Below are 121,896 nucleotides of genomic sequence, written 5' to 3' on the forward strand. Positions count from 1 at the left end.
GACTGTTCATAGACAAGTGAAGTTAGTTATGCAAAGTGGAAAAAGAGATGGTAGCAAGAGGAGGCTGGTGTTTGCTGCCCGGCTGCACTTTATACAGGAAATAAAGAGAAGAAGACACAAAATGTCACAGTTTTCCGGTAGAAGATACATGGAGATGCAGAAGATGGTTAGCAGCAATTAGAAGTAGTAAATACGACGTACAAACTCCTGCAGCCAACTTTACGTCGCTGTCTGTGTGTGTGTGTGTGTGTGTGTGTGTGTGTGTGTGTGTGTGTGTGTGTGTGTGTGTGTGTGTGTGTGTGTGTGTGTGGCAAGCACTTCAGGGACGATGCAAATTAACGAGATGTGCAATCTGAAATGATGTGGGTAGAAAACTGAAGGGTACTAAAACATACAGCTGTTCCTACTGTATTTCCATGGACTGGATCTGGCACGGTGCCAAAATACAAAGGTGTGTTTGAGAAGAGAAAGCAAGCGTTTTGGGTGTATGTAGCCTGATCCTTGACGTTTGAGGTGTTCTTATTGTGCTATTACCATTACACCATATCATGTAGACGTGCCGTGCATTCAACCACCAGACTGTGTTGATCCTGAGGAAGGGTTTCTAAAACGGTGGCTACAATCTGAAGTTCAATTTGCCTACATTTTTTGTCAGAATAGGCTATTCTGGCTCAACTAAATAAGGTTTGACAACGTCAACGTCCCTCTAGTAGGCTACTCTTCCTCCTCACGTCGCCAGACATGTTCTTGGTTGTCTTTCTTAAGAGAACTATAACGCCACTGTACTGTCTTCCAGGTGAAACGGAAATCGTACCGCTTCTTAGACTTGCTTTCAATGAGAATGACAGATCTATAAGCCAATATCCTCACTAGATCTACCCCCCCCCCAAAAAAAAAAACATGTGACACCAACCTCCATGTAAGTGCATATCATAGTGACGTTTCTAAGTAGCAGGGTGTCCCCCACGAGGGTGCTCATGTGCAGTTGTAACCCTTGTCCACTGCTGTGGAAATCTGCTACATAAAATAATTATATAAAATAATCACTAATATTTTAGGTGGAAAAGTATACATTTCCTGACTCAAAACTGAGTCAGTACTTTTAACAAAAAATAGCTCATTCAGCTGTACACTTTCCATAAAGCAATGAATTTATCCACAGTTTGCCGATGTGTGAATCACACAACCACTGACTGCGGAGCAGAGTGAGGCCTGCATACAGCAATGTCACGAGTCACGTGACCCATTTTTGCAGCTGTCTCAGTTCTGCACTCCAGAGAAAGAGGGAGAGAGGGGAAACTCCACTGAACAAGATTCAATGTATGGAATCACTTGGGAGTTTGGGGATTTTGGGTAAACTTTTCCTTTATTAAAGCCTCTACAGGATCGGTGGGTCCCCTGCGGGATGGTTGAGCTTATGTAGGCTAATGTGATTAGCATGGAGTAAGTAACTGTCACGCCCTGGCCATAGAGAGGCTTTTAATTCTCTAGGGTGTGACTAGGGTGGGCGTTCTATGTTCTTTTTTTTGGTTTTGTATTTCTTTGTTTTTGGCCGGGTATGGTTCTCAATCAGGGACAGCTGTCTGTCGTTGTCTCTGATTGAGAACCATACTTAGGTAGCTCTTGCCCACATGGGTTTTGTGGGTAGTTGTTTTCTGTTTAGTGTGTTTTGCACCTGGCGGAGCTGTTTTGGTTGTTTCTTTTGTTCCTTGTTGTATTTAGTGTTCAGTTTATTAAAATAATGATGAACACTTACCACGCTGCATCTCGGTCCTCACCTTCTTCCACCAACGGCCGTTACAGTAACACAACCAATTCCCAGGACATAGTGTCAGGATGGTGTATTAAAGGCCAAGTCAAGTGCAGGAGAGCAGATTATAATGAACAGGAGCACTTTTATTATAATTCCAAAAAACGAGAGCACTAAATGAATCAATGGAACATAAAAGTAGAGTACGTAAACTAACACTCTCTAACATTAAAACAATTACAATTACACACAAAACATGATGGGAAACAGAGGGTTAAATATAAGTAGTTAATTGGGGAAATGAAAACCAGGTGTGTATGGAAACAAGACAAGAGAAATGGATATACGAAAAATGGAGTGGCGATGGCTCGAAAGCCGGTGACGTCGACCACCGATTTTCCGCCCGAACAAGGAGAGGGGCTGACTTCGGCAGAAGTCGTGACACATATCTGATATGGGCAGAAAGCTTAAATTATTTTTATTCTAACTGCACTGTCCAATTTACAGTAGCTATTACAGTGAACGAATACCCTGCTATTGTTTGAGGAGACTGTGCAGTTATGAACTTGAAATTGTATTAATAAAAGCAATTAGGCACATTTGGGCAGTCTTGACACAACATTTTGAACCAAAATACAATGGTTCATTGTATGAGTCTAACACTTTGCACAAACACTACTGCCTTCTAGTGGCCAAAATCTAAATTGCGCCTGGGCTGGATTAATACATTATGGCCTTTCTCTTGCATTTCAATGATGGTCCAAAAAAAAAAGTTATTTGTATTATCTTTTACCAGATCTAATGTGTTACATTCTCCTACATTAATTTAACAGTTCCACATCAAGTGTTTCCTTTCAAATGTTATCAAGAATATGCATATCCTTGCTACAGGCAGTTAGATTTGGGTATGTAATTTTAGGCAACATTTTTTTTTTAAAGGGGGCAGATCCTTAAGATTAAGGGGCTCTAAAGAGAGAGTTGGGACTGAGTGTGAGCAAACATGAATTATTAGATGATTGAAGTGTTTGTTAGTGTTTGGGTGACACAATTGAACTTGGGTTGGGTGGACTCTTTTCAGGGCCCACAGCCTTCATGCTGCTCTGCTCCATCGCAACCAATGGCCTCTGTCCATCAGTACAGCTATCACACGCACTCTGTGACTGACACTATAAAGACAGAAGGGACCATAACTCGTTTTTTTTTTTTTGAAAAAAGTAACACATACTCTCTCCAACAAAAACACACCAAATACACACACAGGTGCAAGAGACATAGCCCAGCTCATCCAGTGGGAAAAATAACCGTGGAGACAGAAAACAAAACATCCATTGCATGGTGCCCTTTTAAACTGTCAACTCATGATTTAGGATGAGTCTGAGGCACATGTCGCCCTTTCTTAAAGCCAGGCCCCATCACTTCAGAGAGTGAGGAAAGTGGAGTAGTGTGGTAACGCAGGGAAAAGAAATCCATATTTACGCCTGGACACATCCGTCCATTCCGTCGCTTCGAATTCATCTGCAGTCAAAAGCAAAATGTCACACCTTTCATCTCCCCGCCCTCTGCTGCCGCTTAATTGCACAGGAGGAACCTGGAGTGATCGAAGGGAACGTGGCGTAGGAACAGGGGCCACAGGTGCAGGAAGGGCAGTGGGGGTTGGCCAGGGATTGTGGCAGATAGCAGCAAGACAGTAAAGCAATAAAACTGATAAATGATGCCAAACTTCTCAGATGCCCCCCCCGTCCCCATCCCCACCCCCCACTACCTCCTTCAGAAACACACCTATCCACTACAGCAGTCGTTCCCTCCCTGGGGTGCTCAGCGTCTCCTGTTGAGCACCAGTCTGTTTACAGAGCAACACTTCCCATCGGCTTTTGGGTCAATGGGATTATATTTCCTATAAAGCAGGATGGAGGACTGAGCAAAGTGGAGGAGGGGTTGGAAGGAGGGGAGGGGACGGCATGTGTTTGTAGAGGGGACTTGAGTGGCAGGGCATGGGTTGGGTTGGGTTGGGGGATTTAAGAGAAGGAAAAGCCAATGCACAGAACAAAGACAGGATGGGCAGTGGTTTGTATTGATCTCCTGTCTGTCTTGCTGTCAGAGGATCAGTCCCAGACAGAGAGCTGGCGTTCATCATTTAGCCAATGTGAGGATGAGAGAGCACAGTCTGAGGATATGGAAATACACAGCAACTATTCAATAGAACCTTTTCGCTTACATGCAGATCATGTGTCAATGTTTAAAGGTAATTCAGTAAATGGCCTACGCAAGCCACTAATTACTAAGTGTGAAATGTAGTGTATTGGTCTTGCAACAAGGAAGAGGAGAGGAGAGGAGAGGAGAGGAGAGGAGAGGAGAGGAGAGGAGAGGAGAGGAGAGGAGAGGAGAGGAGAGGAGAGAGAGAGAGAGAGAGAGAGAGAGAGAGAGAGAGAGAGAGATGTTGAGTCCTTTTACATGGACTATGGAAAAACAAAGATACTCCCAGAAGAGCCAGAGTGTACAATATATTTGAGAGAGAGAGACAAAGAGAGTGTTTGTGTGTGTGCATTTTTGTTTTTGTTTTGGCATAGTTAATAATTAAGCAGAAAAGATCTGTGCCCATTTGAAAAAGATTAGCCATTATTCAAATGAGGGTGAAAAACACATATGGGAGGGGGGTGAGAAAAAATGGGATTCTTGCCAAACATTAGATAGAATATGCTTACTTGAATATATTTGCATATTTAGACAAATCAAACGCAGGAGCTTCAAAAGTTACTGATTCCTATACTGCCAATTTGAATGTTCTCTTACTGAGTTCTAACAGATTGAAATCACATTGGGAGGGATGTGTACGTGAAATAGAGCTGTTAGTATTCCATTTGGATTACGTGTCTCGTTATGCCTGTCACTAAATGGACTGGAGACAGTTGGGCCTTTACATTCCATATTGAACTGGTTTTGCTCCCAATGCCTTCCTACTGGCTCAGGCTTTCCTCCCTGGATCAGCACTGATCGTTTGGATGTTGTGGGTTTCAGTCATTTTCATGTGTGTTGTCTAAACCCATTTCCTGAGCAAGGTTTCCTCTCCTTGTCCCCTCGGCAGGCAGTGACACAAATGTATTCATACAGCACAGCGCTATTGATTCCTCTTTGGAGGGGGATTTAATCCATGCTGAGCACAAATAATCTTTAAACCAGGCATTTATTCACACTCTCACTCCAAGTGCGCCACTGTGGATGCTTTTAATCGCTCTGTAATTTGAGAAGCGGGATGCACTGGCATGCTCTGTCAAGTTAAAGCCTCCCTATCTTTAGTCCTCCTCTTCTCGCCCTCTTGAAAACACACACAGGTCTGCAAACACACACACACACACATGGAATAAATGAGATTAATGTCAAGGACTTTTCCCCTCTGCTGAGAATAACATTTGTTAGAGGAGAATTACAAACACACAGGCAGCCAAGCACCTGGACTGTTCAGGGTTCTCCCCCCCCCCTCCCCTTTTATTATCCCTTTTTCAGTGGCACCAAGTGTTATCCTCCTTAATGGACGTTTAATATTTATACTTATAGCATAATCGCTTAAGCATTCATTTACAGGGCCATATTTGGTTGTTCGCGGGCCCTGACAGCCTATTCATCAAAAAGTTAACGTGCAGAACCTTGCGCCCCCTGCGGCAATCAATCAGCACGCTCCTCTCTCTCCTCTCTCTCATCCCCCCGCTTTACCGCCATCACCAGAGATAGGTCTCAGGCCAAAATGAATCACACGCTGACGTTTACATAATCCCCGTCTCCTCCCACCTCCCATCACCCCGTGTTTGAGAACCTTTACCTTTTACAGACTATTCCGATGGCTTTGAAGGATTCATCAAAATAGTTCATTCACCGAGACCTATGCATTTATACGACTTCTGCACAGGCATAACATGATATGCAAATGGTGAATTTGCATACAATCATTGTATCACAATCCTTGTTGATTAGAAATTGAGCATTTCTTCTATACTGGAATGAATGCAAGTCAAGCATTCAAAGTGTAGCTGGCGGGCCATTAAACATGTAGGCCCACTGACTGGCTGGAAAGTTACATTAAAGGGTACCATAGATAGATAGGGTTTAGACACAGGAAAGATTGAACGTTTCCTGAAAACTGAATGCTTCGTCATTGGTAAGGGCCAGGTAATGGCAGGCTGACTGAAACTGTTCGCACTACGTTGAAGTTCACAGGAAAAACAAAATGCATGTTGTTTAAAAACTCTTCTTTCACATGAACTACATGTTCACTCATTACATGGTTCTCCGATAGAACGAGTTCCCACAAATGAATACTTAGGCATTTAGATTGATATCGTCGTGTTTTTGGCCTCATTAAATTGAAGACTGTTATTTGATCAAATCATCAAATCAAATGTATTTATATAGCCCTTCGTTCATCAGCTGATATCTCAAAGTGCTGTACAGAAACCCAGCCTAAAACCCTAAACAGCAAGCAATGCAGGTGTAGAAGCACGGTGGCTAGGAAAAACTCCCTAGAAAGGCCAGAACCTAGGAAGAAACTTAGAGAGGAACCAGGCTATGAGGGGTATGCCAGTCCTCTTCTGGCTGTGCCGGGTGGAGATTATAACAGAACATGGCCAAGATGTTCAAATGTTCATAAATGACCAGCAGGGTCAAATAATAATAATCACAGTAGTTGTCGAGGATGCAATATCAGCACCTCAGGAGTACATTTTCAGTTGCATTTTAATACCTGATCATTGAGAATATCTCTAACGCTCCTTCTATCGAATCAATCCTTTGTAATTATTATTACGTGATTAAACTAATCATGCAAATGTAATTAACTAGGAAGTCGGGGCACCAAGGAAAATCTTCAGATTACAAAGTTATAATTTTCCTAATATAACTCTTCAGATATTTTAATATCTGATCTAATTAATGAATTATTCTTTACCGAACGTTAGTCTCATTCCGAACGTCATAAATGGTTGGTTGTCTGCACGAACCCAGCCTTTACTATGAATCATCCATACATCAATTGTCTTAATCATTTATTTACTAACTAACTAAATAATCACAGAAATGCATAAACAAACAAACAGTAGATATGGTTACAAGGAAATGATAGGGGAGGTTCCCTAGTGGGCTAAGCCGATGTGACGGCTTGGTAGACAAAGGGAAGTGGGTGTGGACTGAGAAGGGCGAGAGTCACTACACAGTTGACTACACAGTTGATCATTCTTAATTGAAATGCTAATCGTTTGCACATGAACGCTCACTCATTCAGGAATCCTTGCAATCAATATATACTTACGCCTAGTGTGTGGTCAGAGATCTCTGTTGGAATCGTCCGTCTTTCTGTTGGAAAGTTCATCCCAACTGCTCTCTCCTTTCCTGGAGTCTTTCGTGGTTAGAATGGATACTTCAGTCCCATTCCGAAATATTTTTATAGAATAGATGTTTCGGCGGTTGTCGGTCTTCGCATTCCATGGTACATCATTCCTAGCTGCAGACTAGTAATTAATGTCGAAGATTTGCTCTTATTCTGTCGGTATCGATAGTTTCAGAGATTCAACAACCATTACAACCTTAGCTTCTACTGAGGTTTTTTTGTGGTCTCTACTCAACCTTCGCTCCCTCAGCTGACCGAGGTAGGCATGTCTGAAAAGGATTCCATCAGGTGGGGGTTTTATTCGGAACAGTAGAAAAGGGCTGTCCCATGATGCCAGATCAATGTCTGTGCTCATGGGGGTGGGCAAATGACTTAGTTAAACTTTGAAGGGAATACAATTCTCTCACATTAATGGTTCAACGTCACCTTACATAATTTCACAAATAGTTTCATCTTTACCCATTCCTTTTATACAATAATTAGATGCTAACCTCATAACGGAGGCTCCTGTATAAACAGAGTTATGGTAATAAGGCCCTATTGTCTTTCCTGAGGTCACAATCGTAAAAACAAAACAGACCGGGTCATAGCTGGCTTCTCCACCGACCGGTTACACATTCTCCAAAACATGGATATTGTTTAGTTCTCAAGTTCTGTGATGAAGAAGAAGTTCCTTTGTTCTACTGTGAAACTCTCTCTCTATATTTATACTGCCTGGCCCTGAGGAGAGTCTCCTCATTGAATGTACGACCTGAGATAACAGAACCTGGGTGTAGGGGGAAGAGAGAGTTGGTGAGAGAGAGGGGGGAGGGTACTCGCTATACCGACAGAGGGCCACGTCATGACAATATGGATTTGACGTTTCAAAAACATATAGACGAGCCAGCTAAGAAGCTAAGATTTAAAGTTGGCTTTTTCTACAGAAACAAACGGGGCCTTTCTCTAAGCAATAGGAAGCAGATTATTCAGTCAACATTTTTATCTGTTCTTGATTATGGTGATGTTGTTTATCAAAGTGCAGCTGCTAATAGTTTTAAACCTTTGGATTCTCACCACCAAAGTGCCCTTCGTTTTGTTACAGGTGACAGTTATGATACTCATCACCTGCATCCTGTATCAAAAGGTTGGCTGGACTTCACTAAAAGACCCGTAGATCTTTACATGACTCCCTTTTTGTGGGCCCTACATCATAAACTTCAGTCTTATCTAACTTTGCTGTTGAAGTATAGACACTTGAGTTGCCTAACTCATTCACAGGATTGGTTAACTCTTGAGGTTCCTATGGTATTTTAGTTTTAATGCACCGTATTGCTTGAACAAAATTACAAATACATTTCATCTTGATGTTCTGGTGTCTTTCGGGCAGTTTAAAGTATTGACTGGAGACTTATTTGTCGAGGAATGTAACTGTTCTTCTGGGTGATGTTTTATTTGTGCTTCCCATGACTGTGTTTTTGTATTTTAATGTGTGTATGCATATATACAGTACCAGTCAAGAGTTTGGACACACCTACTCATTCAAGGGTTCTTCTTTATTTTTACTATTTTCTACATTGTAGACTTCAAAACTATGAAATAACACATATGGAATCCTGTAGTAACTAAAAAATTGTTAAACAAATCTAAATATATTCTATATTTGAGATACTTCAAAGTAGCCACCCTTTGCCTTGATGACAGCTTTGCACACTCTTGGCATTCTCTCAACCAGCTTCACCTGTAATGCGTTTCCAACAGTCTTGAAGGAGTTCCCACATATGCTAAGCACATGTTGGCTGCTTTCCTTCGTTCTGCGGTCCAACTCATCCAAAACCATTTCAATTGGGTTGATGGCGAGTGATTGTGAAGGCTGGGTCAACTGATGCAGCACTCTGTCATTCTCCTTCTTGGTCAGATAGCCCTTACACAGCCGGGAGGTGTGTTGGATCATTGCCCTGTTGAAAAACAAATGATAGTCCCTCTAAGCACAAACAAGATTTGATGGCGTATTCGCTGCAGAATGCTATGGTAGTCATGCTGATTAAGTGTGTCTTGAATTCTAAATAAATCGCTGACAGTGTCACCAGCAAAGCACCCCCACACCATCACACCTCCTCCTCCATGCTTCACGGTGGGAACCACACATGGGGAGATCCTCCGTTCACCTACTCCGCGTCTCACAAAGACACGGTGGTTGGAACCAAAATGTTCACATTTGGACTCAGACCAATGGACAGATTATAGAAAAAGGGAAATGCCTGACAAGCTAGTCTGACATTCCAGATATACTATAGATGGATGTGACTGCTAGTATCAGTCTTGGATGTGGTGCATCAGAGTTGGGGCAAGATACAAGTTTGGCATAGACAGCAAATGACGTCTGGAAGCCAGCAGACAGTGAGTCAGGAGTCTGAGTGCCTCAGTCACCCTCTCTGTCTCCCTCTCTCTCTCTGTCTGCCTCTCTCTCTCTGTCTGCCTCTTTCTCTCTGTCTGCCTCTTTCTCTCTGTCTCCCTCTCTCTCTCTCTGTCTGCCTCTCTCTCTCTGTCTGCCTCTTTCTCTCTCTTTGTTCTTTATTTCACTCTTATTATTATCTATCCTGATGCCTAGTTACTTTACCCTGCCTTCTAGTGTATATCTACCTCAAATACCTCATACCTCTAAACATTGATCTGGTACTGGTACTCCCTGCATATCGCTCCATTCTTGTGTACTTTATTTCATTCCTTTTCTGTGACTGTCTTATATTTCAACTCTGTATTGTTGGGAAAGGCTCATAAGCATATCTCAGTAAAGTCTACACCTGTTGTATTCAGCGCATGTGACAAATAAAATGTGAATTGATCTCTCTCTCTCTCTCCTTCTCTCTCACTCTTTCTCTCTCTCTCTCAAACTCAATCTATATTTTATTCCCAACATGTGTAATGTGCAATGTGTAGAACATTCCATAGCAATTTGCCATCAAGCAAGCAGAGCACGTGATTGTCTTTCATCAAAGATTGATATACAGCAGGTGTGTTAGGTCAATAAGAAATGGCTCTATATACAGAACAATGATATTTCAGAAACGTTGAGCTTCTATGCACGAGTAATAATAGTGTAATATGCAGTTCTTCAGTCACAGATCAACCCCAGCGACAAAGATAAAAGACAATCAAGACATAAACTACAACAATTACCGTGACCAACTATTGGATTTTCACTGCATCTTGTCAAATGTTTATTGTGTGTTCAGCTCTTATCCGGTTGTGGTTTTTAGTTTTGGGTGTGTAAGTTTAAAGAGGATTTGGAGTGTAAATACTATGACTAATATGATTAGGTTGAGATTTTTGATTAACATATCCCACCTACTCAAACGCAAATACCAAGATGCATTTAACATTCGGACTCATTCATACAGAAAGAATGCCTTATTCTAGTCCTTATGGCTGAAGGTTGCTGTGTGTCCTGTGTTCACAGCAGTGGAGGCTGCTGAGGGGAGGACGGACAGTAATAATGCCTGGAATGGCTCAAATGGAATGGCATTAATCGCATGGAAACCATGTGTTTGATGTATTCGATACCATTCCACCAACTCCACTTCAGCCTTTACCACGAGCCCATCCTCCCCAATTAAGGTGCCACCAACCTCCTGTGATTCACAGTTAGTGTTATTGACCAAAACATGAAATTCAGAGGAAATTGTAACAGTACTGTATAAAATCTGTGCAGGGATAAATGTTCATTTCTGATATTGAAAGGTCAAAGGGGATGTGGTTTATTGTCCAATTACCACACAGAAGAAGCGGTGCATTTGTGAAAGCATTGCGACCTTGGTAAAGAAAGTTCCATGTGTCCATAAGGCTGCCCATTCAAACTGTAAGTGCATGTTTGGCGCCATCTGGTGAAGTCTGAAATCTGGCAGCACTATTACAGCAGTAAGCAACGGTCCAATTACACCAGCACAACTCACAGCATTTACTGTGTCCCAAATGGCACCTTATTCCATTTATAGTGCCCTACTTTTGACCAGGGCCCATAGGGATCTGGTCACAAGTACTTCACTATATAGGGAACAGGTTGCCATTTGGGATGCATGCAACCTTAGATAATTACATGGGTTTCCAATGCACACATTTGTAGCTCTTGTTCCTTCAGTTGTCATTCCCAGCCACCAATAACCAGCAGACGTTTTGGACATCCAGTATCCACTGGTGTTTCTCAGTCGATGGTGAGTAATTATTGCCCCGCTCGGTTTTTACATGAAAAAAAGGGTGTGTTACTTTTTCCATTGACAAGTGTGAGTGAGGGAGAGGTTTGTGAAGCTGGGGTGTGTCAAAGGCTGTGTCACAATGCATTGCTGTGATAGGGTGGTACCAGGCTGTGAGGAATCTGTTGCAGGTCAGTGCATGCACATGTACAGATGCAGAACCCACATCTTACCCAGACCTGCAATGTTTTCAATTTGTTCTCACTCATCATGTCAGAGCACAAAACACAGTACTGCGGAATGTGCTATGAGTGTTGTAGTGCTGGCATTTGTTACAACAGTCTCATTGGCACAAATCCCTTACACTTTTTCTCAAATCTAAAATATCTTCTCCCTTAGTAGTGGATGTAAAAGAACTAGCAGTAGTCAGTAGAACACTGGCAAATACAGGAAAAGTCCAAACTATTACATTGGAATGCAGTATTTCCTGTTCTTCATTATTTTCTCGTCTGCTCTCGTTCAAAATGATCCCTCGTTTTCTGTGTGCCGTGCCACACCTGTGTTTGTGCACGAACACGCAAAAGTGTAATCGGAGTAGGTGTGACTTCAGCCAATTCCTCCTCTCCTCCACCAGTCTGGGGAAACACGAATCTACTCTACTCTGCCTGACACAACTGGACTTTTCTGAACTTAGAAGGTGAATATCTTTACATTGTCTTCATCATAATTCACATCTTCTGCCTGCTACAATATTTAGCAAGTGATGCATTGGGATCAGAATGGTTTGTTTGCTACCTTGCCTAGACTTTTAGAAACATGCATCTGCCTGCAAACCGTTCTGAGGTTCGAGTTTGAAAGGGAAGATTAAAGAGATTTTTAATGAATGTTATTTTGATTGTGTTGGCAAAGCTACTCTCATGAGAGAAATATTATGTCTTCAGCTGTCATTATCTTTACACTCCAGACGTACTCTGTTTCCACACATCTAAATACCACTATACAGCTTTTTTCCCCCTCTAACTCGCTCAGACCAGCCAAGATGCCAGAGAACGCAGAGGCCGTTTCAGCCACTCTAACCACCAACAGGAACTGTACTATAGAGCTCACCAATGTCACCACCGGTTACTGTCTCATCAACCCCAAGTATGTTGACGTTCAATACTCTAATCTCCTTACATTACATACAGTACACCACTATGGAAAATAAATGAATTCGCCAAATAACAAACCAGCTGTCCATCCTCAGATTGTTATTTGTCTGTTACTTTTCGGTGGAATTTCTCAGAGTAAATATATTTTATGACAGGCTTCTCTTGGGATGGGTGGTTTTCATGTGTATCATGGCTTTGAGTACATCCACCTATCCATCATGAAGTGACACAATGTGGCTCATTGCACACCGCGTGCTGGCTCACTCTGTGTTGCTTACGAATCCATAGCAGCACTCACACTCCATCCATCAGCACAGAGTGGCTGGACAGAAAGAAAGGAACAGTGAAATGACTAAAAGTAGAGGGACAGTGAAAAAGTGTACAGTCACACAACTTTAAGTCCAGTTGTAAGGTTTTGCATTTTATCAGCAACATGAATGTTCAGATAATCAATTTGAACTTTAATGACTCCCCATTCCCATTACTAACGCCCCAGGGTGTATATGTCCAGTGGTTTCTGCTACCACCCACCCCAGCCCACCGTCCGCACCACCCAGACAGAGGTGTGCTCCTTCACCAAGGATGACGACACAGCCACGGGCGCCGTGGGGGTCCTGACCTACGACCTTTTCCACATGCAGAGCCGCGTGTGCTCAGAACGCATGGCCATCATGTTCTCCGTGCCCTACGACTACAACTTCTACAAGAACTGGCTGGGGGTGGGCGTCTTCGAGGTGGCGCGTGCCTGCGACAAGCAACTGTACAACCACATGTACAAGGAGAAGGACTTCAGCAAGTTTGTCCGATCAGAGGCCAGTGGGTCAGGGGTGGAGTACAAGGCCCAACACGTAGACCTGAGGGCCACCATGTCCAATGTTGGGAAGTCCATCATTAAGGTGGAGCTCTATGATAAAATGGGGCACTAATAAGGGTAGACAAGCTGGTAGCTGAGCCATTTGACCAACTCACAGCAGGGAAAGAATTTATATTTATGCATAATCACGTACTAAATATAATAATCACCCAACTTAGGTGGTTAATGTTATCCAATGAATAAATATTTATCAACTGGAAGATATTACTGTCTAATTGTTCACAATACTTGATTCTTCTTTTCCTGCTCCTGTACATGTTTGTTTTAATAAAACATTGAACAGTGAATTGGTGTAAGATGTTTTAGTGATAACCTTTAACATGCACTTACACACCTGATCTACTGAACAGTTCCACGTATCATTCATATTTACCATTAAGAATAAAGGATTGTACATTGAATTCCGTTTCCTAGAACTGTCCGTTTTTAATGAATCATAAAGAGACCTTATACTCGCCATAATACAATAATCCCATGTGATTCAGTGACTATTGGCTCAGAATTTATCAATATCCTGTCAGGATTTATATGGTCCTTGGTCTCCTGCCTTGTCCAACGTCCTGTAGAACTGCACCATATAAGAGATGACCGTAGCTTCAGGGGTGCGTGAATTTACTTGTTCAGCTTATTCAGTGCCTCTGTTGCACAATACCATTGCAACAGAGGGGGGGGGGGGTGAAAAAAAAGGTCCCTCCTTTCAGGTGCGGTTTTACTAAACTAAATTCTGGAGCTGAGAGAACACGCTGAGAGAAGTCTTTCACAGGTAAGATAATACTCATATTACTTTTACAGGTAAGATATTACTCCTATTACTTTTACAGGTAAGATAATACTCCTATTACTTTTACAGGTAAGATATTACTCCTATTACTTTTACAGGTAAGACATTACTCCTTTTCATGGCCACTATGAGTATTACTGGAATAAGTCAAACTAGAGGTTATATAGTAATTGTAAGGGTGACAGTATTCCACCTACATTTGAACACTTTCCATAATCTATTTTTAACACAAATCTTATTTCCATTTGGTTCTCCCATCGGTAACCATTGGTATGATGACAATTTGTAGATTCATTATTGGGCATATGTGAATCTGTTCATGCAATTTACATGTCGGACATCCGTTTGATTTGCAACCTTTTCCCTGCAAATGAAAGTGGTGATGATTTTCTCTCGGATTCCCCTCTCTAAACTGGCTATTGCACGGTTACTTAGTAATGTAATTAAAAAGCCAGGCTTCCTAATGAGCCGAGCAGAGTGAGCAGCCGCTCTGTTATTGTTGAGAACTGCCTTGAAATCTTCCTTATTACACACAGCTCTCAGGCATTTCTGACATCTCCCATTCTAAACTGGCTGTTTACTGCCTGTGCGTGTCGTGTGTCATCAGTCAAACGGCCAACAGAGAAGAAAATGCTGTTGAAAAGTGAAGACTGTTCTCTACTGTATTTGATTCTGAGAAAAAACCTCTTGACACTGAGCAAGGCATGTCGTAACAAAGAGTCAAGGTTTTCAGAGGGACACTTACAGTAACTGTATTCTACAGTACATTTTTGGACAGAATTGGATCAGATATGAATACAGATCCTCTTGGCATCCCAGGGGGTCAACCACAAATGTATTTCTGCACAGCAGTCTAACTGAAAGGCTTAACCCTGCTGGCCTCTGTATTATAGAAATAAAGAGGTACATATCAGAACCACTCCAAAATGGCAGAGTCAGCCGAAGCCGTGGTCGCTAACCTGAGCAGCAAGAGGAATGTCACCATTGAGATCACCAATCTCACAAACAACTACTGTCTCATAAACCCAAAGTGAGTGCACACTTTACCAAACTATTGTTATTGTCACGCTGTACATTCAAGGAAATGTTGAAAGCATAACGTTGTGCGTGTGTCCTCACTAGGGTATTCCTGGAGAGTGGGGAAACCTACAACCCTCCCCAACCTACAGTGAGGCCCCTAAAGACCGAAGTCTGCACATTCAGCAAATCAAGCGCCAAGGCAACGGGCAGCTATGGCGTTCTGACCTATGACCTCTTTGAGAGGTCCCGGAACGACTACATCGAGACGGTGGCCCTCATGTTCGGTGTGCCCTGGGACTACAACATCTACAAGAACTGGTTCGCCGTGGGCATCTTCAACAAGGGCCGAGCCTGTGATGCGTCACTGTATAAAGAGATGTACAACGAAAAGGACCAGAAAGGTTTCATAAGAGAAGAAGCCAATGGCTCAGGGATCAGCTATGAAGGGAACTACCTGGACATCAAGGCCACCATGTCCCCCATGGGCAGGGCCATCATGAAGGTGGAGGTATGGGACAAGCTGTTCACTCCCAGCCAGCAGGCCCACTAAGGGGAACCTCCAGCCTCCACCCTCTCCACCAGCACTACAGTATACCTCTGCTGTGTTGAACCTCTGTAACCAATCCCTCAACGATTAGATATTACTTTCCTGACGTACTGCTACTGTTTGTATGTTTTGTTGCTGACATGTCTGAATTTCAAGACATCACCTTTCAGTAAATCTGCTTAAGATCACAGTTTAGTTTGCTTATGAATCCAGGCAGAAGCGATATCTGCTCTTTTCTGTAGAGATCACTGTTCTGTTCATCTCTCAGTAGCATCCTCTTTCAACTGGCATCTTCTCTAGAAATGTAAATCAAACAATGACTCACCAGAGGACGAGGGTGCATAGCTTACTTAACAACACATGGCCAGGAGCTGTCTTTGTCTGTATCTACTTATGGCAATGCTAGTCTATGGAATAAATGTTGTTGTTTTGCTAAAGCTATTTGTGTTTGATGAGTTTCTCTCTATTGATTGAGCCTGGAAATATTATGCAACACTGGCCCTGAAGGAAAATGATACTGGCCTTCATTGGATAGCTAATACTGATATGAAGTCTTCAACTTCTGAATAACATTATGCATTGCATACCATGCAGGTTATGTGCAGTGGTGGAAAAAGTACTCAATTGTCATACTTGAGTGAAAGTAAAGATACCTTAATAGGAAATGACTCAAGTAAAAGTGAAAGTTACCCAGTAAAATACTACTTGAGTAAAAGTCTAAAAGTATTTGGTTTTAAATATACTTAGGAATCAAAAGTAAATGGAATTGCTAAAATGTACTTAAGTACCGAAAGTAAAAGTATAAATCATTTCAAATTCTTTATTTTAAGCAAACCAGACGGGGCAATCTTCTTGTTTATTTATTGACGGATAGCCAGGGGCACACTCCAACACTCAGACATCATTTACAAACAAAGCATTTGTGTTTATTGAGTCCGCCAGATCAGAGGCAGTAGGGATGACCTGGGATGTTCTCTTGGTAAGGGTGTGAATTGGAACATCTGTGACCCGATTCAGGAGATTCAGGAAACTAGGCGAGTCACAAGTCACGACTTCACAGGAGAGCCGTTTGAACTTAAAACATTTTTTAAAATCAAAATGCGTTTTTCAGCAGAAATGCCTTCTGGAACATGTGAACTTTCATGTGCCTTAAATAACAAACTTGTATGCCATCTGTAAATATGAATAAAATTGTTACGAGCATTGTTGGTTAAGCCACAGCATTTTTTCCCTATCTAAATGTAACGAGTACTTTTTGGTGTCAGGTAAAATGTATGGAGTAAAAAGTATATTATTTACTTTCGGAATGTAGTGAAGTAAAAGTAAAAGTAAAAGTTGCCAAAAATATAAATAGTAAAGTTTTAAAAAACGACTTAAGTAGTACTTCTAAGCATTTTTTACTTTACACCACTGGTTATGTGCAGTATCTAAGGCCATGTTACATTTTCCATCAAATCATTTTTAGACAGGGCCTAGTCTGTAGAGGGTACCTGTGATCAGCTAAATTATAGTGTATCTGTAGCAAGATGAGTGACTCACAGAGTTGCAGTGAGTCAATGGCCATGCCTGGCACACCCTATTCCATCACATTCAAGGCGTAATGCACGGTTTGCATTATAGTAACCCTTGAGAAGCACAACCATGTCAATATTAAACCTCTATTGAAAGCAAATGGAGCATTTGAAAGGCTCTTCAGAGGAACAGTAGGCCTGCCGACTGCTTCGAGGGCCTGATGGAGGAGATGACAGCCAGTGAAAAGGAAGTCTATTCCCCCTAACAGCTATCATTCACTAAATACCAACACAGAGAAGAAACCATTATCACTTCTACTTAGTCTAATTCTAATTCCCTAGCCCCATAGGCAGAGGCATGGGTATTTCTTGAAAAGCTATCAGACCATCAACAATACTGCACCAGCCCCACAATGGGAGTGACTTACACACATAGAGTACACACTTATTATGCTAATAGTACTGCTACGATTGGAGGGATGCAGTCATTAACCTTGTGAAAATGAGGGTACTGCTAGGAGAGAACGGTGCAGAAGCTCTTAAATCACATCCCAGCCAGCAAATCCATTTACAATTCCAACTCTGCGTTTCTAACTCCGCCCCCCCCCCCCCCCCCACCCGCGCGGTAGATTCATTCTGCTTTAGCGACGTTAACTATTTACCGCCACAAAGAGGCCCTGATCAAAGGTTTCTCCTCCCGCTGTAGCATTTACATAATATAGAAGCATAAACTAGCTCTATTTAGGTTGTTGAGTGGTGTATTGAAACAGCGACAGGCACTGCCGCCTATAACAGATGGGGCCACTCGGCAGCGCAAAGCAGGGCTTTTTGTCTGTTACATCTTTGAAAGAGGATAAACTCCCTCACTCCTTTCACATTCTCCCTCTTTCAATCTCCCACATGTATTCACCCATACACCTGCATATACTTATGCATGCTTTCATGTATTGTGTTGTATGTGATTGTGTTTTGTGTGGGTGTGGGCGGGCGGCGTGCGTGCGTGCGTGACTACATTCGTGAGTCTGTTTGTGTGTGTGTGTGTGTGTTACAGACTCATACAATAGTAAGCTTAGCATTTAGTATATTTTCTCAAAAACAGCCAAAGCACAACAACATACACATAAGCCAGTATCAAAGGAGTCATTTGGTAGTCAGCTAAAGTCCCTGCTGATTTCCTGCACTTTTACACGTTGATTTGAGGAGAATCAGTTGATTAGAGCTGAACATTCTCCTGTCTCTGGTGTTAAACACAACACTGGCAAGATAATAATGCACCTTCATCTGCTAAAACATTCCATGGTCTGAACTAACGTTAGCAATTTATTTATTTATTATTAAAGTGCTGAGAGCCATCTTTATCTGCTTTCAAAGACTGCCACCTAGAGGCTGTCCCAGGTAATGACTCACACTGCACTACAACAGAACATTAGGGAGCATTTATCTAACTAATACTGGGAACAATATATAGAGGTACATCTAACTTGACAGTTAGCTGCCATTGAACAAAAACGAGGAGAAAAGAGGAGGAGAATCCCAAATATCAGCACAATGAAACAAAATCTCATGATAACAGATTTCAAAGGACACAATATCCTCAAGTCAGCCTTCATCAGAGAGGAGGAGGACTGATGTCATACTGAGAGTGAAGGGGTTAGAGTTGAGAGGTCAGCTCACCCAATGTCTCCTCCCTTCAGCAGCCTGCGGTCTTGACGTCCAGCCGGGCCTGGTACTCCTGGGAGCTGCGCTCTGTGTCTGCCATGATCTGGGTCAGCCGGCTCTCCAGACCTGTCACCGACGCCTGTAGGCTCATCATCATGGCTCCGTAGCAAGCTTCCATCTCCGCAAGGTTCCCCTCCATAGAGCCATCTACAAGGACAGGGCCACAGTGAGAACACACAGTGAGAACTGAGCTGAACTCTGATTCCTCATTCCTTCTTGGTTAGGTCTGACTTGGACACTTGTTTTTTCTGGAGGTCATTTTGCATTTATTTTCCAAATAGATGTATGTTCAATCCCTACAGCAGAAAAGCAAGGGGCAAGAGTTGTGATGTCTTTAGCTGAAGTGATCCTTGGCACTGTAAAAATCATTTGTGGCTTCTTTTGAAACTCTTCAGGCCTATTTGTTCTGAGCAACATGATGCATAGGGTCCAAACTGAGAGTCTTATAATGTGACAGGTAAATGAGAAACTAACGTGCTTCCATCCAAGAAGTTCTAAGTCTGCCGTGCTGGGCGCGCCACCTTACCATGGATCTCTCCATCGGTTGTGTTGGGAATGCCACTTTACCACGGAGTGGGGACACTGCAGCTCCTGGTGTCTGGCGGTGGACTGGCCGCTCTTCAGCTCTACACTGGTGGTCTACAGGACCTCAGTACTGGAGCTCACCTCCTGCTGCACCTCTTCAGCCTGAGGGAACCAAACACACACAGGTCAAAATCGTTAACTCATGAACAAACGTTTCATAAGACATCTATCAAATATGTGACATGAAAACATAATAATAAAAAAGCCACATAAGTATTTATTATTGAGCATCAATTCTGTTATTTCTTGAATATAAATAATGATGAAATGTTGTGCATTCAGGTCCCTGTAGTCACACACTATGGCTACGTCGCACATGCACCCTATTCCCTACATAGTGCACTACTTTTTACCAGAGCTCTATGGGCCTTGGTTAAAAGTAGTGCACCCTACAGGAATAGGGTGCAATTTGGGACGTACTCTATGTCTGTGTGTTTGTCCCCTTGCCTTGTTCTTGAACCAGGCCTCGGTCTCTCTACGGCTCTTTGACGCCATGCCAGGGTACTGCTCTCTGATCTCAGTGATGACAGTGTTCAAGCCCTGGTTTCTGCTCTCTGATCTCAGTGATGACAGTGTTCAAGCCCTGGTACTGCTCTCTGATCTCAGTGATGACAGTGTTCAAGCCCTGGTAGTGCTCTCTGATCTCAGTGATGACAGTGTTCAAGCCCTGGTAGTGCTCTCTGATCTCAGTGATGACAGTGTTCAAGCCCTGGTAGTGCTCTCTGATCTCAGTGATGACAGTGTTCAAGCCCTGGTAGTGCTCTCTGATCTCAGTGATGACCGTGTTCAAGCCCTGGTAGTGCTCTCTGATCTCAGTAATGACAGTGTTCAAGCCCTGGTTCTGCTCTCTGATCTCAGTGATGACAGTGTTCAAGCCCCGGTACTGCTCTCTGATCTGTGATGACAGTGTTTGTCACGAATCCCGCTTCCTGAGTCTGTGTTTGCCTGTGTTTCTGTCCTGGAGTGTGTTTCCGGTGTCCTGGAGCGCACCCTGTCTGGTTGCCGGGCGAATTAGCTTGTTGGGAGATCGATGTTCACCCGCACCTGTATCCCATCAGTAATCTGCACACCTGTCCCGATCATCATCTCTCCCCTTCAAAAGCTCTGACCTGACATCCATTCCCTGCCGGATCGTTAGCCATGAACAGTATGTTGTGCCATAGTATCAGCCTCAAGTTGGATAGAATTTGTTTTGTTGTTTTTTACGTATTCCTTGCCTTAAACTTACCTCCGTTTGTTCTGTCTTCAGTTACTCACCCGGATCATTTACCCCATTCCTGCCTGGTCGGAGGAGGATTCCGCTACCCCATTGGATCCACCTATTTACTCCCATCAACTCACCACCGCTGCCCGCTACGCCACCTGGATATATCTACCCATTCACATTCACTTGTAAATAAATACTCACCTTCTTCCTACTCTCCTTGTCCTGGTCTGCTTCTGAGTTCGATTTTGAAAGAACGTGACAGTGTTCAAGCCCTGGTACTGCTCTCTGATCTCAGTGATGACAGTGTTCAAGCCCCGGTACTGCTCTCTGATCTCAGTGATGACAGTGTTCAAGCCCTGGTACTGCTGTCTGATCTCAGTGATGATAGTGTTCAAGCCCTGGTACTGCTCTCTGATCTCAGTGATGACAGTGTTCAAGCCCTGGTTCTGCTCTCTGATCTCAGTGATGACAGTGTTCAAGCCCTGGTACTGTTCTCTGATCTCAGTGATGACAGTGTTCAAGTCCTGGGCTGGGGCCGCGTCCACCTCCACCTGCACCTGACCACTCATCGGGGCACGGAACGACATGGTCTTCTAGGAAACAACAACATCAACTACATGTGGACAATACCAAAATAAATTATCTAATGACTCTGCCTCCTCACAGCAAAATCTGTTAGTCCTTCAATTTCCTTTGTTAATATGGACTCTTTTGATCTAAATTGCTTTTGTTTTATAGATGAGTACTGAATTGCATGGCCTCTAAAAAAGTGTCCCATACAATAAGGGGATCTGCTGTACCTATGTTATGTCTGAAGAAGTCAGTTATACATTCTTCTGTCCTAGTTCTAATCCTAGTCCTAATTCCAACATATCCTTGACATTCAGGATTTCCTTAAGTGCCTGAGGGTAATGGTTTGTAGTGTGATTTCCATTCCGGTCCATAGAGGTATTTAAAACCGTACTAAAGTCTCCCACCATAATAATAGAGTCTAATGTTGCTTGTAGAGTTGATCAATTCTTATATATATTTTCAAAGAAGCTTGGATCATCATTATTTGGACCATATAGGTTAATAAGACATATCTGTTCATTGTCCAATAACATATTTCAAATCATCCATCTACCTTGATGATCTGTTTGGACAATTTGCACATTTGGATCAAAATGACCCCTTTTGAATTTCTTTGCCCATGGGAGAAATATATTTTGTCCCCCAGTACTTCTTCCACAAAACTTAATCTAAAATTGTTGAATGGGTTTCCTGTAAACAATATATATTATATTCATTCTCTTTTAGCCAGGTAAATACTGATTGTCTTTTCTTATTATCTGCTAGGCCATTACAATTGTAACTGGCTATACTTATTTCACCACTTACCATAATGAGACACAACTTTCAATTCTATTTATCAAAATCTATGTTTGTAAACGTACCATTAAAAAGTAACATGTTGATTTAGTGTCTATATAGCTGTACCATGATATTTGCATTGCTACTAAGTAAATCTCCAATTGGTCCACACTATTCCACCCTCTAAAATCCCTCCTCCTCCCGAGTTGGTTTGTCATCCCAATGCCCGGCAGACCACCCCCGACCCCCCCTATCCCATTAGCCTAGAAAAGACTGGTGATCCATCCTTTGAAAAGAGCACACAGTGCCATTTACAGAACAGAAGTAGATCAACTGCCAAATGCATCTCTATCTCCCTCACCTTGATTTTTATTATATATAGCCATCCAAATATATATATATATATATATTTTTTTAATTTTTTTATTTTTTATCCTGTTTCTTGTTTTCCATAATTAGCTATTAATATTTGTAGTAATGTAGGCAATTTATGAAAAGGATTTACCTCTCACCAGTCTCGCCATTACCAAAATTACATTATAACAAGCAATTATTATATTAGCAAACAGTTGTTGTGAATCATCCTCTATTGTCCCTAACATCTTTTACTCCTTCACAACAGTTGTGGGATACGCACATACACCCACACACTCATACACACTCAACCCTTTCCCCCCACACAACCATAGGCTCACATTCTCAACAGTAGCACCATCCCAGAGCCCAACTCAAGAAAGGCCTTGATTTCCAAACGCATTTACTGTTGCAGCTGCATGAGAAGGCCTGCAAGACTGTGCAAAAAAAATGGGAAGAAATTGAAAGATTTTATGAACCATTGTCACGTCCTAGATGATGGAGGTCAAATATACACCTTTTCCCTGAAACACCCACGACACGGTCCCCAGTATTGACCATATGCCCAAGCATCTCCATGCAGTCAGACTTTTGATTTTGTGCCACCAGTGTCACAATAATATACCCCCTCTCTGAATGTCCGAGTGTGACCCCCTCCCCATGGGTTACTGCAGCTAGTGTTGCCAGCACTGCCACTGCCTGGGTGGGGGCACCCCACCGGAATCCCCACCGGCTAAGTACAAGGTCGTTAAGGTTCTCATTAGCAGCTTTGAGAATTTCCTTGTATAGTATGCTCTCCCTTTAGGGGGTTTTGGCTTTGCAGGACCAACCCTGCCAAGCAGGCTCAGAATCTTGAGGGGGCAGTGCTGCTTTAGGTCTCTGACGGCATTTTGGCTGCATACAGACCGCTTACAGCAGGCCCATAAAACAGTTAGGGACTTCACCTTAGTATCTGGGTCATTCAGGTGGGTGTCTAGGGTATAGGGTTTTGGACCGGTCCATCAATATAGGATCATAAATAAATACATTAGATATATAATTTATTTAAAAAAGCAGTTGTTATGATAGGACAACAAATCAATTAAATGTATAATTTATTTTAAAACAGTTCCACCATGATAGGACAATAAATAAATAAGACATATAATTCATTATAAAAAGTATATCTATCATCTGAGCAACATTGAAAGCTCTCTCACACCCCCACTCACAGCAATACATTGGTTCTGGGATATGCAACCATTTCCTTTCTCACTCAACGCCATACTTTCCCAAACATAACAAAAACAAATAAGCACACACCACACCATCCACACATACTGTGCCTTCTGTTTACTGAGTGTATATCTTCACCATGCTGAATTAGTGCTTGTCTGTTCCAATTAAGTTATGTTTGAAGATATATAGAAAAGCTATATTTTTTATTGTATTGTTACAATCCATAACCGGGCGAGAATTGTGTTTCATTATTTTACCCGTCTATAAGAACTTTGTACTTTTTTAAAATAACCATGGAGTAGTCTTTGTGTCTCTGAATAACTGGTTATCAATATATAGTTTATCAACGACGAGAGCTTCTCGTTTCCCTTTTAATCTATTTTCCTTGAAAATTGGATACAGAACTTTACACCGTTCTGCGATTTCCTTTGGGAACTGATAATTCATGCCAATTTTGGTCCTAGCAAGTATTTTACCCAGGCCGTTAACCATTATTTTATCTTTGCCCTCTGTGTCCGAAGCGGTGTACAGGTTCGAGTGGGATTTTGTCGATAGCTTCGCGTGGAATCTGAAGCACTGTAAGGAGGAACTCTCTAACTACAGATTCAGGAACTTCTCCTCATTCCTCTTGGATACCAGTAAGTACCAGCTTCTCTCGCATGGATCTAGTCTTCATGTCAAGTAAGACTTCTTCAGAACGATGTTCTCCTTTTTAAATTCATTCACTTCAGTTTCAATCTTATTGACTTGTCCCTTTTAGCTTGTGTGTTTCCTTCTCCAATGTCGCAGCTTTTTCGTAACTCATCTCGAGGCTTGACTTCAACTCTTTGATATCCTTACTGACTAATTCAAGTATACCCAGTTTGTCATTTATTGATTTTAACAGATCGGTTTCGACTTTTACCATTGCTGGTGGTGAAAATATGAAATCATCTGTGTCTGTAGAAGAGTCACGTTTTCGTTTTGAAATTGGTTCCCCTCTTACCCTCCGCAATGTTTGGGTGTTGCTTGTTTTCGTAATATTTTGTTGACAAATTTCTCTAGTCTTAAGATTTGTTTTGTGTTATTATCCAGATTGAAGGTTATCACCCACCAGATTGTGTAGTGCTAATATTTAGTCTAACTTGCCGATATTGAATATTACGTTTTTATCTTGAGGTGCCCTACATAACTACGTTCAGTCCGCCATTAACTGTCTCAGCATAGGAGTTGGCAATACAACACAGACAGATCTGGGACCAGGCTACCCTACTGTACTACGAGACCCACCTTCTTATGGCTCTCCTTGAGGTAAACTACCCCCTCCTTCACGTTCTCCAGCTGCATCTCCAGGTCGCTCCTGGCCAGGGACATCTCCCCAAGCATCCTCTTCACCCCCACGATGTCAACCTCCACAGACTGGGGCAGGCCACTCACTCTCAAACCGTGTGGTTGACACTTAGTTTGGACTCCAGTTGATCAAATTATACTATCAATATATAATATGATATCTGACATTTCAGCAATTGTAATGCTATGGAGTAATGTTTTATTCATTCCTGAAATATTCAGATCAATCTTGAGTAAAAAGGGTAACTAATTGCTAATAGCTTATATGTTAGACTCACTGGATTCTGAAGCCAGTTTGGTGTTATCCACTGGTAGGGCCAATTCTGCCACTACAGTGCTGGTTGCAAAGAACTTCACACAGAGAAAAGTATCAGGTTTCAGGTTATAGTATCTCACACCACTGTAGACACCTTTCCATTTCATCATTAAATAGTTTGACATGGCACCAATGTTATTTTGCATAGGTCCCAATATGTAATGAATGCATCAGTGCTCAGTAAATGCAGAAACTAATTGCAGATACTCTCGTTAATCTTGTGTATTGTAAAAGTCTTGGCTGGCAGCTGCTGTAACCTGGGAGTTGAAGGAATAAAGGCGACCAGCACTCACAAATGATATTCATGCCATGTACAGTAACACAACAAAATCTATCAGCATTTGTGAGTTTTCTCCATCTTAATTCATGCATGTTTTGGCCATCATAGTAAACCTACAAGAAACATACCTTGGAGTGGAACTCGTCAATGGGAACTTGATGGGTGCTGATGTCCCTGGTGTCGACCTTGACGTGGCTGAGCCCCTGCTCCCTGAACTGCAGCTCCGGCTTGGCGTTGGCCTCATCCAGGGTGGCAACCCTCTCCAGGTATGTACCCAGGTGCTCCTCTGCCTCCTCCAGCCCCACCATCCATGGAGAAGCCACCGAAGATCATCCCTCCATCACCTCAAGAGCCAAAGCCCCCACCCATGGAAGTGAATCAGCCCCCACCAGCAGAGGAGGAGGCTGTAGTGGAGGAGATGCGAATCCCCTTACCTCCGGTCCCTGTGTACACACTTCCAGACCTCCCGGAAATCATGGACATGCCCATATCAGATCATGAGGAGTTGAAGCTCCCCATGGAGGCTCCTGAGCTTAGCCTGACTCCAATGCTAGAGAAGCTGTGGCTGCGAATGGAGAACATGACCATAATGACATCAGAGAGTGCAAAAAGCATGGTCTCTGGTGGGAGATGCACTGCAAGCGGGATGCAGTTGTGGTCTCTCTGTGAAACACTGTTATTAATGGGCATGTGGAATGTGCTGACCGGGATCTGCCTTTGAGCCATCTCAGTATTTTCATGTTCACGATCACAGGCTCTCTCTTTCTCTCTTTCTCTTTATCTCTCTCTCTCTTTCTCTCTCTTTCTCTCTCTTTCTCTCTCTCGGTGCATGCTGGGAGTTTGGGTGTTTGGTGTGGAGAGCTCTATCCTAACTAACTTTCTTGATTATTTTCTTTACATGTTATTTTCTATGGTGGAGGGTTAATGCAATATTTGTTTTTAGCGGTATCCAAAGTTTTTTTTCAAAGTTAGGGTGGAAGAGGACAGAGTAACTTTCCTGGGGGTTGGAAGGTGTAGTGTGCGCAATGGCTTCTCAGCCTAGCGCGGAGGAGACGCTGTCAATACAGCATGGATTCAGGTGTGTTCCTGAGAACGGAGTTAAGGTGGAGGAGGTTCTGCTCGCGGTCGGTGAACAGGTAGGAGCTGAGTTTATACATTCTGCTTCTAGAATGAACAAAGCTGTGGTTGTGTTCATGAAAAGGGCTAATTTGGTCGGTAGGCTAATTGCTAGCGGAATATTTGTAAGGGATGTGTTGGTGTCAATTTCACCTCTCTCTACCCCTTCAACAAGAGTTGTAGTGGCAAATTTGTCTCCGTTTATTACGGATGATCAAATTAGGAAAGAGCTGAGTCGTTTTGGTAAGTTTGCTAGCAGTTTCCGTGTACTGTCAGCAGGTTTTCAGGCAGATGCCATTAAGCACGTTGTTTCGTTCAGGAGGCAAGTGTTTATGTTTCTGAACAATAATGAGCAACAGCTAAATGTGCATTTTAAAGTGAGGCATGGGGAGGGGCTCTATGCAGGTTTTGCCAGCACAGATAGTCTACGGTGGTTTGAATGTGGGGATTTGGGGCACAAGAGCTTTGCGTGCCCACATAAAGGCCATAGACAAGGTGAGGGTACAAGCGCAAGTGGGGGAAATCGAGGTCAAAATGCAGGGGGTAAGGAGATGCAGACAGCAGAGGCTGGGCCTAGTCAGTCTAGAGATGGTGGTGTAGATGAGGCTGGGCCTAGTCAGGCTAGAGATGGTAGGGTAGTGGAGGCTGGGTCTAGTCAGGCTAGAGATGGTGGGGTAGCTGAGGCTGGGCCTAGACATGCTATGGAGGGTGGTGCAGATGATGCTGGGCCGAGTCATGCTATGGAGGGTGGTGCAGATGATGCTGGGCCGAGTCATGCTATGGAGGGTGGTGTAGCTGAGGCTGGCCCTAGTCATGCTATGGAGGGTGGTGCAGATGATGCTGGGCCTAGTCATGCTATGGAGGGTGGTGTAGCTGAGGCTGGCCCTAGTCATGCTATGGAGGGTGGTGTAGCCGAGGCTGGCCCTAGTCATGCTATGGAGGGTGGTGCAGATGATACTGCGTCTAGTCAGGTTATTCTAGTGGATGAGGAGAGTATAGTGGGGAAGTGTAAGAGATTAGGGGGGGAGGAGGAGGGTGTCAAGAGGAAAAGGAAAAAGGGTGTGGACAAAGGCACCATGGAAATGTTGCCTGTTGCTGTAGGTGAGGCCCTAACCAGAGAGAAAGGGCAGGTGGTCAGGGTGGGAGATAGAGAAGAGGAGGAAAGTGAGTCTGAGGAAGAGGATGAGGAGTTATTTTTTTCAGACTCCTCTTCAATTGGCCCGGAGCTGACAGCCAGTCAACCAGAGGGGTCTAAGTACACGTTGAGAGAACTGACAAGGTTCCTGAATGAGACTAAGGGGAAAAAAGTTCATCTTGAGGCTTTTTTTCCTGATCCTAGAAAGTTTGTAAGATCAGTACAACATGCTATGAGTAATGAGGGGCATGGTGTCCTCTCACCCAGGAAACGGTTTAGGTTGAGGAAGTGGGTCACAACAGTGCGTAAAGGTTTACCTTCAGACACTGTTTAAATGTTTAATTTCTTACTGACACTGGGGCTTTTTGAGCTTTGCTATTGGTCTATTTCTCTGCTGGCTTTTCTCCCACTTCTTATGGAGACTCTTCGGGTAGGCTCGCTCAATATAAATGGCGCCAGAGATGCGGGAAAGAGGAGTGTGTTGGGTGAATATGTAAAACAAAAAAAGTACAGGTGTTGTTTCTGCAGGAGACGCATAGTGATGTGGTGAATGAAGTTGATTGGGGGCTCTGGTGGAAAGGGGCAAGTGTGTTGAGCCATGGGACAAATCTTAGTGCAGGGGTGGCAGTCCTTTTTGCACCGGGTCTGGCTGTAAAAATTTGCTCCTCAAAGGAGGTGTGTAGGGGTAGGTTGCTTGTTGTTAATGCAGAAATTAACAACATGTGTTTTGTCTTTATAAATGTGTATGCGCCTAACACAGGGAGAGAAAGAGGGGTTCTATTTGGGAGTCTTAGACAGGAACTCTCACAAGTAGCGCCTGAGGAGACGCTGGTGATCGGAGGTGACTGGAACTGTACAATGGATTTTACAAAAGACAGAAATGGGGAAGAGCCTCATTCAGTGTCAGTGGGAGTGTTAAGGGACATCTTTAATCAGTTTGACCTAGTGGATGTTTGGAGAACTAAACATCCAAACACAAGACAGTATACGTGGGTGAAGGTTTTTGGGGCTAGGGTGAGTGCAGCTCGACTTGATCGTTTTTACATGTCCAGGAATCAGAGCAATAGGCTGCTGGGTGCTACCATTCTCCCAGTGGGGTTTTCGGATCACCACATAACCATGGCTCGGCTGTCTATTTCACCAGGGCTCCGGCAGGCATCTTATTGGAAGTTCAATGTAAAGCTCTTACAAGATGCCACTTTTTGCTCAGGTTTCCAGACTTTTTGGGAAAGATGGGGGCAGCGAAGAGAGGAGTATGAGTCTCTGAGTCAATGGTGGGATGTGGGGAAAGTGCAAATTCGGCTTTTCTGTCAACAGTACACAGCTCTCTCATCCTCAGAGGCTAGGAGAGTATTGGGGGAACTAGAGCGGTGTATTAGTGAGATGGAGGTAGAGATGGTGGGGCAAGGCAATGTAGGCCTCCAGGCTAACTTAGCTGAATTACGTAGGGACCTGGGCAGTTTTTTCCAGGTTAAAGCAAAAGGAGCACTTGTAAGAGCTAGGTTCTCCATGCTCAAGGAGATGGATGCTCCCAGCTCCTTCTTCTTTGGTTTGGAAAGACAGAGCAGTGAAGCCAAGGGTATGCATTGTCTACGGCTGTCTGATGGGCGGGTGACCTCTGTGGTGGGGGAGATGCGGGAGCGGACTGTGGAGTTTTATACTGAATTGTATAGGGCAGAAATGTGTGATCCTATGTGTGCTCAGGTCTTGTTCGCAGGACTCCCTAAACTCTCTCGGGCACAGAGGGATGAAATGGACATTCCTCTGTTGTCACATGAACTGGCAGAGGCAGTAACCCAGATGTCCCCCGGTCGTGCACCCGGGGTCGATGGACTTCCAGTGGAATTTTACAAAAATTCTGGGGAACAATTGGACAGGATTTCTTTTGCGTGTTGCGTGAATGCGTCGGGGTAGGAGAGTTGCCGATGAGCTGCCGTCGGGCGGCTCTGACTCTCCTGCCCAAAAAAGGGGACTTGTGTGAACTTAAGAACTGGAGGCCTGTGGCATTACTCTGTGCGGACTACAATATTTTTGCCAAGGTCCTCTCTAACAGACTGAAGTCCCATCTGGACTCTATAATACACAAGGACCAGACATATTGTGTACCGGGACGCTCAATCACGGACAACTTGTTCTTGATTAGGGACATGTTGGACTTGTCGAGAGGTTCTAATGTGAACTTTGGACTGGTCTCTTTAGATCAAGAGAAGGCTTTTGATAGAGTGGATCATGAGTATCTGTTTAATGTGATGTCTGTGTTTGGGTTTGGGAAGAGTTTTGTGACCTGTGTGAAGCTGTTGTATGCTGGGGCGTCATGTATGGTTAAGGTGGGAGGGGGGCTCAGTAGGCCAGTCTGGGTGAGACGGGGCATTAGACAAGGATGCCCTCTATCTGGGCAGCTGTACACAATAGCCATTGAGCCTTTTTTAGGACTGCTACGCAGGAGACTGCGGGGAGTGTGCTGGACAGGCATGGATGTGGTGACAGGAATAGCAGTCTCAGCATATGCAGATGATGTTTCTGTGATGGTCAGGGATGGGCAAGATATGCAGGAACTAGAGACCAGTCTGAAGGTGTACGGGGAGCTTCATCAGCTAAGGTAAACTGGGGAAAGAGCAAAGCTCTGTTATGTGGGGCATGGGGGATAGGGCTCCTCCTCTGCTTCCAGGGGTTTGCAGTGGGGTTGTGAAGGGCTTAAAGTGTTGGAGGTGTACCTGGGCTCGGAGAGGTGGGTCAGCAAGAACTGGGAGGGGCTGTCACAGGCAGTGGTGTCAAGACTGGCCAGGTGGAGGTGGCTCCTGTCCCAAGTGTCATATAGAGGGAGGGTGCTGATAATCAACAACCTGGTGGCATCTTCCTTGTGGCATAAACTGGCTGTCCTCAACCCCCCCGCCGGTCTGCTTGCAGACCTGCAACGCAAGCTGGTGGACTTCTTTTGGTCGGGACATCACTGGCTGAAGGCAGCAGTTTTGTACATGACCGTCCACGAAGGAGGACAGGGCCTGGTGGAACTGGAGAGCAGGATGGCTGCTTTCCGACTAAAGGCGGTGCAGAGACTACTGTACCACACTGATGTTGGCTGGAGGGAACCAGCATGCGCGCTGCTGAGGAGAGCTGGCGGATTAGGGTTGGACCGGCAGCTGTTCCTTATGAAGCTGGAGAGGTTGAGTACAGCAGGTCTCTCAGAGTTTTACTCTGCGGTGCTGAGCGCCTGGCAGCTGCTAAGGCCCACACGAGAAGGGGGTGTGGAGCCTGGGCAGTGGGTGTGGGAGGAGCCTATCTTCCACAACCCAGCCATCCCTTTGAGATCGGTTCAGTCGGCCACCCTGCAGAGGCAACTGATGGCAGGGGGTTTACAAAGGCTGGGTGACCTGAGACTGCTGGGAGAGGAGGGGTGGAAAACCCCGGAGGTCTTGGCGCAACAAACAAGAATAACGTCTCTTAGGCTGCTGGAGAGATTCCTGGAGGAGGTCCAGGAGGCACTGTCTGAGCCGGTAAGGGGGTGTTTGAGAGGCCAAAGGGAGAGGGGCCACCAATGTTCCCGCCACTGCAGGTGACGGCAGAGACTGGAGACTGGCAAGGGGTCTGGAGGACTTGTTAGATTTTAACACTCCGAGCCTGGGGAGTTTGAGGGGTGGGAGGTAAAGCCCTCTACAACCTCTGCGTTAAGGTTAGGAGCATTAGAAGCCTAACAGGAGTGAAGGCACATCAGTGGCAGGGGGTATGTGGGGCGGAGAGTATGGTGGGTTTTAGATGGAGGGCGCTCTACAAACCCCCAGTACCAAAGAGGTCAGGGGACCTCCAGTGGAGGGTTCTTCATGGAGCCCTGGCCACTAACAGCTGGTTGGCACGGGTTGATCCGGGAATTGGGCAGGGGTGTCCTTTCTGTCAAATGAAAGAAACTGTAATTCATGTGTTTTCTGTGTGCACCAGGTTAATGCCATTAATGTCTCTGTTGGAATGTCTGTGTGACAGGTTGGGGGTGGTTTTTGCTGTTGGGATGTTTATAATGGGATACAGGTATTCGAGTAAGGAGAAAGAAAAATGTGTTTTGTTGAATTTTCTGTTTGCTCAGGCAAAGTTAGCTATTTGGCTAACAAGGAGGAACAGGGTCAAAGGTGGGGGGATAACAGACCCTTTACTCCTGTTTAATGGGATGGTCTCTGCGCGCCTTAGGGTTGAGTTTGAGTTCTATAAAATGATCAAATGTGTGGAGATGTTTGAGGAGATATGGTGTGTTGGGGGGGCTGTCTGTATTGCTGGGGAAGATGTTTTGGATATACGGTTGTAGGAGAGGGTTTTTGTGTATGGTGATTTGTACAGGGTATATTTTTATTTTTTTATTTTAGGAGTGGGGGGGTGAGTTTTAAATGAATTGAGAATGTTTCAATAAAGAAAGACAAAAAGTCACGATCACAGGGTCTCTCTCTCTCTCTATCTCTCTATCTATCATCAGACATACACTCTGACCCTGCTGGGAGTGTCCACGTAAAAAAGGGCTATGAAATAAAAACCAATCTGTTTCCCTTTGGTTGCTAGGTGTTGTGCTAACTTGTCATATTGGGGATGAGTAACATGTCTCTCTCTCTGCCTTTCCTCTGCCGTCCCTTATTGCAAGGCCAATACACTACATTTCACACTTAGTAATTAGTGGCTTGCGTAGGCCATTTACTGAATTACCTTTAAACATTGACACATGATCTGCATGTAAGCGAAAAGGTTCCATTGAATAGTTGCTGTGTATTTCCATATCCTCAGACTGTGCTCTCATCATGACATTGGCTAAATGATGAACGCCAGCTCTCTGTCTGGGACTGATCCTCTGACAGCAAGACAGACAGGAGATCAATACAAACCACTGCCCATCCCTTCTTTGTTCTGTGCATTGGCTTTTCCTTCTCTTAAATCCCCCAACCTAAACCCACCCACTGCGCACAAACTGGTTGAATCAATGTTGTTTCCAGGTCATTTCAATGAAATGACGTTGAACCAACATGGAATAGATGTTGAATTGACGTCTGTGCCCAGTGGGCATGCTCTGCCACTCAGTCCTATCTGTCAGCTAGTCAGCCCATTTCCAGGAAGTTCTCTAGCCCTTTCACTCACAAACATGCCACCCCCTCCCCTCCGACCCCCTCCTCTAACTCTTGTATGTCCAGACGTGCAAACAAGAATGATAGGGTCATAGGTTTACACTACTTAGTGGAGGATGGCTCATAATAATGGCTGGAATGGAGTCAATGGAATGGTATCAACCACATGGAAACCACATTGTTGATGTGTTTGGTACCATTCCATTGACACCATTCCAGTCATTATTATGAGCTGTCCTCCCCTCAACAGCCTCCACTGACACTACTGTACAACTGCAAACCGCAGTAACTGTTCATTTGGCCAAAGGTTTTGTAGTGTCTGTTTTTATCTTGTGTCCTGGTTCAATTATCTTCAGTTTCAGTGAAAATACTGTAGTGTCAAATTTCCAGTAACTACAAAATCCATGTAAAAACCAAGGCAAGCAACAGCAACTTAAGTTACTAAGTGAAGTTACTGCACTCTGGGTTTGTTCCACTGTGTTTTGACTGCAGTTACTGCAGTTTGCCTATGGTATCGAGTACAGGCCATCCCGATCATGACTCACACACACACCATGAGACAGCAAGTGATCCAGTTGTTACCAGAATAGACAGGGCACAATCCCACAGACCAATTATTTACATTTAACATTTACATTTAAGTCATTTAGCAGACGCTCTTATCCAGAGCGACTTACAAATTGGTGCGTTCACCTTAAGACATCCAGTGGAACAGCCACTTTACAATAGTGCATCTAAATCTTTTAAGGGGGTGAGAAGAATTACTTTATCCTATCCTAGGTATTCCTGAAAGAGGTGGGGTTTCAGGTGTCTCCGGGAAGGTGGTGATTGACTCCGCTGTCCTTTGAGGGAGTTTGTTCCACCAGGGGGCCAGAGCAGCGAACAGTTTTGACTGGGCTGCGTGGGAACTGTACTTCCTCAGTGGTAGGGAGGCAGCAGGCCAGAGGTGGATGAACGTGCCCTTGTTTGGGTGTAGGGCCTGATCAGAGCCTGGAGGTACTGAGGTGCATTCCCCTCACAGCTCCGTAGGCAAGCACCATGGTCTTGTAGCGGATGCGAGCTTCAACTGGAAGCCAGTGGAGAGAGCGGAGGAGCGGGGTGACGTGAGAGAACTTGGGAAGGTTGAACACCAGACGGGCTGCGGCGTTCTGGATGAGTTGTAGGGGTTTAATGGCACAGGCAGGGAGCCCAGCCAACAGCGAGTTGCAGTAATCCAGACGGGAGATGACAAGTGCCTGGATTAGGACCTGCGCCGCTTCCTGTGTGAGGCAGGGTCGTACTCTGCGGATGTTGTAGAGCATGAACCTACAAGAACGGGCCACCGCCTTGATGTTAGTTGAGAACGACAGGGTGTTGTCCAGGATCACGCCAAGGTTCTTAGCGCTCTGGGAGGAGGACACAATGGAGTTGTCAAAAAAAATTATGGTTGAACTCGCACTGAAATGCAAATACCCAGGTAATGTATACATCGTTTGTGGTCTTGTACCTCCCTCTTTAGTTACAGATTTAGTTCCCTAATGCAATTGGTCACCTTAATGTCATCATTTGCGTATTGATTCAAAAAACACATTGTTGGATCTGTTTGGATGTGTTTACAGACTAAGCTTCTTCTTCCTTTAGGTTATCCCACCAAGGTGAAATCAAAGGATTTGAAAAGCATAAATGAATCCAAGCACATGTGTTTGTCAGAAACGACTGGCGTTACGTAAGTGAACGGGTCCACAGAGGGTGTGTACACCATATGGATGAGATTGAATCAAATTGAATCAAGTTGAATCAACAATCAAACATACATGTCTGAGTTGAGCTTTCTTAATGAAACATCAAATCTATTGTTGTTTTGGGTTGTTTATCAAAGTCAGCTGGCTAACTTATTGATCCTGCTTTGTGGCATAACCCTCTGGTCCTTTCCCAGGGAGGGAAGCAGGGAGAAGAGACGAGAACAGCCGCCAGCGACGTGTCAGCCTATGTCAGCAGTAGATCTAGGAAACGATGTGGCCGGGAGAAGTCTCTTCTATATCACTTGACTTGAATCTTTAATCTGCATGTTGAGACGTCTCACAACATTATTTGAACAATGTTGTCGATCTTCAAAACAGTGTACACAAGGCACGGATCTCTGGGGTATTTTGCATAACAGTAAATGCATTTTTTAAATGTAGTTGTTGTCTCAAAACAGCACATACATTCATCAAAACTATAATGATAATACATGATCAAAAGAACGCGACTGCCTGCAATAAACATACCTCTTGAGTCAAGTTGAGAAAAAAAAATGTGTTAGTCTACATCCGATGTAATCAATAGATCTTCATTGCAGACACATCATGATGATCCAAATAGGAAAAACAACTATTAAAAGGTGCATCTACTCTCCTTTATGCATATTTCACCAAACAATTTAATGCACATCAAATCAAATATTGTTTCTGATCGAAAAGGAAATTAGCAAAAAACTATGAAATAGCAGATATGAATCATGTAGTAACCAAAAAAGTGTTAAAAAAAATCTAAATATATTTTATTTAGGTTCTTCAAAATAGCTACCCTTTGCTTTGATGACATATTTGCATTCTCTCAACCAGCTTCACCTGGAATGCTTTCCCAACAGTTTTGAAGGAGTTCCCACATATGCTGAGCACATGTTGGCTGCTTTTCCTTCACTCTGCGGTCCACCTCATCACAAATCATCTCAATTGGGTTGAGGTTGGGTGATTGTGGATGCCAGGTCATCTGATGCAATACTCCATCACTCTCCTTCTTGGTCAAATAGCCCTTACACAGCCTGGAGATGTGTTGGGTCGTTGTCCTGTTGAAAAACAAATTATAGTCCCAAGTGCAAACCAGATGGGATGGCGTATCGCTGCAGAATGCTGTGGTAACCATGCTAGTTAAGTGTGCCTTGAATTCTAAATAAATCACATACAGTGTCACCAGCAAAGCACCCCCACACCATCACACCTCCTACTCCATGCTTCACGTTGGGAACCACACATGCAGAGATCATCCTACTCTGCATCTCACAAAGACAGCGGTTGGAACCAAAAATGTGGAATCAACTGACCAAAGGACAGATTTCCACCAGTCTAATGTCGATTGCTTGTGTTTCATGGCCCAAGCAAGTCTCTTCTTCTTATCTTTGTCCTTTAGTAGTGGTTTCTTTGCAGTAATTCGACCATGAAGGCCTGATTCACACAGTCTCCTCTGAACAGTTAATGTTGAGATGTGTCTGTTACTTGAACTCTGGGAAGCATTTAGTTGGGCTGCAATCTGAGGTGCAGTTAACTCTAATGAACTTATCTTCTGCAGCATAGATAACTGTGTGTCTTCCTTTTCTGTGGTGGTCCTCATGAGAGCCAGTTTCATCATAGCACTTGATGGTTTTTGAGACTGCACTTGAAGAAACTTTCAGTTGTTGAAATTTTCCGGATTGACTGACCATCATGTCTTAAAGTAATGATGGACTGTCGTTTCTCTATGTTTATTTGAGCTGTTCTTGCCATAATATGGACTTGGTGTTTAGCCAAATTGGTCTATCTTCTCTATTTCATCCCTACCTTGCCACAACACAACTGATTGGCTCAAACGCATTAAGAAGAAAATAAATTCCACAAATGAACTTTTAAGAAGGCACACCTGTTATTAATTTAAATGCATTCCAGGTGACTACCTCATGAAGATTCCAACGGCTTACCTCGAAGTGGTAAGTGCTGTCTGTCCTCTGTTGCACTCACTGCCTAGTTCCAAACTGCCTCTGGAAGCAACATCAGCACATAAAATGGGTTTCCATGGCCAAGCAGCCGCACACAAGCCTAAGATCACCATGCGCAATGCAAAGCGTCGGCTGGAGTGGTATAAACCACTGGAGCAGTGGGAACAAGTCCTCTGGAGTGATGAATGACGCTTCACTATCTGGCAGTCTGACGGACAAATCAGGGTTTTGTGGATATCAGGAGAACGCTACCTGCCTGAATGCATAGCACCAACTGTACAGTTTGGTGGATGAGGTATAACGGTCTGGGGCTGTTTTTCATGGTTCGGGCTAGGCTTCTTAGTTCCTGTGAAGCATACAATGACATTCTAGATGATTCTGTACTTCCAACTTTGTGACAGTTTGGGGAAGGCCCTTTCCTTTTTCAGCATGACAATGCCCCTGTGCACAAAGCGAGGTCCAGAAATGGTTTGTCGAGATCAGTGTGGAAGAACTTGACTGGCCTGCACAGAGCCCTGACCTCAACCCCATCGAACACCTTTGGGATGAATTAGAACGCCGACTGCGAGCCAGGCCTAATCACCAAACATCAGTGCCCGACCTCACTAATGCTCTTGTGGCTGAATGGAAGCAAGTCCTCACAGCAATGTTCCAACATCTAGTGGAAAGCCTTCCCCCCTTTGAGATGTTCGACAAGCAGGTTTCCACATACATTTGGTCATGTAGTGTATGTAGACACTGGTTCAGTGCTGGAGATGATGAACATGATGTTGAAAAAAGGAGGAATTGCCCTTTAACATCATGCTGTTATTGTTTATGCATGTAGATTAATCTCATATAAAGTGTTTGTTTTTACTGTTATATGATCAAAAAATACACAATAAGATCTCTGTATGAAGAGCACTGTGTTAAGGGTACAGTTGGTTTGATTATGTGGTTTTGAAGAATAAAGAAACAAAAGGTTTTTGAAAATGTTGCCCTCACTCCCTCTAGCAGATGAGTTGCTCCCAGAGACACTAGAATCCATAAAGGCAAAGCTCTGTTGTGATATAAGACATCTTCACTGGAGTGTTGACAACAAACAGCTGTTTGGATTGGTTATTTTGGAGTGTTGTTACTGATTGATCTGTGACGCTATGATGGAGCTGGTCAAATCTATTTGGGTGCCTGGGCTGCTGGAAGTGCAACGATAGCGGCCATCCAGAAGATCTCACCTATGCTTGAGGCAGAATCCACGTTAGGGGCTCTGATGGGGGCAGTATGGGCAGCTGGAGTGTCTCGTGTTGCAGTAGGGAGAAGGTTTGGAGTAGGAGCAGCAGGAGCAACTGGGACAGCAGTATGGGCAGCTGGGGTGTCTCGTGTTGCAGCAGGGAGAAGGTTTGGAGTAGGAGCAGCAGGAGCAACTGGGACAGCAGTATGGGCAGATGGGGTGTCTCGTGTTGCAGCAGGGAGAAGGTTTGGAGTAGGAGCAGCAGGAGCAACTGGGACAGCAGTATGGGCAGCTGGGGTGTCTCGTGTTGCAGTAGGGAGAAGGTTTGGAGTAGGAGCAGCAGGAGCAACTGGGACAGCAGTATGGGCAGCTGGGGTGTCTCGTGTTGCAGTAGGGAGAAGGTTTGGAGTAGGAGCAGCAGGAGCAACTGGGACAGCAGTATGGGCAGATGGGGTGTCTCGTGTTGCAGCAGGGGGAAGGTTTGGAGTAGGAGCAGCAGGAGCAACTGGGACAGCAGTATGGGCAGCTGGAGTGTCTCGTGTTGCAGTAGGGAGAAGGTTTGGAGTAGGAGCAACTGGGACAGCAGTATGGGCAGCTGGGGTGTCTCGTGTTGCAGCAGGGAGAAGGTTTGGAGTAGGAGCAGCAGGAGCAACTGGGGTGTCTCGTGTTGCAGCAGGGAGAAGGTTTGGAGTAGGAGCAACTGGGACAGCAGTATGGGCAGATGGGGTGTCTCGTGTTGCAGCAGGGAGAAGGTTTGGAGTAGGAGCAGCAGGAGCAACTGGGACAGCAGTATGGGCAGCTGGGGTGTCTCGTGTTGCAGAAGGGAGAAGGTTTGGAGTAGGAGCAGCAGGAGCAACTGGGACAGCAGTATGGGCAGCTGGGGTGTCTCGTGTTGCAGCAGGGAGAAGGTTTGGAGTAGGAGCAGCAGGAGCAACTGGGACAGCAGTATGGGCAGCTGGGGTGTCTCGTGTTGCAGCAGGGAGAAGGTTTGGAGTAGGAGCAGCAGGAGCAACTGGGACAGCAGTATGGGCAGATGGGGTGTCTCGTGTTGCAGCAGGGAGAAGGTTTGGAGTAGGAGCAGCAGGAGCAACTGGGACAGCAATATGGGCAGATGGGGTGTCTCGTGTTGCAGCAGGGAGAAGGTTTGGAGTAGGAGCAGCAGGAGCAACTGGGGTGTCTCGTGTTGCAGCAGGGAGAAGGTTTGGAGTAGGAGCAGCAGGAGCAACTGGGACAGCAGTATGGGCAGCTGGGGTGTCTCGTGTTGCAGCAGGGAGAAGGTTTGGAGTAGGAGCAGCAGGAGCAACTGGGGTGTCTCGTGTTGCAGCAGGGAGAAGGTTTGGAGTAGGAGCAGCAGGAGCAACTGGGGTGTCTCGTGTTGCAGCAGGGAGAAGGTTTGGAGTAGGAGGAGCAGGAGCAACTGGGACAGCAGTATGGGCAGCACTTAATACTTTTCTGTCTGTTGGAGGACAGGTGAGAATGTACAGGATGTTACTAAAGTTGGTCTGCCGCTGAGATTCCACTCATGACGGCCTATTATGTCAGAGTGAACTGAGTACTTTGCGAAAGAAAGATGTGCTCAGAGAACTATCTCAAATTGCTTATATTATTGGCATCAAATTAGTTTGGGAATCAGATTAATCCTGTATGTTTCATGACATAATAGTTAACTATACTAACCAGGAATTTAGATATACCTGGTATATGTATCAAAATGTATCTAATATTTTGCAATAATCTTGAATCGAATGAATGAGGGACTGAACACAGACCCAAAGTGTCTTTGCGTTTCAAAGGGTTTCCGTCTTTAAATTACTTTTTTTTTTAAAGAAATTTGCAAATTTAATCCAAAATATTTTGAATGTCTGGATGGAATAGCTTTGAAATGTTATTTGAGAGACTAACCTCTAGAGGGCAATGTTTTGCAAGAAGAAAGAAATCACTTTTTTCAAGTAGTCTAGCCAAGCAAGCCTCTTAATAAATGACTCCTTACTCACTTAAGGTAGTCCATCGCATTTGATGATGACATCCACTACTGCTTGTGGGTTTGCTGAAGACTGTATAATCTGATGTGGTATGCACTGTCTGCCACAGTCAGAGAGCACACAATGGCCCGTTCAGTCCTTTTTCCCTCAGAGCCCACACCATGTGGAATGGTCCATGGCAACAGCCTTTATGAAGGCAGAGTTTACCCCACACTTCTTTAGTGAGTGTCTTCAAGGGATCCTTTAGACTGCTTTTTCTGCCCAGTGTGACGGCCCAGTTGTAGCTGTCTGTACTGCATATTTCCAGGAAGGCGGTCCTCTAGCATCCGGATGGCATGGCCAAGTTATCTAAGCTGCTGGTGTGTGATGGACGCCTCAATGCTCCTGCTTTTGTTTCTTTGCAGGATCTCTAAGTGTGAAACACGGTCCTGCCAGGTCACTTTCAAAACGCGTTGGAGGCATTTTATGTGAAAGGACTCCAGTTGTTTTAAGTGTCGACTGAAGACTGTAGATACACACACTGCCCTGGTAGACTGCAACATTGGTGCAGGTTGCTCTTGTTAAAAACTGCTTCCAAGGTATTTAAAGTGTGGTACAATGGCAAGTGAGGAGTCTGAGAAGGAGAATGCAGGTGGTGCAGGTGGAGGATCAGATGACCTGACAAAGGACCTCTGTTTTTGCCCTATTCTGCTGTATTCTCTCACAGCTGCTGTGAGGGTGGCTTGTAGAGCGCAATCGTTCTCCAATCATCCGCCTACTGAAGCTCATGTCTCTTTAATGACCCCTTCAACCGCTGACACAACCACACACTTCACAATGGTTTGGTGTTGGAGCAAAAACCTTAGCAAAGGCAAAAGGAGGAGAGGTGGGAGGCCAGCCGCTGATGTAGATATATGCATGTAGATCTCTGCATATTGGGTCCTTGCAGAAATGGGCAGCTCTAACTGGCTGGTCCTGCATGGTAAGGTGTGCTATGACCATACACATATAGTTCACAGAATGGACATACAGTATGCCCTCTGACCATGGGAATGTCCATTCTAGAAATTCAAATTCTATGATTCTGACCCTTTGGGACCTGAGTGACACTGGAAGTGGGTGAGGATGACCTGACTTCTAGAGAGGAAGAGGGTCATCGAACACAATGTCCCTCCCCACACAGCCAGACAGACACAGAGATCCACCCAACAGTCTTGTCTATGACAGATAAGGATGCAGATTACACAGCTGCTGCCACTTCTTCCTTAGAGAGGAGACCTCACACAGAAACACACCAGCTATGTTCTGTGAGTAAAACAGCTTGAATGGACTCTTGCAGGACTGCAATAAAGAATGGTGGAAATGCCACCCATGCAGTCACAAGATGGGGCAAATACTTATTTATTTATTATGTTTGTATCTACAAGAGTGCCCTATAGGGTGAAGGGGCAAAGGGTCTATTTGGAATTCACAATAACACCCATCTCTGCACTGGGTCTGAACGACTAAAAACGACTTGATGAATCATCCATGGCGTTATCAGCTGTGCATTCCATTAAGGCATGGGGTTTAAACCAATTAGATCCAGTTAGGATATTCACTTTGGACCTTCTGCGAACTTTACAAAAATACAATATCTATTTCTGCAATCCCTTTCCGTAGCCTACAAAACAAAGTCAAGCGATTAAGCATTTGGCTTTAACATATTTAATTGCAAAATATAATTATATACAGTACATTGTGTGAGGGAAGAGGCTATGCTTTGACTAAGACCCACACCCCTCTCACAGACAGTACAAAGTCCAGTACGTCTTATGACCAGAGTAAGAGCAGAAATACAATACATAAGCCGACATATTTCTTTGTTTCTGAAACGGAATGCAATTCAGTGCTTTCAGTGTCATTCACGACAGCATAATAAAAGGGGAAAGATAGACATTTGTTTTTCCTTCTGTCTTCAGTCAGTGCTCATTGCTACACTGAGCCGGGGGGGGGAAGACCAAACATTAGTAGTCTTTTGATCTAGTGCTTGATTCATCTCTCGGGCAAGCGTCGCCTGGCTCATCATGGGTGACAGTGGGGACCGTCATTTTCAAGAGGGGGAGAGAGAGAGAGAGAGAGAGAGAGAGGTTGAGGCGCTGGGCCCTTAATGCTGGGAAATAGACGATTCCTGGAAACAGATCTCATAGACTACATGTTGCGCGTAGGCTACTCACACATTGTGCCTAGTTCCTGACCCCAAACTTCCTCACAGACTAATACTTGGTCAAAACCCTTCATCATGGCCCCATACTGCATACATTCTAAACCCTACACTCGGGGGGAAAAGAGGACTCTCCCGAAGCATCATACAATTCTAATATACACAAAACCCATTCAAGGACAGGGAAGCTACCAGGTGAGAGGGTACATCACATTTTTTTCTTTAGTTACATATAGAAATAAACATAATGGAGTTCCTATACGGATAACGACACTCTTAGAAAAAAGGGTTCCAAAAGGGTTCTTCGGCTGTCCCCATAGGAGAGCCCTTTTTGGGTTCCATGTAGAGCCCTCTGGAAAGGTTTCTACCTGGAACCAAAAAGGATTCCTCAATGGGTTCTACGAGGACAGCCAAAAGAACTCTTTTAGGTTCTAGTTAGCATCTGTTTTTCTGAGTGTACAGTAAATGGAGAGTGGGAATTCCTCAAACTGAAAGCCTTTGTCATTGGTTATCCACTCAATTGGAATGTCCAGCAATGCGAGACTCACGTTTTCCCAGCCAGAGGGTAGGAAATCCTACTAACAAAATCGCTTTTCCGTCATCTTAACCAGCTTTACAGCTTCTGTCATCCTCCCCTAACCACAATCATTTCACAAATGCTGAAGAATATCCTGACTTTTGCCATTCTTCAATCACACACACATATACATATATACAGTGGGGCAAAAAAGTATTTAGTCAGCCACCAATTGTGCAAGTTCTCCCACTTAAAAATATGGCCTGTAATTTTCATCATAGGTACACTTCAACTATGACAGACATAATTAGGAGAAAAAATCCAGAAAATCACATTGTAGGATTTTTTATGAATTTATTTGCAAATTATGGTGGAAAATAAGTATTTGGTATTAATAAGTATTTTGGCCCATTCCTCCATGCAGATCTCCTCTAGAGCAGTGATGTTTTGGGGCTGTTGCTGGGCAACACGGACATTCAACTCCCTCCAAAGATTTTCTATGGGGTTGAGATCTGGAGACTGGCTAGGCCACTCCAGGACCTTGAAATGCTTCTTACGAAGCCACTCCTTCGTTGCCCGGGCGGTGTGTTTGGGATCATTGTCATGCTGAAAGACCCAGCCACGTTTCATCTTCAATGCCCTTGCTGATGGAAGGAGGTTTTCACTCAAAATCTCACGATACATGGCCCCATTCATTCTTTCCTTTACACGGATCAGTCGTCCTGGTCCCTTTGCAGAAAAACAGCCCCAAAGCATGATGTTTCCACCCCCATGCTTCACAGTAGGTATGGTGTTCTTTGGATGCAACTCAGCATTCTTTGTCCTCCAAACACGACGAGTTGAGTTTTTACCAAAAAGTTCTAGTTTGGTTTCATCTGACCATATGACATTCTCCCAATCTTCTTCTGGATCATCCAAATGCTCTCTAGCAAACTTCAGACGGGCCTGGACATGTACTGGCTTAAGCAGGGGGACACATCTGGCACTGCAGGATTTGAGTCCCTGGCGGCGTAGTGTGTTACTGATGGTAGGCTTTGTTACTTTGGTCCCAGCTCTCTGCAGGCCATTCACTAGGTCCCCCCGTGCGGTTCTGGGATTTTTGCTCACCGTTCTTGTGCACATTTTGACCCCACGGGTTGAGATCTTGCGTGGAGCCCCAGATCGAGGGAGATTATCAGTGGTCTTGTATGTCTTCCATTTCCTAATAATTGCTCCCACAGTTGATTTCTTCAAACCAAGCTGCTTACTTATTGCAGATTCAGTCTTCCCAGCCTGGTGCAGGTCTACAATTTTGTTTCTGGTGTCCTTTGACAGCTCTTTGGTCTTGGCCATAGTGGAGTTTGGAGTGTGACTGTTTGAGGTTGTGGACAGGTTTCTTTTATACTGATAACAAGTTCAAACAGGTGCCATTAATACAGGTAACAAGTGGAGGACAGAGGAGCCTCTGAAAGAAGAAGTGACAGGTCTGTGAGAGCCAGAAATCTTGCTTGTTTGTAGGTGACCAAATACTTATTTTCCACCATAATTTGCAAATAAATTCATTAAAAATCCTACAGTGTGATTTTCTGGAATTTTTTTCTCCTCATTTTGTCTGTAATAGTTGAAGTGTACCTATGATGAAAATTACAGGCATCTCTCATCTTTTCAAGTGGGAGAACTTGCACAATTGGTGGCTGACTAAATACTTTTTTGCCCCACTGTGTATATGTATATGTGTGTGTGATTGAAGAATGGCAAAGTCAGGATATTCTTGTATATATATAAACAATTAAAATATTATAAAACATGTAACCATTTTAGCATAGTCACTGTCAAGGTTCACATCTGGGACAGGATGGAGATGGTCATGGAATGGAATGGATTGTCAAGAATGACATAAGTCCATAAACCCTACTATCTTAAATACTTTCCTAGGGCGTGTAGGGAGTGGAAACGTTTACATGGCTGTCGCCACTTTTCGTTAGAGGAGCATCAAGGAATGTGGAGAAGATGAGTTTTCAAGAAGCAACCCAGAGGATGTTGACCTGACACTCTACACAACACCGACGGACCATTTCTTGAACCCCTGTGTCCTTGGACGATGCCGATGCCGATGTGGTACTACTCATTCTGTATCGGTGCATCCAAAAAGGTCACGTGTAAAGTGTTTGGGCTTTGAGATTGTTTTGATAGGACTCCACAGAGCTAAGCCATCAGTGGGTGGAAGACGATAAGCAGTTCTCTGTAAAATAGTTGTGTCAATGGCCCCAGTCTTGAATCCTCGGGGGATGGAGAGAGTGAGTCTGAACATGGAGGTGAGGCAGGGTGGATGAGGACTGATCCAGGACGTCCTATCAGGAGCTGCCATCTCCGTTCTTGGTCTTGAGCACCACCAGGACCACCATGATGGGGATGAGGCAGATGGGGGTCATTACCAAGGCAAACACGATGCTGGGCGGGGGGTCGCTCAGTGCCTCGTTGGGGCAGTCCCAGAAGAACCTGGAGTGGATGTTTACAAACACATTCTCCACCATCCTGTTGGGCCAGGGGATCAGCAGACATTCTGCTATCTCCTCTGTGCACATGGTGAAGGCGTTATACATCCTACAGGGAGGGATAGGAGGGGTACTATTGGTACAAGAGAGGGCAATGTTATGTGTCTGAAAGACATTATTAAGAGTTTCATGGTATGGATGGACCATTAATGAGTGAGTTCACTCTGATTTCACTTGACTATGTGTTGGGTTTCTCAAAACTACTGTTTGAACTAAGTGCCAATGCAAGACCAATGGCATGATAAGTTGGATCAGAAACAAACTAAACAGAATAATAGGTGGATTAAAATAAGCATCTAGGCCTACCTCTTCACATTGTTCCAGTTGCACCAGTCTGTGTTGTTTAATGACTCCATGGCACCTACAAAATTCCTGTAGCAGGTTTCCTTAAATAAGGTCACGTAGCACTCCGTCCTTGGGGGAAAATACTCACAAACTTCACAGTATTGTTCACAGTTAACATACTTATTCCCACAACCTGTACAGTAAGAGAGAGAGAGAGAGTGAGAGAGAGAGAGAATATTGTAATGTTAAAAAATCAGTTCTTTGAAATGATTCCATCATCTAAAACAAATCCATAAGATGTAGGATTAGAAGGATGTCTAGAAGATTCATGGTTACACATTATTACTAACAAGTCTCAGTCTAACCTTATGTTGATTTAACAGCAAGCAGAAACAGCAGTGTCACAGACAGCAACCTCTGATTTAACACTATTAAATAGCCTACATGTAGAGTCAGAAAAGTAATAATGGCCCACCTAATCCACTGGAGAAACCTCTATCTTCGAGGCTAACGTCTGAGAAGAGAAAAGGACAATACATTTGTATTCATTTGACTGGCCAATGGTTGTAGTCACAACAGAAATGTCTGTTAAAAAACGGCCTCTCAAACAGACAGACTGAACAGCTGTGTCCTTCAACATCTTTTTTGAAATCTTTTAAAAATCTTTTTCAAATGATCAATGTAACATTTAAAGATCCCAATCCAAACGGAGCATGCAATAAATGTTATCTTTACTGCCACACATCGTGTCAGCAACTCAGTCCGACTGTCCAGCAACGCGGGACGTGCGTTCGCTGCCGCCCGGGCCGAGCCCACACACTCACCAGAGAGAACAGAGAGGAGCATCCCAAAGAAAACAAGCGCTCCCTTCATGTCAGAGAAAGTGAACATAGGAGAGTTTCCCCCACTGACTGACGACCATCTAGACTGAGCCTGAACTTCTAACACCGAGCCCTGCAGGGCATAACAGGAAACTAGACATGGGTGGAAGCAGCTAGAAGCGGCATTACCCTCGGCTACCAGATGTCAGATCGGTGTTACCCACGGTTAGGTTACCAGATGTTCCTCGAGGATCTGTCTGTCTGCCCTGCGCCTTGGCAGCAAGCTCTTCCCCTCTCCAGTGCATTTCTTTAGGATTGTCTTGCCTTTTAAAGGGGTGGAGGCTCAAAAGATTGTCCTCTCTCTCTCTCTCTCTCTCTCTCTCAAATAAAAGGGAGCACACCCAAGTTGGGCTGGACTCACATCTGAAAACCTTTTACTCTTGAACTCTCAAACATTTTAGTCTCCATTTCTCACAGTCAAAGGCCTGGCTGACTTGTGCAGCTTGTGATTTATTTGCCTTGAGGGCTGCCTCTGCCAAATCGGAAAACATAAGTAAACATTTAGGACCAGGGCGTTTAGGGTGGATGTAATCATGACTACGCACGGTGTGCTGTGCAGACGGCTGTGGATTCATATCTGGAAGACGTTATTAGAGTCAGCCAGCTGTTTGCAACGACCTACTCTCTATCTGCCCCACAGCCACAGGCAAGTAATGCAAAGCTCCAACTCAATAGGACTTTCAGCGTTCACACAATAGGATAAGGCTGGGAATATGGGCGGACTCCTCCTGGATCTTTATGTCGTACCTTGAGCCATGTGGAGCTGCATGACTGTTACCTCAGCAGACTACGGTCTCCGTTTCATACTGCTCTTCAAAGACAACGCATTAGACCACTTCTTCATCATCACTAAAACGATTATTCGTGCCTCAAGCTCCTTATCAAAAAATGACGTATTTCAAAATAACAAGTCTTTGTCGATTACTGGGATGAAATAAAAACATTTAAAGTCACTTTAAAAAGATTTAGAGGATGTATTCTCAGGACAATCTATGCTACGCAGTGTGGTTGGGCCCCTGAACACATCTGTTTGCTGAGCAACGGTTTTGATTTAGTAATGACATCAGGAAATGTGTCTTTTCAGCAGAGGAGGAGCTCAGAGTTGGGTGAGTTGGAGGGGAGCGGAGAGAGAGAGAAAAAGGAAATCGTAGGGTGAGGAACAGTGAAGGGGAGCTAGCTGCTCCAAAGTTCCAGTTGTTTCACAACTCTAGAGTTCATGTGTTGAACACACACGTCACATGGGGTGAATGGTGAACAAATACAGGAAGTGCAGCCCAGTTGGAGGGGCTGCCTGTAACAAGGTTTCATTTCATCTTTGACCCCAGACAATTATAGGCCTTGTGTCAGCTGCTGCTGATTCACCACTGGTGGGGACCTCCCCACAGGTTTGTCTTGGCCTCACGTTATGCTAGAAGCCTAGGAATCTTGGCAGAGAGCTGCATCTCGGTTGTCTTTTTTTTTTTTTTTTTAAGAGGTTGGACAGTTCTGTTCTGAACCCATGTGTTTACAGTGCTTGTCCAACAGAGTCCCCAGTGGATTCAAATATAATTTCACATCAAAGTGTTGCGCGATAGCGATGACGAAGGACAAACCTCTGCGGTAATGTTTGTTTAGAACATGAATGGGGTGTTTCACCTTTACAAACATTTCAAACATAATCCATCTATGATCATTATGTTGTGTAATACCAATATTGCGAAATAGGTATTAAAATGTTGCCTAAAAAGTTGAATCTGGTAACTTACCATGGTATTGGTCGTTTGCAGTTCTTGTTGAGTCATGCCGTGAAGTGAAACCTAATTGAGAATAACATACTGTTTGATCAAAGTATTGATATAAATGTAGTTATCATTACATTTACATCTTATCCAGAGCAACTTGCAGTAGTGAGTGCATACTTTTTTGTACAGGTCCCCAGTGGGAATCAAACCCACAACCCTGTCGTTGTAAGCGCTCTACAAACTGAGCCACACGGGACCCCAATGGGACCCCCATCAAAGTGAAGACAGACTAACTAAAACATTTGTTGTTGTTCCCTTGGTCTTTAACACTAGTTGACATTGATGAGTTGTGTTAGTTGATGTAGAGACCACAAGAAGAGGACAACAGTCAGTTACCTGGTGTGGTAGCTTGTGGCGCCTCGTAATGTCCTATCAGACCAGCTGCTGTAGAGCTCAGTGCTACAGGGACAGACACGAAACAGGGCCAATGTCACCAGGAGAGTTCTTTCCAGAAAAGTGTGCACTCACATTCTCACACGTGCACAGTCAGCGAAATAAACAAAGACAAACACAAGTAGAAATACAGAAATGAGTTGACAGAAGAACATATAGGACAGACAGAAAGAGAGGAGTGTGGGAAGGAGAAACAAATGAAGAGAGAGCTGGTCAGTGGCAGGGAGTGTATCCTCCCTTTGTTCTCTGAATAAAGTCTGAAACAGTTCAGCCATTTCCTCAAACACAAACTATTTAATGTCATCTTTGGATAACTTGGTTTGTTTTGTTTTTTTGAAGTAGAGTGATCTGGTCTGGGAAATTGAGTCTAAAGTTGAGGCGTTCCTTATTATACGGTTATTGTGACATTGTGTTCTGTGAAGACCGTGATTATCTCAACTCCATTATCTTATGTATTTGTTGGTAGAAACAGATCCTCTAAATTAGAACAACAATCTGCTTAAAATCTTCAAGAAAGACACCAGATCCATATCATCATACCTATATTTAACCTCTGTTTCTTCACCATTGGAGCAAGAAAATGTTTTTAACAAATCAAAATCACTAAGTCTAGGCTACTTTAAAAAGAAAAATCTAATATTAGATCTGCCAAGCTCTTACTACAATCCCTTACTTCACTGTGCGCTTCTAAGTATTCCACTTTCTGTAAGAGCTGAAATCTAGGGCAATATTTTACATACTTTTTCTCTCAGTAATTCAACATACTTCTCCATACCCCTGGCCCTTTGTATATACATATAGTACTCTGTAAATCATCTACTTACCCCAGAGAAGAAGAGGCAGAAAGCAGCAAGCAGAAGAAGAAGACACGGGAGACGGATTAAGGGCTTTCATTTCTGCCTGACACTGCTCTGTTTCTCTTCCCTGGTGGACCCAGATTACATATCTCAACCTTTCTGCAGGAAAGCTCTATAAAACAACAGGAAGCTCTCGTTTCCTAGGATGGGCGGCTTGGGCGGGTTCTCACAATAGGGCAGACAGCCCCAGATAAGGGGAGAGCTACTGTAGCCCACTACCACTTACAATTACAATTCATCTCTCTCCTTCTCACTCGATTGCTCTCTCTCTTTCTTTCTCTCCCTCTCTCCCTCACACTCTTTTTCCTAGTTTCTCTCTCTCTCTCTCTCTTCTATTCTTCCTCACACTCCATCAGACGTTCAGTTTGGAAAGAACAGACATCTATCTGTACAGTAGTCACTAAAGGTCTTCGTTTTGAAAATAGACTGCTGACAAGCTGATGACTGTAGCCTTTCTCACTTGCTCAAATCCTGTGAGTAAACTGATGTGCCGACTAATATGTGCTCCTGTAAAACCATTTCTTTCTAAATGTGCTGATTCAACTTAAAAATACTCATAGCAACCAGCTGCAATGCGATTTCCAATTTGCTCAACATTTGGGCATATTATCGACAGCGTTGAAATGTCAGTTGGAGCATAACTAGAGTGTGCAACTTTCTTTATGTTTACATATTAGCTAAACCAACATAAATTCTCAAGTTGAATTGTATGTTCACTCAACTTTACATTTTAGGTTGAGGGAACATTACAATTCAACTTGAGAATTTATTTTGGTTCAGCTACAACAATATGTCCAAATGTTGAGCAAACTAGAAATCACATTTCAGCTGAACTATTTAAGCTGAACCAGCGTAGCGAATTCAGGCATAGCACCAACCAGGACACAAACCCTGGTCCAACGACTGTCAACCCAATACCTTAGAAGTTACGCCAAGAGATGCGAAGTTGGGGGGGAACTATAATATAGATGATTGTTCAACTATGGAAATGATGTTGTTATTGACAGATGGCAGTTATATTTCTTATTTTGGTTGAGTAAAGTATGTTAATGACCTAAAGTCCCCCTTGACTCCTTTCCAGTTTGTCATGTTTCAATTAATGGATCAGAACAGTGGATTATTTTAAATCACCACAGATCAGATAAATAGGTAAAAACATTTTCAATAATGGTTTGAGAAAATAGACTCACTTTTTTTGCTATATGTGGTTTATTGCATTGTATTTCAGCCTCTGAAGTAAATGGTTTAGTTGTAAACTGGTCCCTCAAATTCAACTGACATTGAACTAAAATCATTGGGTTAGAGTAGTATCATGTCAGCTCAACAATTTACCAATTCCAAGTCCAGTCAGAATGGATGTGTACGCTCCGGGGTCATTTTTCTTAGTTGCATTCTTTACACAGATATCTTTCTCTGAAACACAAAAATACAGCCTGCTAGACTTCAGCTGTCAAAAAGGTGTGAGTGTCTATTCAAATAGACTGGATATACACTGAGTGTACAAAACATTAAGAACACTTACTCTTTCCATGACATAGACTGACCAGGTGAATCCAGGTGAAGGCTATGATCTCTTATTGATGTCACCTGTTAGATCCACTTCAATCAGTGTAGAATGAGCGGGGTATGGTAGTAGGTGCCAGGTGCACCGGTTTGAGTGTGTCAAGAACTGCAACGCTGCTGGGTTTTTCACAGTTTTTCACAGTTTCCTGTGTGCATCAAGAACGGTCCACCAGAAGAAGAACATCCAGCCAACTTGACACAACTGTGGAAAGCATTGGAGTCAACATGGGTCAGCATCCCTGTGGAACACTTTCCACAACTTGCAGAGTCCATGTCATCCACAAATTGAGGCTGTTCTGAGGGCAAAAGTGGGTGCAACTCATTATTAGGAAGGTGTTCCTAATGTTTTGTACACTCAGTGTAGCTTGCTTGAAGTGGGGAACTATTTTAAAGATGTATCCTCAGTGTTGATTCCCAGTGATTGAGATCACAAAGGCTGAAATGGATAGCTTCAACATGCTCTTTGACAACACAAACTGTCAATAAAAAAAAAAACGTGTTGCCATTTTGATGTGTCTCAAGGCTAGAGCTCCTTGTGAGAAACAGACGGAGCTGAATCAAGTCTGTAAGGAAACTTATATCAACTTCACGGTGTTTGTTGGGAAACGTTTATTAACATAAAACTAACAGTGACGTGTACATAGGTCAAATATGATTTGGGTTTTCTGTCACTGTCAGAACAAGGAGTGTGGGGGAAGTCCCGGCTGGTGATGAGGGGAGATATGTTTCTGTAGTTATTGTGTGAGGTAATGGCGGATGACAAATCTCTCCCCCCAGCAATAAATCTGTGGAATGTCTCACCCCCTGCAAGGCTGTCATTGGCGTATCCACAGAGCTGCTGTAGTGCATTGAGACACTTCTGGGCCCTCCAGTACAAAGAATGACGCATTCATGATGCATCCATCCACGTCACTGATGTACTGTCTGCCTCAGCTGGGACTGAGCTTGCTAGGACTCTGGGCCGAAATGACTTCCACATTTCAACACAGATCAATGATTTGTTTTTCTTTATACAACTGATTGAATAAACCTCCAACGTTTAAGGACTTGAGTACATTAGCTAATCTGAATCTGCGCAGAGCCATCAAGGGATAATGCAACACATGTCATCTGTACTGTTGGTTCCATCGTAGAATTTTCAACATAAACTCAGCTACACTTCTTCCTTCTCTAGCGCATCAGCTTCTACCAAACAATTCCATTTTGGAGGCTCAAATAAATGTTCAATGGGCTACAAGACACAAGCATATTTTGAGGAACGTCGAAAAACGCTTTGCTCAGCACCTCAATCAGAGAATTATTTGAGATGATTAATAACTGTGTAGTGTATTTCGCCAGCTGCACCGATAGGCCTCTGAACTGATCCATCTCCACTCACACATCTGACTATATAAAACCCTCTTTCCAGGTGCCAAGAGTTACACACACCGTTTACATAGAGCACAATTAAGAACTTTCCGCTGATAAGGGCCTCGCTCTCAAGCATATCTTCCTGCTTTCTCATGTTTGCTATTGTTTTACAGTCTGGTATAAACTCGCCACGGCCCAGATCAAGCACCATTGTGGAAGTGCCAGGAAAGAGAGAGGGCAGGCTTAGAAAAATGCACCGTAGAAGAGCACTGTAGGTAACACACTGAAACTGCCTTACTGCCTGCAGTGTCAGAATTACGGATCAGGGGCTGTATGTATCAAGCATCTCAGAGTAGGAGTACCGATCTAGGATCTAAAAGGCAAGTCAACACTCCAACTCTGAGATGCTTAATGGCCCCAGGAATACACAGCCAGTAACAAAGAGTGAGAACCAGAACTAATTGTACACAAAAATGATTCCATTGTAGGTGGACCGACCATACTGTGTTAAATGTGAATCAGTGATCAATAAATTATCAATAAGGCCCGATGATACACAGTAACGATTGAGCATATGGTTGACGTCAGAAGACAGCAACTAGATGCGTTTTGAAGATGATTTCATTACGTAATCATTCTTTTATTCTGGTTGGGCCTGGTGTTTTGAAGATGATTTCATTACGTAATCATTCTTTTATTCTGGTTGGGCCTGGTGTTTTGAAGATGATTTCATTACTTAATCATTATTTTATTCTGGTTGGGCCTGGTGTTTTGAAGATGATTTCATTACTTAATCATTATTTTATTCTGGTTGGGCCTGGTGTTTTGAAGATGATTTCATTACTTAATCATTATTTTATTCTGGTTGGGCCTGGTGTTTTGAAGATGATTTCATTATGTAATCATTATTTTATTCTGGTTGGGCCTGGTGTTTTGAAGATGATTTCATTACTTAATTTCTCTTTTATTCTGGTTGGACCTGGTGTTTTGAAGATGATTTCATTACTTAATCATTATTTTATTCTGGTTGGGCCTGGTGTTTTGAAGATGATTTCATTACTTAATCATTATTTTATTCTGGTTGGGCCTGGTGTTTTGAAGATGATTTCATTATGTAATCATTATTTTATTCTGGTTGGGCCTGGTGTTTTGAAGATGATTTCATTACTTAATTTCTCTTTTATTCTAGTTGGACCTGGTGTTTTGAAGATGATTTCATTACTTAATCATTATTTTATTCAGGTTGGGCCTGGTGTTTTGAAGATGATTTCATTACTTAATCATTCTTTTATTCTGGTTGGGCCTGGTGTTTTGAAGATGATTTCATTATGTAATCATTCTTTTATTCTGGTTGGGCCTGGTGTTTTGAAGATGATTTCATTACTTAATCATTCTTTTATTCTAGTTGGACCTGGTGTTTTGAAGATGATTTCATTACTTAATCATTATTTTATTCAGGTTGGGCCTGGTGTTTTGAAGATGATTTCATTACTTAATCATTCTTTTATTCTGGTTGGGCCTGGTGTTTTGAAGATGATTTCATTACTTAATCATTCTTTTATTCTGGTTGGGCCTGGTGTTTTGAAGATGATTTCATTATGTAATCATTATTTTATTCTGGTTGGGCCTGGTGTTTTGAAGATGATTTCATTATGTAATCATTCTTTTATTCTGGTTGGGCCTGGTGTTTTGAAGATGATTTCATTACTTAATCATTCTTTTATTCTGGTTGGGCCTGGTGTTTTGAAGATGATTTCATTACTTAATCATTCTTTTATTCTGGTTGGGCCTGGTGTTTTGAAGATGATTTCATTATGTAATCATTCTTTTATTCTGGTTGGGCCTGGTGTTTTGAAGATGATTTCATTACTTAATCATTCTTTTATTCTGGTTGGGCCTGGTGTTTTGAAGATGATTTCATTATGTAATCATTCTTTTATTCTGGTTGGGCCTGGTGTTTTGAAGATGATTTCATTACTTAATCATTCTTTTATTCTGGTTGGGCCTGGTGTTTTGAAGATGATTTCATTACTTAATCATTCTTTTATTCTGGTTGGGCCTGGTGTTTTGAAGATGATTTCATTATGTAATCATTCTTTTATTCTGGTTGGGCCTGGTGTTTTGAAGATGATTTCATTACTTAATCATTCTTTTATTCTGGTTGGGCCTGGTGTTTTGAAGATGATTTCATTATGTAATCATTATTTTATTCTGGTTGGGCCTGGTGTTTTGAAGATGATTTCATTACTTAATCATTCTTTTATTCTGGTTGGGCCTGGTGTTTTGAAGATGATTTCATTATGTAATCATTCTTTTATTCTGGTTGGGCCTGGTGTTTTGAAGATGATTTCATTACTTAATCATTCTTTTATTCTGGTTGGGCCTGGTGTTTTGAAGATGATTTCATTATGTAATCATTATTTTATTCTGGTTGGGCCTGGTGTTTTGAAGATGATTTCATTATGTAATCATTCTTTTATTCTGGTTGGGCCTGGTGTTTTGAAGATGATTTCATTATGTAATCATTCTTTTATTCTGGTTGGGCCTGGTGTTTTGAAGATGATTTCATTACTTAATCATTCTTTTATTCTGGTTGGGCCTGGTGTTTTGAAGATGATTTCATTATGTAATCATTCTTTTATTCTGGTTGGGCCTGGTGTTTTGAAGATGATTTCATTACTTAATCATTCTTTTATTCTGGTTGGGCCTGGTGTTTTGAAGATGATTTCATTACTTAATCATTCTTTTATTCTGGTTGGGCCTGGTGTTTTGAAGATGATTTCATTATGTAATCATTCTTTTATTCTGGTTGGGCCTGGTGTTTTGAAGATGATTTCATTACTTAATCATTCTTTTATTCTGGTTGGGCCTGGTGTTTTGAAGATGATTTCATTATGTAATCATTCTTTTATTCTGGTTGGGCCTGGTGTTTTGAAGATGATTTCATTACTTAATCATTCTTTTATTCTGGTTGGGCCTGGTGTTTTGAAGATGATTTCATTATGTAATCATTCTTTTATTCTGGTTGGGCCTGGTGTTTTGAAGATGATTTCATTACTTAATCATTCTTTTATTCTGGTTGGGCCTGGTGTTTTGAAGATGATTTCATTATGTAATCATTCTTTTATTCTGGATGGGCCTGGTGTTTTGAAGATGATTTCATTATGTAATCATTCTTTTATTCTGGTTGGGCCTGGTGTTTTGAAGATGATTTCATTATGTAATCATTATTTTATTCTGGTTGGGCCTGGTGTTTTGAAGATGATTTCATTATGTAATCATTCTTTTATTCTCGTTGGGCCTGGTGTTTTGAAGATGATTTCATTACTTAATCATTATTTTATTCTGGTTGGGCCTGGTGTTTTGAAGATGATTTCATTATGTAATCATTCTTTTATTCTGGTTGGGCCTGGTGTTTTGAAGTGGATTATGTCGTCCTTTTCCATCCTGTTGCTTGTCAATGGCCAGATCATAAAGCAGCCGTAGACTTGTCATTCTACACCCTGGAAGAAATGTAGGCCTAATATCGTGATATTGGTACAACTGTAATATAATGGACAACTTTAATAAAAGAAGCCCTACAGTGCCATCTTCTGTATGGAAAAAAAGGACAGCAGGGTTCACCTTCACCAGCAGTTTTGCTAGTTTTCACTCCTACCTTCACAGTACTTCATTTATATAACATTTACATTGCCATCATGATGTAATATGTATCTATTAACTGTTTCTAAGGTATTTATGAACACTCTATAATAGATTATGCTTAGCATAGAGTATTTTTATTCTATCTTCCAGACAGTTATTTCCCATTTCATTTAAACAGACTGTTTGTATCATAAAAAGCAGTACGTCTGTAATGGTAGGCTAGGCTACTGTTTAATGAGCACTGACTGTTGAACACAGCTAACATGGGTCTGGCTGGTCCGCTGTGTTGTCTGTGTTACTGGACCAGTCGAGTTCTCTTTCCTCTGAGAATCACGTGACTATGAGTAGCGTGCCACAGCCCCAGCTCGCACTGCGCACCCGCCCCTTGAGAGAAGGAAAACAACATGCGCTAGACTCGAGGCTGGAGGCTTCCTCTTCCATGATCAGCATGATCTTCCTCTTCCATGATTGATTGAGGAACAATACTCATTGATAATATATGTTTGTTATTACCCCTGTATAAATGTGAATGACATTTATACATGAATTATGGAAAAATACAACAGGGTACCTTACCAATATACAGTATGAGAGCAAAGGTTGTTGGTGATGAACGAATGATGTTACTAAATAACCTTCCCAAATACCATCACCTGACCCTCATATTAAAATGCATTACATCCGTATAGGTATAGCATTTGTTCTATTTTACTTTTTTTTAAAATTATATCTCATTATATGAACAAATAATAACACATATTAAACCTCATTATTATGACTACCTATCAACTGTAGCATTTTGATAAATTAGTATTATCCACTAGTTATTAGTAGCCTATAGTAGCTTAGTCGCCTATGTAATAGTTGACTAATAGTAATAGTATTCTGATAGTAGTAATAATGTTAGTAGTAGCCTTATAGCAGACGTGTAGCCCTTGTGAGTTGAATCATTCATAAGCTACATGTGGGCTATCCAAATGTCCATATACTTTCAAGTCGCACGCTTTTTTACCCCAGTCCAGCTACCAAGCACAGTGTGGTCACAATACAGACGTCACTCTCTAACTGAGCCAGTTAAGTGCGCAGCTTTTAACTGTACAACTTCAATTTCAGCATGCTTGCGGACGACATAGGAATCTTCGGATCCCATCGGCGTGTGAACCCAAATACACGAATCCTATTATTTACGTCGCGTCCGTAGCGAAGAAATCCGTATTTTATGGTGGATTTCATACGGGGAGTTCAACGCTGTAGTGGCGAGCTCAAGTCGCTACAAATAAGAGGACACGAGGATCCTTAAAGGTAATTCTAACTGCGACACTGTATCAAAACGGGACATGTGTGCGCGCATCCCAGAGAAGCGCATTAGAACATTCACATTATAATGTTATTGGTTGGGCGTGAAAGCTGTCCATTGCGTAAAACGAACATAATTGAAATGGATAGGCGATGCATCAACGTATGTGACTTCTGTTATCGACTGTTGGTGTAGGATTCTAAGGAAGGCTAATGTCTGGTACGGTTCAAACGAATCATTTGCCCTGAAAACGAAAAGCCTTTACGCAGCGTGACATTTATTTTGCTTCTCACCAATCCCACAACATTTTGTGGGATAGGGTTATAGAATTCTGCAGAAGAGGTTATGAAATCCTGGAAAAGTGTACTACGCACTTAGCTGCTCTGTTTTCATATTGGCTTTCAGAAGAGAAACGCCCACTTTTACTAATGTTGTATGTGCAGGGGAGAACGTGTTTAACAGACTGCCATTTGGTTTCGGTATATGACACGTTTGACGTGTTTGAGGTTTCACTTTATTATAGGCCCGTTATTTTATGATTCCGTTGTTCTAGTCCCACATGATACGATTACGATGGCACATTATAGCGCTGACCAGGATGCACTGGAAGGTGTTTTTTTAAGCCTTTTTAACGCAGTCCTTGGTGCTTTTGCTAACAGAAGGGGGCGATGGTTCGCTCACGCACGCACACGCATGCAGAAGTTTGAGTCATGCGTTTCGTTTGGCTGTGTGAGTGAGTGAGTGTGTGTGTGTGTGGAGGGGGGGGGATCACTTCTCTTACGGGAAGCTCTTGGAAAATTACTTTTCCAATTGCCATTGATGTTATCACATCCCAGATCCAAGTAAAACGTGTTTTTGGAGTTAGGCACAACCAATTCACACACCACACACACACCAACAGTGTTATCCTCCTTTAATGCTACTTCTAACAACACAAAAAATGACCCTTAAGAATAATAGAAAAGTGTTCTTTAGCATGATTGACCAGGGCACTTCCATGTGTTTTGTCTTTGTGTCAGTGCCAGTAACTCTATCATTCTATCATTGTGCAGGACCATGGAGGAGGCCCCAGAGGTCCCTGTCTCAGACCCAGTCCCGGACTCGGCCCTAATCCTGACCCCAACACCTTGTCCTGCCTCCAACATACCCTCCCGAAGCCTGTTGGAGTGGAGGAAGAGGGTGAAGTCTGAGTACATGCGCCTCCGTCAGCTAAAACGCTTTAAAAACGCAGAGGAGGTAAAGGTAAGGATAATGAGAGAGAGAGAGAGAGAGAGAGATTGTGTGTATAGCTATTACAAACTATTCATACATTTCCTGTCTTTTCCAGGCCTTGTTCATGTCCAACCGGCAGAAGATAGAGGAACGTACCAACCTTCTGAATGAGGAGTGGTCCAAGCTGAGGATCCAGTCAGTTCCCCTGTCTACCCCAGGTGGAGCGCTACCCGGCAAAAAGGTGAGAGAGAGAAAGAGACAAAAGGATAGCGAGGCATACAGTAGGAGGCGACGCATCACATTTTCTGGCCTATCCAGACAAAGCAACGATTTCCTGTGCCAGTGAACCTCATGGCTGCGCTTGCAATAGCTCTTCCATTGATGTTCTCAGATGGATTTATAGCTCTCAACAGGAAAAAATCCAAAATTATTTTGCATAATTGAAACAAGAACACTTTCTCTTAGTCACAGATGGACAAAATCACTTAGTGCTTAAAATATGCGTTTGTAACGAGTCTGCACCAAATACTTACATGTAATTTTGTTTTTGAAACATTCAATTGAAATACTTAAGAATTCCGTTCATTCCTATGGAGGACAGTTCCTACTGCAGAGTGCCAATATGGCCGACCGGTGGCTTCGAAGCCTCTCAATGGCCAATACATAGCATCAGCAATCCAGGGTTTGTAGACATTGTTGGTCTGCACACTGAACGGTGTCTCTGGATTGCCCAGAGAACTTTTGTGTGATCACATTTATTTTACAGTTATAGGAAAGGTGAACTCTTACAGTAAGTCGTTTATAATTGGATTGTTACTATATTTAGAAAGTATTTCAGTCATTCCAAGCCCTATTGTGACACTTTTGTTGAATAGGACAAAATAATATCAGATATTTCATAATATTTGTACTATGTACTTGAGTTTGTGTCCTCAAAGGGGAGTCTACCTCAGAAGTGTATAAGAGGCCTCCCGGGTGGCGCAGTGGTTAAGGGCCCTGTACTGTAGCGCCAGCTGTGCCATCAGAGTCCCTGGGTTCGTGCCCAGGCTCTGTCGTAACCGGCAGCGACCAGGAGGTCTGTGGGGCGACGCACAATTGGCCTAGCGTCGCCCGGGTTAGGGAGGGCTTGGTCGGTAGAGGTGTCCTTGTCTCATCGCGCACCAGCGACTCCTGTGGCGGGCTGGGCGCAGTGTGCGCTAGCCAAGGTGGCCAGGTCGGTAGAGGTGTCCTTGTCTCATCGCGCACCAGCGACTCCTGTGGCGGGCTGGGCGCAGTGTGCGCTAGCCAAGGTGGCCAGGTGCACGGTGTTTCCTCTGGCGCGTTGGTGCGGCTGGCTTCCGGGTTGGATGCGCACTGTGTTAAGAAGCAGTGCGGCTTGGTTGGGTTGTGTATCGGAGGACGCATGACTTTCAACCTTTGTCTCTCCCGAGCCCGTACGGGAGTTGTAGCGATGAGACAAGATAGTAGCTACTACAACAATTGGATACCATGAAAAAGGGGTATAAAATTTTTTAATAATAATTAAAAGAAATGTATTTAAAAGGTTCTAGACCTTTTAAAAATGTTGCAGAACTACCAGTTATTGTTTATGGCCATCTCATGAAGAATATTTACTTTTGTGTATGTGTATTTAAGGGGAAATCTACATTTTGGCCATTAACTAGCCCTTTCAAGCCCATTCTGGCTCCTGCCTCTTCATTAACCAGGCCAGGGTCTGCTCTCCCATCAGCCTGACAGAGGACTGTGATGTTTCATCCCTTTTTAGGGAGATCCTGAGCTGCCAAAAAGGGTTCATGAGGTCAATGACTAAACTCTCTCAGAACCTATGATGAAAACAGCCTGGAGGCAGACAGAGCAGCATCTTGTGTTCCTGAAATTCTCACTGTGCTCTTCTCTAGTGTCTTGGTATTTGTTTCCTAGTTCATTTCAGAGTAGTGTCAGTGGATATAGCATTTTCTTTATCCAGTTGGGTAATAGTAGCCTACCTGTTCGTTATAATCCAGTGCTGGTCTGTCCTACTTTGTCATACTCACCCATCTGTCTCTGGTCCAATCACAGTTGTGCATGGTGGAGTTTGGCTTCCCAGCGTTTAAAGCTCAGGCGGTTGCCGTGCGGCCCCTGACGACAGTGGCAGGAATCCCCTTCATGTACTCCTGGTCCCCTCTGCAGCAGAACTTCATGGTACGGGGCTTTCTTGACAACACACACACATTCAGTATACACTACCGGTCAAAAGTTTTAGAACACCGACTCATTCAAGGGTTTTTCTTTATTTTTACTATTTTCTACATTGTAGAATAACAGTGAAGGCATCAAAACTATGAAATAACACATATGTAATCATATAGTAACCAAAAAAGTGTTAAACAAATCCAAATATATTTTAGATTTGAGAATCTTCAAATACCCACCCTTTGCCTTGATGACAGCTTTGCACACTCTTGGCATTCTCTCAAACACCTACATGAGGTCGCCTGGAATGCATTTCAATTAACAGGTGTGGCTTCCTAAAAGTACTTTTTTTTTACATTTCTTTCCTTAATGCATTTGAGCCAATCAGTTGTGTTGTGACAAGGTAGGGGGGTATACAGAAGATAGCCCTATTTGGTGAAAGACCAAGTCCATATTATGGCAAGAACAGCACAAATACGCAAAGAGAAATGACAGTCCATCATTACTTTAAGACATGAAGGTCAGTCAATACGGAACATTTTCAAGAACTTTGAAAGATCCTTCAAGTGCAGTCGCAAAAACCATCAAGCGCTATGATGAAACTGGCTCTCATGAGGACCGCCACAGGAAAGGAAGACCCAGAGTAACCTCTGCTGCAGAGGATAAGTTCATTACAGTTACCAACCTCAGAAATTTCTGCCCAAATAAATGCATCACAGAGTTTGAGTAACAGACACATCTCAACATCAACTGTTCAGAGGAGACTGTGTGAATCAGGCCTTCATGGTCAAATTGCTGCATAGAAACCACTACTAAGGGACACCAATAAGAAGAAGAGACTTGCTTGGGCCAAGAAACACAAGCAATGGACTTTAGACCGGAGGAAATTTGTCCTTTGGTCTAGAGTCCAAATTGGAGATTTTTGGTTCCAACCGCCGTGTCTTTGTGAGACGCAGAGTAGGTGAACGGATGATTTTCGCATGTGTATTTCCCACTGTAAAGCATGGAGGAGGAGGTGTTTTGATGTGGGGCTGCTTTGCTGGTGACACTGTCTGTGATTTATTTCGAATTCAAAGCACATTTAACCAGCATGGCAACCACAGCATTCCGCAGCGCTATGCCATCCCATCTGGTTTGGGCTTAGTCCCACTATCATTTTTTTTCAACAGGACAATGACCCAACACACCTCCAGGCTGTGTAAGGGCTATTTGACCAAGAAGGAGAGTGATGGAGTGCTGCATCAAATGACCTGGCCTCCACAATCTCAACCAAATTGACATGGTTTGGGATGAGTCGGCCCGCAGAGTAAAGGAAAAGCAGCCAACAAGTGCTCAGCATATGTGGGAACTCCTTCACGACTGTTGGAAAAGCATTCCAGGTGAAGCTGTTTGAGAGAATGTCAAGAGTGTGCAAAGCTGTCATCAAGGCAAAGGGTGGCTATTTGAAGAATCTCAATGTCACGTCCTGACCTTAGTTCCTTTTGTATGTTTCTATTTTTAGGTTGGCCAGGGCATGAGTTGGGGTGGGCATTCAATGTTTTTGTTCTATGTTTGGTATTTCTATGTGTTTGGCCTGGTATGGTTCCCAATCAGAGGCAGCTGTCAATCATTGTCTCTGATTGAGAACCATACTTAGGTAGCCTGTTTTCCCACTCTTGTTTGTGGGTGGTTGTTTTCTGTTTAGTGTATGTCACCTTGCAGAACTGTTTTCGTTTCTTCCAGTCACTTCGTTATTTTGTTTTGTGTGTTCAGTTAATAAATTAACATGGGCACTTACCACGCTGCGCATTGGTCCGATATTTCGTCAGACGACGAAGAGATCCGTTACACTCAAATACGAAATATATATTTGTTTACCACTTTTTTGGATACTATATGACTCCATATGTGTTATTTCATAGTTTTGATGCCTTCACTATTATTCTACAATGTAGAAAATGTTCAAAATAAAGAAAGACCTGTGAATGTGTAGGTGTTTTAATACTTTTGAACGGTAGTGAACATACACACCAGGGAAAACACACGGCCTTATTCCACTTGTGTAATAACAATAAACGCTCATTTCTATGCAATAACAAAGTCATTTCTCAATTACTGTGCAACAACATGATAGGTCGCTTCTAACGTTACTACGTTGTTATTACACAGGTATAAAACCCCAAATATGAACATTTGCACACAGATTTATTCATGTACCACATTAACACACAAACAGCCAGATGTGACTATGTGTTTGTTGATTTTGAGTCCCATAGGGCGTGGCACAATTGGCCCAGCGTCGTCCGGGTTTGGCCAGTGTAACCGATGTGAAATGGCTAGCTAGTTAGCGGTGGTGCACGCTAGTAGCGTTTCAATCGATGACGTCACTCGCTCTGAGACCTGAAGTAGTTGTTCCCCTTGCTCTGCAAGGGCCGCGGCTTTTGTGGAGTGATGGGTAACGATGCTTTGTGGGTGTCAGTTGTTGATGTGTGCAGAGGGTCCCTGGTTCGAACCCGGGTCGGGGAGAGGGGACGGATGAAAGCTATACTGTTACACCGGGGTAAATAAGAATTTGTTCTTAACTGACTTGCCTAGTTAAAAAAAAATTAAATACAATATTTTGTTTTTCCTAGGTGGAGGATGAGACGTTCCTCCATAACATCCCCTACATGGGAGACGAGGTGTTGGAGCAGGACGAGGCCTTCCTGGAGGAGCTTATCGACAACTATGACGGTGTCCATGGAGACAGAGGTGACCTGCCTAGACCAGGGATATCATCCTTTCTGTCCTGTTTCGATTACGCACACTGTCAGTCTGATCTATCACAGAGTTATATTATTGGAGACGTGGGGGTTCGGCGGGCTCCAGGAGGTCATCGGTACAGTACGTGCGTTGCTGTGTGCTGCTGGGGAAATCTTAATTGTTTAGGGGATATGTGCTGACGTATATTGCATGATGTCATCAGTAGGTGCTGACATGTTTGACTGTGTGGTTTGTCTCCCAGAGGGAGGGTTCATCAACGACGAGATCTTTAAAGAGTTGGTGGAGGCCTTGAGCCAGTACTCAGACCAGGAGGAGGAAGAGGAGGAGGCGGCGGAGGAGAAAGGGGGGAAAGAGGAGGAGGAGAAGGGGGTGAGGAAGAGCGCTGGGGAAGGGACTGAAGAGGCCAAGGTGGGGCCCACAGCCTTCTTCAGGAGGAAGAGGAGGAGTGTCATAGAGGGTAAGTGTCCTCCAGAGTCTTTTGACTGAAAGATGTAACCACAACTAACATACAGTAGTTCATGTCTCCTAGATGTGATTGGATGCTTATGTAACAAAAGGCAATACGTGCTGTTTTCTACATGAGAGTCACTGGTTTTACTATGCTGGACTATCTGAAGGGAAATGTGCATGCTTATTTGTATATGCTATAGACTTGTCCTCCTACTCTTATCAGTGGCATGAGAGAACAGAGGGTACAGGTCAGGTTGATCACTGTGACTGTACTGTACCCCATGTTGTACAGGAGCCAGCAGGTCACTCTGTCCCAACACAGTGGCACTGCCTGGCATTGTTTACCTAGAGACTTTCCCAGTCCCAGGGACAGACTGGGTGGATGGGGAACATGTTTGGTCATAACACCAATACAATACGACCAGGTTCTGGTTACAAGGCCCTTTGACCTCTGGCACATAGAGAGCACCAGGGATTATGGGAACTCTCAGTGTCAGAACTTATCAGTATGACTGACACACTCATTGGTGCTCTCTCAATACACAGAGCACATGGACAAACAGTCCTCAATAGGATCGGGACTCGTTCCAATATGATTGCTTACATGGCAAAAAGTGCAAATACAATTACATCTCAATGGGAAATTGGAACTAGAAAAGGGGTGGTTGAGTAGCTAATTATCTGCTCTTTGCTTTTCTTCTCACTACCTTCCTTAGTGAGGGATTCGCCTGCCAATAAGAAGATCCCGCATGATAAGATATTCATGGCCATCGCCTCGATGTTCCCCTACAAGGGTACGACGGAGGAGCTGAAGGAAAAGTAAGAAAAGTGCCCAACAACTGTGCTGTGCTTAGCCGAGCGTTGCTTCGTGTTCACCATGGAGATGGGAGCTCTCAGGGAGATGCTAATAATGCTCTCTGCCCTCTCTTCTCACGCTCAATAGAAAAGTTGTTGCATCCCCGTCTGAAAGGCCTTTTTCTTATAAAATACCGCAAACTGAACACTCTCATCCAAATCCACCTGCAAATGAGCATAGGCCAGGGGTCGGCAACAGGGCCAAGTTTTTAGTAAAACAAAGAATAATAATGTTTTGTTTTCCGTTAAACAGAAAATAACTGTAAAATTCAGCAAAATGTTTGTTTCATTTAGGAAATCTGTTCATAAGTATTCCCACAAATCATTTTTTTTTGACTTGATCGTGTCTCAATGTAATCAAGGTATGAAATTATTGTTATTTCCAAATTCAGTTTATTTTTGGGCTTAGTTGTGGTCTATTTGCAATGTACAAATTATTATAATTATCTTCCAGCCCCCCAACCATCCGCTCCGACAAAAATCGTCCCGCAGCCTGATCTAGTTGCCTACCCCTGGCATAGACCTACTTGAGTCAGAATACAGCTACTTACTGTAGTTTCCCACTTCTACTGTATATCATGCAGTATACCATGCTCATCCAAAATACAATCCTAATACAAAGTTATATTATGCATGGTAAGGCTATGTTTTTTTTATCCCCTTCTTCCCCAAATGACACTTCCCTAGGTACAAGGACCTCCTGGAGCCCCCCAGCCCGGTAAAGCTGCCCCCCTCTGCACCCCTAACATAGACGGGCCGTTCGCCAAGTCTGTCCAGCGGGAGCAGTCTCTGCACTCCTTCCATACGCTGTTCTGCAGGCGCTGCTTCAAATACGACTGCTTCCTCCACCGTAATGTGTCCTATCGGTTTACTCTTTTCTCTCACTTTCTGTATCTCTCTCTCTCTCTCTCTAACTCTCTCTGTGTTTTTAACCTATTGACATCTGTCAACATGTGGCTTTTCCTCTAGATCTATGTTTTTATTTTTTCTCTCTGTCTCACTCGGACTCTCGTGGAATCAACACAGCTCTAGTGTTATAATAAATGCATTATTACTAGCCAGGACAAACATATTTTCACAATTTCACTAATATCATCAAAATCAATGAATCGTAGCACGTTTTTGGGCTCATTCAGTAGTTTTTACCTGATAAAGTAGAAATAGTTTTTAAAGTACCGTTTGTATTCCCTAAAAAAACATTGAAAATGACACTTGCTGCTTCCTGTTGTCATGGCTTTTTGATTTATGATTTAAATGTCCAAATTCATAATCAATATGCTGAAATACTTGTGATATTTTGATGACCAATACATAAAAGTTACACCCTACACACACGGGTCACACATGTTCAGAATACTTGTATTTTGCTAAATGGTTAGTGTGTTGGGCCAGTAACCGAAAGGTTGCTGGATCGAATCCCCGAGCTGACAAGGTAAAAATCTGCCATTCTGCCCCTGAGCAAGGCAGTTAACCCACTGTTCCCCGGGTCACTGAAGACGTGGATGTCGATCAAGGCAGCCCCCTGCACCTCTGTGATTCAGAGGGGTTGGGTTAAATGGGGAAGACACATTTCAGTTGAAAACATTCAGTTGGACAACTGACTAGGTATCCCCCTAAATTAGCACCTTTCAAACTGCACACGTACTAATATTTCCCGAGCGGTCACTCAATAATGGAATTGATGAGTTTGTTCTAATGTAATCAATAGCGCACGCATATGAATCACTCACATCGATATCGTATTGGAATCAATTGAACTGGGACAATAACCGTGGCGATATGTACCATTAGCACTCTTCTACCAGACAAACCTCAACGAACTTGGGTAAACTACAAATATATGTCGAATGATGACCACCTGTCGTAGCCATTTATCAACTTATTTCTCCGTGAGAAAATGATTTTGGAAGATGGCCAATACGGAAAAGGAAACTTTTTGGACTGGATCATTTCAACAAATCACCACATCATCGGTTTCTAATAGCAATAGGGGTTTGCTTTCATTTGAACGATAGCTTAACCCTCAAATCCATTCATTCATTTTTTCTAGCCACCGTGGTCTGAAAATGACATCTGAAAATGACAGCAGCATACATGCCACTAAGGACTGGCATGTATGACAAATACAGTGGCAGTGTCCAAAATATATGATTGTCAGCTGTTGTCAAACACACGTTGGTCTCAAAATGATTCTCTTCCTCAAAAGTGTGCAGCGAATTCTACTAGATGAAAACCCAAAATTAGTATTTTTAAAATACTTTAAAATACTATAAAACGTTCTATTTTTGCATACCCAAAGTGCCTACTATTGAGAACGCAAGTATATTTGGACACGGCCACTGGTACTAAACCAAAGATAAGCAATCGATTTTGTGAGATCATGCTGACTATAAACTGTAATACTAACATCACCCATCTGAGGTAAAAAAGGATGTGTTTTTCCTGCAATTCTTGTGTGGTGAAAACATTAGTATGTGTAATGTAGTAACACGTTCTGTCCACCATTGGGAAATTAGCATAATGTAACCTAATTAAATATGTCAAAGTAATTCAATATTTTAATATGTGATAACAGTAAATGTAGCAGACTCACACATTTTTACAACAATGACATATATTTCTTCCTACTTTAACCATGGAGAGAATCTATATGCTCCCAATCATAATTTAACCAGGCGCTCTAGACTAGAATGTCCATAGGGTCTGTGCAGCAGGCGAAATGTTTTACGTTAGTATTACTAGTATTACTGTTCTACTAACATACTATCAGTTACTATCAGTATACTAATAGTATGTGTCTTTCCAGCTTTTCACGCTACGCCCAATGTTTACAAGAGGAAGAGCAAGGAGATTCGCATGGAGACAGAGCCCTGTGGTCTGGACTGCTTTCTGCTACAGGTGTGCTCAGTTCCTCTACATGTCCTCTGTGTTTAACTGCCCGACAACAGACAGACAAGCCAATGATGAATTTCTGATCCATTCATCCCTTTTTAACACTCTTCTATCTCTTCACTTCTGTCCCTGTCTTCCTCTCTCCCTCCTCTAAAGAAAGGGGCCAAAGAGTTTGCGGATCAGGAGATGCTGCGTTCCCAGAGGTCTCGGCGGCGGCGGCGACAGCCACGCCCTCCCAGCTCCAGCTGCCCTGGCCCGTCAGGCACCACTGAGGAGGCCAAGGAGGTGGATAGTGACCACGAGACCACCAGCTCCTCAGGTAGCTAGGGGAAACACTAGCATTATAAGGGACAAGACAGACCAACACGAACGTCAGTGGAGCGCAGTAGAGCACCTGCTGGGTGACGACAAATGGTGGCGATTCAACATGTAGAATCGTTGGGAAATGAACAGAAAATGATGACATTTACATTTAACATTTAAGTCATTTAGCAGACGCTCTTATCCAGAGCGACTTACAAATTGGTGCGTTCACCTTAAGACATCCAGTGGAACAGCCACTTTTACAATAGTGCATCTAAATCTTTTAAGGAGGGGGGGGTGAGAAGGATTACTTTATCCTATCCTATCTTTATCCTGATGACCGATGTTCTGTGGTCAGAGGCGATAGGACGGCCACCCACAGCGCACGGCCGATGTTCATGTCAGTCTGTCTGGTCCGTAAGTACTTTAAGAGACAATTGTGTGAAAGACGAGCTTCTAAGGTACTATTCATAGGTTGCACCTCCGTCACTCGGTCGTGTCATTCCATTGTTATGAACGTTCTCAAGGCGCTCTCTACCGGGCGGCGCCATAGTGGTGCCCTAAAGTGGTTATAAGCCCAGTCATTCTGGACGGAGGCTAACGACTGTTCAGTCTAAATTACACTATTGTGCCTGGAAATACAACAAATTTACTTTAGACAGATTGCAATATTGTCATTAGCTAGCAAAGTTTTTTTAAACATAGCTATCAATGCTAACGGTAGCTAGCTCAAATCTGCTGTCCTCCCCTCAATCTTAGCTAAATAGCTAACGTTATACTGCATCTGAAGTCAATCTGGCAACATCAAAATGATGACAAAAGTTTTTTTTTTTGCCTTCTTTTTAAATTGCATTGTATTTCTAAGCCACTGTAATTCCCCAGCTAGCAATGAGGAATCGGCCCAGAATCCTCTTCCGGGTGTCAGACTCGGCCCGGAATCAAAAGGAATGACTGCCCAGAATCTGCCCAAGAACATCGGGCCATTTCCGTCTACCAGAATTCAGCCGACTTTGCCGGCGTCTTACCAGAATCCACCCAGAAGTGGCCCGATGCAAATGTAAATAAATGTATACAAAATTACCTGATTTAGTCATTTTAAATATTACTATTTTACATTATATACATAAAAGTTCTACCCATCCACACAAAAACATTTTGTGTCACCTGGTGACCGTGTCAGCATGCATGCGCCAGGCCCGCCACAGAGCGATGGGACAAGGACATCCCGGGCCGGCCAAACCCTCCCCTAACTTGGACGACGCTGGACCAATTGTGCGTCACCTCATTGGTCTCCCGGTCGCGCCCGGCACGGGTCTCGAACCAGCATCTGTAGCAACGCAGTTTGCACTGCGATGCAGTGTCTTAGACCGCTGCGCCACTCGGGAAGCTCCATCCACAAAGTTTGTAATGCTTATCAATTGCCTTGCACAAAGTATCAAAATACTAGACAGGACTCTTAAAGGATTTAATTGAAATGTTAATTGTATTTTTGATCACAGAAACAATGAGAAAATATGGAAAAATAAATAATGAAATGTTAATTATATAAAGCAGCCCGTGTAATCATCTGCCAGAGAGTAGCCCCAATCGGCCCCAGCCCCAAGTCATACGTTTGGGCCAGATAACTCACACCGGAATCGGCCCAGATCCACTGTGCTAGCTGGGGCACCTTTTATGACATTTTCTTCAGCGCTCATTGACAATACATTGAGTAGGATGCTCAGTTGGGCATCAGTCCAAAACAGACGTTCAAAACAATATTGTGATGGAAATGCAACCCATGAATAGGAGACTACCAGCTTCCTATCTTCTCAGGTAGGAGAACACTAATGCCTCATCTGCTACGGTACTACTGTATATCTGTCATACCTCAGTGTATTAATGACAGAATGGATCGACTATGTTCCCCATAATGCTCATCTGCCAGAATGGTTCATGTGTGCTGAATGCAGTACATCAGAAAAGAGAACCTTGGCTGAAGATGATTCTTTTTTTTTTTTTTTTACTATTCACTCTCACTTGCTCTCCAAACACAATAATCCAACCATGGGTTTCAGCCCCAAAACCAATAGATTCTTCACTCAGCCTCTCCCCCTGGTTTCCTCTTTCTGTTGACAGACTCATGTGGAGAACGGTGGGAGGGGAGAAAGAGCACTCTCCTCAGGCTCTCGTTTTCTCTGTCTTAATCATTCACTCAGTCTCTCTACTGTCTCTCTCTTGCATTCAGTTTGGAAGGAACTATTATCTGTACTGTGATGTCACTGCAGCTCTTCATTTTGAAGATAGACTACTGACTTAAGCTGGTGGCCCAGAGGCCTTCCCCTAGCTCAAATCATGTGTAAGAACAGATTGGTGAGCGGACTAATAAGCATTCCCCAGTCATAGCATGTGGTCACAATAACACAGCCTTGAACCTGTTGCCAAGCAACATGTCACTCTCTGCCTTTGGCAGTGGGTGTATGTGCGTGAGTCTCAAATGCCTCCCTCCCTCTCTGTGCGTGCGCATGTGTGTGTTTTTGCGTACGGTCAGAGAGCAACTCTCGCTGTCAGACCCCCACCAAGCTGTGTCCGGGGGAGGAGCACGGGGAACAGGTGGAACCTCCTGTCCAGTGGAGTGGGGCTGAGGAGTCTCTGTTCAGAGTGCTGCACGGAACCTACTACAACAACTTCTGCTCCATCGCTCGCCTCATCAGCACCAAGACCTGCAAACAGGTGAACCACCAAGAACCTACACTCACCAGATGTTCATATACTCTATTGATACACCAATTAAAGCATGTCTCCTGGACAACACGCTAATGACCAAAACAACATTACAGACTAGTACAGACCGACAAGATAACAAAGTGGTGCTGTGACTGTGTTGTATGTAGTGTGTCGGCATTGATACAAGTGTCGTAACACATAATACTGTGTGGAAAATTGGGATGATTGGAATGGAATGTAAACAACACGCAGAGTCATAACTTAGGACTTTTACGACATGACATCTTTGTTCTCCGAGACTCCGTCACGGTCTCCGGGCTCAGACGGCTTGTAGCAAGCGGATCCCTTCCTAGCCAAGGTATTGTGGGGATGCTATGTGTCTCTAATATGGGGGAGTTATAGGAGTATTGTATGGGGAACATATTAGGCCTTCTGATCAGATTTACAAAGCTATTGAGAGACACGTTCCAATCCTCCAAAACCAAAACAGAGAGACAAAGACCGAGAAACAAAGAGGGCGAAGCGCGACGACAGAGATCCAGATCCGCCACAGACGTTGCAAAGTAGCTTAGCCCCCTGCAGCAGCATCCCGGCCCCTAGCACAACGCTAGTGTGCCTCTATAGCATGGCCCTGTTATCCCTCAGAGAGCCTGTGGTTTGGCTGGATGGAAACACCGCAGCTACGAGCTTCCCAGTCCCTCCCTCTGCGTAATGTGTGTCTGTCTGTTTTAGGGAGGAAGCCAAATCTGTTTGGGAGGTGTGTGTGTGTGTGTGTGTGTGTGTGTGTGTGTGTGTGTGTGTGTGTGTGTGTGTGTGTGTGTGTGTGTGTGTGCGCATTACGCTGAGATGGTGGTGGGTTCTGATAGGGGAGGAGAGGGCCGGGTGTTTTATGGAGTAATCACATGCAGCGATGCACTTCCCAGCTTAATTTGAGAGACACTCAACTACACAATGGGACCAAGTCCAGGTCCACACAAGATTCTGCATAGTTGTGTATAGTTGCGTCATATCTGTGTGTATGCGTTGACAAATATGCCTGCATGTGTGTGTTTAATGTGTGTGTTCCCTCTCTTCTTCAGGTGTATGAGTTTGCTGTGAAAGAGGTCCTGATCCATCGTGTTCCGTTGGTGGAGGCTGGCAACTCCCCTCAGAAGAAGAAGAGGAAGCACAGGCAAGATGGCCGCTGACTTTTACACTCACTCACTCCCAGTCCCAGTTGCAACATGACCTCATAGGAATGTAGTGAGAATGGACCCTGATACACAGATCAGTGAGAGAAATAGATGAAACCTTGCAGAAAATGAAAGTAACTGCTCTTTTTCAAATAGCTTTGTACAGAAATAGACATGATTATTGAAAGTGTTTTTCATTTCTTTCTGTAGGTTATGGGCAAAAATACAGCTCAAGAAAGGTGAGTTCTTCACTTGACTGAAGTATTGAAATAGTCAAATTAACGTTGTCAAATGCATTTCTTACACAATAATTCAGAATTATGTATCTGCTCATTGTATAATTAAAGCCTTTGTCCTCTCTAGATAACTTGTCCAATCAGGTGTACAACTACCAACCATGCGACCACCCAGACCACCCATGTGACAGCTCCTGTCCCTGTGTGATGACCCAGAATTTCTGTGAGAAGTTCTGCCAGTGTGAGCACGAGTGTGAGTGTCACCTTACCCAAACACACATCCACTGCTACCACCACATCCTAACACACACACACACACACACACACCACTTCCCAACTCGGACAGACCCTTAGCAGAAGTCCAAGACATATCAGTATAAAAAAAGACATATTGCAACACATACGGAACATTCCTTGCACTAAACTGGCTGTAGTAAATGTTTACTACAATTACCTGTACTGACAGCGAGAGGTTTCACAGCTCAACTCTGTAATGGGAATAGGAATGTGTTCACAGGACAATTCTGCTGAAGCCAAGCTCTCTTTCACCCGGTGGATAAAAAGGCCCTTTTGACAGGCCAGAATAGACAGTGGAACAGTGTGTAAGACGATCCTCCTCCTCGCTGTGTGTTCCGCAGGATAAGCTGTCCTCTGGCAGGCAGGGTTTGGTTAGCTGCATGGGCATCTGTTCAGCATGGGGCGTGGTTCACAATGCTCTGACACATTCATCCCAGGAGAAATGAGCCTGAACCGCTGGGCCCACGCACTTCCACAAATGGCCACAGGGCGGAAGGGAGAGAGAGGGAGAGAGACAGAGAGAGAGAGAGAGAGAGAGAGAGCTTGGATCTGAATTCACAGCTTTGGCTCATTTTTTGTTCTAATAGAAATACAGTTCTCCCTCCCTGGTTCTGACAGGAAGCAGCGTATGGAGGGTTTAATGTGTGAGCTCCACAGCCCTGGAGAGAAATCAAAGAGACGTGACAGGCACAGTGGCTGAGCTACAACATCCATCCCTACACTTATACGAGACAGACCGCTACGACTGAACACTGCTCGGTGATGCGCGCACACACACACACACACACACACACACGCAAACTGTAGGGAAGAAGACTTAGGAAGGAGGAGAGACAAGACTAATGTTACTGCTTATGGCCTATTGTCCTCCAGCTAAACCTGTTGGAGAGGAGAGGGACATTTTAAGTTGTCTGTCGCTCGTTTTCCTTCTTCCTCTGCCCGGAAGGCTTTCCATTACTCTCAGCACAGCTGTATTTCAGCATAGCTGCCAGCAGGGGTCAGTGATTGATGAGTTACATTACAGAGCAGCGGCTTTTCTTTTTACCGTTGGAGGCAGCGTTCATTAATGAAAATGCGGTTGCCGTTCGCCACACAGCCACAGAGAATTCTGTTACAAATGAGTTCTCTAGTCCACTGAGGCATATAACTCATACGGCCTCTCTGTTACCGCAGTATGTTTCAATGCTGTTTCTAAAAAGTGACTATAAACCTCTCCGCTGAACGTTCCCCTGTCTGACTCTGAACACTAACCTGGGGTGTTACGTTGTCCTCCAGGCCAGAACCGTTTCCCGGGCTGCCGCTGTAAGACCCAGTGCAACACCAAGCAATGTCCCTGCTACCTGGCGGTGAGGGAATGTGACCCAGATCTGTGTATGACCTGTGGAGCCGCGGACCACTGGGACAGCAAGGTAGTCTCCTGCAAGAACTGCAGCATCCAAAGGGGGCTCAAGAAGGTAGGCCAGCAGGTCATGTTCCAGTTCAAAGGAATAGAAAATAGAAGCTGGTTTCACAGGTAGCTTTTGATAGCTGATGATGTGCTGTTTCTGAATTCAGGTCGGAGTCAGAACCCATATTAACATGCTTGTGACTTGCTGAGGAATGAAAGGCACACTTGTATTATTCCAGTGTTGTCTTGTATGTCAGCCAACTTTAACCTCTGACCTCTCCCAGCACCTCCTGCTGGCCCCCTCAAACGTGGCAGGGTGGGGCACCTTCATCAAAGAGTCAGTTCAGAAGAATGAGTTCATCTCAGAGTACTGTGGAGAGGTGAGGCTACATAAAACTGTTGAACGTAGCTTTCTTTATCATGTAATGGGGTATAGTTGGGTGTGGGGTTTATATGGTAACAGTACGTGTTTGTATGAATGTCTTTGTATTAATGTATAAAACATTTAGTCTGACCATCACGCTCTGAAACTGTCTGTGTCTGCAGCTAATCTCGCAGGATGAGGCGGACCGACGGGGGAGGATCTACGACAAATACATGTCCAGCTTCCTCTTCAACCTGAACAATGGTAATAATGACTCCTCAACACGCTGATGATGCACAGTTAACCCTTTAAAGGACATCACCGTCGCTGTGTTCTGTGATCGCTGAGGTGACACTGTTCCTGTAATGTCTCAACAGACTTTGTCGTGGACGCCACAAGGAAAGGGAATAAAATCCGATTTGCGAATCACTCGGTGAACCCAAACTGCTACGCTAAGGGTAGGATCATAGAGAAAAATACAAAGCCTGTTTTTTTGGAATGATTTGGTTTGGTGACGTGTACAAATCAATGATATAATGGCTGTTATGGTTGCAGTGGTCATGGTGAATGGAGACCACCGCATCGGGATCTTTGCCAAACGGGCTATCCTACAGGGGGAGGAGCTCTTCTTCGACTATAGGTAGAGCCTTGTGGCCATGGGAACACTGGAGCCTTCGATACAATACGGTATCGCAGTCCTTCTTTGGTTGTCTCTGATATTTGTGGGATGACTTGCATTTATTTTTTACACTGATGCTTCATACTGTCCTGACTCTCTCTCTCCTGCCCCTTACAGGTACAGCCAGGATGATGCCCTGAAGTATGTGGGCATAGAGAGAGAGGTCGACGTGGCCTAGCATTAACCTGCTGCATTTCAACCACCCGCACTGACCCCTTGCTGACTGACCCCCCTTCCGTCACCTGGTAACTCTTCTGCTCCTCCCCACAATGCCACAACAAACAGAAGCTCTATTGGCCTCTGTGAAACATTCACCGTAATGGAGGAGAATTAAAATAGCTGATCTATGTTACTGACAATTGGGGCATTGACAACAGTGCTGTGACTAAATGGTTTTCTTCTCCCTTGGTGACAATTTCAGTGAAATCACTTCCTCTCTGCAGGAAGCACTTCCCCACTGCTTTATCACTCACCTATCGAAACTGTGTACGTGAAGCTTCTGGAACGAAACAAGCAATTAGAATGGCAACAAAACCTACTATCTACAGTATATATTCAATGTATCGCTTATACTGTACCATCAGCCTCATGGCATTGTTGTTATTTTCAACATGAAAACATGCTGTGTGTTATTCTCTCTGTATTTGTTATTCTCTCTGTTACTGTACTCACATCTATTAACTATTGCAACGCTAACTTTTTAGCCTACAGTGTGTCTATTAAGAGTGCAAGACAAGCGCACGTGTTGTCTTTTGGTTTAAAATGAACTGTAAGCACATTAGCAAGATAATTAGCTTTTATTTTCAAATGCAGCTCTATGGAGGAACTCAATATCCTGTCATGTTACTCAGAAAAAGCCTCTTCCTGGTAGCTTTTGGAGGCAATGCTAAACTCATGATAATGCTTAAGCTCTGTATCTGACCGGTCTCTGTGGCTATAGCATCAACACCACCCCCTTCATACATAATGAAATAACTTACTGTGCATTTATACCAATGTTCTTCAAAAAAATATGCCGTACCGTACGAGAAACCGACTAACTGAATGTGAACTCTGAAGTGGTGGTTGATGGGAGATCTCATTCCTCCTTTAGTTTGACAACTCTAGTCACCCGTGCCGTGCCATTGGTACTCAGTGATATGTATACTTTATGAAGCATTTGCCATTCAGTTTACAATGAGCGTCAGCTCTTCTAACTCTAAAGAGACTATATTCGTGTGTAAGAACCATGAACATTATAGTCTTCCCTGAACTAGCTGTGAGTGCCAAATGAATCTAAACTGAAAGAGAAGGGTTGTCATTATGGTGTTTGTATTGTATATAATGGACAGGACTGTGTTACAGGTAACCATTTTACGGTTCTACTCGTCATGGGAAAATGAAATGGGAAAAATCTTTTTACTATTTCAAGTGCCCCACCTGGATGTTGTGTACGTACAACCATCCATCTGGTCATGTTGTCACACTATATAAAAGTGAATTGTGGAACTGACATCCAGGTCTGATATTCACCCAGGATTTTATCCTTCAATCCAAAAACATTGACACCCACGACAAGATGAGATCTTTCTGCACGGAGGTGACTGAAACGATATGGAATTTATCGTTATGTACAACTTATGCCTATGAAAATAAAACTTTAACTTTATACATTATTGCTATATGCATCTTGTCGTTGAGTACCATTGTCAGTCAAAGTGGGGGAGCGCTCTTTTGGGGGCTAGGATGAGTCAGGGTTGAACATACCCTAGCCTCAACCACAGCCCTAGTTTCAGGTCCACATCCCGGTTCAACACTAACTCTCAACTACAACCCTAGCCCTAGCTTCTTGTCCACATCCCGGTTCAACACTAAGCCTCAACTACAACCCTAGCCCTAGCTTCTTGCCCACATCCTGGTTCAACACTACAGTCGTGGCCAAAAGTTTGGAGAATGACACAAATATTAATTTTCACAAAGTCTGCTGCCTCAGTTTGTATCATGGCAATTTGCATATACTTCAAAATGTTATGAAGAGTGATCAGATGAGTTACAATTCATTGCAAAGTCCCTCTTTGCCACGCAAATGAACTGAATCCCCCCAAAAACATTTCCACTGCATTTCAGCTCTGCCACAAAAGGACCATCTGACATCATGTCAGTGATTCTCTCGTTAACACAGGTGTGAGTGTTGATGAGGACAAGGCTGGAGATCACTCTGTCATGCTAATTGAGTTTGAATAACAGACTGGAAGCTTGAAAAGGAGGGTGGTGCTTGGAATCATTGTTCTTCCTCTGTCAACCATGGTTACCTGCAAGGAAACATGTGCAGTCATCATTGCTTTGCACAAAAAGGACTTCACAGGCAATTGTTGTGAAGAAGGCTTCAGAGCGCCCAAGAAAGTCCAGCTAGCGCCAGGACCATCTCCTAAAGTTGATTCAGCTGCGGGATCGGGGCACCACCAGTACAGAGCTTGCTCCGGAATGGCAGCAGGCAGGTGTGAGTGCATCTGCACGCACAGTGAGGGGCGAAGACTTTTGGAGGATGGCCTGGTCTCAGGAAGGGCAGCAAAGAAGCCACTTCTCTCCAGGAAAAACATCAGGGACAGACTGATATTCTGCAAAGGTACAGGGATTGGACTGCTGAGGACTGGGGTAAAGTCATTTTCTCTGATGAATCCCCTTTCCGATTGTTGGGGGCATCCGGAAAAAAGGTTGTCCGGAGAAGACAAGGTGAGCTCTACCATCAGTCCTGTGTCATGCCAACAGTAAAGCATCCTGAGACCATTCATGTGTGGGGTTGCTTCTCAGCCAAGGGAGTGGGCTCACACAATTTTGCCTAAGAACACAGCCATGAATAAAGAATGGTACCAACACATCCTCCGAGAGCAACTTCTCCCAACCATCCAGGAACAGTTAGGTGACGAACAATGTCTTTTCCAGCATGATGGAGCCCTTTGCCATAAGGAAAAAGTGATAACTAAGTGGCTCGGGGAACAAAACATCAATATTTTGGGTACATGGCCAGGAAACTCCCCCGACCTTAATCCCATTGAGAATTTGTGGTCAATCCTCAAGAAGCGGGTGGACAAACAAAAACCCACAAATTCTGACAAACTCCAAGCATTGATTATGCAACAATGGGCTACCATCAGTCAGGATGTGGCCCAGTAGTTAATTGACAGCATGCCAGGGTGGATTGCAGAGGTCTTGAAAAATAATGGTCAACACTGCAAATATTGACTCTTTGCATCAACTTCATGTAATTGTCAATAAAAGCCTTTGACACTTATGAAATGCTTGTAATTATACTTCAGTATTCCATAGTAACATCTGACAAAAATTTCTAGACACTGAAGCAGGAAACCTTTTGGAAATTAATATTTGTGTCATTCTCAAAACTTTTGGCCACGACTGTACCCCTAGCCTCAGCCACAACCCTAACACTAACTTCTTGTCCACATCCTGGCTCAACACTACCCCTAGCCTCAACCACAACCCTAACACTAACCCTAACTTCTTGTCCACATCCTGGCTCAACACTACCCCTAGCCTCAGCCACAACCCTAACACTAATCCTAACTTTTTGTCCACATCCTGGCTCAACACGACCCCTAGCCTCAACCACAACCCTAACACTAACCCTAACTTCTTGTCCACATCCTGGCTCAACACGACCCCTAGCCTCAACCACAACCCTAACACTAACCCTAACTTCTTGTCTACATCCTGGCTCAACACGACCCCTAGCCTCAACCACAACCCTAACACTAACCCTAACTTCTTGTCCACATCCTGGCTCAACACTACCCCTAGCCTCAGCCACAACCCTAACACTAACCCTAACTTCTTGTCCACATCCTGGCTCAACACTACCCCTATCCTCAACCACAACCCTAACACTAACCCTAACTTCTTGTCCACATCCTGGCTCAACACGACCCCTAGCCTCAACTACAACCCTAACACTAACCCTAACTTCTTGTCCACATCCTGGCTCAACACTACCCCTAGCCTCAACCACAACCCTAACACTAACCCTAACTTCTTGTCCACATCCTGGCTCAACACGACCCCTAGCCTCAACCACAACCCTAACACTAACCCTAACTTCTTGTCCACATCCTGGCTCAACACGACCCCTAGCCTCAACCACAACCCTAACACTAACCCTAACTTCTTGTCCACATCCTGGCTCAACACTACCCCTAGCCTCAACCACAACTCTAACACTAACCCTAACTTCTTGTCCACATGCTGGCCCAACACGACCCCTAGCCTCAACTACAACCCTAACACTAACCCTAACTTCTTGTCCACATCCTGGCTCAACACGACCCCTAGCCTCAACCACAACCCTAACACTAACCCTAACTTCTTGTCCACATCCTGGCTCAACACTACCCCTAGCCTCAACTACAACCCTAACACTAACCATGGAGTATTGTACTATATCCTACTTGACTCTCTGAATACCATGAGGTGTTGGAGCTTGGCTTCAGGTAACACCAACTTAATTTACACACTGGTTTCATCTGAGGTGTTCCAATTTTCCCCATACCAACATGTATTTATTAGGACTGTTCACCAGACAGACACATTGCGCCTTTGTCAACAGGTAAAGGAAAAATACACCGTTTTAATTTCCTTCAGGATTCTTTATTGAAGTGTCAGTTTGGTTTTGCTTTGATTAACATAGTTATGGTCATTTACAGTGAAATTATTACAAAACAAAACCAACATAACAGAAAGGGAGAGAACAAAAACTCCACGGTTTCAGTGTGGTCACAAACACAAAGTCCTGCAGTCGGTTACCACCTTCAGCAGGGTTTTACGAAACCTGAAACATCCGGTTTTCAGGGATACAGTATCTTCAACCTAGCTTCTTTTCCCCCTGAAAACCAGATGTGGGGACCCCGCTCAGGCATTTATTTTACACCTGCTACATTAGGTCATACAGTCACTAACTGTCTGGTGCCCCCTCTTGCAAGATTCTATAGGGTAGCGACCCACAGAGGGGTCTGGCCCTCTTAGACTCCCCTGCCTGCTCCTCCCTCTAGCCTGGCCCTAGCTCTGTCTCCTCCGCTGTAGGGACCAACACTAGTCTGTCATATGATGCTATGATGCTATGCATATTACCCTGCTTGTAGGACGAACAGAATCCTCGTCTCCTTCACCCTTGTGCTCGCTCCCTCAACCCCTTATTACATTTGAGTCTCCTTTACACAGAGAACCTTAGCTGCTCACTCGGTCGGTCACCCTATACGGTTGGCCAAGTTGATCGGCAGCTAAGTTGATATTCCACTCTTAGAAAAAAAAGGTGTTAGATAGAACCATAAAGGGTTACTTGGCTGTCCCCATAGGAGAACACTTTGAAGAACCCTTTTTGGTTGCAGGTAGAACCCTTTTGGGGTTCTACATGGAACCAAAAAAGGTTCTCATACGGGGAGAGCTGAAGAATCCTTTTTTCTAAGAGTGTAAGGTAGGGAACTTGCTATAGACTGCCAATCAGCACAGCTCTAAGAGCTGATGGTGTCATACAGTGTAGTAAAGTTTGTGGTCATACGCAAATCCTTAAAAATACTGATATTTTGACCGGATGAAGCTCCGGTTCGGATCGAAACATTGTCAATAAAGTGGTGAATTTGGGAGCATAAACAATGTTCTGGTCTTCCTGTTCTTTTCAGTGTAGCCACTGATTATCAAAAAGCTGTAGAGCAACATCTGAGGAGGGAGGAGCCTGTCTGGACAGCACCCAATCACTATCTGCTCACCGGTCTGCTATTGGTGGACGACAACAAGTGAGTTGGATCATTCACATCATCAGTGCAGAGACTATCCTCATCATCAGTAGGGAGGGTTAGGTGACAAACAGAACTGTGAACACACAAACCAACATGTCTACTGTACATTCAAGCACACACACTCCAGGGACCACGCATGGATGGACTAGCTAATGTGTGGCATCGCAGTGAGGCTAGGCAGGATGCACATGCACTGTAGTCCATTTCAAATAAACACATCGCAGCGTAGACATTTACATAATATATCAATAAGTTGACTAAAAGGCTTCAAAGCACATTTGACCCAGGTTGTTGACTGGTTTAATATGAACTCTGTAACAGGTGATTGTTCATCTCTGTACAAAAAAACAAATAATTCCTATTTCTCCAGAGGTGGAACATGTTACTACTCTAATTGCCCAATGCTAACATTTATACTATTGAAAATGGTACATTCTTACAAATATGGCTTGGGAAAAAGCCAGGCATTGCCAATTCTATCTTCTAATTGATTGTAATTGTAATGCTTTTTCCCATCTAGTCTTAACGGGTTGTCCTCTTTAACAGGCGAAACCAAAGATGTTAAAATATGTTCTATGATGTTTCTACTGAAACATCGGGAGGGTACTGTATTGTCCACATCCTGAACATGTGAGAAAGCTATGCTGAATAGTTTTCTGTTTAATGAGTGTACATACCATAAACAGAGAACACACAGAGAGGAGCAGAGCAGGTCTTGGTGCAGAGCCTGTCCATATTACAGGGTCAAGATTAGGATTTACATTCAAACCTCTCAGCCTCATTTTCAACTGTTTCATACAAACCGTAGGAATGAAAAAGTCGATAAACACCTTATTCATATATTCACGTAATACATATTATGTCTAGGATCCTAACTGCTGCAAGTTGCTGCGAACGGAACAGACACAAAAAAATATCTTTAGGTGATCTGAGCTGGAAGCGGCTGATTTTATTGCATTTCATTGCAAGGTGCGATCGTCATGCTCTATATATTCATAGCTTATGATTTTCAAAATGCTCTTGTGATTTCTCTCTTTTTTTTCTATGATGTATTACTGCTTGAGCTTCAAAGGGCGCTGAGTGATGATGTCAGAGACCTAAGCTTTGGCTACCACGCCACACATTACATGGGTCCAATGACGTTCCACCTACTGGGAACATCTTCCCTGACCGTAACCTCACCCACCGTCTAACCTGAAATCGTGACTTTCCAGACAGGGAAATATCATTGGACCTAAAGGAAGAGAAGCACCATAAGAAGCACCTACCCACTGGGCACAAACGTCAATTCAACGTCTATTCCACGTTGGTTCAATGTAATTTCGTTGAAATAATGTGGAAACAACGTTGATTCAACCGGTGCCCAGTAAGTAAGAAGCAACAGCAGCGGGGGGAGGGCACAGCACAGTACTGTCCTACAGAGCAGTCAGATGCAAAAATAATCTAGTGTGGTGAGAAGAAGTACAAGACTGGCATTGACATTGTTGTGGTCCTCTATACAATATGCCAGTGTGTGTGTGTGTGTGTGTGTGTGTGTGTGTGTGTGTGTGTGTGTTTGCATGTCCAGATGTTCATGCGGAGCAGCTCTTTTCCTGAAAGACATTTGTAATGAGTCCTGACCAGGCTGATCGACAGGGCTGCTGTTGGTAGGGGCCCCTCCACGCCTCTGAATCTGAAATAGCACCCAGATTTTGGCTGCATTTAAAAAATATATATTTTAAAAATTAAGATTTTGGCTTCATGTTCACTCGCTACTGGAAGTCAATCAGAAAACGAAGCGTGGGGTGAGGATTAATAGCAATAAGGAGTCCTGTCCCTGGTTCAACATCGCCATTCCCTTTTCTGCAGTGCACCAACGGTCAGTCTCACACCAACACGTTAGCACTACCGTTGGGGAAACGTCAAACTACCACGGCTTCTTAGCGCTACCCACCCATTTCATATGTTACTCTGAGGATTCTGAGGAAGAATATTGGCGATCGTCTTATATTCCAAGCCAAATGTCACATGTATTCCGTATGTTTTGTTGATCGTACATGACTGCTTCATTGATTGGTTGGGAATCGGTTAGGAATCGCAGAGCATACTGTAATTGGCCAAGCTGCTATCTAATGAAACTAACCATTAATACATGTTCCTCTTTTGTATAGGTATGCAATTTCATAGGCTGAAATACAACAAATATATGTTTATATGCCTTCCATTATTCTTTAGATATGTAATCTCAAAGCTTAGAGCTCCATGCTTTTTATAGCTTCTTCAATTGGTGTTAAGCAGGAAAGACTGTTTGCAGATGCCAGATTGTGCTTGTTGTTGTTGTTGTTGCTGCGGTTGTTGTTGCAGCACCGTTGCAGCATCTCTCTGTGGTGGATCCTGGCTCACTAGTCAAAGGATGGGACGAGTGGGATAGTTTGGATGTCTTTATCGAAATGGCTGCAAGAGTGGATGGTCGGAAAGAGTTACACAGTAGATGGCATTGATCTATCAAGTGATCTCAATAACAGACCTACAAACCAGAAGAGGCTGCTGAATGCGTGTTACTGCGTGTGAGGATATTAGTAAGATGTAAAAAGGTCACAATTCAACGTGACCTGAAATCTAATTCCCTCAGTTTATGTCTCAAACCCTGAATGAACTCATGGGTTTATTTCTGATCTCGTTTTGCTCTGCCGAGGCACTTCAGTTGGTCAACCCTTCAATACAGTGTGAGCTTGGTCAGTCGTCACTCACGCAATACGGGCTTGATTTGATCTCCGAAGCCTGCAAAACGGTGAACCCGTCAGAAAAACAACACTATGTCGAACACCAGGCTTAAGATAACACATACCTGGGGAAAGGAAAACAAAACCGAAATGTAAATCAAAAAGTTAAAGGAATTATAAAACATAAACAGGTATTGTGGTTGTTGTAAGCCCCAAAACCTCCCCGCTTCAATCCCTCCCACCCCCTCCTTCCTCCCGCCGTTCCCCAGCCTGAGGCTAGTCACTCCGAAAGTCTTCCTCTATCGCTGGATATCGCTTCTTCTCCAGGGTCCCTGTCAGGGGCCTGGAGCTGCTGCCTCCAGGGGACTCCAGGAAGTTCTTGGGCTCGTTGGTGTGGTAGCTGCCCTTGTAACGGTACAGATAGATGTAGATGCTGTACAGACCAATGAACAGCAATATCACGGCCGCGGCGACGACAACTAGAGGGAGAAACACACACAGTCGGGGTGTGGTTAAAAGAGCAAACAGCTGTAAATCCATTGTTCGTCACGTTGGAATTGCCACTGTGGAAAGATATACCTGTATCTCAATGGACAGTCCCTTTCAATCAATACCATTATGACTCAGTTGTTTTTCTGCCAAACTCACTTAACTCCCCTTTAGAGACCAGAGGTATCATTTCTTATACAGCCACATATTGTTATGAGGGAGCCATCCATCTCAAATGATGTCCAGTAACTGGAGGAGGTCGGCAAGGGGACAGCAGGACCGGCCCAGACATCAGAAATCAAACTCACATGTTCTGCGTTACCATAACAACCCTGTACAGATGTATCCAGTACATTAAGCTGAAGCATATATCTGTGATGAATAGTGGAGGGAGGGGCAGCTCTAAATATAGTTGATCCGGGTGAGGATCTCAGACAGGGATAGAGTGCAGACTACAGACTCTCTTAGCTGCTGTCTAGTCCTGGGCTTCCTTCGCCTCTCATATTCAGCAGACACAAGAAAATATCCTTCCACATTCCAGCATTTGTTCTGGTACATGTCACATATTTTGCTTTTAGCGTGAGGACGGAAAGCCTATTCTGGAATCTGATAGCTTCAGATTTTAGGATTAGAGGATTTTAGGAAAATAAAAATGAGAATTTCAACTACTGCCGATCTGTGTCAGTAGGGGAGCGAGAGAGTGAGCAAAAGAAAAAGAGAGCGAGAGAGAGAGCGGGAGAGAGACAGAGAGAGGTAGCAAGAGGAAGAGAGAGAGGGAGAGGGAGAGAGACAGAGAGAGGTAGCAAGAGGAAGAGAGAGAGGGAGAGGGAGAGAGACAGAGAGAGGTAGCAAGAGGAAGAGAGAGAGGGAGAGGGAGAGAGACAGAGAGAGGTAGAGGAAGAGGAAGGGAGAGGGAGAGAGACAGAGAGAGGTAGCAAGAGGAAGAGAGAGAGGGAGAGAGACAGAGAGAGGTAGCAAGAGGAAGAGAGAGAGGGAGAGAGTGAGAGGAGGCTTAATCTGAATCTTGAGGTAAACTAAGGTCAGGACTCACAGATGGCAGACGACAGATGAACACTTACATTAATAGATTTCACAAAAATCATCAAAGTATAGTTTCATGAGAAATGATTCACATTATTGTGAATCGTAAGCAGTAAAGACTTACCTGTCAACCAAAACAGGCCTAGGTCATCGTGGATATAGATGTATTCTGAAATGAAAAAAATACATCAAATATGTTATTATGGGAAACTTATACTATCATCACGAGGTCATGATTGCTGATGGGATATGTAGTCCCGTGTAAAGTAGATCTACTCATGGCTTCTGGGATATGTAGTCCCGTGTAAAGTAGATCTACTGATGTCTTCTGGGATATGTCGTCTCACCTATAGAAGTGAACCAGTGGTCCGCCTCCCAGGGGACATATCCATGGATAGGAGGGAAGGCCCCACAGTTAGACTCGGAGACGAAGCCCTGCACGGTGACCGGCGGTTCCGTCTCGTTCGGCCGGAAGAGGGTCTTAAGAGGGGCGTAGATGTTGTACCTCACCCCAGATATACAGCCCACCAGACCAGGACTGTTATGCCTCTGGATCTCATAGTCAATGTCACCCACCTCTGAGGGGGTTATAGAGAGGGACAGAGGTGTTACAGTGTGCACATCCACCGCAACTAATTCCCAAACTTACAGTGGGACAACTGATACCTTACTTCCATGGGTAACAGTTTATGTGGATAGTCCATCTGTAGATGTTCTACAGACTATCAGTAACATTTCAACTAACCCTAGTTCTAACCCTAACCCCCTTATCCTAACCCTAACCTTAACTCTTACCCTAACCATTATTCTAACCCTAACTGTAACCATGACCTTAGCAAGCAGTTGTTTATCAACAGATAGTTTGTTGATAGTATGACCATCTGTAGAGCACCTACAGATGGAATATCCGGACTATCCAAATAAAGTGTGACCAAATCAATTCCCAAGAGGAAAGCATGAATGTTTCAGCTGTGGGGGGGGGTGTAATCTTACCCATCACTCTCCCCAGGAAGATGTTCTTGGGTGAGTCAAACCTGCCGTCCTCCACTAGGGTGATCTTCTCCACTATCGGCTCCATGTAGTCCACCTAGGAGTTACACACATCAACACAAACACATTGATATTCACACACAAGCATAAACATGTCAACATGAACATATAAGTCAGACTGAAAATACACAACTTACAAACCAAGCAATGTGGTACTAAACAATCCTGATTTGTGATTGACTTTTAAACTGTGGTGAAGGAGGTAGGCAGTGTTAACAGGTGTAGACATGAAAGAGTTCCATCAACCACTCCTGGGCTACAATCACCTATCCGGACCCGTTTTACTGCCGATGCGGAGCCCCACCGGGCCTTCACGACTGGACTACTGACGTTATCTGCACGAGGGAGTTATCCAACTGGCTCCTCCATCACGATGTTACCTGAATCGTTAGCTGTCTTATCAGCTGCTATCTGAATAGGTCCATCAGACAATTTTTCTTGGGTCACTACAACTAGATCTCTTTAGCCAATTGGATTGATCCCCTCTACCACACGGAGCCCCACTAATCTACTAACGGAAACGCACGAAGTGGCTAAAAACAGAACACCGTCCTACGCTAGCTTGCTACCGATGGCCCGGCTAGCTGTCTGAATCGCCGTGACCCCAACCAACCTCACTACTCACTGGACCCTTATGATCACTCGACTAAGCATGCCTCTCCTTAATGTCAATATGCCTTGTCCATTGCTGTTCTGGTTAGTGTTTATTGGCTTATTTCACTGTAGAGCCTCTATAGCCCTGCTATACCTTATCCAACCTTTCAGTTCCACCACCCACACATGCGATGACATTACCAGGTTTCAATGATGTTTCTAGAGACAATATCTCTCTCATCATCACTCAATACCTAGGTTTACCTCCACTGTATTCACATCCTACCATACCTTTGTCTGTACATTATACCTTGAAGCTATTTTATCGCCCCCAGAAACCTCCTTTTACTCTCTGTTCCGGACGTTCTAAACGAACAATTCTCATAGCCTTTAGCCGTACCCTTATCCTACTCCTCCTCTGTTCCTCTGGTAATATAGAGGTGAATCCAGGCCCTGCAGTGCCTAGCTCCACTCCTATTCCCGAGGCGCTCTCTTTTGATGACTTCTGTAACCGTAATAGCCTTGGTTTCATGCATGTTAACATTAGAAGCCTCCTCCCTAAGCTTGTTTTATTCACTGCTTTAGCACACTCTGCCAACCCGGATGTTCTAGCTGTGTCTGAATCCTGTCTTAGGAAGACCATCAAAAACTCTGAAATCTCCATTCCGAACTACAACATTTTCAGACAAGATGGAACGGCCAAAGGGGGCGGTGTTGCAATCTACTGCAGAGATAGCCTGCAGAGTTCTGTCCTACTATCCAGGTGTACCCAAACAATTTGAACTTCTACTTTTAAAAATCCCCCTCTCTAAAAACAAGTCTCTCACTGTTGCCACCTGCTATAGACCACCCTCTGCCCCCAGCTGTGCTCTGGACACCATATGTGAACTGATTGCCCCCCATCTATCTTCAGAGCTCGTGCTGCTAAGCGACCTAAACTGGAACATGCTTAACACCCCAGCCATCCTACAATCTAAGCTTTATGCCCTCAATTTCACACAAATTATTAATGAACCTACCAGGTACCACCCCAAAGCCGTAAACACGGGCACCCTCATAGATATCATCCTAACCAACTTGCCCTCTAAATACACCTCTGCTGTTTTCAACCAAGATCTCAGCGATCACTGCCTCATTGCCTGTATCCGTAATGGGTCAGCGGTCAAACGACCTCCACTCATCACTGTCAAACGCTCCTTGAAACACTTCATCGAGCAGGCCTTTTTTTTCTTTCTTTTGCCCCTTTTTCTCCCCAATTTCGTGGTATCCAATTGTTGTAGTAGCTACTATCTTGTCTCATCGCTACAACTCCCGTACGGGCTCGGGAGAGACGAAGGTTGAAAGTCATGCGTCCTCCGATACACAACCCAACCAAGCCGTACTGCTTCTTAACACAGCGCTCATCCTACCCGGAAGCCAGCCGCACCAATGTGTCGGAGGAAACACAAACCCATGGACTCTGATGGCACAGCTGGCGCTGCAGTACAGCGCCCTTAACCACTGCACCACCCGGGAGGCCCCTGCAGGCCTTTCTAATCGACCTGGAAGGACATTGACCTCATCCCATCAGTAGAGGATGCCTGGTTATTTTTTTTAAATGCCATTCTCACCATCTTAAATTAGCATGCCCCATTCAAGAAATGTAGAACCAGGAACAGGTACAGCCCCTGGTTCTCTCCTTAACCATCACATAAACATCCTATGGCGTTCTGCATTAGCATCAAACAACCCCCGTGATATGCAACTTTTCAGGGAAGCTAGAAACTAATACACACACAGGCAGTTAGAAAAGCCAAGGCTAGCTTTTTCAAGCAAACATTTGCTTCCTGCAACACAAACTCAAAAAAGTTATGGGACACTGTAAAGTCCTTGGAGAATAAGAACACCTACCGATAAATCCACTATAATTGAGAATTTCAATAAGCATTTTTCTATAACTGGCCATGCTTTCCACCTGGCTACCCCTACCCCGGTCAACAGCACTGTAAGAATTGGTTTTAGGGGTGACCAGAGAGATATACCTGCTGGAGCTCCCAAACAACTTGCCCAAGCCTTCCCCATTTCTCCTTCTCCCAAATCCAGTCAGCTGACGTTCTGAAAGAGCTGCAAAATCTGGACCCCTTCAAATCAGCCGGGCTAGACAATCTTGACCCTTTCTTTCTAAAATGATCTGCCGAAATTATTGCAACCCCTATTACTAGCCTGTTCAACCTCTCTTTCATGTCGTCTGAGATTCCCAAAGTTTGGAAAGCAAAGGGGGGTCACTCTTGACCCAAACTGCTACAGGGGCGGCAGGGTAGCCTAGTGGTTAGAGCATTGGACTAGTAACCGAAAGGTTGCAAGTTAGAATCCCCAAGCTGACAAGGTACAAATCTGTCGTTCTGCCCCTGAACAGGCAGTTAACCCACTGTTCCTAGGCCGTCATTGAAAATAAGAATTTGTTCTTAACTGACTTGCCTAGTAAAATAAAGGTAAAATAAATAAATAAATAAACAGACCTATATCTATCCTACCCTGCCTTTCTAAGGTCTTCAAAAGCCAAGTCAACAAACAGATTACCGACCATTTCGAATCCCACCATACCTTCTCCGCTATGCAATCTGGTTTCAGAGCTGGTCATGGGTGCCACACTCAAGCCACGCTCAAGGTCCTAAACAATATCTTAACCGCCATCGATAAGAAACAATACTGTGCAGCCGTATTCATTGACCTGGCCAAGGCTTTCGACTCTGTCAATCACCACATCCTCATCGGCAGACTCGATAGCCTTGGTTTCTCAAATGATTGCCTCGCCTGATTCACCAACTATTTCTCTGATAGAGTTCAGTGTGTCAAATCGGAGGGCCTGTTGTCTGGGCCTCTGGCAGTCTCTATGGGGGTGCCACATGGTTCAATTCTTGGACCTACTCTCTTCTCTGTATACATCAATGATGTCGCTCTTGCTGCTGGTGAGTCTCCGATCCACCTCTACGCAGACGACACCATTCTGTATACTTCTGGCCCTTCTTTGGACTCTGTGTCAACATCCCTCCAGATAAGCTTCAATGCCATACAACTCTCCTTCCGTGGCCTCCAATTGCTCTTAAATACAAGTAAAACTAAATGCATGCTCTTCAACCGATCGCTGCCTGCACCTGCCCGCCCGTCCAACATTACTACTCTGGACGGTTCTGTCTTAGAATATGTGGACAACTACAAATACCTAGGTGTCTGGTTAGACAGTAAACTCTCCTTCTAGACTCACATCAAACATCTCCAATCCAAAGTTAAATCTAGAATTGGCTTCCTATTTCGCAACAAAGCCTCCTTTACTCATGCTGCCAAACATACCCTCGTAAAACTGACCATCCTACCGATCCTCGACTTCGGCGACGTCATTTACAAAATTGCCTCCAATACCCTACTCAATAAATTGGATGCAGTCTATCACAGTGCCATCCGTTTTGTCACCAAAGCCCCATATACTACCCACACTGCGACCTGTACGCTCTCGTTGGCTGGCCCTCGCTTCATACACGTCGCCAAACCCACTGGCTCCAGGTCACCTACAAGACCCTGCTAGGTCGCAATTGTAAATGAGAACTTGTTCTCAACTAGCCTACCTGGTTAAATAAAGGTGACATAAATAAAACATAAATAAAATACTTTGGGGTGAAGCATCAGCGCACCTGTGTCCTGATGGTCCTGTTGTGTCTGGTTATGTTGACGTAGTGGGGGTATCCATCTGCCAGGTTCCTGAAGGACAACTGGTACTTGTGGGTAATCAACCCCAACCTATACCTCATGTCTAAGGTTCCTGTGGAGGGATGGGGCAACAATACACTTCACAGTTCATAACGTAAGGCATTAAAACATTATATTTCCATTAACTATTGTGAGGAGTATGGCTTGTGGCTGCTTCACCTGATGCATCGTCGTCTCTACCTTCCTGCCCTTTGTGCTGTTGTCTGTGCCCAATAATGTTTGTACCATGTTTTGTGCTGCTACCATGTTGTGCTGCTGCCATGTTGCGTTGCTACCATGTTGTTGTCATGTTGTGTTGCTACCATGCCGTGTTGTCATGTTGCTGCCATGTTGTTGGCATGTTGTGTTGCTACCATGCTGTGTTGTCATGTGTTGCTGCCATGCTGTGTTGTCATGTGTTGCTGCCTTGCTGTGTTGTCATGTTGTGTTGCTACCATGCTGTGTTGTCATGTGTTGCTGTCTTGCTGTGTTGTCATGTTGTGTTGCTACCATGCTGTGTTGTCATGTGTTGCTGCCTTGCTGTGTTGTTATGTTGGGTTGCTACCATGCTGTGTTGTCATGTGTTGCTGCCTTGCTGTGTTGTCATGTGTTGCTACCATGCTGTGTTGTCATGTGTTGCTGTCTTGCTGTGTTGTCATGTTGTGTTGCTACCATGCTGTGTTGTCATGTGTTGCTGCCTTGCTGTGTTGTCATGTTGTGTTGCTACCATGCTGTGTTGTCATGTGTTGCTGCCATGTTGTGTTGTTGTATGAGATGTCTCTCTTTATGTAGTGGTGTGTTGTCTCTTGTCGTGATGTGTGTTTTGTCCCCCCCAATATTTTAATTTAAAAAAAATCCCAGCCCCTGTCCCCGCAGGAGGACTTCTTCCTTTTGGTAGGCCGTCATTGTAAATAAGAATTTGTTCTTAACTGACTTGCCTAGTTAAAGAAAGAATTCATTTAAAAGATTGTAAAGTACAGTGATATATTTTTGTCCAAGTCCTATCTTGCTTTGTGTTTCCACTCAAATAAATGGGATGACTAAAGAACATACCACAGGAGGTTGGTGGCACCTTAATTGGGGAGGACAGGCTCGTGGTAATGGCTGGAGTGGAATCAGTGGAATGCCATTCCATTTGCAAACTTCCAGTCATTATTATGAGCCGTCCTCCCCTCAGCAGCCTCCTGTGGAACATGCAGTAATCCAACTTCAATCAGTGACAGTAACATTTTCATTCAAAAGCCAGTTCAACCGAACACTCTCTGCCTTGAATCTTAACCATAATCAACCATAATGTTAAAGCGCTCCTCCCTCCCGAGCGTTCCTACCATCTTTCTTCAGGATGACAGCCATGTAGTCCTGGACGAAAGAGCTGATGTAGAGCAGTACAGCCGGCGTCTGGAAGGTACTGAAGCTGAACTCTATCTCATCACTGGTGTCGTTGTAGCCCAGGCTGAAGTTGTGGTAGTGGGGGTCCAGCCAGTTAGCCCACCACTCTTCATTGGTCGTAGGCTTCTTTCTGATGTTGTAGCGCAACCACGATCCTATCTCAAAGTAGGCCCCGATGTCTAAGGGGGTACAAACAGGATCAAGTTGAGCCAAATGCCTATTTCTATTATGAAACTTTGTGGTTATCGCCAACACTGTCAAAACAAATCAAGGTTTCTGTAACCCAGTATGCTTAAGGCCGTCGTAGTGATTCTGGGGCTCCATGGATAACCGAGGTAACCCAATCTGTGTAGAGCTCACCTTTGTGGCAGTAGAATCCGTCGAAGGCAGTGTTGCCGCAGTCACAGGTGTAGGCTGCGTAGCCCTCGATACACTGGGCGGCGTTTCGACACGGTATGGTCGCGTTCAGACACTGGCCCGTACAGTTCCGCCGTATACCCTGTTCCTCATTCGCTTTGCCTTCCAAGTTAAGGGTTACACCGTTCATTCGTAACCCTCGGAGACAGCCCAGGAATGGCCACAGCGTGCGATTGGCTGCGCCTGGATATATTGGGACACCGTCAGTAAATCATCACATTGCAAAGTAGAGCATTTTGGATTAATAAGAATAAATAAGTGTTTGTTATAAGAACAAACAAAAAAGTATGTTTCCCGTGTGCTGTAGTGCTGTTGACACTCATAGGAGTGGACTACATCAACCAATGGGAGAAGTCCAAAATCCTTGTCGACCACCACCCCGCCCTCCCCAGCCCCAGCGGCCAGGTGACGTACCCACAAGGAGAGGGTGGGTGAACTCCATGGTGACAAAGGTCTGGCCAGGGAAGCGTCTCACAGCCCATGGCTGATAGTCCACCTTGATCCTGGCCAACTTCACGTTGAGCTCTGCCTGGACAAAGTGCCACTCGTTGTCGTTTAGAGGCACCGGCGAGCGTAGCGTCACGTTGAGGATGCCGTCTCCCACCATGAATATGAAGACCAGGTTCTGGGTGGCTGGGAGAAGGATGAAGAAGAGACAAAACAGAATGAGTGATGAAATATATTATAGAAATAAATACCGGAAAATATTGATAATATCATTTGTAAATCTTTTCATTCATCAAGTTATTATAAGTTCCATTGCAAAAAAAAAATCTGGATTTCGAAAATTGTCATTCGGGAATTATGTTTCCTGCCTTTGTCCCATGTGGCTCAGTCGGTAAAGCATGGTACTTACCATGTCAAAGGTTGTGGGTTTGATTCCCGCTGGGGCCACCCATATGTAAATTGTATACACGCATGACTGTAAGTCGCTTTGGAGAAAAGCCTCTTTTAAATAGTGTATATTATATGCCTTTATATGATTCACACTAGGTAATCTGTGGTAATTTACTGTTGAGCTCAATGCGTATGAAGTTACGGAGCCAGTCATCTGAGTTCTCCAGGAAGACTCCGTGGGGGCGGTAGGTTTTAAAGTGGAAGGAGATGTCGACGGTGCTGCCTGGCCTGAAGGTGGGGAACTCGATGTAGGTGGGCTTGGTGAACGATATGGTATTCCAGATGCTCCCTGTGAGGACAACGAGGCCATGAGATCCAAACCAGAACCACAATAAACAAGCATTTGACAAATTATATATCGCAGAATGGTTTTACTACAACTCACTGTCGCCGTGGCAACGTAGGGGCCCGAGGCTGATGTGGGCCTTTGACCCCGTCCTGTTGGTGTCCCCCACCACCACCTTCCTCACTGGGAGGTGGTCCTTCCACATCAGATAGCCCTTGTCTGAGTACCTGCACAACAGGTTCCATTTGTACAGTAATGTATATCAATCTATGGAAACACTTTTCTAAAAGTTATAGAAGAGAGTCTTTCAAATCCTTTCTCTCTCACCATTGGCGGTAGTCAGCGTCACAGTTACAGTGAAACCTGGCGTCAGTGCAGGTCTGGTTGATAGCACAGCCACACTTCCCACTCTCAGGGAAAGCCCCGCCCCAGTACTCGTGACTCTCGTTATTTCGACCAATCCAGAAACTGTAAGGTCTCCCATCTGAATGATATGACAATAGAGCAAAGGAATGTGATTATTATGAAAGAATCATTGAAATGTTCTATGATATATATACAAATAGGTACAGATTCAGGTGCTTTCAATAGCTACCACTGCCCATAGGCCCTAACCAGTCCTACTCACTGGGCGTGTTGAGGATGCGTGACTTGTAGCAGGAGTAGTCGATCCACTGTTCACAGTACATGGAGGTGTTGGCCAGTGCTGTGACATCGTCCCAGGAGGCATTCCAGTAGTTGACGTCTCCTATGTAAGGACGGTCCACCGTGCTACCGGTCACCTTGATGCCGTTGATACGGTCATGCATCACTATCGTCCATGCCTTGTCGGCTTGAAGGGGTTGACATTAAAGGGTAAAAATGTATGATTGTGTAAGTGAGAAAGAGAGAGAAAACTAGCGAGAGACAACGTGAGAGAAAGCACATTGACTACTGAGGAATCTGTTTCCAGAGATCTGATATTATCACAGACAGCTCTAACGCAGTAGACCCTGACGAATCTAAGGGATTTACATGGAACCTATAGTCATAGGTTTTGGTTAATTGGATAGGATTGGATGGAGAATACTCTGTCCCCACAACCAATTACTAATCTGGCCCCAAACTGGTTCTCCAATGTCCTTGCTGGAGTTCATTATTCCATGATCAACATCCAACAGATGGCCCTGCTGTCTCCTCTGCTGTTGTTGCCTTTTCATTCCTCATGGAACACACAGTCAACATTCACCTCAACCTGAACACAGGGTCTCTGCCTCAACATGTTCAATAACAGTCCATTTCTGAAAGGTACTGTAAGCACTGACTACCGTTATGTTCGATATGCACCGCGGAGTCATGTTGATCAGATGGTATAATATAACTGTATGCTAGTACATTTTGTGAATGTAGAAAATACATTTGAAAAACCAGTTACTCACATTTCATCGTGCAGTACACCTCGAATGGTTTCAAGGGTCCGCTCAGGTCCGGGTCTATGGTATAATTCCCTGACCAGGATTTACCAGTAAGTCTGTAGGCCTCACACGACTCTTTGTAGACCGCTGTTGGGGAAGAGAGAAGCAGAAGTCGTATCTTAACTTACACCAGCAAGGTTTTAAGGATGACATGGGTCTGTCTCACACTGCCGCAGTATATAGACCTCAACAAACTGCTTGTTACACTGGTGAGGTTACGACAACATGCTGTCTGTCATTAGTACTCGCAAACAACATTAGGCTCTCTCAGGAAATACTCACACATATGGCACACCTCCCCTTTGTAGCCTGTGTTCTCACACAGACATATGAAGTCATCCCAGGACTGGATGCATCTGCCCTCGTGTTCACAGGGGTTTGGAGTACATCTAGAGAGCACACCATGCAGGAGTGTGGGTATAAGTCAAATGGGGCATGTACAGCGCATTCGGAAAGTATTCAGACCCCTTGACTTTTTCCACATTTTGGTACGTTACAGCCTTATGGATTAAATTATTGTTTTCCCTCAATAATCGACACACAATACCGCATAATGACAAAGTGAAAATCATTTTTTAAAACATTTTTGCAAATGTATTGCAAATAAAAAACAGAAATACCTTATTTACATAAGTATTCAGACCCTTTGCTATGAGACTCAAAATTAAGCTCTGGTGCATCCTGTTTCCATTGATCATCCTTAAGATGTTTCTACAGCTTGATTGGTAAATTCACTTGTGGTAAATTCAATTGATTGGACAGGATTTGGAAAGGCACACACCTGTCTATATAAGATCCAACAGTTAACAGTGCATGTCAAAGCAAAAACCAAGCCATGAGGTCAAAGGAATTGTCCGTAGAGCTCCGAGACAGGATTGTGTTGAAGTACAGATCTATTTCTGCAGCATTGAAGGTCCCCAAGAACACAGTGGCCACCATCATTCTTAAATGGAAGAAGCTTGGAACCACCAAGACTCTTCCTAGAGCTAGCCGCCCGGCCAAACTGAGCAATTGGGGGAGAAGGGCCTTGGTCAGGGAGATGACCAAGAATCTGATGGTCACTCTAACAGAGCTCCAGAGTTCCTCTGTGGAAATGGGAGAACCTTCCAGAAGAACAACCATCTCTTCAACACACCAACAATCAGGCCTTTATGGTAGAGTTGCCAGACGGAAGCCACTCCTCAGTAAAAGGCACATGACAGCCCGCTAGGAGTTTGCGAAAAGGCACCTAAAGGACTGTCAGACCATTAGAAACAAGATTCTCTGGTCTGATGAAACCAAGATTGAACTCTTTGGCCTGAATGCCAAACGTCACGTCTGGAGGAAACCTGGCACCATCCCTATGGTGAAGCATGGTGGTGGCAGCATCATGCTGTGGGGATGTGCAGCGACGCTCCCATTCCAACATGACAGAGCGTGAGAGGATCTGCAGAGAAGAATGGGAGAAACTCCCCAAATACAGGTGTAACTTGTAACGTCATACCCAAGAAGACTCAAGGCTGTAATCGCTGCCAAAGGTGCTTCAACAAAGTTGGGTCTTAATACTTATGGAAATGTGATATTTCATTTTAATTTATTTTTTTGCAAAATATTCCAAAAACCTGTTTTTGCTTCATCATTATGGGGTATTGTGTGTAGATTGATGAGGAGGAACAATTACTTAATAAATGTTTTGAATAAGTCTGTAATACAACAAAATGTGGAAAAGATCAAGGGGTCTGAATACTTTCTGAATGCTCTCTACACAAAACATCTCTTTCCATGACATAGACTGACCAGGTGAATCCATGTGAAAGCTATGATCCCTTATTGATGTCACCTGTTAAATCCACTTCAATCAGTGTATATGAAGGGGAGGAGACAGGTTATCAAAGGATTTTTAAGTCTTGAGACAATTGAGATATATGGATTGTGTGTGCCATTCAGAGGTTGAATGGGAAAGACAACATATTTCATTGCCTTTGAACAGGGTATGGTAGTAGGTGCCAGGCAAAAACTGAAAAGCTGTTGGGTTTTTCACAGTTTCCCGTGTGTTTCCCATCTCCCCTAATCTGCATCGGATGCACTCATAACTGCATTGCTACTGACAGTATGTTTCAGAAATACTGTATCAAGTTATGATGCTGTGTGCATTTCATCAAATGTTCGCAGTCAAACAACCAATAATACTGCACAACTCCTAAATTGAACTCTGGTGTGTTTACCGCCTTAGTTCGGATAGTTTGGACTGGTGTCCCTTAGTTCGGATAGTTTGGACTGGTGTCCCTTAGTTCGGATAGTTTGGACTGGTGTCCCTTAGTTCGGATAGTTTGGACTGGTGTCCCTTAGTTCGGGTAGTTTGGACTGGTTTCCTTAGTTCGGATAGTTTGGACTGGTTTGCTTAGTTCGGATAGTTTGAACTGGTGTCCCTTAGTTCGGATAGTTTGGACTGGTGTCCCTTAGTTCGGATAGTTTGGACTGGTGTCCCTTAGTTCAGATAGTTTGGACTGGTGTCCCTTAGTTCGGATAGTTTGGACTGGTTCTCTTAGTTCGGATAGTTTGAACTGGTGTCCCTTAGTTCGGATAGTTTGGACTGGTGTCCCTTAGTTTGGATAGTTTGGACTGGTTCTCTTAGTTTGGATAGTTTGAACTGGTGTCCCTTACTTCGGATAGTTTGGACTGGTTCTCTTAGTTCGGATAGTTTGAACTGGTGTCCCTTAGTTCGGATAGTTTGGACTGGTGTCCCTTAGTTCGGATAGTTTGGACTGGTTCTCTTAGTTCGGATAGTTTGAACTGGTGTCCCTTAGTTCGGATAGTTTGGACTGGTGTCCCTTAGTTCGGATAGTTTGGACTGGTTTCCTTAGTTCGGATAGTTTGGACTGGTGTCCCTTAGTTCGGAGAGTTTGGACTGGTGTCCCTTAGAACGGATAGTTTGGACTGGTGTCCCTTCCCCGACGTATTTCGTCGTCCTAACGTAGTCTACACTGCTATCTGCCCAGCAGCTAGCCAGCTAGCCAGCTAGCAAACGTCCACCGTCTACCGAATAGCAGCACTGTAAAAACTATTACACTCAACTGAACGACTTGATTAGTGTAGTGTTAGCTAGCTACATAGTTGTCTTTGCTGTCTTCGTATCCAAGATAATTGTGTAGTTTAGAGTGTGTAGTCTTAGAGTGATTATCTTAATTTACCGAGGTTAGCTAGCCAGCTATTTGTCGTCCTTAACGTAGGAGACACTGCTAGCTAGCCAACAGCTAGCCAACGTCTACCGAATAGAACTTCCTCACTCAACAACCCGGTCGCATTCCGCTTCGCTCCACAGGTAGTATCACATTTTCATTTCATTTCATTACAGTACAACGGTTTGATTTGTTTGATCGTAGCTAGCTACATAGCTAGCTACATAGCCGTCATTGTATCAAAGATAATTGTGTAGTCTAGAGCGATTTTCTAGGTTAGCTAGCCAGCTATTGTCGTTCTTTTAACGCAACGTAACGTAATCAACACTGCTAGCTAGCCAGCTAGCCCCGAATAGCAGCACTGTAGAAACTATCACACTCAACGGAACGACTTGATTAGTGTAGTGTCAACAACGCAGCCACTGCCAGCTAGCCTACAAAGTCAACAACGCAGCCACTGCCAGCTAGCCTACTTCAGCAGTACTGTATCATTTTAATCATTTTAGTCAATAAGATTCTTGCTACGTAAGCTTAACTTTCTGAACATTCGAGACGTGTAGTCCACTTGTCATTCAATCTCCTTTGCATTAGCGTAGCCTCTTCTGTAGCCTGTCAACTATGTGTCTGTCTATCCCTGTTCTCTCCTCTCTGCACAGACCATACAAACGCTCCACACCGCGTGGCCGCGGCCACCCTAATCTGGTGGTCCCAGCGCGCACGACCCACGTGGAGTTCCAGGTCTCCGGTAGCCTCTGGAACTGCCGATCTGCGGCCAACAAGGCAGAGTTCATCTCAGCCTATGCCTCCCTCCAGTCCCTCGACTTCTTGGCACTGATGGAAACATGGATCACCACAGATAACACTGCTACTCCTACTGCTCTCTCTTCGTCCGCCCACGTGTTCTCGCACACCCCGAGAGCTTCTGGTCAGCGGGGTGGTGGCACCGGGATCCTCATCTCTCCCAAGTGGTCATTCTCTCTTTCTCCCCCTACCCATCTGTCTATCGCCTCCTTTGAATTCCATGCTGTCACAGTTACCAGCCCTTTCAAGCTTAACATCCTTATCATTTATCGCCCTCCAGGTTCCCTCGGAGAGTTCATCAATGAGCTTGATGCCTTGATAAGCTCCTTTCCTGAGGACGGCTCACCTCTCACAGTTCTGGGCGACTTTAACCTCCCCACGTCTACCTTTGACTCATTCCTCTCTGCCTCCTTCTTTCCACTCCTCTCCTCTTTTGACCTCACCCTCTCACCTTCCCCCCTACTCACAAGGCAGGCAATACGCTCGACCTCATCTTTACTAGATGCTGTTCTTCCACTAACCTCATTGCAACTCCCTCCAAGTCTCCGACCACTACCTTGTATCCTTTTCCCTCTCGCTCTCATCCAACACTTCCCACACTGCCCCTACTCGGATGGTATCGCGCCGTCCCAACCTTCGCTCTCTCTCCCCCGCTACTCTCTCCTCTTCCATCCTATCATCTCTTCCCTCTGCTCAAACCTTCTCCAACCTATCTCCTGATTCTGCCTCCTCAACCCTCCTCTCCTCCCTTTCTGCGTCCTTTGACTCTCTATGTCCCCTATCCTCCAGGCCGGCTCGGTCCTCCCCTCCCGCTCCGTGGCTCGACGACTCATTGCGAGCTCACAGAACAGGGCTCCGGGCAGCCGAGCGGAAATGGAGGAAAACTCGCCTCCCTGCGGACCTGGCATCCTTTCACTCCCTCCTCTCTACATTTTCCTCTTCTGTCTCTGCTGCTAAAGCCACTTTCTACCACTCTAAATTCCAAGCATCTGCCTCTAACCCTAGGAAGCTCTTTGCCACCTTCTCCTCCCTCCTGAATCCTCCTCCCCCTCCCCCCTCCTCCCTCTCTGCAGATGACTTCGTCAACCATTTTGAAAAGAAGGTCGACGACATCCGATCCTCGTTTGCTAAGTCAAACGACACCGCTGGTTCTGCTCACACTGCCCTACCCTGTGCTCTGACCTCTTTCTCCCCTCTCTCTCCAGATGAAATCTCGCGTCTTGTGACGGCCGGCCGCCCAACAACCTGCCCGCTTGACCCTATCCCCTCCTCTCTTCTCCAGACCATTTCCGGAGACCTTCTCCCTTACCTCACCTCGCTCATCAACTCATCCCTGACCGCTGGCTAGGTCCCTTCCGTCTTCAAGAGCGAGAGTTGCACCCCTTCTGGAAAAACCTACACTCGATCCCTCCGATGTCAACAACTACAGACCAGTATCCCTTCTTTCTTTTCTCTCCAAAACTCTTGAACGTGCCGTCCTTGGCCAGCTCTCCCGCTATCTCTCTCAGAATGACCTTCTTGATCCAAATCAGTCAGGTTTCAAGACTAGTCATTCAACTGAGACTGCTCTTCTCTGTATCACGGAGGCGCTCCGCACTGCTAAAGCTAACTCTCTCTCCTCTGCTCTCATCCTTCTAGACCTATCGGCTGCCTTCGATACTGTGAACCATCAGATCCTCCTCTCCACCCTCTCCGAGTTGGGAATGTCCGGCGCGGCCCACGCTTGGATTGCGTCCTACCTGACAGGTCGCTCCTACCAGGTGGCGTGGCGAGAATCTGTCTCCTCACCACGCGCTCTCACCACTGGCGTCCCCCAGGGCTCAGTTCTAGGCCCTCTCCTATTCTCGCTATACACCAAGTCACTTGGCTCTGTCATAACCTCACATGGTCTCTCCTATCATTGCTATGCAGACGACACACAATTAATCTTCTCCTTTCCCCCTTCTGATGACCAGGTGGCGAATCGCATCTCTGCATGTCTGGCAGACATATCAGTGTGGATGACGGATCACCACCTCAAGCTGAACCTCGGCAAGACGGAGCTGCTCTTCCTCCCGGGGAAGGACTGCCCGTTCCATGATCTCGCCATCACGGTTGACAACTCCATTGTGTCCTCCTCCCAGAGCGCTAAGAACCTTGGCGTGATCCTGGACAACACCCTGTCGTTCTCAACTAACATCAAGGCGGTGGCCCGTTCCTGTAGGTTCATGCTCTACAACATCCGCAGAGTACGACCCTGCCTCACACAGGAAGCGGCGCAGGTCCTAATCCAGGCACTTGTCATCTCCCGTCTGGGATTACTGCAACTCGCTGTTGGCTGGGCTCCCTGCCTGTGCCATTAAACCCCTACAACTCATCCAGAACGCCGCAGCCCGTCTGGTGTTCAACCTTCCCAAGTTCTCTCACGTCACCCCGCTCCTCCGCTCTCTCCACTGGCTTCCAGTTGAAGTTCGCATCCGCTACAATACCATGGTGCTTGCCTACGGAGCTGTGAGGGGAACGGCACCTCAGTACCTCCAGGCTCTGATCAGGCCCTACACCCAAACAAGGGCACTGCGTTCATCCACCTCTGGCCTGCTCGCCTCCCTACCACTGAGGAAGTACAGTTCCCGCTCAGCCCAGTCAAAACTGTTCGCTGCTCTGGCCCCCCAATGGTGGAACAAACTCCCTCACGACGCCAGGACAGCGGAGTCAATCACCACCTTCCGGAGACACCTGAAACCCCACCTCTTTAAGGAATACCTAGGATAGGATGAAGTAATCCTTCTCACCCCCCTTAAAGATTTAGATGCACTATTGTAAAGTGGCTGTTCCACTGGATGTCATAAGGTGAACGCACCAATTTGTAAGTCGCTCTGGATAAGAGCGTCTGCTAAATGACTTAAATGTAAATGTAAATGTTAGTTCAGATAGTTTGGACTGGTGTCCCTTAGTTCGGATAGTTTGAACTGGTGTCCCTTAGTTCGGATAGTTTGAACTGATGTCCCTTAGTTCGGATAGTTTGAACTGATGTCCCTTAGTTCGGATAGTTTGAACTGGTGTCCCTTAGTTCGGATAGTTTGGACTGGTGTCCCTTAGTTCGGATAGTTTGGACTGGTGTCCCTTAGTTCGGATAGTTTGGACTGGTGTCCCTTAGTTCGGATAGTTTGGACTGGTGTCCCTTAGTTCGGATAGTTTGGACTGGTGTCCGTTAGTTCGGATAGTTTGGACTGGTGTCCCTTAGTTCGGATAGTTTGGACTGGTGTCCCTTAGTTCGGATAGTTTGGACTGGTTTCCTTAGTTCGGATAGTTTGGACTGGTTTGCTTAGTTCGGATAGTTTGAACTGGTGTCCCTTAGTTCGGATAGTTTGGACTGGTGTCCCTTAGTTCAGATAGTTTGGACTGGTGTCCCTTAGTTCGGGTAGTTTGGACTGGTTCTCTTAGTTCGGATAGTTTGAACTGGTGTCCCTTAGTTCGGATAGTTTGGACTGGTGTCCCTTAGTTTGGATAGTTTGGACTGGTTCTCTTAGTTTGGATAGTTTGAACTGGTGTCCCTTAGTTCGGATAGTTTGGACTGGTGTCCCTTAGTTCGGATAGTTTGGACTGGTTCTCTTAGTTCGGATAGTTTGGACTGGTTCTCTTAGTTTGGATAGTTTGAACTGGTGTCCCTTAGTTCGGATAGTTTGAACTGGTGTCCCTTCGTTCGGATAGTTTGGACTGGTGTCCCTTACTTCGGATAGTTTGGACTGGTGTCCCTTAGTTCGGATAGTATGGACTGGTGTCCCTTAGTTCGGATAGTTTGAACTGGTGTCCCTTAGTTCGGATAGTTTGGACTGGTGTCCCTTAGTTCGCATAGTTTGGACTGGTGTCCCTTAGTTCGGATAGTTTGAACTGGTGTCTCTGAGTTCGGATAGTTTGGACTGGTGTCCCTTAGTTCGGATAGTTTGGACTGGTGTCCCTTAGTTCGGATAGTTTGAACTGGTGTCCCTTAGTTCGGATAGTTTGGACTGGTGTCCCTTAGTTCGGATAGTTTGGAATGGTTTCCTTAGTTCGGATAGTTTGGACTGGGTTCCCTTAGTTCGGATAGTTTGGAATGGTTTCCTTAGTTCGGATAGTTTGGACTGGGTTCCCTTAGTTCGGATAGTTTGGACTGGTGTCCCTTAGTTCGGATAGTTTGGAATGGTTTCCTTAGTTCGGATAGTTTGGACTGGTGTCCCTTAGTTCGGATAGTTTGGACTGGGTTCCTTAGTTCGGATAGTTTGGAATGGTTTCCTTAGTTCGGATAGTTTGCACTGGTGTCCCTTAGTTCGGACAGTATGGACTGGTGTCCCTTAGTTCGGACAGTATGGACTGGTGTCCCTTAGTTCGAATAGTTTGGACTGGTTTCCTTAGTTCGGATAGTTTGGACTGGGTTCCCTTAGTTCGGATAGTTTGGAATGGTTTCCTTAGTTCGGATAGTTTGGACTGGGTTCCTTAGTTCGGATAGTTTGGAATGGTTTCCTTAGTTCGGATAGTTTGGACTGGTTTCCTTAGTTCGGATAGTTTGGACTGGTGTCCCTTAGTTCGGATAGTTTGAACTGGTGTCCCTTAGTTCGGATAGTTTGGACTGGTGTCCCTTAGTTCGCATAGTTTGGACTGGTGTCCCTTAGTTCGGATAGTTTGAACTGGTGTCTCTGAGTTCGGATAGTTTGGACTGGTGTCCCTTAGTTCGGATAGTTTGGATTGGTGTCCCTTAGTTCGGATAGTTTGGACTGGTGTCCCTTAGTTCGGATAGTTTGGACTGGTTTCCTTAGTTCGGATAGTTTGGACTGGTGTCCCTTAGTTCGGACAGTATGGACTGGTGTCCCTTAGTTCGAATAGTTTGGACTGGTGTCCCTTAGTTCGGATAGTTTGGACTGGGTTCCTTAGTTCAGATAGTTTGGACTGGGTCCCTTAGTTCAGATAGTTTGGACTGGTGTCCCTTAGTTCGGACAGTATGGACTGGTGTCCCTTAGTTCGAATAGTTTGGACTGGGTTCCTTAGTTCGGATAGTTTGGATTTTTGTGAATACTCTATCCGCACTAGGGCGCACACTAAACAATGCACCGTGGTTTGCTCAAAAAGGCTAGTCTCAGTCCGATTAAATTCATACCATGGTGTGGTTCTTGAAGGTGAGAACGCAGTACCGACCAAACAGCGAAAAAAACAGAGTCTGGCAGTATTATTGGTTGTTTGACTGCGAGCATTTCATGAAAAGCACACAGCATCATAACCTGAGATATTTGAAAGATTCTGTGAATACCAGAGGATTTTCCGAGAGCATTCGATGCAGATTAGGGAAGACGGGGGGCTATAAGGAGGATATACAGTAGGATACTGAACATAGGCCATTCGATGCAGATTAGGGAAGACGGGGGGCTATAACGAGGATATACAGTAGGATACTGAACATAGGCCATTCGATGCAGATTAGGGAAGACGGGAGGCTATAACGAGGATATACAGTAGGATACTGAACATAGGCCATTCGATGCAGATTAGGGAAGACGGGGGGCTATAAGGAGGATATACAGTAGGATACTGAACATAGGCCATTCGATGCAGATTAGGGAAGACAAGGGGCTATAACGAGGATATACAGTAGGATACTGAACATAGGCCATTCGATGCAGATTAGGGAAGACGGGGGGCTATAAGGAGGATATACAGTAGGATACTGAACATAGGCCATTCGATGCAGATTAATGATATGAAGATTGGGGCACAAAAGTGATGCTTGATGACAATCATAGATGGATTTAACGTGAGCATTTTTGTCCAGTAAATAAATGGCTTACATGGACACGTGGTTTTGGTTAGGAATTTTTGTTTGTCTGATATTTGGAAATGTGAAACCAACCGAACCAAATGGGGAAAAAATGCCATGTAACAAATAATCGAACTCTGATTCGAACTATAGCTCAAAAACTATGTGTGAAAATACTCTGAAACACCAGGAAAACGGGAAGACTCTGAACCACCAAGGTTGACTGTGCCACAGACATAGTCATGCTGATGCCCTCGTGAAACAGAGCAGGCACCGAGAAGGTATCATAAATCACAAAGCAGATGAATATGTAACCTACTGACGTAAGCATGTGACAAGAATACATACTAGTACACAATGCGTTTTGAACACAATGGTCTTTGCACATGATTTTGGAGAGAAAATGGCCCTCCTCCCAAATCTTGTTCATATAAAAGGAGGGGAGAAGTGGAGGAGGAGAAAGGATTGAATGTAGAAAACTGTGGACTGAAGTTTAGCGTTACGCGACATCACATTGACATTTTTCTAAAATGTTGATCTCGCAAACGTTTTGCAGTGAGAGAGGTTGCAGGTTGCGCGGCCGTCAAAAAAAACGTTATATCATATACCTAGGATATCATAACAAGGATCCTACTCTGGTGTAAATAATCCTCCCTGTCCAGGCAGACGCATTCAACTGAGCATAGCCCCTGTCATCTCCTGGAGGTGTCCCAAGTCCCACGTCTGCCATGGGAGCTGAGATGAGAGGCCTTCTCAGAATGATTCATCTCTATAGCAATGAGCCTTGACTCTGTCTGTCACAATGGTCCATCAGGAATCAGGATGGAACATTCCAACACTATCTCTGCACTCCACTGATATTACAAGGCTGAGTATAGCATTTAGAATTCATCCAATCAGATTACCCATGGATTCATCATGGATACTGTATGTAACCTTTGCCCTTGTGCTACTACTGTCTAGCCCAGGCCTGGGCAAAGGCCAGACCGGGGGCCGTATGCAGCCCACGACCTGATTCAATACGGCCCGCGGAAACATGCTCAGATAACATAAAGAATTTGCGATAGTAAAGTTTTGAAAAACACATTTGTTATTCAAATGAAAAGCCCAATGAATACTGGCCTTTGTGTAATGATTTAACTCCCACCGCTTGTGGGACATTTATTTTGAATGCACGTATAAATAACAACTGCCAGAGGACAGACAGTGACTGACACACACGTCACAGTTACAAATAGTAGCTAGCTAGAAATTGAGCAAAAAAAAAATGTTTTTCAAAGATTTCAAAGAAAAGGAAAGCGGACAATGAATGTTGGGTGTTCCAGCACGAGTGGACATCGAAACATTTCTTATTGAGGTATCAGGGAAAACTGTGTGCTTAGTGTGCAAAGAGAGCATAGCTGTCTTGAAAGACGACAACTTGTCCCGACACTTCCAGACAAAGCATGCAGAGAAATATAGGAATATGTCTTCTGAGCAGAGGGCAAGTGCATCAAAAGAGTTGCTTTCTCAGTTGCAAAAGCATCAAGGACTTTTCACAAAACTGCACTCATCAAACGACAGAATTGGGAGAGCTAGCTATGTACTGTCCCGCAAAATTGCTAAACATAGCAAGCCATTCGCTGAGGGCAAATTCATTCAAGAATGTTTAATCGACTCTGCAGCAATACTTTGCCCCGACAAGAAAGGGCCGTTTGAAAATGTTTCCCCGTCAAGACAAACAGTGACCCGGCGTGTTGAGGACATCACAGAGAATATGGAACAACAGTTGAAAGACAAGGTAAAGGATTTCACATATTTCCCCTTGGCCCTGGATAAGAGCAGTGATGCATGTGACACGACGCTGTTGTTGATATTCTTACCAGGCTTAAACCCAGACTTTGAAATTACAGATGAGCTTGCTTCAGTGCAGTCAACGAAGAGCACAACCACAAGGAAAGATTTATTGGAGGAAGTTAACACTTTAAGTGTGTGGAAAAGCTGGGACTGAGTTTTGAAAAGTTATCCAGTGTGACCACTGATGGGTGCCCAAACTTGACAGGGAAAAAAACGTTGGCCTTTTGAAAAGGATACAAAATCAAGTAGCTGAGCTGAACCCAGATCAGAAAATTATTGCATTATTCATCGGGAGGTGCTCTGTAAATGTGTTCTGAAAATAAGCTATGTTGTGGATACAGTCACTAAAGTGGTAAACTTCATAAGAGCAAAATCTTTAAACCCCAGGCAGTTTGTCGCACTGTTGGAAGAGACAGAGTCGGGTCATGCAGATCTCCCCTACCACACAAACGTGAGATGGCTGAGTTTGGGGAAGGTGTTTAAAAGGGTGTGGAACCTGAAGTCAGAGATTGCTGAGTTTTTGCAAATGAAAGGATAACATGTGGATTTCCCTCAACTGCAAGATAAAGAATGAATGGCTGATTTTGCCTTCACCGTGGACATCATGGCCCTCATGAATGAACTGAATTCCAAACTACAAGGGAAGGGCATTTTTTCACATCAGATGTACAGCCTATAAGGGCACAGGGTGAGACCCAGATGTAGATACGGGAGGCAGATGGTTTGAGTCTTTGATATTTATTACATCCAAAAGGGGTAGGCAAGAGAATGGTCTTGGACAGGAAAAAGGTCAAAACCAGTTCAGAGTCCAGGAGGTAGAGTGTTGCAGGCAGGCTCAAGGTCAAGGCAGGTGGGTACAGAGTCCAGGAAACAGGCAAGGGTCAAAACCAGGAGGACCAGTAAAAGAGAATAAAAGGAAGGCGCATGGGAAACCCACACCAGTTGACTTCCACATACAAGATGAACTGGCACAGAGAGACAGGAAACACAGGGATATATACACCAGGGATAACAAGCGACACCTGGAGGGAGTGGAGACTGGTGAACCTGATCAGGGTGTGACACAGCCTTGTCAAAGCCTTCAAGGGAAGATTACTCCTCCTGACCCGCCAAGTAGAAGCCAACAATCTCACCCACCTTCCGACACTACTAGTCTGTTCCCTATCAGATGACCAGCGGGAGAAGTATACATCTCTGCTACATGCTTTGAACGGTGAGTTTCAAAGTTTTGGAGAAATGACGTGGTTGGTTTCCTCTCCTTTCACCTTCAATGTGGATAACGCTCCCACTGACCTGCAACTTGAGCTTATCGATCTTCAGTCTGATGCAGTGATTGGAGAACAAAAACAAGGTCACTGACAAGGTTCTATGCATCTCTTGATGAACAAAACTTTCCAAAGTTTAGGAGTCATGCTCAGAAGATGTTTGTCCTGTTTGGGTCAACCTATGTATGTGAACAGACATTTTCAGTGATGAAATATAACAAGTCAAGGCACAGCTCATCTCTTACTGACTCTCACCTCTCAGCAATCATGCACATACGCCAGAAACGATACCTGATTTCACTGCTCTAGTCAATGCCCATCAGAGACTTCACTCCTCACACTGATTTGAGTAGTTCAAATGTAATGTTGAGCTCTCTGTCTTGTGTTTTTGTGCATAACCGTTAAAGAGTTCTGTCCGTGGTGCTGAATGCACAGTGTGCTTTTCCCTCCGTGTAGTTCATTGCCTGTTTTAATCAAGAAAATAGCTACCAAAAGGAGAACATGGATGTGATTTACTTCTGTGCATGTTAAAAAAGCAAAATAAGTAGCATATTTGGACGTGATTTACAGTAGATATATCTGTCAATACAGTCATACACATGATGTATGATTCTGGCCCGCGATGGCAAAAATATATTCTGTTGCCCTTCATGGAAAATAATTGCCCAGGCCTGGTCTAGCCTGTTGCAAACAAACCATTTCACCATAGTATCTTAGTCTGTGCCCCTCCCTCTCTGCCAACCTCCTCCTCCGTATATATGTCTCTGATGCCCCCCCTCCCCTCGCCTCTGCTCTGTCACTGATGCCCCCCCCCCCTCCCCTCGCCTCTGCTCTGTCACTGATGCCCCCTACCTGTCAGTGATACCACAGGTGCCCAACAACAGTTCAGCGTAGCGTCCCCAGCGTCGCTGCAGGATGATGTCGATGTCCACCGGCTCGTTGTCGATAAAGATCTGCTGCATGCAGCCGTGGAAGTGGTTCAGCTTGGTCTCACACTTCCTGATCGTGTTGTTAGTCTTCGGACACCCTGAGGACCAAAGCACAGTGGGAGGTGTGAAGATATGTTCCTATTGGGTTGTTATTTTGATAATGAGAACATCAAAATGGTGGCTAGCGGTTAAGAGCGTTGGGCCAGTTCCGGAATGGTCACTGGTTCAAATCCCTAAGCTGACTAGGTGATAAATCTGCTGATGTGCCCTTGAGCAAGGCACTTAACCCTAATTGCTCCTGTAAGTCGCTCTGGAGAAGAGTGTCTGCTAAATGACAAAAATAAATATAAAACAAGTTATGTAGATGAACAGTGTTCTGGTATATAAGAGCAAAAGTAGTGCACTATAAAGGGAATTGGGTGCCATTTGGGACGTACCCCAGGTCTGGTCAACAGCTCACTTCCAGTGGTTGCTATTGTAATGTATGTTGATGTTGGGAACAGTAAAGTGAAGAGCCAAAACAGGTGTGGTGAACAGCTCACCTCCAAAGAAGTAGCGGTCCCCTGTGCGGACAGTGAAGGGGTTGGTGATTTTCAGCGGAGAGCCCTCCTCCTCATCTATGGTGATGGACAGTAGGTTGTCCCTGGCTGCTACGTCTACCGTGTGCCAGAAACCGTCATTCAAACGGTAACCTGAAAAGGAGAACAAGCAGAAACAATATTAGAACATCTTTAGAGGTAATGAATGAGCAATCGGTATGAATGCAATATAATACCGTATTCATTTGCCAAACCTGCCTCTTCCACCCTCTCAACAAATGTTCTGCCCATTACTTATAATTTGTAGAAGGGTAAGAATTTATTAACGAGGCAGGGTGAGTTCAGTTCCACATTTTGGCTCACCTGCTGCGAACTGTAGTTTCTTCTTGCCTGGCTGAAAGAGCGTGACATTGACCTGTCCCTCACTCAGGCCCAGCTCCAAGGCTCCCAGGTCGTCAGCGAAGCGTGTAAACATCAGCAGGCCTGTGTAGTCCCAGGAACGGAACTTAAACTTGACAAACATCCGAGGCTTCCTGAAGAACCCAGGCACCTGCAGGTAGTTGTTGGGCCCGGCGAAGGTCATGGGCTTCCACAGGATGTCACGGCACGCGTAGTGCATCTTTTTCTGGGGGAAAACAACACGAGGTACGAGGAGGAAATCATTGCATTTACGACAAACTACGAAGAAAGATTAGCAACCTCACTGTAGGTCACAGGTAACGTGTGTGTGTGTGTGTGTGTGTGTGTGTGTGTGTGTGTGTGTGTGTGTGGGTACACGAGTACGTGATGCAGAGGTGAAGTCTGATGAGAAGCTACACCTGCCGAGGGATGCGTATCTCAGGCTCCTGGTCCTGGGCCATGTTGATGACGTTGATCCCATTGATAAAGACGTTCTCCAGGCAGCCACGGAAGTTAGGAACCTCTGGGAGGTGGGGCACGTTGGGCTCAATCACTCCACCCACATACATCTAGGAGAGTACCAGCAGAGGAATGACTTGGACACATGTACCCTTATGATCAATGGAATATTATACTCAAAGGCACACATGTATTTGTAGGTTTAGATGTGTGTATATCGCCAGGTAAATAGTAGGCTGATCCCTGTCTACGACCATTGACCCCTTCAATGACCGCTTCATTCCTGTCATTATGGACCACTGTCACAAGCCTGACTCAAAAACAAAAAACATGTCCAGACATGTCTAGTTCTATGACCAACCTGAGTGTCCAGGTCTATGTAGGTGAAATCTCCTTTGCTAATGGCCGTCTCAGTGTGGGCGTCCACTGTGAAGTTGACCTGTCGACCGTAGCGCTTGATGGTGACGTAATGCCAGTGCTGGTCATCTAGTATGTTGCCAACGGTCATTGTGGTCCGACCGTCCACCTGGTTGACCGTACTGCTTCCTTTGACAGGAGAATGGAAATGAATGACGTAAGAATTTGATAGGATGATGGGAGTACTGCTGGGTAAAACTCACTCAATAATCAAGCTCGCTTTAGTTCGCTACAGTTCAAGCTATAGCTATACTGTAGGCCGTTTAGCAGATGCTTTCATCCAAAGCGACAGTTATGCGTGTATATATTTTTCTATAAATGTTTCCTTTTAGAGAAGGTGGAGCTGAAGTAATGGCTATACCAATCTGAGTTCTCCTCACAGATACAGAAGCCTAATGTCTGCTTCAGCAGTAATGGAGGATTGACAGGGATATTCACGCCGTGTTTTTCATCCAGTAAAGAGAATTCAATCTAATCTAGGAAACTGAACCCCTAAACCATATCCCAGCCTATCAGATTCTATAATCACCCGACAACATGAATATTATGTTCCGTTAAGCATTTCATTGTATCCTGTATCTTGTGTTTATGACAATAAACTGATTGAATTCCCTTTAACTTCCATTTGTTTCGATTTGATCCTTCACAGACCAACAGGTCAGAGTGTTTATTTGCTGTCCTCCACCCATGGCATACAGCACTCTGACCAGTTTAGAGTCTCTGCCCAGCCGCACCCCACGCATTCCAGCGGAACCTACCTAGGCCGATGGTGAGGACGAGGCGTCCTTTCCTCAGCTCCAGGGACAAGATGTCTCCCTGGACTCCCTCACTGTGTAGCAGCAGCCCGTCCTGCTCCAGGGTCTTAAAGTTCACAGCAAAATGGTCCTGCAGGGTCCGGAACCTCTTCCCTGGGAACATGAAGGCCACCGAGTCGTCCCCGTTCATCTGCATCACGTAGGAGTCTGGCCGAGAGAGAAGGGGGAAGTGGTTAGATGTTAGAGGTCGAATGGCACATTTGTGATCCTATGAAGATTCAAATGGTTGAGAGGCTCAAAAGCGTTCCTGTGATATGGTGTAGATGGATGTTTGATAGGTACTGTTTGACGTTGGTGTCATTGAGTTGTTTGTTACTGACTGTCAACTGTGTTCGTTGCATGACTGTTGAGCATGCTATCTTGAGATTTCGAAGAAGACTCCTACAGCAAATGATAGTTACACTGATTCTGAAAGATGTCCTCACCGTAAGCACAGCCAAACACCTCCAGCCTGACGCCAATCTTGCCTCCATTCTCTGTGTTCCACCCCAGGGGCAGGAGGCGGATGTGTTTGGCTGTGAAGGCATAGTGGAACACATTCCTCTTCACCTGGTGGTAGTTCCAGTTCCCAGGCATCGTCTGTGCACAGCAGAGGGAGAGAGAGCGAGAGAGAGAGCGAGAGAGAGAGAGAGGGAAAGAGAGATTATTTATATATATATATATATATATGAGAGAGAGAGAAGAAGAAGAGTTATTAATTCACTAATAAACAGATGAAAACAGATTTGTGTTGTCAGATTCTCTCACTGAGGGATAATGTGGTAATGTTGTCTCTAACGGTTACTTGGTGAACATTTCTAACATGAAATCAAACAACCCACTGTGCCCAGTGTGAACAGACTGCCAAGGATTACATTTGAATGACAGTTTTTTTTTTTTACCTGACAGACCCCAACCCAAATGGATAGTTCACTCAAATGTCATAATTTAATCATCTTCCTACCAGTCACTCTTAGCCTGTAGACAACTTTCAAGCTGAGAGCAAATAATAAATCATTTAGTAAATTATCCATTTTAAACCCCCCCCCCCCCCCCCTCTCCCCTCCCTACCGAGTTCCCTCCTTTCATAACGTAAGGCGTCCAGGAGTCGGGGCGGTCACCATAGAGAAGGGTGTACTTGGTGACCCAGTCATAGGAATTGAAGGTGCCCTGGGTGGCGATGGCCTGGATGCGGTACTTCCTCTTCAGATCAATCTGCAGCCAGGGCTGTCTGTCCCGGGGGGACGGGGACCAGCCACTGCTCCCTGGAGGAGGAACGCAACACACCCACGTCATCAACCAGAACTCACACTGACTTCATTACACACACATAGATATAGGCAATATTCACACACTGGCCATGCACACACACACAGTTCTCATCACACTGAATACACACATACTGTAGATAATAGGCAATATACACAACATAAATAATCCAATCACATACACAACACAAAATAGTCTACATAAAGACATAAAACAACAAATGAATCAATGAAGTAGAAAACTAACCATACAATTTGGCAAAGTTGGCCGAGTACAAAAAGTTATATCTGGAAGAGGCCAAGAAGGAGTTGGCATAGAGCGAAGATACCAAGGGATCAACACATTCATCTAGAACAAAAGATGAGAGAGAAGAGGCGGTTAAACACAGAGATTACAGTAATACTCAGACTACACGATACATCATTCTCCAAAACCGTTCAAATCACACGATAACAGCAGGGATTTCAGCTGAACAGAACCCAGCGTGGTTTAGTGGTGCCTCTCCTCACACAGATAAGGGACAGACGTTGGATTGCAACTAATTAGGCATCGCATAATCTGTCCTGTAGCTGGGTCACAAGCTATGAACATTGAACAAGTCTGATTTAGGGGGCAGGAAAATAAAAGCACAGACTAATTAGGCCTCTGTGTGGTGTGCACTAATAACCCTTCCACAATATGACCTCCCATCTGCACAGTGCACGGTGCAGTCATCTGTAATGCTACAGTGTAAACTGGCTCCTTAAGAACAGGTGGAGCCGTACTGATGAATCTAACCATCAATCCTCCCAGATAAAGATGCAGAGACCTAACTAATGTCTTTATTTCAGCAGTAATGGATGGTGGATTGAGTCAGGCATGAAACCAGAAGCCAGTAAGTATTTTTTGCACTGTGCCGGTGAGATGAATGATCGTTATCAAGAAGAGAACCTCCACCCGTCCCCTTTTTATTGAGCTAAAGAAATAAATGGAATATGCAGAGGGCTTTCAGCTTTGCAAACACATTTGGAAATGAACGGTGTGTGTGTGTGTGTGTGTGTGTGTGTGTGTGTGTGTGTGTGTGTGTGTGTGTGTGTGTGTGTGTGTGTGTGTGTGTGTGTGATCATCTGTTTTGCCTGAAATAGTATGCAGTTAATGATACTGACTGTCTCTCAGGGAGATAGCTGGTGTTATTCTACGGGTGCCTAGTGGACAGATAGCAGCAAAATAAATCAGAGATGTTCCCTCATCGTCTCATCAACCGTCTGTCTCATCCTCCATCCCCCCTCCTTGATAAATACCCTCAGCAATTAGGAATCACTATAATTCTGCCTAATCTTGTCATTGGCACAGATAAACCCACTATGTCCTCGCCACGGTCACTAGAAAACACTGCCTTATCTTCTGCAATGTCATAACATGTCTGTTACTCCTCCGCCCAGCTCAGAGTCATGTAGATAGAGGAATAGATGGACAAACAGGCTGAGAAGATGGAGAGAGAGAAAAAGCCAAGGGGGGAAAGAAAGAGAGCCCCAAATCTCACAGTTTAAAACCTGGGGAGCCCAGGGAGACGTTCGCAGGGAGTCGTTCGCAGGATTAGTATTCAGACTGCAGAGGGAGGGAGGGAAGGAAGATTGGAGGGAGGTGAGTGAGTGAGTGAGTGAGAGTATGGACTCATCTTTAGAACACCTCTTGAAGAGGGAGAAAATAAATGGAGACAGGAGCGCCGGAGCGGAAGAGCTCAAACAGGAACAACTATCAGGGGATAACCTCAGCTGAAGAATTAAACCTTATCTCTGTACTCTCCATACTACCCCACAGTATGTGAGACAGCATGATTGAACTGGTCAGGCAGAGAGGTCCTTGTCAAAACAGTCAGTACACTATGACACTCACTCTGAGCCTAAACACCTTCCATTTCATTTCCCACCGTCAAAAACAGCTCAATCTGTCACGGGACCGTGAATGCTGTCATCCAAGGACAAGTCCAATCAGGATGGAAAGAAATCAGCTAAGCCAGAGACATGTGCTTCCTTTGACCTTGAGTGTTATAGAATACTCTCTCTGTCTTGGTATCTGAGTCTAGACTGGGTGACCTTTCTGGCCATGTCCCCTGATCCTCTCCTGCAGACATTACAGACTGAGAACTCACTGTTAATGAAGTATGTCATGAAGTACAATACTCTGCTGCCTATAGTTTGTTAGTCAAGTCAATGATTCTTCAGCTAACTCCAACAACAAAGCCTATAACTAGCCCTACACTCATAGAAGTTAAAGTTGTTGTTAATGTCCGTGGTGAGCAGTGTAGAGGGTTGTAGAGGGTGGAGAAGAACTACAGGTATTAAAGGCATAAGGAAAGCAGAGAGCCAATAGGACTGCTGGAGGTTAACCCAGGCCTTGCCACTCAACGCCCACCTCCTACTGATAGGATGCTCTTCTCTCTTCCTCTCCCCCCTCCATCTGACTCCAAACCACCCTCTTCTCTCTCCTCACATCACCTATCCCTCCATCTCACTCAGCACGCCTCTTCTCTCTCTCTCTCTCTCTCTCTCTCTCTCTCTCTCTCTCTCTCCTGAGCCAAAATCACGAGGGAGCGCCTTACCTAACACCTTCCCTCTCTCTTCTTCTCATTTGATCTCTTATCTCAAATACTTCTCAAGTGGGTGTCGCTGTGTCGCAGTTACTAAAAGACATACCCAGAGCTTATCCAGAACATTCCACCCCCCCGCTCTCTTCCTCTTCTTCTCTCTCACTTTTTTTCTCTCTCTCTCCTCTCTCCTCTCTCTCTCTCCCTCTCCATCTCTTTCTCTCTCACCCCCTCTCGATCATGCTACTTCTCTCTCACCCTCTCTCTCCCCCTTCTCTCTCTCTCTCCCTCTATCTGTCTCTCTCGCTCTCATAAATTGTATTTAAGGGCTTTATTGGCATGGGAAACATATGTTAAAATTGCCAAAGCAAGTGAAGTTGATAATAAACAAAAGTGAAATAAACGATACAAATTAACAGTAAACATTACACTCACAAAAGTTCCAAAAGACAAAAAACATGTCAAATGTCATATTATGTGCAAATATGTCAAGTACAAAAGGAAAAATAGATAAACTTAAAAATAGGTTGTATTTACAATGGTGTTTGTTCTTCACTGGTTGCCCTTTTCTTGTGGCAACAGGTCACAAATCTTGCTGCTGTGATGGCACACTGGTATTTCACCCAATAGATATAGAGGGTTACCAAAATTGGATTTGTTTTCAAATTCTTTGAGGGTCTGTGTAATCTGAGGGAAATACATGTCACTAATATGGTCATACATTTGGCAGGAGGATAGGAAGTGCATCTCAGTTTCCACCTCATTTTGTGGGCAATGTGCACAGCCTGTCGTTTCTTGAGAGCCAGGTCTGCCTACGCCAGCCTTTCTCAATAGCAAGGCAATGCTCACTGAGTCTGTACATAGTCTTGTCTTGGCTCAGTTGGCCATAAGTGTGAAGAGCTGCTGCCGGCATATCAGAGATGCTGACGCATCAGTCTAGTGTTACTGTGGGATGGAGAGGCTGCAGGGGGCTGGGGCTGTCTGGACTGACACATCACAATTGCTGAGCATATTGAAACAGCCTCCTCCGGACACATCATGCAGTGTCCCATGATAAATGATGTACAGTGTGATGAATATATCTGCTTTTCATGGATGATTAGGAGCCAAGAATCCTAATGTTAAATGTTAAATGCCAGAATGTTTTTGTATTGGGGTTGTGTGGCACACAGAGTGGAAGGCAGGCTGGTGCGTGTTCGAGTGCTGACTCTGAATTATTCATAGCCAAAGTCAGGCCTCACAGTGGGGAGTATCTGCCTGGCGACACGGAGGATATGAAAGACATCAAAGCCCCAAAACATCTCATATACAGGACCATCATCCCACAGCATCGTATATCTGTCTAAGAATAGAACCAAACAAAGTTTCCACACTGGTGCACCTCTATCCTCCATATCAATTCCCTCACTCACTCACTCACTCACACACACACACACACACACACACACACACACACCACAACACACAACTAGTCTCTGTGAGGACTGGAGATGCATGGGCAGCACACCAAGACTGAACAACACACATCAGTGCACACACATACAAACAGATACATACACGTTTTCACAGTAATAAACACATACATGCACACACTCCACAGGATTTTGCTGAAGGGAGGACGGCTCATAATAATGGCAGGAACGGAGCACATGGAATGGAATCAAACACATGGAAATCATGTGGTATTTGATACCATTGCACTGATTCCGCTCCAGTCATTACCATCAGCCCGTTCTCCCGAATTAAGGTGCCACCAACCTCATGTGACACACACACACACACACACACAGCAGGGCAGCTGCAAGGGCAGTAGCATAGTAGGAGTGCTCCAGCAATGCTGTGTGTTAGCCCCACCCCAGATGAGCATGTCCCGGGAATGGAGTCTCCATTTTAATCTGGCTCAGTTCCACTGTGTACCTCACATCCCATCCACAGCAGATGTAGAGTATATGCCTGGCTGCCTGCCTGACTCACAGCCTGAGTCGTGGGCACTGCCTCATATGCCTGCCAGCACCCAGATACACAGGCCGGCAGGCCAAACTACAGGGGGTAAATCACCACAACAACATCACAGTAAACCAGTCAGCTTCCAAACACCATAGTGTGATACTACACCCCTAATGGCCAGCACTTACAACCAACTTCCCTCAATACTGAAGGCATACAGTAGTAACGCAATAGACCACAGAACAAAATGCCAAATACTCTACTGGTGTAAACACATCTAGAAAAACTGACCAGTGTGGTTACCCCAACACACACATGGATTCTATAAAACCCCCCTAGTTACCCAAAATGGAATCCATGTGAGACCACAACAAAAAATAGACTTCGCACCACATGACCATAACAAGTGTTCACAACGTATTTACACAACCAAATGTACCATACATGGACATACAGTCCAACTCACCACAATATCACACCCAAATGCCCCAGATATTTAACTCCCACCTTAATAATCACTCTATCTGATAGTCCAGCAGCGCAGGATAGCCTGCCTTGTGTGATCCTCTTACACTAACACCGCCACAGCACCACGAGGGCACTGGGGCACTAAGTATTCACTAGTAATCCCTAATAGAGCCTAGAGAGAGCAAACAAACTACCTGCCCTGTTTACTGTACTATATGCAGGGATATGAAGTGAAGTAACAATGTTTTTCAGACGTTTAGACCTTTACACGGTACATCCAAATATCATGGTGTCAGGTGGTCCTAGCCCACCCGTGCCCCCTCTCTCTCCCTCCACCCTACCTCCCTTTCCATTTCCCCTCCCCCTCCACCCCATTTTCTTCTTTTTTTAACTGCTTGGTGAATCACGCTGCAGCCTTTCATTCATTCATGATCAATGCAGTTCAGATCTTCTGAGGTAATTGCTTCCGACATTGATGCATGGAAAGAGACACCACCAAGTTTTTTCCCCCACATGCATCTCAAATCCATCTCCCTATGACCTTGCATGTTATACCCTGCTGTACAACCACGCCAAAAAAAACGACTATTAAAAAACGATATACGTCATTGATCACGGAATTCCTATTAGGAATTTTTGCCGTGTCATGCGTGTTCCTACATGAAGGGGACGTTTTGCTCGCGGACAGGTGATGAGCACACACTCTGCGAAAGTACTGCAGTGGGGTGGTCCCGCACACGGCTCTTAATCATTCCTTTCGCTTTTACAGATAATAAACCACATTTTCAGAGCCATCATTATCACAGGTTGGGATATTCTCTATGTCACCGTGGTTGGTAAATTGGCATGACCGTTACAGAGTGCTAGAGAGGTGGGCGGGAAATGAACCATGCGATGCAGAAACTTGCACGCTGGCGCGAGAAAGCACTGCAATGCAGAAAGCCCAGTACGAGACTGTAACCGCCGCGCGCCCTCAGCCCGCAGGAAACATGCCACTTGACTTTCCTCAGAATTCAAAGCAAAAATATATAGAATATGCAACTGTGTAAAACATAACAGCCATCGTTAACCCTTATACAATGTTTTGATGATTATTGGTCATTTTATATCAGATGTTCTGCCCTTCAAAGACTAGATGCACCTATTGCCCAGAGGTTTAAGCCACTTCTTTCTTGATTCACATTTTTTTTTTACAATGAATTCCTTTTTATGTCAATATTGTTATCGACATGCTGCATATACAGGCTTAGGCTATTTAATTCATCTGAAAGCAATAGGCTAACGAAGGACAAGACACTGACAGAAATGACCATTACTGTTTCACAAGACTTACGTGATGAGCATTCTTGAAAACCCCAAAATAAAAGGCTTATGCTCAATATTTTGCAAAACATCCTTTACAGAGGACACGCGTCTCCGCACATGCTATGTTAATTAGATCGTAGATTGTGTTCTCCTATCCACAGGGCACGGTAGCATCCTTTCATCCCCCTTTTCCCAACTTTAACTCGCGCAGTTCCAACTCCTCTTCCCGGGATCTCGGGTAGCCTCTGCCGGGGCGGGGACGCGCATCAGTCAGTGGTGCTGATGCTGCGTTTCACCGAGAGCGCGCACTGCTAGGCTATATTTGATGTAAATTGTTTTTAATAAAAGGTTACATATAGGGGACACATTTCCAAGTGATCATTGTGATCACTTTGTGGATGTGAAATACTGGCAACGCTTTGTCACTGTGACTACAGTGGATCCTCCAGAACTCTGCATAGTTTTGGTCCAGAGGAAGGAAGATAGGAAGGGGTGGGAGAGAAAAACTACTTTTTTTTTTGTCCAGCAAGCTACTTCTGACGCTATATACGTTTGACTTTGTTGTCAACAGTTCCGCAAATATACATAGTCAGAAGCTTAGTAACCCAGGATTTATGCGATTCGTTTTACCGTCGTAGAATAAGGTTGTTCCTTTCCCGCATCGTTAAACTCGTATACTGCTTTGGTTTGGCATCTCCCATATTCCATCAGTGGGCTTGGCATGCGGTACTTCTCACGGCCTGGCACTGGTCATAGGCGCACTGAGCCTATCAGAGAGCATCGTCAATTTGGTCAAAAGCCTCTTACTCCCCTGGGACCAGAAGTCTGACTACAATTCTGACATTTATAATGTCTGCCGTTGCTCCCTAATTATGTGGCCGAGAATAATACTGTGGTGTATAAGAGAGAGTAGCCTACAGTACCCTACACCACAACCAGTTATGTGAAGGACTGACCTTCACCTACAATAGGGCCCTGAATAGACTGATCATGTGTGGCCCAGGTGAGTGACTGCCAGTTTGTGGCTGATGCTGAGACAGGCAAAGGCAGAGAGGATAGGGTGGGGGCAGGTTGGTAAGATTGACTGGGGGATTTATCTATGACATGGGTGGCACACTGGCCATGAACTAAAAAGGCTTTGGGATTAAGAAGTGGGTTTATGGGACAGCGGGCAGTGGCAGTGTCAGTGCCGGGATGGGGTGAGATTGGACGTGGAGGCCAGTCTGGGATTTGCATTTTCAATCAAATCAGATTGGCATTGTGTAATCTCTCTGCCTCCACCTCCCCCAGTAATACCAAAACATACTATATACCTCTGGAAACAGAATATATGAAGCCTGTACTCTCTAAGAAGATGAGGAAGAGGAGGAGTAATAGTCTAGAGTTGTTTTTCTTCTCACTAATATAAAGCACAATCATCTTGGTTTTAAAATGCATGTCACATTGATTGGATTGGTTCTCTCATCAAAACACTGGTTGGTCAACAACAGTGATAAAAATAGAATTATGGGCCTTAAGGCCAAGGCAGATTAGATCAAACCTAAAAGTCCTAAATAAAATAAATAGCAGACACACAAACGGTTGGACGTACTGCCAAATTCTATAAAACAACGTTGGAGGTGGCTTATGGTAGAGAAATTAACATTAAATTATCTGGCAACAGCTCTGGTGAACATTCCTGCATCCTAAATGTCCCACAGACATCATAACTAAATGTGGCTCCAAGGACGTCATATGAAACCATCAACATTCCAAAATATGTTTTGAAGGCAATGATTCTGCCTACTGAAATTGACTACTATTTACTTGATCAATGTATTCATTAGTATTAATTTGTATGTATAGCATTAATGAAAATAAAGTCTGTCAATCACCACCTTCCGGAGACACCTGAAACCCCACCTCTTTAAGGAATACCTAGGATAGGATAAAGTAATCCCTCTCACCCCCTCCCCTGAAAAGATTTAGATGCATTGTTCTTGTGTTATTTGTAAGTCATCAAAATGACTGTAAATGTCCATTCTTGTGTTATACATCAACTGACCACCAGATGTCCCCTGAGGCTCAATGTTAAATATCAGTCCCTGAAGGACGCAGGCTGTGACTGGTGCTGTCCACATCTCACCTTGTCTATTCATCACTGGACTTTAGTCTCCCCCTTGAAAATGTGCCTTTTTACTGACACTAAGAAATGTATGAAAACTGAACACACTGGGTGAATAATGTGCAAATAGCTACTGGGTCAATATGCTACTTCAAAATTATTACATATTCCTAAAATGATCATTTTTATAGTTTAGCACTTTTCTCACTCATTCTCTCTCTCTCTTACACACACACACACACGATTGGAGAGTGTGTATTTTCCATAGGGGTGCCATTGTACAAGGCAAGGGACGCAAGCTGTGTATACACACACACACACACACACACACACACACACACACACACACACACACACACACACACACACACACACACACACACACACACACACGCATGGTCCGGTGATGCAAATAAGGACCTAGAAAAACTGTAACTAAAAACTGTAACTAATAAATGTGATTTTCTGGATTTTTTTCCCTCATTTTGTCTGTCATAGTTGAAGTGTACCTATGATGAAAATTACAGGCCACTCTCATCTTTTTAAGTTGGAGAACTTGCACAATTGATGGCTGACTAAATACTTTTTTTGCCCCACTGTACATGCCAGTCTCTCTCATAAGTATCGCTTCTTGATTTTATGGGAAACAATGTGTTGACACACACACACTTACCCCACCATACATTTATTTTCACAGCCCCCAAATCAAGTGAACAGAAAACCTGGCTTTTAAAAACAGATAAAGCAACACCTCACATCACAGCCTGTTTTCTGTTGCCTGTTTTACCTAAATATTTTGTGTGTATGTACTGATATCTATGTACCTGTTGAGGGGAGGACAGCTCATAATAGTGGCTGAAACGGAACAAATGGAATGGCATCAAGCACATGGAAACCATGTGTTTGATGTTGTTGATACCTTTCCACTGATTCCACTCCAGCCATTACTCCGTGCCCGTCCTTCCCAATTAAGGTGCCACCAACCTCCTGTGGTACAGTATGTACTGATATGTATTGTACTGATATGTACTGTACTGATGTGTACTGTACTGATATGTATTGTACTGATATGTGCTGTACTGATATGTATTGTACTGGTATGTACTGTACTGATATGTACTGTATTGATATGTGCTGTACTGATATGTACTGTACTGATATGTGTTGTACTGATATGTATTGTACTGATATGTATTGTACTGATATGTGCTGTACTGAAATGTGCTGTACTGAAATGTGCTGTACTGAAATGTACTGTAAGTCGCTCTGGATAAGAGCGTCTGCTAAATGACTTAAATGTAAATGTAAATGTACTGTACTGATATGTACTGTACTGATATGTGTTGTACTGATATGTGCTGATATGTGCTGCACTGATATCTGCTGTACTGATATGTGCTGTACTGATATGTACTGACATGTACTGTACTGATATGTACTGTACTGATATGTACTGATATGTGTTGTACTTATATGTGCTGTACTGATATGTACTGTACTGATATGTGCTGTACTG

The 121,896-nt window shown here is 44.3% G+C and overlaps 5 protein-coding genes and 1 pseudogene across 9 annotated transcripts; 3 read left to right on the top strand and 3 right to left on the bottom strand.

The window, feature by feature from the left end:
• Positions 1–11,799: 11,799 nt before the first annotated feature.
• On the top strand, positions 11,800–13,602 carry LOC115104144 (uncharacterized). Of its 3 annotated transcripts, none has more exons than XM_029625382.2 (3): positions 11,800–11,987; positions 12,320–12,433; positions 12,938–13,602. In XM_029625382.2, exons 1-3 carry the CDS (start codon positions 11,815–11,817, stop codon positions 13,365–13,367), a joined length of 717 nt encoding a protein of 238 aa, XP_029481242.2. In that variant the 5' UTR covers positions 11,800–11,814; the 3' UTR covers positions 13,368–13,602. The 3 variants fall into 3 exon arrangements, with proteins under 3 accessions (XP_029481242.2, XP_064862526.1, XP_029481243.2); XM_065006454.1 differs by having other exon boundaries at positions 12,953–13,602; XM_029625383.2 differs by having other exon boundaries at positions 11,899–11,987; positions 12,294–12,433.
• Positions 13,603–13,972: 370 nt separating this feature from the next.
• On the top strand, positions 13,973–16,104 carry LOC115104145 (DELTA-stichotoxin-Hcr4a-like). 2 transcript variants are annotated; one of them, XM_065006456.1, is made up of 4 exons: positions 14,024–14,078; positions 14,166–14,194; positions 14,990–15,126; positions 15,219–16,104. In XM_065006456.1, the coding sequence occupies exons 3-4, from the start codon at positions 15,023–15,025 to the stop codon at positions 15,664–15,666; spliced, it is 552 nt and encodes a 183-aa protein (XP_064862528.1). In that variant the 5' UTR covers positions 14,024–14,078; positions 14,166–14,194; positions 14,990–15,022; the 3' UTR covers positions 15,667–16,104. The 2 variants fall into 2 exon arrangements, with proteins under 2 accessions (XP_064862527.1, XP_064862528.1); XM_065006455.1 differs by lacking the exon at positions 14,166–14,194 and having other exon boundaries at positions 13,973–14,078.
• Positions 16,105–19,182: 3,078 nt separating this feature from the next.
• On the bottom strand, positions 19,183–26,123 carry LOC115103499 (keratin, type I cytoskeletal 13-like; annotated as a pseudogene).
• Positions 26,124–41,453: 15,330 nt separating this feature from the next.
• LOC115104146 (receptor activity-modifying protein 1-like) lies at positions 41,454–49,522 on the bottom strand. 2 transcript variants are annotated; one of them, XM_029625387.2, is made up of 6 exons: positions 49,181–49,522; positions 48,300–48,362; positions 47,928–47,978; positions 45,777–45,815; positions 45,323–45,494; positions 41,454–45,065 (listed from the first exon to the last, which is right to left on the bottom strand). In XM_029625387.2, the coding sequence occupies exons 1-6, from the start codon at positions 49,248–49,250 to the stop codon at positions 44,816–44,818; spliced, it is 645 nt and encodes a 214-aa protein (XP_029481247.1). In that variant the 5' UTR covers positions 49,251–49,522; the 3' UTR covers positions 41,454–44,815. The 2 variants fall into 2 exon arrangements, with proteins under 2 accessions (XP_029481247.1, XP_029481248.1); XM_029625388.2 differs by lacking the exons at positions 47,928–47,978; positions 48,300–48,362; positions 49,181–49,522 and adding an exon at positions 46,126–46,305.
• A 7,294-nt stretch (positions 49,523–56,816) lies between these two features.
• Positions 56,817–76,190, top strand: LOC115104148 (histone-lysine N-methyltransferase EZH1-like). The gene is given in 21 exon segments (XM_029625390.2): positions 56,817–57,073; positions 58,121–58,310; positions 58,396–58,521; positions 60,339–60,461; positions 63,065–63,182; positions 63,436–63,651; positions 64,361–64,463; positions 65,187–65,230; positions 65,233–65,349; positions 67,306–67,397; positions 67,548–67,710; positions 70,225–70,406; positions 71,480–71,571; positions 71,783–71,811; positions 71,936–72,061; positions 73,381–73,559; positions 73,777–73,872; positions 74,039–74,120; positions 74,234–74,314; positions 74,412–74,496; positions 74,653–76,190. Coding segments are annotated over 20 exon segments (2,301 nt in total). The 5' UTR covers positions 56,817–57,073; positions 58,121–58,124; the 3' UTR covers positions 74,714–76,190.
• Positions 76,191–80,591: 4,401 nt separating this feature from the next.
• LOC115104147 (contactin-associated protein 1-like) lies at positions 80,592–118,962 on the bottom strand. Its single transcript, XM_029625389.2, has 24 exons — positions 118,305–118,962; positions 112,237–112,338; positions 111,793–111,986; positions 111,168–111,321; positions 110,686–110,889; positions 109,872–110,056; positions 109,471–109,620; positions 109,016–109,277; positions 108,656–108,805; positions 108,037–108,211; positions 94,643–94,749; positions 94,325–94,447; positions 93,535–93,738; positions 93,234–93,390; positions 93,006–93,133; positions 92,736–92,909; positions 92,138–92,356; positions 91,667–91,906; positions 91,246–91,485; positions 89,863–89,990; positions 85,544–85,637; positions 84,898–85,128; positions 84,675–84,719; positions 80,592–83,499 (listed from the first exon to the last, which is right to left on the bottom strand). The coding sequence occupies exons 1-24, from the start codon at positions 118,363–118,365 to the stop codon at positions 83,297–83,299; spliced, it is 3,930 nt and encodes a 1,309-aa protein (XP_029481249.1). The 5' UTR covers positions 118,366–118,962; the 3' UTR covers positions 80,592–83,296.
• Between the last annotated feature and the right edge of the window lie 2,934 nt (positions 118,963–121,896).

Source organism: Oncorhynchus nerka, linkage group LG21 (genome assembly GCF_034236695.1).
Source record: "Oncorhynchus nerka isolate Pitt River linkage group LG21, Oner_Uvic_2.0, whole genome shotgun sequence".
Classification (NCBI taxonomy): domain Eukaryota; kingdom Metazoa; phylum Chordata; class Actinopteri; order Salmoniformes; family Salmonidae; genus Oncorhynchus; species Oncorhynchus nerka.

What these genes read in the sequence shown, in the direction of transcription:
- LOC115104144 (XM_029625382.2), top strand. Translation starts at nt 11,815, where the DNA reads ATGATCCCTCGTTTTCTGTGTGCCGTGCCACACCTGTGTTTGTGCACG. An exon ending in GACTTTTCTGAACTTAGAAG is followed by an intron (nt 11,988 to 12,319) that starts GTGAATATCTTT and finishes TAACTCGCTCAG; the next exon opens with ACCAGCCAAGATGCCAGAGA. An exon ending in TACTGTCTCATCAACCCCAA is followed by an intron (nt 12,434 to 12,937) that starts GTATGTTGACGT and finishes CTAACGCCCCAG; the next exon opens with GGTGTATATGTCCAGTGGTT.
- LOC115104145 (XM_065006455.1), top strand. Translation starts at nt 15,023, where the DNA reads ATGGCAGAGTCAGCCGAAGCCGTGGTCGCTAACCTGAGCAGCAAGAGG. An exon ending in TACTGTCTCATAAACCCAAA is followed by an intron (nt 15,127 to 15,218) that starts GTGAGTGCACAC and finishes TGTCCTCACTAG; the next exon opens with GGTATTCCTGGAGAGTGGGG.
- LOC115104146 (XM_029625387.2), bottom strand. Translation starts at nt 49,250, where the DNA reads ATGAAAGCCCTTAATCCGTCTCCCGTGTCTTCTTCTTCTGCTTGCTGC. An exon ending in TCTGCCTCTTCTTCTCTGGG is followed by an intron (nt 48,363 to 49,180) that starts GTAAGTAGATGA and finishes CTGTCCCTGTAG; the next exon opens with CACTGAGCTCTACAGCAGCT. An exon ending in AACTGGAACAATGTGAAGAG is followed by an intron (nt 45,066 to 45,322) that starts GTAGGCCTAGAT and finishes CCCTCCCTGTAG; the next exon opens with GATGTATAACGCCTTCACCA.
- LOC115104147 (XM_029625389.2), bottom strand. Translation starts at nt 118,365, where the DNA reads ATGTTTTGCAAAATATTGAGCATAAGCCTTTTATTTTGGGGTTTTCAA. An exon ending in AGATACGCATCCCTCGGCAG is followed by an intron (nt 109,278 to 109,470) that starts GTGTAGCTTCTC and finishes GTTTTCCCCCAG; the next exon opens with AAAAAGATGCACTACGCGTG. An exon ending in ACGCATCCTCAACACGCCCA is followed by an intron (nt 93,391 to 93,534) that starts GTGAGTAGGACT and finishes CATATCATTCAG; the next exon opens with ATGGGAGACCTTACAGTTTC.